Source organism: Carassius carassius, chromosome 15, assembly GCF_963082965.1.
Source record: "Carassius carassius chromosome 15, fCarCar2.1, whole genome shotgun sequence".
Classification (NCBI taxonomy): domain Eukaryota; kingdom Metazoa; phylum Chordata; class Actinopteri; order Cypriniformes; family Cyprinidae; genus Carassius; species Carassius carassius.
In genome coordinates, this window is record NC_081769.1 from 3,078,413 (window position 1) to 3,203,180 (window position 124,768).

Here is a 124,768-nt window from a genome sequence, read left to right on the forward strand (position 1 = left end):
TTTACATTTTTGGTTACCACAGTTAAACAATAGTAACCATTTTCTCTGGATTTATAGTTAAATATTAAAATGTTAATTTTCAGCTAAATTACTACTATAACATTACAACAGATAATAATGATGTCCTTTATAAAGTATTTTGAGTGATGACTGATGAGCAACATGCTGCTGCTTGATTAATTAAATAAAAAAACAAAGACAAAAAAGCATCTTTACAGATGAAACTGACCTAAAACCCTGAACAGTAGTTCTGCTTCTCTGCTCCAGCTGTGCGCTTCCACAGTCCACTCTTTCTCTCTCTCTCTCTCTCTCTCTCTCTCTCTCTCTCTCTCTCTCTCTCTCTCTCTCTCTCTCTCTCTCTCACATTGATTACTCTGAGTCTGATCCAAACCGTTTGGCGGAGGCGCGGAGAGCGCGCGAGTCATGACTAACACTTCATGACTTAGAGATTTAATTATCAAATGGCGGATTCGCAAATGATCGCTTTAGTATACAATAATGATATTAAATAGTGGGGCAAAATCGGCTGCCAGGCCACCGGGAATTGTCCGGTTCTCCCGGTGTCCAGTCCGCGCCTGATTTCCACAGACACGCAGAATGTGCAAGTCATATATTGCATTTTTGGGGCTTTATATTTACAGACACTAGTCGATGTCATGTTTTGATTCAAGTGTAGCTACTGACCTTCTTTTGATTTAGTCATCCAAAATGTGGCATATTCCGTCCGCGTTAGGCATTTTGTTTTTATGACTGGATTCTACGAACCAGACTGTGTTTCCGCATCCCGGAAATTATTAGGGCGGTATGTCTCAGAATAGTCAGTGCAATTTGGGAAAGAAATCAGTTAAATCTGAATGTGGATGTGTGTAAATATTCAAATGTAATCCCCTTTGTAATCGTTAAAAATTTCATAAGTAGGCCTAACTGTAATTTAATTACTCATTTTTTCGTAGTAACTGTAACTAATTACAGTTACAATAATTTTGTAATTAAATTATGTAACGCCGTTACATGTAACTAGTTACTCCCCAACACTGTTCACAACTGATTGCTTTCTGCCTAAATATACACACTAATCTGGCTCCATCACCAGGAGTGAACCTGAATGTGGAAAGTGAGCCAAGTCCCAGACGCTCAGAGGATGTCCAAGCGAATTCGAATGAAAATGCATCACTGCTCATCATTTGTCTTTAATCAGTATTATGATCCTCACCAGGGCTGTAGCTGGGGTTAGCAGGTGGTACCAGTGGGCCCTGTATTTATTTATTTGTGCTGTTTACACAATGTTTAAGTTTTTTCAAGTTTGTGTCAGGTACAGAACCCGAATAATCAAATGTAAAATAGCACTGCATAGTCTTTATGGTAAAAATTAAATATACAATCAAACCAAAATTTATTCAGACACCTTCAACATTTCTGACATTATCACAGTTTAGTCTCTATAGTTTAGAAAATGGTAATAAAATATGACAAGAACTCAGAGTTAAACTCAGTCAGAACAAATTCATCTTGATAATGTCAGATAACTTTGATAGAAAGATATGTAATTAATTACAATCAACCAAAAATTGATGGTGAATTGAAGATTGATGTACTGTTAGTACGACAATATTTACACAACTATTAATCATTTGTTGACCAATTACCAAGCAATGCTTAATTTTGTTCAGTCTGTGTTGTAAAAAGGTTTTGTTAGCAATTAAAAAAATAAAAAAATACTTAAGCAAAACGTGGTCGGGTCAAAGTGTCTGAATATTTTTTGTTTTTAATTTTAATAATAATAATTTTAATTTTTATTTATTTATTTATTTATTTTTTACAGGTAGTCAACTGTAATGAAGAATGTTTGGGTATAATTTGAGCAAATGTAATTTTTATTGGTGAACTCTTCCTTTAAACTTGTATTTTCACTGATGAAAACTACTTTGTCATATAATTTTGAGGCTTTAACCTTTTGTTTTAAAGTAGGTAAGCACCTGCAAATCAAATAATCAAATAAGCAGAAACTATAAGTATGGGAACATTTGTTTGTGCATTCATTCATTTATATTTGAACAATAAATCAATAATACACCAGTTATGTCAACAGTTAGTTCTCATTAATGTGATTTCATCCTGCAAGTGAACAGCTTGTGCTGTAATAGCTCCCAGTCATAATGATCTTTACTCTGTAACTTATTGTCAGCACTGTGTTTTCTAAATTCCAAAGCCTCTGAGGACCTGGTCGTTGCTATAGAGGCGTAACATTTCGTTTGTTGTAGATGTTACTTGGCAGAATGTTTTAAAAGATTGAAAGATTGTCATAAAATGTATCTTGAAATACATGGTGTAGAGAGAGAGAGAGCTCAAACACTGAAAAAAAGAAAAAAAAAAAAAGATAAGAACAGGATGATACAAAATATGTATACAGTACAGTACGTTCTAAAATGTACCAATACACACTTGTATATTTTATTTTATGATAGCATCTGGCATAAAATGAACACAGATTTTGTCAACTGTTTAAATTTGATTAAAATAAATATTTCAATTATATGTTTAAAAATGTACAATTTTCTATAATAATATAACTTTTAAGGTGGATTTTTATAGCTTAAGTCTGAAATTCAGGAACTGGGACAAGGGACAATGTACACAATCCTACATGGTTTTAAATCATATTTCTATTGAAAAATGTAAACATGAACACATTAAGTACATTACCCTTAATGCATTTTTTCCCCCTAAGTAGTTAAGACACTTTCCATAAAGTGGGACAAAGTTTTTAATTTGAGTTTCACAGAAATAAATTAATAAATAAATATGCTGGAATTTGTGTGAATAAGTGCTTACAATGCAATTTTAATAATAATAAAAAAAAATGTCAAAGAGGAATACAACCACAGTAGTGCATTTGTCAGTCAGGGACAATGATGTATCTCATGTGTCGTATTCTTTCGTTACATCTGTTGCATGAATCAGTTCTTCAGTTGCACTGTTTCTCCACATTATAATCTGTGAATCTGTGTGCCTCTGTACTCAGTTGCACAGACAAGAATATCAGAGTAAAATCACGTCTATAGGAGCATCTGTCAGATCAGATAGCAGCCTCACTGACTCTTGTGCCCACACTTCACCTTATCCCCGTGTCTCTGAGGATTCCATTCATCATGCTGATAAGCAAAAAGCAGACATTTAGTCACAGTATCTCCCTGATTCACACACAGCACACCCCACTAATCTCTCACAGCCAATGATGACCAGCAAACGCAGACAGACTCTGACACATACAAGCAGAAGCCAGTCTCTCTGTTTTTCAGGTTACTTTCCTCTCCACACTTGAGAGTAACATGTTGTTCCATACCAGGAATTGCAGCGGGTCTGTTGTTTTGCCCAGCTATCAGACATGATAAGCCACTGTTGACACAGCAGTGGAACAGTATACATTTTTTGATTTCCCCTGTTCTTTGTCCTGATTTAAAGGGCCTTTTTTGTAATAGAAATCTCCATCAGCTGTTTAGAATAGGACATAAACAAAGCAGACCAGAGCTTTGAATAGGCTAAACAAATTCTGATGTGATACATAATTCCATCCAAAAATGACAAACCCTGGAATATTGGAATGCTTAAACCAGTTTTGGAGTCTAATGGTTGAATAGAAGTAGGAGTCTTTGTAGTCTTTGCTAAAGATACAATTTCTGAATGTAACTACGTAACTATTTTACACAGTTATGATTTTGTATCAGTAAAAGAAAAAAAAAACCCTAACTGACAATTAGCCACTGAACTGCAGTGAGATTGTGTTGGAATGCTATGAGTGGCATTTGTGTGACAGTAAAGACTATATATATATATATATATATATATATATATATATATATATTAGTGGTGGGCCGTTATCGGGCTCTTATCGGGCGAAAAAAAAAATATCGCCGTTAATCTATTCTCAAAGTTGGGTTGGGAGCTGGGTCTATACTAAGCAAGCTATGATGACTTTCACCTTGATATTTTATATAACCGACTGGCTGAGGTCAGCCTAAATAGATGTTAATAAATAAACATTAAAGCATCCAAACACAAGACGCGGAAAAGCTTAACAGGTTACGCGCGCGCTGTGTTCGGTGCGCACGAGAGAGAGAGACACAGATATCACGGACAGCAACACTGAACCGAGCTCTCTTCAGCGAAGTTCTCCTCGAAGTCCCTCCTGCACCTGAACGAACAAATACAAATCGCAGTTTGAACAAACAAAAAGATGTGAAAGAGCCCAATTCAGTACTCGCGGTGTTCTGGTGTTCAGGGCTCACGCAGAGAAAGGCGTCTCAAAACGCTTGAACATCGAATTTGCTTCTTTTTGCTCTTGTGCCGACAAATACATACAAAATATGTCAAAATATCCACCTTGGAAATTATGCTTGAAAAAACTGTCAGTTATTTCTTAAGTGAAAGTAAACAGTTGAGGAAAAAAATGGGATGTGTATTACATTGGATGCGTTCATCGTCTCTTAAAGTGACTGCGCCTAATTTAGCTTCTGGCTGCTGTAATGTTAATCCAAGAAAATGAAAATAAAAATCACTCACTGCTCTTGACTGAATTACTTTGTAGTTTTAACAGTCAAACCAATAATTATTCAGACACCAGATATCATTTTTGATATATATAGCAAAAGTGTAATAATGTGAGAAATGTTGAAGGTGTCTGAATAAATGTAGGTTTGATTATATATTTCATTTTTACATTGAAGACTATCCAGTGCTATTTTACATTTAATGATTTGGTTTCCGTACCTTGATACAAACAAACGTGAAAAAAACTTAAACATTGTGTAAATAGCACAAATAAATAAAAATAAACGAACATACAAATTAAACAATTTCAAACAGGGCCCACTGGTACAACCTTCACCGGGTCCCCGCTGACCCCAGCTACGGCCCTGCTCACGCCTGTTTCACACATACTCCGTCTGCAGTGCGTATGCAGTCTGTGTGAGTTACGTATGCGGTGCAGCACGGACTCGATGTGCTTTCACACAGGACGCGTTTGCAGTCCGCTACTCGGTACTTAAACGATCGCTGCACTGCTGCAGACGCAATGCTCCTGGAACGCAACTGGAATCTGTTAACATGGGTGCGTAAATAATATGCAACGCATACGCACTGCAGACAGAGTATGTGTGAAACAGGCGTAAGGTTGTTTGCACCTTGTGCAATGTGGAATTAGTTTACAGCTTTTTCAAGCACTTTGTGATGCATTTTGGAAACAGGAGATGAGCCCCTTTTCTAATGCACCACCTAGCTTGATAAACCCCTTCTCAAAGACTTACTGTTTGTCAATTTTTTATTTAGGGTAGCATACATATTCAGAATTCGATTCAGCCATTTTAATCTAGATTAATCTATATTAATTTCAAGATCACATTGAGATTATTCTAGATTAAAATGGCTGATTCGAATTCTGCCGAAGGCATTCAGAATATGTATGTGGTGGGCATAGATTAATTTTTTTTAATCTAGATTAATCTAGATTAATTTCAAGATCACAGTGAGATTAATCTAGATTAAAAAAAATAATCTATGCCCACCACTAATATATATACACATTAAACTGATTAAAATAAGCTTCTTATCAGGGCTTTAAGGTACATGAATAGAAAATGTACTATAATGTGTAATTGATATAATATTATTGATCTAATATTTCCATCTAATATTACTGTTCTAATATTATTATGCAACAACTTTGGGGATTAAAAGATATGTTTTAAATGCTGAATAATTTTTGTTATTTAATCAAATGAAAAGTGACTCATCCAATATACCATATTTCATAAATTGGGTACATTTGAAAACCTTTGGATGTTTGTCCTAAGTTCATTTATATATAAATATATATATATATATATATATATATATACATATATATATATATATATATATATATATATATATATATATATATATATATAAAATGCATTCATTTAAAGTATTTCTTTAAAGTTTTAATAGTTAATCAAAGGATTAGCCCTGTAAAGCATTTAAAAATTCCCACACAGTAATCAATGTTGTATGTTTGCATGTATTCCCAGCTCTTAATATTATGTGAACCTGCAATGTAATTTAATCCACCATCGGATGACTGGAATGGCACTTCACCAGGAGCAAACCGCATCATTCACACACAATGAAAAATGATGAAATAGTTTGTCAAGGGGTTACATCAGGATAACATTGACATGTTGCTTCTTGACTTGCTGTCGATATTTTCCCAAGAGAACTGTTGTAAAGACACTCAGGAAACTCTTTCTTGAAGCCACTGGCATAATTCATTGGAACAGAGATCAAAGGCAAACTAAGTCAGAAATCAAGAATCAAGTTTACTTTGGTATGTTGATACTATCACTTTTGCTAAAGAAAAAAAAGTAGCTGGTAAACATACAAGTGAAGTAAAATTGAAACATCTGTAGACGTGGTGCAATTACACAATTATAAACCTTTGAACTAGATCAAAACTGTGATGTTTTATATCATAAAATTTGAAATATATCAGGAGTTACTAGACAAGCTTCTCCAGCACCAAGTGACAGTCACAGAACATCTTGCACTGAGATCAGATAAATAAATAATAATAATAATTCCTTACATTTATATAGCACTCTTCTGGGCACTCAAAGAGCTTTACATAGAAAGGTAGAATCTCCTCAACCACTACCAGTGTGCACCTGGATGATGCGACGGCAGCCATATTGCGCCAGAACGCCCACCACACACCAGCTTATTGTTGGAGAGGAGACAGAGTGATGAAGCCAAACAACAGATATGGGGATGGTAAGGAGACACTTTGCTGTGCAAGTAACACATAAGATACATTGCTGCTAACATAAATCCCATAGCAGATTTAAACAAGTGGTGCTGGGGGAGGTGGAGGGTCTCATAGGAATTGCAGGGCAGGCTTACAGCAAACCAGGCTATTTAAATGTCATGCAAGCAAGCAGAATTAGCATAGGTCTGTACGCTTGATGTGACTGCTATCAGTCTGCACCATCTAGAGTTTAAAGACCAAACTAAATATTTCACTTACCTGAAATTTGTCTTTGCTTCACTCTTCTGCCAAAATAGTCATGATCCATTTAACTTCACCAATGCATAAATGGCATACATCAGAAACCAAATTAGAACATCCCAATCATTTGATGAACATGCATTCAGGCCTGCAAGTAATGTTTACAACAAGTCACATGGAAGCATAGAAAATCTGCCTTCTGCTGGCTGAATGAAAATTCCTGAAAAATCTGGTTTCCGCTGGATAAATGAGAATATCCTGGGGTCAGGATTTTCAGGTAGATGACTCACATGACAGATTACTTTTGCTTTGCAGTAGTCCATCAAAGACACGAATGTACAGTTAACCCCACCCATCCATAAACCAGGTCTTAGTTATCAAAGAAAGCAAAGCACCTTCACATGAGTCAGATGACATTTACTCAGCCTTAATAAGCACATGTGTAAGACAAATGGATAAACCTGACCATGAATCAGATTGTCAGAGTAAGACAGATCTCTTTCTTTGGAAGTAATATCATGTTGTCTTCTGGGTCTGTGTAACATAAAGGAGAGTTAATCTTGTGTTTACAAAAGACTTAATTGTATTAAGGGTGTGTGTGTGTGTGTGTGTGTGTGTGTGTGTGTATGTGTGTGTGTGTGTGTGGATGCATGTGCAAGCAGGTCTGGCAAAGGAGTGTTTCAGGTTTCATCAATCAGGCCACAATGTAACATGTCAGGAAAATGTCTCAGGGTATTGGAAGTGTTGTCTTGTATTTCAAAATATATTTTCAAAGTATAAATTCTTTCTATTATGGTAGTAGAGTGCCTGTATTAAAGTCAACTGCATAATTAGTGCTATCATAGTGCTGGAACAAAATGACAAGAACAGTATGTGCTGAGCCCTTGTTAATGGTTAGTCAGGATCAGCACGACCTGCATCCTTTCTTCAAAGGGTTTTATTGATATTCTTGACAGACATAGGTTCACTAATGAGACAATTAATCACTGAAAAACAAAGGGTGATAAAATCCAAAATGTCTGACAAAGTAATGACTTGTCTGGATGCTAAGTAACTGTTCAATAAGGTCAGAGCACTGCTACACAATAAGAAACATCTGTAAACCAAAGTTCTGTGAAGATTAATGTGTAGCAATATAGATTGAACATCATTGGCAAAAAAAAAAAAAAAATTATATATATATATATATATATATATATATATATATATATATATAATCAAAAAGCTTAAGAACTAGGAAGGAAGTTTTTTTTTTTTTTTTTTTTTTTTTTAAGGGAAACAGGCAGCTACTGGCAGACATTTCCTTGACGAAATTCCCCATTTAAAAATTCCACAGAACTAATCTCCGAACAGAAGCTCATTCCAACCGAACATTTGTGACAGCTTAAATCCAAGCAGGAAAAACTGTGCAAACCTCAGAATATTATGAATTATAAAGTCTGGACAACACAAAATATGTACAGTCATATTGAAAGGTTAATTCACCCAAAATTTAAAGATTTAAAGGGGATATAATATTCACAGTTTTGCCCAACCTCATGTTATTCTTGAGTACCTATAGAGGAGTATAGCATCCTTCATATCTCCAAAGAGTCTTTAGTTTTATCATATTTATAAAAGAAAGGTACAGCTTTATGATTCTTTCTGAAAACAGCTGAGCTCCTGGAGGCGGAGCTAAAGAGTTACGAGCACATGAGTGCCGATTGCCAACAAAACACAGAAACTTGATTCAGTTTCACATACCGCCTCCGGTTTCCGAATCATGAGCAGGATCTTTTATAGCTGGCATGTGGACCAGCACAATATCAGGCAGGTGGTCATAATGTTTTGGCTCATTGGTGTTTACTATAATACTTAAAAGATAAAGCTCAATCATGCCCGCTTTCACATTTTGGCTTCCATTTTCTTCCATTTCTGATTAATTAAAGGGTGCGGGGGGGGGGGGGGGGGGGGGGGGGTTAAAGATTTGGATTCTCATGCTAAACATGGCCAAAATTTCATAAGACGATTTGGACGTATGACCAGTAATTCTGTGTCAAACACACTCCTTCCAGGTTCCTATCAGTTTCAGAATTATTTTTTCTGAGCATGGCCTCCAATGAGAGCATGCCCTTATCACCAAGCCACACATATCACCCTGCACCCCAAGACTGGTTGCCCACTGAAGCTAAGCAGGGTTAAGGGGTCTGTACCTGGATGGGAGACCTCCTGGTTTGTCCCTCCTCAGACCACTATTGGAAAATTCTCATCTCTGCTGACAAGGAACAACAACGAACAACAATCTGCCTGGCCAACAAAAGTCACCATCTAGATTTAAATGAGCAAATACTTACGATTTTAGGACTGAAACAGTATTCCAGCGATTAATATGTTTCTGGCATGTTCTATGTTAAGCACCAATTCTTCAATTCCAACTGATGCAATGCATAGCTTTTTTATTTGAAAGACGTACCCATGTAGTATATCTTCCAGGATGACAATCCCAGGATTCATCAGACGCCATTTGCTTTTGCTTGAGATTGGCCATCACATAATACTGACCTTAATCCCATTGAAAGTGTTTGGAAACTGCTGGAGTTGACTTGACTTCAGGAGTCTGTGGTAGATAATTCATGTGTGAAAGTGATTCCTCATGCTCACTGAACCACTGTTTCACAAATTAAGCCTGATTATTTTTTGCCATTGTGCTCCCGGAATATGGACATGGGTATATCTTTCAACATTGTTGTTTCTGAAATAAAAAGCTACACACTGCATCAGTTAGGGGTTAAAGAATTGTTTGCCAAACCTAAAACAATGCCAGAAACATATGAATCAATGCAATAATTAATCAATCCTTAAATCAAAAGTATTTGTTTGTTAAAATCCAAATTGGAACATGAGGACATCACAGCTCTGGATGAAATAATGATATTGCTTTAAGATTCTCATGGGTATTGACGTGTCAAGACATCTGTTAGATAGCTCCTCCGCTGTAAAGCGTTCCAAGTTTTAATGCTTGTCTGACATGCTTACTTGACAAAACCCTCTCAAATCTCAAAAAGAAAGCTTAAATATTTAGACTAGTAGAAGTTTAGAGGATGAATGTTTGAATCTTAAAGAAGAGCAAAAGATAAATACATAAAACTGTTGCGCTTCACATTTTTGTGTGACATCTTTGAAAATGACCTTTGACTTCAGATTAAGTACAGCTGGCATAATATGTACACATCTTTTCAAATCTTTTGCATAAGAAGCGCTGAACACACTGTTTCTCTCTCACACACACTAACGCCCCACCAGCACATCTCACTCGCCTCATGGATGAAATGTGAGAGGATCCAGGAGGAGGACTGTGCACTCATTGACACTCTATCACTGTTCTCCTCCATTTCATCTAAATTAAGACTAGCACAGTGGAAAAACGTCTTATTATAAATATAGTATGCCTTCACCTGGCAACATTTAAAGAGCACTGGTCATAAGACCATGTGTCTGTTACACTAGGCATGTCAGGAGGTTCTCAGGGCTGTTATGCCTTTATGTATCATATAATCTGATATTATACCTGACTAATTTCATGGACTGAATGAATTACATGATATGAAAAGCAGAATTTCATGACAAAATGTAGCATTTGGTACACAAAAACTAGGAGTGTGCAGTGAAGCCAATATCTGAATCTGTTTAAGTAGCAAAATCATTTTTATTTGTATTTGTATTGGGGTAAAACTGGATGTGGATGGGATATGCTGTCTTAAATTTCTTCAAATTGTAGGTGAACTGAAGAACATGCACGAAGACATGCAAACACCACACACAGACTCGAATCATCATGCTGTCCTAGTTAGCTCCAGTCATCTAATTTAATTGGATGAGCAATAGTCATTTAATTTAACAGGACTGGGACGTTTGTATCACTTCACTTCTCTGTGTTTACTGGATTCCAGGCCAGAACTGAGCGATTTGATATGAAGCAGGGAGCATGTTTTCTGAGAGTTGAAAAAAGCAAGCATACACTGAAAAAAGAAAAAAGTGTATTTTATTTAAAGTGAATTTTTATATTGGTCTGATCAAAAGCATGGTTTCCATTTAAACCTGTTTTGTTCAGGTTGTGTAAAAGCAAGTCACAAACCTCCTTATTTTGTTTGTTTGTTGATTGACCAGCAGTTTTGGTTTTAATTTGTACATAATGGAAAATATGATGCATATTTTAAAAAGACATCACAATAGACATTAAGGTCCATCAAGCTGTCTTTAAGTAAGCTGAATTAAATATCAACTAACAATTCCTAAAAAGATCCTTTATATGTCTACAAAGAAAATGTATCTTTATAATAAATAATATTTTACTTTGATTTTGGTTTTGGGAAATAATGTTTTCAACCATAAAATACATTTTGATTAATACAATTTGATTAAAAAAAATAATAATTTAACAATTTAGCAGTATCAAATTAGTTCTGCACCAGATAATTTTACCCATATTCCACCTCAACATGCATAATAAAATGACATCGTAAAAGACGTTTTGGTTATGTTGTGACTGTTCTATGTTGTATGGCTGAGTTGATTTATTTTGTTTTCATTGGCTTTCTCTCCTTGAAATCTGCCTGGCATGTCTTTGACATGTCAGTTTTCCAAAAAGTGTAATAGTGACCCAGTTTCACAATCTGATTTCTATGAAATCAGCTTGTTCTTTTAAAAATAAGGGCCATTACAATACATCTAGATACATTCAATGAAAATGAAACAAAAATGATGAAGAAAACATAAACTGAAATAAAAGCTTCTGCTGCATTTGTTTTAAGGTACCAGCTGATTTGATATTGTGCATCTAATACAAAGTGTGACATAAGTTACAGTCAAATGTGCTTTGTTCTAGGCTGACAGTAGCTATTTTTTTCTGTAAGGTTTGATGATTCACACTGTAACTTTTAGCTTTGGTGTCACAGCATTTTTATTTTATTGATTACAGCAGCATTCATCCAAGAGCACAAAGTCAATAAAACTATACTTACGCTAGCAGCACAAACCAAACTGCACAAATGTGTGAGATGTTTTAGACTCCGATCTTAAAGTTTGGCTCTTCTACAGCAAATCTTCATAATGTCTCTTCATAAAGTCTAGACATACAGACAGTGAAAAAGAGTTAGTCTGCTGTTTATTGAGTGAACATCTCTTAATAGAATTAAGAGAGCCGTAGCTCAAGAGAGAACTTATAGGGTGACAAATCTTCTTGTTGTATGCCAGTGACAGATGATTATATTTACATTGACCCAAGTAGCATGACACACACTAGGAAATATGTTTCCTAGTTGTGTTTTAGTAAAATATAGTTCTTGTAAAGGAGAAATGTCTTTCACCTTATTCTGGTGCTCCAGTTCAAGTTCTGGACATTTACAGGTGTTGAAATTCATTATGATTCATTTATTAAACTATGACCATGACCCAATAACCTGTCTGTGACCACAGGAAGTACAACTATTATGCGATGTTGAAGCAAACAGCTGGCGATCAGGGTAACCCTCGGTCACATGGCTTCTTGTCTAATCTTACAAACTGTGGAAACACCTGGAGTCAGCAAAGCTTCAGATGTACTGGCATATCACCTCTCTTGACTCAAGGCCTTGCATGTTGTGCAAACGTTTAGGTCTCGTGGGAAAAAATCATTTAGCAGAATATTTTTTTTGCTGTTGTTGTGTGTTTTTTTTAAATGTAGAATAAAGCAACAAAAGTGACTCATCCTGTGGAGGCAGTAATATTAAAATGCTGCAATAGGAAAATGAAAATGAAAAACAACAGTAAAAGACTAGCTTACAATATCGCTTTATAGTATAAAATATATCTTTAAAAGTATAAAAGAGTGAAAAAACAATTGCATATAATTAATTCTAATAATTTATCTTTTGTATCAATTAAACATAATATATAAAATAATTTTCATTTATTTTAAACATTTTAGCCCTCCTGTAGCTCAAGCAATGCCAGGGTCAAGGGATCAAATCCAAGCAAATCAGTAAATTCACACACACACACACACACACACACACACACACATATATATATATATATATATATATATATATATATATATATATATATATATATATATATATATATATATATATATATATACATATAAATATATAGATTATAAAATATTTATTATCAGAATAAACTAGTATAAAATTTATGCTGTACATTTTAGCATTTTTGTAGCTGATGTAATGCCAGGATCATGGGTTCAATTCCCAGAAAAATATATAGCTTGAATATAGTTTTACAGTGTTCATTTTGTATAACAGTCCCTGCCAAACTGTAAATATATCTTATGATCTTTTACACAAAGCTCAAAGGAGTGAAAAAATAGTGGAGGAGATAGGGAGGTGGAGGGATGCCGGAAGATTTATTGCTGGGACTGTTGCTTATATACACTCATAATGATGATTGGTATAGGACTGAATGATTAGACTGCTCCCAAATCTGCGTTTGGAACTACATACTGATTGGAATATGATGCATGTAGGAGGTGGTGTTGTTTTTCCTTTACTTTAAAGGAGGTCATTCCTTCTGCAGTCTTTCCCCGGTGCCATGTTGTTCCACCTCTGTCGAGTGAAAAATATCCCCACCATAATAGATTCATGATGTATCTCTCTCTGTTATCAATTTACTTGCTCTCCGTAAATGGTAGATCTTCTTTTGGCTGAACTCTCTGAACACAGGCATGCTCTGGCAAAGGCACAGGTGTAAATCGGTGTCATCTATGAACCTTATGGAAGCACCCACAACTCCAGCTCGTATTGATTGATGCAGCCTGCTTGTTACTACGCAATTTGGCACGGTCTGTAAGGTTATAAGATAAATTAGAATTTGTGAAGAACATTTTGTTTGTTTGTCCATTAGTTTGCCATTTTACTTCTGTAATCTGACATATTAGCAAACAAAACAACATGAACTGCTCGATTGTTATAATTCAAAATATGTTAAATGTAACACACAGACTCAGGGACAGAAGGTTATATTTCAACAGGTTTATTACAAAAGCAGGTATATATGTAACTGGTGAAAGGCAGGTGAGAGAGTCCGGAGGAACTGTTGAGGAGGGTTCGGATGACTGGATTGGATATGAGCTTACTCTGTAAGGCCACTGGGGTGACCAGAATGGAGGATCCATTGCACACACCTCGGGGGTAACACTGGAGAGGAGATCTTGATAGAGGGATCGCTGGAGGCACACAGGAGGAACACTGGAGGAACACAGGAGTCTAGGAGAATCGGGCTGACAAAGAGCTAAGTAGCAAGGTTAGTTGAGAGTCAATTCAAGTAGTTGGAAACTGGAAGAGTTCCATATAGTAACTACGAGTTTGGACAATGGAAGTGACTGAGGTGTGTGCTTCTACAACCCGAATTCCCGGAAAAGTTGGGACGTTTTTTAAATTTTAATAAAATGAAAACTAAAAGACTTTCAAATCACATGAGCCAATATTTTATTCACAATAGAACATAGATAACATAGCAAATGTTTAAACTGAGAAAGTTTACAATTTTATGCACAAAATGAGCTCATTTCAACTTTGATTTCTGCTACAGGTCTCAAAATAGTTGGGACGGGGCATGTTTACCATGGTGTAGCATCTCCTTTTCTTTTCAAAACAGTTTGAAGACGTCTGGGTATTGAGGCTATGAGTTGCTGGAGTTTTGCTGTTGGAATTTGGTCCCATTCTTGCCTTATATAGATTTCCAGCTGCTGAAGAGTTTGTGGTCAACTTTGACGTATTTTTCGTTTAATGATACGCCAAATGTTCTCTATAGGTGAAAGATCTGGACTGCAGGCAGGCCAGGTTAGCACCCGGACTCTTCTACGATGAAGCCATGCTGTTGTTATAGCTGCAGTATGTGGTTTTGCATTGTCCTGCTGAAATAAACAAGGCCTTCCCTGAAATAGACATTGTTTGGAGGGAAGCATATGTTGCTCTAAAACCTTTATATACCTTTCAGCATTCACAGAGCCTTCCAAAACATGCAAGCTGCCCATACCGTATGCACTTATGCACCCCCATACCATTAGAGATGCTGGCTTTTGAACTGAACGCTGATAACATGCTGGAAGGTCTCCCTCCTCTTTAGCCCGGAGGACACGGCGTCCGTGATTTCCAACAAGAATGTCAAATTTGGACTCGTCTGACCATAAAACACTATTCCACTTTGAAATAGTCCATTTTAAATGAGCCTCGGCCCACAGGACACGACGCCGCTTCTGGACCATGTTCACATATGGCTTCCTTTTTGCATGATAGAGCTTTAGTTGGCATCTGCTGATGGCACGGCGGATTGTGTTTACCGACAGTGGTTTCTGAAAGTATTCCTGGGCCCATTTAGTAATGTCATTGACACAATCATGCCGATGAGTGATGCAGTGTCGTCTGAGAGCCCGAAAACCACGGGCATCCAATAAAGGTCTCCGGCCTTGTCCCTTACGCACAGAGATTTCTCCAGTTTCTCTGAATCTTTTGATGATGTTATGCACTGTAGATGATGAGATTTGCAAAGCCTTTGCAATTTGACGTTGAGGAACATTGTTTTTAAAGTTTTCCACAATTTTTTTACGCAGTCTTTCACAGATTGGAGAGCCTCTGCCCATCTTTACTTCTGAGAGACTCTGCTTCTCTAAGACAAAGCTTTTATAGCTAATCATGTTACAGACCTGATATCAATTAACTTAATTAATTACTAGATGTTCTCCCAGCTGAATCTTTTCAAAACTGCTTGCTTTTTTAGCCATTTGTTGCCCCCGTGCCAACTTTTTTGAGACCTGTAGCAGGCATTAAATTTTAAATGAGCTAATTAAGTGGATAAAAGTGTAAAATTTCTCAGTTTATACATTTGCTACGTTATCTATGTTCTATTGTGAATAAAATATTGGCTCATGTGATTTGAAATTCCTTTAGTTTTCATTTTATTAAAATTTAAAAAACGTCCCAACTTTTCCGGAATTAGGGTTGTATGTGGTGGTGAGCTGATGAGGTAATCGTGATCAGGTGCTGCTGATTAGTACTCAGGTGAGGTGGTGCATTGTGATTGGCTGAGTGGTGAGCCTGACCGACTTCTGACAGTACCCCCTCCACCAGGGCCTGTTCCTGAGGGCCAAACACCCTGATGACGTGGTGGTCTCCCTCTGCCCCGAGGAGCTGGACAATTCAGATGTGCTGTGTGGAATTCCTCTAGGAGTGTGGGATCAAGAATATCATCTCTAGGAACCCAGGAGTGCTCTTCTGGGCCATATCCTTCCCAGTCAAATAGATACTCCAGTCTGCCAACACGCCACCAGGATTCCAGAATCTCCTTGACCTTGTAGATGGATCCTTCCTCCAGAAGCAATGGGAGAGGGAGTTCCTCTGTCCGATCAGGCTCTGTGGAGACAGGAGGGTGAAAAGGTTTAAGCAGTGACACATGGAACATGGCATGAATTCTGTATTGTGGAGGAAGTTGGAGTTTGTAAGTGACGGGATTGATCTGTTGCAGAATGGTGAAGGGGCCGACGAATCTGGAACTGAGTTTCCGGCAGGGCAGGCGCAGTCTGATGTCCTGAATGGACAGCCATACCTTCTATCTGCGCACTGCCCATTGGAGATGAGCCTCATTCCAGACTCTCTCGCTCTCCCGGAACCAGTAATCCACTGCAGGAACATCGGAGGGGTCTCCTGACCAGGGGAATAGAGGGGGCTGTTACCGGAGTACGCATTGGAATGGTGTAAGACCCGTGGATGGTTGATGAAGTGAGTACTGGGCGTATTCGGCCCAGCCCAGGAGCTGGTTCCAGGAGTTCTGGTGGCCATGGCAGAAGGTACTGAGGAATCGTTCTACCTCTTGTATCTTATGCTCCGTTTGGCCATTGGATTGAGGGTGGTACCCAGAAGAGAGGCTTACAGTCACACTTAGGCTGGTGACACACTGGCTGCGTGGCGGGAGCGTGGCGTTTCTGCTGCGTGTCAGGAGCATGGCGGCTGCCTCACGTTTTCTGTGTCTTTACACTCCAGAACCATGCCTGACGCAGCGCTGGCGCGCTGCTGCTGCTGTGGGTGACATAGAGGGAGGCCGCCAACAGACCAGGCTCTTGTCTTCATGACAACAATATCAACTTTTTTTTTTTACACACCTACACCTACTGATAAAGGACACCGTCAACAGTATTGATGGCAAAATTGACTATGTTTGACAGGTACAATATTTGAAAATCGATAATTATTCATTTATTTTTTAAATTACATTTATATCTGAATTTATGTCAACCTATATACTTTCAAACATCAAAATGTCATGAATTAATATGTATTTGTGTACAAAATGACATATAAACATTTTCTATTATATTTTGCCTGGAAACACTTCCAACACGCTGGCGTGTCGCGGAAAAATAGGCGTCGGTTCTATTTCTAGCATACATGCGTTTTCCGCGCGGCTCAAGCCGCGCCTGAGATGCGCTTCTCACGCAGGCAGTCTGCAAGCTCTAACCTGTTAACATGAGAGCCCGAATTAAAAACAGACACGCCACGCAGCTGAGATGCTTGTGCCACGCATGTGTCACCGGCCTTAGGAGGGAGAAAAAGGCCTTCCATACCCTGAAAATGAATTGGGGTCCACGGTCCGACACTCATGTCCTCTGGGAGGCCAAACTGGCAAAACACGGTCTTTGAGCAGTGAGAGAGTTGCGTCAGCCCCAGGGTGGCCAGTGCCTAAGGAGGTATGAGTGGTCAGAATGAATGGAGTGTGTTGGGCCATGTGACATACTGATGTCCGGGGGACAGCCCGGCGGAGCAGCAGGAGGTAGTTCCGCAGCGATTAGCAGACAGGTACACTGAATAGGGCTAGAAATTAGTTGAGTCGGGATTATGTTTTCAGGCTCATCCATACCGTCTTCAGAAGCATGGAGCTGGGACAGGGCATCGGCCTTGATGTTACGAGGACTGGGTCTATAAGAGATCATGAAGTTGAACCTAGTGAAGATGAGTGCCCATCTAGCTTGGCGGGAAATTAAGGCGGTTTTCTTCTCTAAGGTATTGTAGGTTTTTATGATCTGTAAGTACGGTGAACGGGATGAGCTGTGCCCTCTAGCCAGTGTTGCCAGTCTTCCAATGCTAATTTGATGGCCAGTAGTTCTCGGTTCCCAACGTTGTAGTTACTCTCAGCTGGGCTGAGCTTCCGTGAGAAGAAGGCGCATGGATGGAGTCAAGGAGGAGAGGCCTGCCACTGGGAGAGAACCGCTCCCACTCCGGTGGTAGAGGAATCCACTTCCAGTAAGAAGGGGAGTTCTGGGTCTGGGTGGACTAGGAGGGGAACAGTTGTGAAGGCTTGCTTCAGTACAGAGTCCAGGACAGAGACTTGGGCTTATTACGTAGGAGGTTGGTGATGGGACTAGTGATGGTACTGTAGTTCTTTATGAAATGGCGGTAGAAATTTGCAAAAAACCTAGGAAGCATTGTAGTTCTTTGATTGTGGATGGTTGTTGGCAGGAGGTGATTGCTTCCATCTTCCCCTTGTCCATGTGGATTCCTGTCTCACTGATTACATAAGGAAGTGCACTGAAGATTGGTGAAAGGTGCATTTTTCGGCATTTAGGAAGAGTTGGAATTGCCTGAGTTTGGATAGGACGGTCCTTACATGCACGCAATGTTCTTCGAGGCTCCGGGAGTAGATGAAGATGTCGTCAATATACACAATGACAAAGCGGTTGAGATACTTCCGGAGCACTGCATGCATGAAGTCATGGAAGATGGAAGGGGCGTTGACAAGGCCATACGGCATGACCCGTTTATTGATAGTGGCCAGTAGGGGTCACGAATGCCGTCTTCCATTCATCTCCCTTGCGAATGCGGATGAGATTATATGCACTGCATAAGTCTTGTTTGGAGAAAATGGTGGCTCCTCAAAGTTTTTTCAAATTTCTAGACCTTGGCGGAACGCGGTGATCAACAATGCCTCTTTCCATCCGCTGGCTGCCGCAAGAGTTCTGAACTGCAGGGTATACTCACGCATAGTCATTTTGCCTTTTTTGAGTTTATAAAGTTGCTCACCAATTGATGAATCACCCTTGGTTGTACCAATTGCCCGTGCAATGAAGTTTTCAAAAGACTGTGTTGTGGGACCAGCTTGTGACCAGATTGTTAGCCCACCGAAGTGCGGGACCTGTGAGGGAGGAAATCACAAAGGTAATTTTAGATTGCTCTGAAGAATATATTTGAGGCTGGGTGTGTATGGCGAGAGAGTACTGAAGAAGAAACCCATTGCATTCTTCTGCGGTGCCTGTGTAGGGTACTGGTCTGAAGACCGGGCTCGAATACACGATTCTAGGGTGAGAACCAGAAGTGCAATGTTGTGATGGTTGAGGCCGGGCCGGAGAGACTAGCGGGGGGATGGTAGGTTGCAGCACTCGCCGTAGCGAATTCACCGGCTCTTGGAACGGGTCCAGTTTGCTCATCGTCTGTTTAGGTCCAATCTTCTGTAACACACGGGCTCAGGGACAGAAGGTTATATTTCAACAGGTTTATTATAAAAGCATGTATATATGTAACTGTGGTGAGAGGCAGATGAAAAAGTATGGAGGAACCATTGACCAGGGTTCGGATGACTGGATTGGATATGGGCTTACTCCTTAAGGCCAGTGGGGTGACCAGAATGGAGGAATCCGTTGCACACACCTCGGGGGTAACACTCGAGAGGAGATCTTGATAGAGGGATCACTGGAGGCACACTGGAGGCACACTGGAGGCACACTGGAGGCACACTGGAGGAACACCGAAGGCACACTGGAGGCACACTGGAGGAACACTGGAGGAACACTGGAGGAACACTGGAGTCTAGGAGAATTGGGCTGACAAGGTAAGTAGCAAGGTTAGTTGAGAGTCAATGCAAGTAGCTGGAAACTGGAAGGGTTCCGTATAGTAGCTATGAGATCGGACAATGGAAGTTACTGAGGTGTGTACTTATATGTGGTGGTGAGCTGATGAGGTAATCAGGATCAGGTGCTGCTGATTAGTACTCAGGTGAGGTGGTGAGCCTGACCGACTTGTGACAATAAATATACATCCCAACTACCCGATTTAAAATTTAAATGATATTAGAACCCAGCTCTTCCAAAATCCATCTTCCAAAAATTAAAACTGTATTATCGCACAGCATTATTATCACACCATCATAGATGTCAAATTGATTATTATTATTATTATTATTATTTTCTTATGCCCAGCTCTTTATATAAAGTTGGATATGTGAGTATCAGTGATGCGCGGGTTGATCCAAATTGAGCGGGTGCCTGCGGTCACCCGTGGTTACCTGCGGTTACCTGCGGTTACGAGTCATCCAAAAATATTTTTAATGATATTCGGGTCGCAGTCGGTCCGTCGTTTGAAATAAAGATAACAATTAAACCTTTGTAATTTATATAGTACTAGACACAATTTTGAAATACATAGGCCTAGACTTTATTGCCTGAACTGGTGCGAAGATGACGAACGAGCTCAGTTTGCAGGTAGAGATGGATGCGGCAAGAGTTTTTGGTAAAACATGATTTTGATGACTTCATTAAGTGTTGTTTTATAGAAAACTCTTTTTAAAAGATTTTTGTTTTGTATAAATTGTATCTTAATTTTGATCAATGTTTTATCAATCAATTGCCCGTATTTAATAAATAAGAAGCAGACAATGTCATGAGGCGCCGGCACGATCACTTGCATTGCATGTGACCTGGAGAGCGCCGAAACTCAGTTTGTGCCTCACAGATTTGAAAAATATAGGCTATATATCACAGAAAGCTTGAAATGTCTATTTTAAAATAAAATATTCAAACCAAAATAAATAGGCTACTCTGTGATTATGTAATCCATATGAAATGTGCATTTCTCTCTGGCGTTCATGGCGAGTCCGCATCGTCAACTTCATCTTTGCAGCGACACAGAAAACACCAGTTTATCACTAAACAATTCAATGTCTCCTTGCTAATTTAGACAAATTCATAATCATTACTTTAACCGGTTCTTTGTGGCAAGCTTTATGCCTGTGGTCATAACGCTTATTATACTGTAGGCTATAGATTATTTAAGTAATTAAATTAATATAAATGGGCGATTTATCCACGAATGGCTTAAATGAACAACTACTAGTCGACTAGAAAAACAAAACATAAAAAGTAGTCGGAGGCTGCCCTTATTCCACATATTTTTGAACCAGCAGGCCATTCTGGGTTGAGGGAGCACCCCACGGAATGAGTGAGTGGAGCGGGATATTCAGAAATGCGCTCTCCGCTCACGAGCTCTGATCAGAACAAACCCGAAACTCACTGTCTGCCGAACTTGCAGAAACATCAAAATAGACATAGCCAGACTAGACTTTTTTAGTACAAATTATGAGCTTATTGACGATTTTTTTTGTCATTCTTGACAAAATCAGAATATATTACTTTTTTTTTTTTTTTAGTTTTTTTTTTTGGGTGGGGCTGTTGAAAAGCCATGATGCTGTGCCTGCTCCACAGGCTGGATTAATGGATATTATAGGCCAGGGAGGTTCCTACGTCTATGGCCCAATGACACTACGATGAGCATTTACTACTTTTAAAAAATGCGGGTCAGGAAGCGGGTTGGGTACAATATTTTCTTTTTCTTTTTTTGCGGTCCAAGTTGCGGGCGGGTTAGTTGAAAACATCGGTCGGGTGCAGGTTTATACATTGACCCACGCATCACTGGTGAGTATTGATACAGCTCTCAGGATTATGGACCTTTTTTTTGCCCCGTTTCTGTTTCAGTGTTGCCTTATTTGGTCATGTTTCCCTGCTCCTGTCTGTCCCTTGTAAGTTTAGTATAAATGTGTAGTCTGCCTCTTGTTTCCTTGTCGGGTCTTGAACATCTTACTCGTACTCTGTGTCTCCCTGTTGGATTATTAAAGACTCTCGTTTTGTGAAATCTCCTCATTCAGTGAATCGTGACAAAAGGTACTACCAAAACAGTTACCTCTATGTGTCTACCCTCTGTTGTTGTTTCTGTTTTATTTCCTCTCAGTATTTTGTTTCTGTTGTGTTTTCCATGGATCCCCTCTCCTGTCTAGAGTACCTCCTCCTTCTGCTGGAGCAGGGGGAGAGATCGCTCGAGGGCCATACTAGACTGTTCCTGGTCCTCGCTACTCTAACCAGCTTCCCGGACAGCCTCCAGCCTCTGGACTCCGGACTCCACCTTGGCCCCTTGACTCGTAAGCTCCACCATGACTCCTAGCTCCCTCCTCTCCACTGTGGCCCGGCAGTCCGTTAGGTCCGCCGGGCTCCCTCGCTTGGTCTGGCGTTGATCATCCTGCACCTCGGGACTCCACTCCTCCAGCTTCACCTCATCCCTCCAGATACATTAGGCTCCTTCATCCCCTCGGCTTCTGCTCTGTCCTCTGTTGCTCCGGCTCCACTCTGGCCTCCCGGATCCCTGCCTTCCTGTTGGTTGCCGGCGCCTTCTGCTCCACCTAGGACCTCCTGATCTTCCCCATCGCTCTGGCTCATCAGTTCATTGTCTCCACCTCGGGCTCCCGCACCATCGCTCCACCACCATTGGTCGACACCTGGAGTCGTTGGCCATTCCTCCTCCATGTCTCCTCCCTACGTCGGCTCCACCTTGGGCTTATGGCTGTGGCCTGGGTCCTTCTGTGCTCCTTCTGCTCCAGGCCCCTCCTGTCTCCTCCCTGGCTCCTCCCTCCTTCGTCACCTCCCTGGTCTCTGTCTACGGCGCGAGGACATGTCTTCTCGTTTTGTGAAATCTCCTCGTCTTCTCGTTCCCTTGCTCCAGCGAATCGTTTTAACAGCATACTATAAAGCATAATTTCTTGCTTTCTTGTATCATTATAAAATATAGCTACATTAGTTTTATATGAACTTAGATATCATCATAAAAAATATATACTGTAGCAAATCTCATCTACTTGATGACTTGTAATGTTGCAAAATGTAAACTACTATATTATCGCCCAGAACTAATCTGCTAAATGTGATTTAAGAAAAAGATTTTAAAAATTTAACATCACAATTTTGTGCAAAGATATTTTAAAACAATGTATTGTAAAAAGGACTATTTAAATTAATTTTACTAGTTGACTAATAAATGTCATAGATTTCATCCATCAGGTAATTATTTTACAAAAAAATAGGCACTGCATACTGGTTAACTATAAATGCTTTTTTTTTATTTGTGTATTTGGCAGACTCTTTTATCCAAACTTACTTACATTGCATTCAGTGCATAAATTGTATTTGTTCATGAAAATCAAACCCATGACCTTTTCTCACATTGGGCTGAGATACTAGCAACAGATTCTACTGAAAAGTGTTGAAGAGTAATTCATGCTTAATTATAAGGCCCTTCTTTTTGATTCCTGTGGTTAAATATTAATTCTCCATCTGAAATGCCTGAGGAAACTCTGAGTTTGTGCACCAGAGAATGCCTCTGTTGTCCAGTATGCGACGTGGCTCCTGTCTGTTTATTTGTAGACGTCAGAGATGCTCGTTGTGGTCAAGTGACTGCTGACTTCATGGACCGTGTGAGTTCTCCTTTGCTCTGAGAAGGTGACCTTGTCCTCATTGTCTATAAACATCTCCTGGAGGTCAGCCAGCAGTCAGACCACACTGAGGAACATTTCCCAACCGGACTGCCACCATGGCACCAGTTACTGCTGCCTGAACCCTCAAGGATCTGCTTTATCCATCTGTAAAGAGCACACAACTTTGAATATTTACAGAAGCAAATGTCAAATATCAGGAGTCCACCGTGACATTCTCCCTTAATGGGTTTAGATGTGCCAATACGTCACAAGTTAAAGAATATTTTCCATCATCTTGTGATTGTGCCAACACCAAATATAAATACAGCTTTACCTGATGTCACCACAATGGGTTGATGATTTGCTGCTTTTTATTTGCATGTCTTGTTTACTTACTGCCAGTCTACTGGCTGCTGCAAATATGTTAGGAGTGTGTGGTGGGCTTGGAAACGCTTATCATATGACTGCATAACAACAGACATTGACCCTCTTTACTTGGTGACTCTTGGAGATTCCTGTATATGATCCAGCATTCATGACATCTGAAGGCATCATGGCAGCCTATGCTACTTTTAGCATATCCAATCTCATGACTGGACTCACTTGTCCTGGAATCCATCCAAAATATCCCTACAGAGAGTTTCACAAGGCATTTTGTAAACCCAAACCATTGGAAGAGCTTTTTAAAAAAATACACATACAGAAAAGCTTGCCTTTGAAGTTCATAAATGCTTAAAAATGTTGAGATTGATGTAAAAATCTTGGGAGTAGCTAACTAGGCTAAACAAGATGGCTGGAACATCTTAGGTTGGACTTGGTGTTCTTTGGCATCCATGACTGCAGAAGGCCAGAAGAGTTCAGAAAGCATCTGAACTATTTTTCTATTAATAAACCAAGGCAGGAGACGTAAAGAAGGCCCAAGGACAAACTGCCAGTAGCAATGGAGTTACCAGTCTTTGCTGGTTAAGCTAGTCAGGAAACCTGCACCAGCATCCAAACACAGCTAGGAATCTAAATATAGTAATCCGAATGGCAATCCAAATATCCTAATAAAGTAGTGACAGATAAACACGTCAATAAGAACAAACAACTAGGTGATGTAGCTGGGAACTGCATACTCTAAAAATTGTTTCCTTCCAGAGCTATATCTTCTTGATTTAACCCGTAAAATTAGTTTTATTGGTATAATGTCATGTATTTGGGTTGATTCAATGATTTCAGTAATATTTTTGACTTTAATAAAACCAGTTAATATAGATGTTACCATTTTGCCCAATAATACATAGACCTCTTATAAAATCAAATTATATGTTTTTTTTTTTCTGCTTGTGAGCTTTGAGGTCATCTTTAAGCAAGTGTACTTCTAAGTACCGACATAATTCACTTTTAGCAGTTATACACATTTAAAATGTACTGTCTGTATCTTTCAGAAAAATTGCTTAAAATATTAATCCTGTAATGCACAGATTTTTGTCCAATCAAATACTCTCTAGAATGAGATTGCCCCTCCCACTAATATCTTCTCCTATCAGGTAGCAAATCATAGTTCACAATTGTGATGTACCTAAAGCTTGCTGGTTATTTTTATTAATGATTCCTAGAGTAGGAATAGGAAATGTACAACACTATGTCTCATGGCACTATGTTGTATGACACTATGGCACTTATGCTTTGGCTAATTAGTGGCTAATATCTATTAATCTTTACAGTCTCATTAATCTGATGATGCCCCGGTAACAACTATGTTTCGGGATGGAGCTTCACTTTTTTTCCACATCATACCTATTTACATGAAATTACTACATTGTACGATACTTTTCCCGAAATATGTAAACAGAAAAGAAAAGTATTAGCCATTAATTTCTTTGTGTTAGGGTTTTTAATCATTCAGGTTTTCATGTTATATCTGAATCACCAGGCGGTATAACCTTTAACCCTTAAATATCTGTTTTATGTTTTTGTCTTTTCATTTCATGACAACATAATTTCAACATAGCTGTCAAAAGTAGTGAAGTACCATTTGAATATCTACCTCTATTGTTTTAGAATTATTTAGAAGATACAGAAAAAATGAGGAATGATACACATGATAGTAGTTTACTTTACAAAACTGAAAAGTGCATATTTGTTCACTAGGCATTTTGGCATTATTTTTTTGTACATGGCTTTAAGAACCGCCTTAATTCTTCATGGCATACATTCAACAAGGTTCTGGAAACATTCTTCAGAGGTTATTATTATTATTATTATTACTTATTACTTATTTAATATAATTGCAATTTTATCAACAATTTTCAGCTCTATCTACCAGTTACATATGTTGTTGCTCAACTTCTGGTCTAAAATAAGTGAATAACGTTTTTTAGGTTAATTGTATGCTTAGGGCACAAAACAAAGTGTCTAGGTAGGCAAATCATTAGGTTTTGATGATTTCTGGAATAAAGCTGGGAATTACTGGGTGTGGATGTGAGTATGACATAACCTCGCACCCTTACATTGACTTCTGACGTGTATCAGGCCAGTCTTGGAGAGTGTTAACAACATTAGCTGGGCTGCTGTCAGCATCTAGTGGATGAAGGGTTCAGGTGGTGATTGTGTGGGTTCGATGGAGGTCACAGCAGGTATTGTGATGAAAGATATGAAATGTTACTGAATTTCTTACCGTTTGACAAGCAGAAGCTTGATGTTTTTACTGCTACATTATGTACATCAATCGGTGGAGGTTGGTATCTTAAAATGCCTTGACATGATGCTGGTGGATTGATTGGTTTGGGAATTCTGGGTACTTTCTGTTTGGGGAAGACATGCCTACATGAGTTTGAAAAGAGATCAATAGTAATTAGAGCAGTAGAAACCCCAAGGAATACTGATTGATCGACAATAAATGATGAAAGAGGTCTGTGTTTGCCAAAACAACATGGATTGGCCTCAGGAAGGTGCATCTATTCACATAGAATACTACTGCTCAATCAGCACAATTAGCCTCTAACCTTTTCCGTAACCCTTCTAAACCTAGTTTTAGTTTTCAGAAGCAAGTGGGCAGGATTTGTTTTGAAAACCTGGCAATCCTGATCTGAACGCACGTGCTGGAGATGTACTTCTAATCACAGAACGCCTTTACTGACCAGATGTGCATGAAAATCGCATTAGTTTGCACAGCCCTACCATCTAGTTAACAAAGCTAAACAGCGTTGCCCTTTGTGTAATAAGTTACAGAAATTGTTAAACGCACCAACTTAAATAATAAAATACACTTACCGGTTGTGGTCCATAAACAATGCCTTCTCCAGACAAAGAGGGAACTGCACCCTCTTTCAAGAATAATCTTTGTGCGAATCCGGCACTGATTGAGTTTGAGGAAGCTGTCCTCAGCTAAAGGTGCTGCACATGGTTTTACATGTGGATTTTAATTGTCGGGAACCGAGTTAAACATAAATTGTAACCATTGATCTCTAAGCGTCCCTGGGAAGGCCAAACAAAGGTGATTGGACTCAGAGATGAAAATAACAGCGTTTCGACGACATGGCGACAAACGCACTCTTCAAACACAACTCTTCCTCCTTCTCCGTGCGACGGTGCAAGCGCAAGACAACAAGACCACACCCCCTTTTTCGCGTATTCCTGTGGGTGGAGGTTAGTCAAAAAATGGTTTTAGTGACGTCATTACTGCAGGAAGTAGAGGCATGTAGTCCAAACTGGTCGTTCGATGTAGGCGAATTCTGTTAAATAAAATCACGAAGAACGGGACCTTTAATAAGCACATAACAGCATGTATTTTATTCTCATGTCTTCATGAAAGCAAAGAGTTCCCTGATACTATTGACTCAGACAAGGTTGCTTAGGGTGAAAACCAGCATAGGTGAATGTTATATTGACTGATTACCTCCATTAGTGATGTTTGCCATGGGCCACACATCACCAAGCAGATGCTGATTGTACAAACTGAAGCAAATAGAGCTTTCCCTTAAGTGCACAATGTTGTCTTTGTGGGGAATGTGAAAAAGAAGAACTAAAGAGCATAAGGCCTTGCTCAGTCTCGGTCCCAATTCACCTTAAATAATGATTCGATTTCTTGCCAGTCTCATTTCGACTCATGTGGCATTTGAACACTGTTGGTCTCAAATATATCCATCATATTTTCAGAAGGAATCATTACATTTCCATTCACATATTTTTCATGAGAGTTTTGAAGTGTATAAAAATCCAAGGTGCACATAAAAATCATAAAAAAACATACGCTCAAATGAGGCAAAACAAACACGAAGGATTGCATGCACATACTGTAAACTATAATGGAAACATGGGTGCACAACAAAAAAACTCACATGATTTTGCCTCAGCAGATCATGTGGACCAACCACCAAGCCGATTTCATTTGCACACCATCTAAAATGTAGTTTGAGTCATTCTGAAATGCTTCAGCAAAAGTCTGAAAATGATTTGGTATAATTACCTCCCACAATGTCTCACAGAAATGCTTTCCCAAACATCAGGTGTCTGAATGCAATATTACATGACAGTGTTTGTTACTGTGTTTAGTCATTTATTTAGAGTGCGATTGATATATTACGTAGACAAGACAGTTGCAGCAACTTTTTATCATTTTATTGCTGATACTTTGCACCAGTTTCCCAGGAAGTGAAGATACTGTTCTCTTGAATACATGGAATGAAAATGGTGCTTTATTTGAAATCTGTTTTGGATTGAAATAGCTACTGAATCCTCTATCATTGCACAAGAGGCTGTAGCATTAGTCGAGAAAAGACAAGCAAACACATAAAAAAATAACAGAAAAATGGTGTACCACATGTTTAGATGGTAAATCTAAATGGTGGCAGCATGTTCAAAACTCACCATCACAACGCTATGGGGTCTGAGCAACAGCAATAGCTTGTCTAGTTTTAGTACATGAAAGAATGTAAGTTCTGGTAATACATTCATGAATCAATCTTTTGGTTTTGCTTGCACAATTTGCTTATTACACTTAGTCTCTGGTTCTTTATTTAAAATGGGTGGCACTATATTTGTAACCATGCAGTTATGTCTAAATGCGTCCATGCATATTTGCGTGGGCGGCTTTTGTTGATTACAAGAAAAAGGCCAAAACATGAAATGGGCAAATTCATGCTTTTCAGAGGTTAATGAATGGTTTCGCAGCACAGAGAGAAGCGAAGCTGTCATCTTCAGTTCTCGGCAAAGTCAAACACACCAAGTTTGCTCACTTTCTCTGCATGAAAAGTTCCTGTAAAAGCAAGAGTCTGCAATTACATAAAATCGTGTGATTATGACCTTCAACACAATGTTGCATGGTGGCCAGCAGAAGACGACGATCGTATGATGCTTTTGCCTTATTATCCATGACCATCATTCCCATTTGGTAGGCTGACAAAACCTCAGTGGAGCCTATGACTTGAGCCTGAGCTAGATGGGTTTTGTAACATTCAAGTTACAGCATCTTATTCAAGTCCCAGTAGATGCTGAGTTGTACACGCCACATTATATCGGTTAACCGAACTATTTAGCAATAGTGCTGCTCCAATAGAGCACATCATTGTCTGCTCACTTTCACAGCAGCATTTCTTCTGGAATTCATTCATTTTCTCCATGAGGATTTCATACAATTCCTCAATAAGAGATGAACCAGACCAGCTGGCAACAAGCAGAATCAGAACACAAAATAGTTTTCATACATTACATTTTGCAATTCAGCATTTAACCACAGCTTAAAAGTATTCAAAAATCCTTCCTATGATATAATAATGTAGAGAGCCTATTATTATTTGACTACATCAAATGTCTTTATTTTACAATTCAAAACTACTGACTGATGCTCACTGATTTTACTGTAGCTGTAAAATACCATGCATTGGAATGCAATATACTAAATATATATGCATATATTTTGAGAATGTAGGTAAAGTAAGTCATTCATGACATCTGCAATGCTTTAAGGGAGTGGGCACAATTTCTGTTTCCATAGTAACATAAACTTAAATGACAGTGTCTACACTGGAACGACTGGTAATGAATCGCAACACTTTGCAGCAGCTGTAGTTGGTCTGTAACGGAAGTGCTAAAACACATCTAAGAGTGATCACTAACATCTACTTATCAGCTGTAAGCTTGATGCTTGATTTGGGCAACAGTAAAATGGGTGAATAGTCAAGCATGCAACTTTGTGTTTGGTAGAAAATACTTTTGTGATTAGAAAATAAAGATGGTTTAAATTAGTAGACTAGAGACATTACAAGCTAGATTTGATGTAATGGGCAAAAGTTATTTAACACTTATTCCTGACGTATGAAATTAAGTAGTATTGTCAAACGATTAATCATGATTACTCGCATCCAATATATATACTGTATATATATATATATATATATATATATATATACTGTATATATATATATATATATATATATATATATATAGATATATATATAGATATAGATATATAGATATATATATATAATTTTTTTTTACATAAAATGTGTGTGTGTGTGTGTATATTGTATATATTATATGCATGTATATATTTAAGAAAAATATGTCATATTTATATATTAATTATGCAAATACATGTATTATATTTTCAAAATGTGTGTTTTATATATACAAAATAAATATACAAAGTACACACATATATTGTGAAAAGATTTAGTGTTTATTTATGCGATTAATCGCAATGAATTGTTTGACAGCACTAAAATTAAGTAAAAAGTTATATATGTGATATAGAGAGGAAGTTGTTCTTATGTTATATTTATAAAACTCAAGTGAGCTGAAGGTGGATGAGCAACAGGTTTATCAGCAATATTTTGATCATGCTGATCTTTTAGAGGCCTTAAAAAATGTGCTTATCCAATATAATTCACTTTATAAGGCTTTATTAATATGTACCTAATAAAATTATGGTAAAATGTTGTTCATAATATTAGGCTTACATAATTTTACATAATTAAATTACATAACTTACATAATTCTATTTCAGAGGAAAATCTTTATATTTCATTTGGATGGTGGAATAAAATGTCAGGAACATCTGAAAGTGGGCAAGAAATTAACTAGAATCGGAGTGGCATGCTGTTGACGTGACGCAACATGTCACTCCTGTCCTCTGTGTAGAATGTTTTCTTCAGAATTATGGGAAACGCAATATTTCACTGGAAATGTATCAATTACACACTTTTTAACATGGAATTACAGGCCTCTGCAGGATATATGAGTGATAACAATTTTGGATTGCATTAGGTCTGTCTTGAAAAATTATATATAAATTATACATGAAGTTCTCCATGGAGAAAATATATAAGATTTTGAATTCAAGAACCTCAAAATCTGCTGTGCTTTATAAAAAGCATTACTAGTTTAATAAATAAAAAACATCAGCATTGCACATTTGCAGAATTTGCGTTGCAATAAGGCTAACATATCCTAGATCATGACAGAGCAGGTGTGCTATGTGGACACCTCATTTGAACCTTTGACCTAAGTGTTTCTCTCTGCTTTACCACACACACACACAGACACTCACAGACGCAATCGCCCCTGCACACACATTCTTAGTCACTTGCGAAGTGGCCATTAAAATCAGTTGGCAGAGACCTCACACCATGTCACAAAAGACCTCACACACCATCTCTGGAGCCGTCATGCTGAAATACACTCCGTGACCTTAACAGGTGTGCAATGGTCCAGGAACCATGTGAGGTTCAAATCTGGACCTGGCTAAACGTCTTTAAGTCAACATGACATGCTGTTCACAAGCGATTTCACAGGACATTTAACATGTTAAATATAGGATGAAACCAAAAAGGTCTACAACACCTAGGGAAAACTGACATTCTTATTAATCTCAATCAGTCAATAAACACAGTTTGAATAGAATGAGAACCAATGTCTCCCAATTTCAACATATGAAAAAAAAAGAGAGAGGAAAAACCACTAAGCAAAATCACACGAGCAAGAGTGAGGTTTTTTTTTTTTTGGCAATTGCAAATGTGATATTAATTTTAGATGATAGCCCAATAAACAAGAAGTTAATTTACATTACACACATTGTTATTTTCTTACTGAATGAATCCTGGTTTTGAAACAGTTCTCAGTTGAGTGAATGATTCAATAAAATGATTCAATAAACTTACTCCTGAATGAATCAGTCATTTTGAACAAATTGATTGAGTGAATGATTTAATGACTCAGTTTGACGAAGGACTTGCCATCACCTAATGGCAACTGTAGCTTCATTTCTAAAGTTCTTTTTTTTTCCTTTTTTTGATTCTGAATTCTGAAAGTAAAGATACAGTGATCGTGAGAATTTTGTAAACCCAGCTAATATAAAATTAAGTTGTTCAAACCTATATTTGATAACTGCAAGGCACCCCATCACCGTCCCTACATGGGATCTGTCCACAGTGTTGAGGGCTCTGAAGAGCTGCTACAGTCCATTGACCTTCATTCCCTGACAATTAAAACCGCTCTGCTACTGACATTAGCATCGGTAAAGCGTATGGGAGATCTGCAGGCACCCTCTGTGAGCCCCACCTGCCTCGAATTCAGGCCCGGCAACTCCAAGGTCGTCCTGAAGCCAAGGCTTGGGTATATTCTAAAAAAAGCTTTCAACTCCACTCAGAGCACAGGTAATAACTCTATTGGCACTTCCTCCTTTGGAGCAGGACCAAGATCTGAATTTACTCTGCACTTTCAGGGCGTTGACATCTTATATTGAGCTTTCTGCTCAATTCAGGCAGACGGAACAGCTCTTTATTCGCTTCAGTGGACACACCAAGGGGTGTCCGGTCACAAAGCAAAGACTTTCCAAATGGAAAATGTATGCTATTGTGCTAGCTTACTCTTCTTTGGGCCTACAAAGCCCCATGGGAGTAAAGAGCCCACTCAACTAGAGGCATCGTCTCTTCCTGGGCTTGTCTAGTGGTGGGTCCATTGCAGAGATTTGTGCGGCGGCCGGCTGGGCCTCGCCGACCATATCTACCAGGTTTTATAATCTGGACATCCCGGTCTTACAAGCCTGGGTCCTTTCTGCATAACAGGCTCACTCTTGTCATATGACAAACCAGTGATTTCTGGCGTTTGCCTTCTTCCTTTATGCTCTTGGCTCTCACTTAGTTCCGAGGCTTCAAAAATTATCTTGGGACGATTAGTCAAGGCCTGGGTGACTTCTAGGAGTTTGGCCCTACAGTCATCTGAGAAAAATAAGTTTCCCCATAGCGTCTTAAGCAAGACGCAGTACTCATTCCCATATCTCAGGGAACCAAGGTCATGTTAGTAACTGAGTATGTTCTTGTGCAATCAACGAAACATAGTTAAAATGCTGAATCCCTAGATAAAGTAAGAAGGGAATTTGAGTTTGTAAATGTTTCCCAGTGGTATTTTATGAAAAAAAACTAATAATAATAATAATTCAATTATTTATTTCACAATTATTTTTTTTCTTGTATTGCTGGGTCATAAGTTTGCATGTAAACTGGTAATGCAAATGTTTTTCAATAAGCTGACTTTTGGTGCACTGGACAGTCATTACTGGCACTCATCGTGTCAGCATGGGTCACATGCAACAAATATCTAAAATGACGCTGCTGTACTTCAATCAATTATTTTGATAATTTAATTTCTCTTTGATAAAATGTTATACAGTGTTATTACAGGCCAAATGAAGGGTCTGCAATCCAATTGTGAGGTCCCATTCAATACAGATCCATTTATACCATTATGAAGCTATAGCTCCCCCATGTGGTAGAGAATTTGATTTTAGGATGACCTTAGTATTGGGGGTAAATAAATAATTTTAGATAGATGACTCTGCATACACAGAGGCACATACACATGCAAACTGCACATATAAAATATCATACAACATGCACACAAAAAAGAAAAGAAAAGAAAAAAAGAAAAGAAAACCTTAAAATACAGGAAACATTTTGTGGCATTGAATGTCAAGAGTGTACTTGAATGAAAGGAGAGAAAGAGAAAGTCACTGACTTTGATGCATCATTTTAGTGCAACATCTGTGCAATGTAAATTGTTGTCATTTAAAGCAGTAAAACTCCATAGTATTATAAGTCACACGAATGCACACCAGGACTCTTTGAGATTAGAGTGTGTTATCATAAATTAAGACTAAACAAGGCATTCATCCTTGTTCTGCATGAAGAATGAAATCACTAAACTGTGAATGATTTGGCTACTGCTGTGGATGATATGATTTCCACTTCTTTCAGCCAAAATAAGAACAAATTAAAGTATACAAGCACATGCTCTTTGAAGGATAACAAGAGATAGCAACCAGTGAGGATGGTGTGCCGTAGTGGTTAAAGACCTGATGTGTGATCCATGTGAGGTAATCATCATGTCCCTCTGTCAGCTCTACTATAAATTACTTTGGAATTAAGTGTCTGTTTAATGACTGACTTACTAATGAAAGGTTCTCTTGTGATGGATAAGGTAATCACAGCACTTAATATGGGTAATGCTAAAAGGTTTCTGAACAGAGTAAAGACACAAGTTACTTAAAAATAACATTCTGCCATTATTTATTCATCCACAGGTTGTTTCAAACCTCTCTGGTTATTCTTTAGTGTATAGGACAGAAGGAGAAATTCAGAATGATCCTTAAGGAGATGTTTTACATAAAATGACAATTCATGGGGACATTTCTCAAACTCTAAGTGATTCAGAAGGTATCTTGCATTAAACATATGAAATATACAGTATGATATGTTTATGGAATTTATGTGTTTTAGAGCTTCATAATTATGGTCACTGTGAACTGTTGTTCTATGGAAAATGTAACTTTTTCAAAAATATGAAGAAGCACAACTGTTTTCAACACTGATAATAATCAGAAATGTTTCTTGAGTTTTGAAATAATTGTCTTATTCTCACCAATGCTATATTTATTTAGTAAAATATTATAGTAAAAACAGCTATATTTGTACTTAACCCAGTAAAATCAGCAATATTCTCACTAAACCCAAATTGTTTAGTGCTTCCTAGAATGAAGAGGCAAAAAAGTGATCACACAAAGTCAAGAAAATCTTGCGTCACAACCTTGAAATGTTCCTTCTTCTGTGCTTATTCTTCCAGTATAGTCCTCTAAAATTAGAGGACTATATTACTAATCAACATGTTATCAACTGTACTAATTTTTAATTACATTACTAATCTAATGTAATTACATTAGTACATTACATTAATGTAATTACATTAGTAATTACATTACTAATCAACATGTTATCAACTGTACACAGGAAAACATAGATGGAAACTTTCAAGGAAACTTCAGAGCAGGACCATCAATGGGGGACATTAAGGTCCTCTATGATGCATCCTAAGGGCCCTGTGGGAGCAGTTTGGCAGTCCTGAGAAAAGCAGGAAGCCTGAACAGAGCTACAGTCCACATGTGTCATTCCTCGATGGGTGTGACAAAGCACAAGGTTCCAGCATTAGCATATCTCTCCAGTGTGAATGTCAGTCATTGGTACATTTATTTATAACAGTGTTTATCAAGGTTGGCTATTTCTGCCTCCAGTCTCGCACATTCTTATTCTCAAGCACAGCTGATCGTGTCCCTCGGATGACGGTGTGAGGAACAGGCAGAACAGAATAGCTTGTTCCTCAGAGCACTCTGTTTTTGGTTTATACGAGTGATGACAGCACATGTGATTTAATAATGAAATGAAGTGTTGTAAACCTCCCTACAGGCCAAAGCGGCAAAAGCCATACGGGTATCTGACACATAACATGATCATGGACCTTTTTATATCAGCAATAAGGTTTTAGGTCAAAATTTATATGAACACGTAAGAGAATATTGGCTCTGTAACTGGTCAGCGAAGTTTTTCACCATGTGTTTTGCTTTTTGCATTCACTAGATCGCAACAGTCCAGCCATATGACAAATGTATTTATTTATAAAAAAAAAAAATTATTATACAATCAATGAATGTGACAATATTTACAAATACAAATGGACAAAAGCAAAATAACCAAGGGAAACGTTATGGCATTTGCCATAACTGATCTGTAATAAATTAAATATCATCGACTATTTAGTTACCACAGTAGAAAAACCATATTTACTTGTGTATTTGGCACATTTGATTAATCTCCATGAACTGGAAATGTAATAATAACAACAAGCAACCCAGACCTAAAATGAGTAGTATTCAAATTGTCATTTGGTCAAATGCTCAGGCAAACAGCCCACAAACTGTGAACAAGTCATTCTTCTGAACTGGTTCTTTTTAGTGGACTAGTTGAACCAGTTCACCAAATCAGACTGAACTGTCTGAAACAGTTTTGTGGCTCGAGCAGCACACATCTACAGTTTACTCAATCAAAACTCACTTTTGAATGCCCCACAGTCACTCTTACTCAAAATGAGCTGCAGATATGTGCAAGAGTGAGTTAATTGTGTGAACTAGTTTATTCACCTTATATACTTTAGACATGTAAAACATCCATGATTCACATCATTATTGGCGGCATTAATAATATAATTGTGTATACGTTACATTACTGCACGATTATGTAAATTAACTCTAGATTACAGGTAAAAATTTTTAAATGTCTTGCACAGACTAATTGTTTCCCTTCATAAGATCGCAATATAAAATCATCAGGAGCCATAGACGGTTATTAATTTTGTGTTGCCTGATATGCTTTTTTTACTCTCAAGTAATGGTAGCTTTTGACTTGCATTTTATGAATCAAGGAGTCAGTCGAGCAAAGTCTGTCACGGCTGTCATCATCACAACTGTCTTTGTCCATCACTCTACAGTCCTGCCTGCACATGCGCTGATCACAGCTCACTCAACATTAGACTATAGACCTTGGTCAGGGTAGTGTCATATTTAATTTTGACAGGAATGAAGCGAGGCTGTGAGGAACTAAAGTACAGTGCATGTTGTTTTACGACATACTGATTGTTCAGCTGACAAAACGTCTTTCAGTAGACAAAAACTCCTTAAAAGAGTTATGAATGTAGTGAAAATTGTTATGTGCACAATTTACAGGATTTTTTTAAGTTCAATCAACTTGTAAACAACTTGTTCAGTCAACTCCTTAAAACAATGTATAGGCCTAAAATGAAGCCTATTTGTGCATATATATATATATATATATATAATTATTATTCATTAAAACAGCTTGAAAGCAGCTGAAATCAATTTCCAAATCACAAACTAAGTGGTTAGTACTAAACTACTAAAAGCCGATGAACACATTTGTAAATAAACCCATTTAAGTTGGCAATCATTTAAATCTATAAATACTTTATGTAATGACTTTTAGGAATATGACCAGTAAAAATATATTTACATGTTCTTAGATTATATAGTGGTGCACACTGCACAGTGCAAAGGTCTGACTAACTGATAACGAAATTTGTTGTACGTTATTATCTTTCTACCAGTTAGTTGTTGAAGTAAGTTACAGTAAGTCCGATTCAAGTTTGTTTATTGACTTGTTGTTAAGAATCAACTCTTTCTTTGCTAACCGTGTGAGTCTGTGTGAGAACGAATATGCACCAACAGGACAGAAAACTAAAAGCTGTGAGTTCTGTGCAAATGTGACGATGTCAGTCCTGTAGCGTGTGCTTGATTTATACAGAGGTCATGGAGGACAAAATCAGTTAGCCAAAATATTCATAACAGACCTTCAGCTCATATCCTCTTGTTTCAAATATTAACCTTGCACAGCTGCTGTTATCTCAGGAGCCTGGCAGGAATGTGTTAGAGAGGAGGAGCTGCTGAAAGAAAAGAGATACGGTCCAGATGAGCTTCAGCCGCTGACCTCGCCAGTATTTCCCCAACTGAGAAGTGGAACAGTGGGACACATGCAGTGGATCTCATGCTGCAACCAATGACTGAACTTTAAACCACCTGTCACGTGCCGCTACATCCTGTCCAATCGCTTTATCACCTGTAAAATGAGAGACTTATCAAGATTGGGATTTCCATCTTGTCTGATAACCTTTCTGAAAAAATAAAAAATAAAATCATTCACTGGTTGTATGTTAAAAAAATTGCCAATAATTGTTACAGCTAGACAAATGTTTTACTTATAGTTTACGTAATTTAGTTTCAGTTCATTTCGTTAATGACAACTACATAAACTAAATAATGTAACCAGTGTGAACCTTATCAGAAGTGAACTCCAGGTGAAGGTTAAATACAGTTTGGCAAGCTAGACCTTCTAGACACATCCTGAATGAAAACAACTTGCTAAAAGCTGCCCTTTTCAACAAAAACACACGTTCAAGATGAACTAAACCAAATAAAATGCATTTAATGTTATAAAAAAGGGACATATTTTATGTAGTTTTATTTTAACATTAGTTACATTCAGTTTATTAGTTATACTTACAGTATATTCAGTATTATTTAGCATTAACAGTCCCGTGAAGTAAATTACACCGTAGCCTATCACTCGAACACAGGCAAATTGAGTTCTGCGTGAAGTGGAACATATATATATATATATATATATATATATATATATATATATATATATATATATATATATATATATATATATATAAAATAAAGAAAATAATTAATTCATTTATTTAATTTATTTTGTGTTCCTCTGATCACAATAGTATCATATATTTGGTCTCTTTATTTTAAATCAAGTGTATTTTTCAAACTGATCTAGCTAATGTCTGTGTGCATGTGTTATATACATATATATATGTGTTTAATCTCACTGTTATATACTGTTATAGCTTTTGTTAATATTTAAAAATGTGTTCTATTTTGTTTTCATTTCATTTTGTTTAGCTTATTTTGTTGTGCTTTTCTGTCATTTAGTTAACAGTTATTCTTTTACAAAGAGGCTTGAGTGGCTGAATTATTTTAAACAAGTGAATGCAACATTTGCTTCCAGTAAAACCAGATGATGTATTAAAACGAGCCCTGTCTGAGTAATCAGACACCTTGAGCTGTCTACAAATACAAACACTCTTCTGAATGATGCTACTGATGCCCGATGCTTTCGTACCAATCATCGTCAGCGCTGCATATCACCAGATTGAGCATCACCAACAAAGACCTCAACCTTTAAATGAACAGATTGCTCATATGTATCAGACTACAATCCACACTGATGATTTCATGTTGAATACAGACTCGTCGTAATAAACCATGGCACTGACTTCCATAAAGCCCTTATCAAGGAGCGCACTTTGTGCTGTGAGCAAACCTGTGTAAAACTCTAGGCATGTTCTGTGTTATCTTTTTTCACAGCGCCCCCAATGAAGCCTTGCATGGCATTAACTTTCACCCACCCATTACTGGCAGCTGACACACTGGCTCTCCGCCAGCCCAGAATGAAGCCATTTCAAACGTGCGGCTGCTCATGTAGATGCTTGGACTCAGCCTGAAAGAAATGACAGCACTGCAAAGAGAAAATTCATTCATTCAGGAATAAGAAACCTAAACATGATAGATTTGTATTCAAAACAGCTGGAAAAAAGTGATGCATTTTATACATTTGTTAAAAATGTAATTAAGATACATTTCAATAAAAACAATCAATTTTGGCTTTACAGATTTGTCTGTTATCATGCAAAATAATGCATTGTAATAAGTAACTGCTTACATAATTTGAGTCTGATAATTGCTTACGTGCCACCGGTCATGTTTGCTGCATAGCTGCATACCACCCTCTAAAGTCAGTCAACCTGATATCAGCACTGATTATACCAATATATAAATGCACTTTCGCTCAATGTTATGTTATGCATGAAATTTCCCCCAAAACACAACAGCAATAAGATGCAAACAGCAAAATGATTGCATGTCTTTTATGACACAATCATGCCTATGTGTTTTTCTGTTAATTTGTATGGCAAGCTTCTCCTCTGTATCTCGTGCCTCTATCCAGACATATTTGTCAATCCAAATGAATAACTGATGCTGTTGATGTCGATCTAACTTACAATGCCTCATCAAAGTCAGATGCCTCATTGAGTTTTTCTAGCGAGACCCATTGCCAAGTTCCTGTGGGCTTTGCACAATGACAACCAAGTCCTTTATTCCACCAACGTCAGTTCCCATTCACAAAGACAAAGCATATCACACGGCCAGATCACGCTGCTAAACACACTGAGCCATTGACAGCAGGGTCATCTTCCACAGGTTATCGGATTATATTGACATTTTTACATTTCCATACTCAGTGCTTTGAGATTGCGATTGTGTTGGTTTATTTGTCAGTGATTTTCATTGATATAAATGAATGTCAAATATCATAGTTAATAAGCAGTTAATTGTAAGAATTTGTCCTTAAAACAAATGTTGACTAATCTTTCTAATAAAGTTGATTTGTCTTCTGTGTGCAGTGAGAAGAGGCTGCAGATGTGTGCCATCGTTCAGCCTTTGGCCCTGAACTGGGGAGCAGCTCCTTCTTTAAGACATGCTTCAATTCTTCCCTAGTGTTAACAGGGTCAGAGATGTTGTGCTTTGGGGAAAGAGCTGTAAAAGAATCTCCAAAACCACTGTTGTAATACATTACGTATTATTAACATAAGGCATTCGTCATGTGATGTGTTTGTACTGCGGCCAACGCAAATACTTTTCTAACAAATCACTTACAATGTAACCAAGGGCCCTTTCTTCTTAACTTTGTCTTGGGTTATAAAAGCCAATAACATCAATAACACATGCCTGTCCTCTTCTTTGTTCTTCCTCGCCTCAACCAAGGGAACAGTCCACAGGAAAGATCCCGCAGTGAAGCATCTGCTGGAAAAATATATCTCTGTGGCCTAAAGAGATCAAACTCAACGATACAGTTATGAAGGGACACAAACACTGGAACCATGTGCATCAGCATCCTCGATTTGCACGCAGGCTTTTTCCAGCCCTGGCACATTTATTTCCATTCTTTTTCGTTATTTCTTTCTATCTTTTCTTTTCTTTTTTGTTTTATGAACTTTCTTAGAACCTTTACCATGCCTTCGTCATTTAATATATATTTGCTATGTAGATTTTATCATCCAGACTTTCAATCTTAAAAAAAAATAGGTTATTGTAGTTAACTAAACCTAAACCTGAAACTAAAACCATAAAAATACTTTCATGACTTGAAATAAAAAGTTTAAAACTTTGCATGCAATAAAATATATATATATACAAAAAACTGAAATGTATCTTATTTCAGCAACTTGATGTTCAAAAAACTATAATTATCTCACTTCTACAAAAAATAACACTCACACAAATCATGATGTGACACAATTTCAGCCATGACCAAATATCCACCCCCCACTCTCATTTTTCCAAATGTTAGTATACTTGATCAAATGGACAATCACAGCAAGAAACACAACAGGGTGATGACATGCTGGATTCACACAGACGAGCATTGTTGCTATGAGAACAGTGATGCTGCTGTCTGAGGATTCTGAGCACGCTCAGTGCCAGCGAGTCTCACACGTACACATGCAGAGGAGAGCTTGTTTAAAACACCACATGCATCTTCTGAGAGTTTTGTATTCAGTTTGAAATCTGCTTTTAATCTGTAATGAAACTGACATATTTGTGTATTGTGTAACTGTGTTTTATGTAGGAAGATCAAAACAGACTCATCCATGATCGATCCCAGCTGGCAGAATAACTAAGCCCTGTCAAAACCTTGCAGGAGGAGTTCTTCAGAGACCATGAGAGAGACATGAGTGGACTTAGAGAGCTGATGGACGATCACAGCAATCTGTCATTCAAGCCAGACAGCTGAAGTAAGAGACTATGACCCTCACCTGAGAGCACAGACCTCCAGAGACGGACACAACCGCTCTCGCTTTCAGTTCAGGAGTGTCAATCTGAACTGCTCACACCCCACAGCATGCTCTGGAATTTTTTTGTGCTCTTTTACACAAAAGATGACTGCATTTTGATAACACTAATAATGAATCACTTTAATAGTATATAACAATTTAAATTGATATGCCTTTTTATGAAAGATTTATAAATATGGTAATTGTGATAAATTACTACATTGTTTGTGTGTGTGTACACCGTGGGGACCAAATGTCTGTGGTCCCCATGAGGAGAGAAAAAAACAATAATTTATTAAATTAAATGATGTTTATCTGAAATTGTAATAATGCAAACAGGTTTTCTGTAAGGAAGTAGGTTTAGGGATGGGTTAGGGGACACAAAAATAACATTTTATTCAATATAAAAGTAATATAAGTTTATGGAAGGTTCCCACAATTCACAGAAACAAATGTGTCTTTGTGTATTTCAAGATTCTGAATTAATAATAATATTTTAAAAAATCTCAGTTCAAATCAATCTGTTACTTGCATTTTCTTTATCTTTAGTGAAATTTAGTTGCAATACCCAAGTGAAAATTATCAGAGTGCTCTGTGTATTTCTGTGAAGTTGTACATTTCTGCTGTATCCATGAAGAGCAATGCTCTAGATGTAGTAAAAGGTCACGCTTACATCGATCAGGATTTGGTTAGAATATGACCAGATATTTGTGCTGATCGATCTTTTTGTGGGATGGCAGAAGTCAGTCACACTGATTATCATGGTGTTTACCACCCTCTAGTGTCCACTTCATATTTTGAAGTTGTCAAACACAACTTCAAGCCATATATATCTAATTACTATAGTAATATAGTATTTGGCCAGAAAAGTCATATGTGTTAACTTGTGTCATTTATTTTCATTTATTTTATTTTATTTATTCATTTAATTTTTTGTTCCAAGCTTAAATCTCTAGTACTCAATAAAATAAAATTTCCAGAAAATGCAGACAACTTTTTGTATCCCCTGTTTCTTGTATTCTATACCTGTGTGAGAAGTGTGGTCATGTGCCAACAAACAATGATATCGTTTTATACCAACCACCATATCAAAATAACAAAAAGCAGACCAAATTAAATAAAAGTATTTTAATAAAAAGTAAAAATGTCCAAACACTGCATCTCCTTTAAAAGGTAAGAGGCAATTAGAAAATATAAAGTAGAAAGAAAGTAGCACATAATTAGGTCAGTAAGCACAGACACATGCACAGCATCTAGTGTTTGTTTTACAATAATGACCAAAATAACAGCATATTGTTCATTCTGACCATTTACCTCAGTGGAAAATTTAGATTCTGACAAATACATGTTAATATTTGACAGCTGCGACTATAGTGACTTATTGTTCATATGTATTATCTTAATTTACAGAATCCTGTTGATTAAAGTTGTTATCTTTCCCTTATTTCTACACTACTTAAAAAAAGTTTGCCTATTAAAAAAAAGAATCCTGTTTTAACCCTGAAAAGCCTGACATATGAAAAATAAACAAAAACATATATTCAGTATATATATATATATATAGAGAGCAAATATAGAGAACAAAAATGTGATATAGTGAGAATAGAACAAGAAAGAATGAAGAAAAAGAAGAAAAAAAAAACCTCAATTTTACTGATGCTGATTCTTACCAAGTTATTACTGTAGTAATAAAAAGAGCAGTTACATAGCATTTCAGTAAAGATTTGTCATGGCAAACAGGTATGCCACACATATGTGAAGCCCTGTGTTAATAATGTCCCACTTTCTAAACACCAATAAGCCAAAGATCATCCCAGCAGTAGTTCCTGTTGTTGCTCCCCATGAGGACGATTTCGCCGCTACGGCTGCAGCACCTCCCATGGACACACCAGCAGCTCCAGCCGCCCCCAGCAAAGCCCCCGCCTTACCACCGACTCCCAGCATCTGCGACGACACTTCAACTATCGACAAAACAACCGCAGCAGTTAAAGACGCCCCCAAAATCACCTTTCCTCCTGCCTCTCTTGCCACTGGACCACCAACTGTGGCCCCTAAACCAACCTGACAGACTTCTGACACGAAGAATCCTGCAGATATTGCCTGTACGGAGGATGCATAAGTCATACGGATGCTGGTATTCTCCTTGGTCATGTTTTGTCCTGCCAAGTGCATTTTGACAGACATGCCTGCCACCTCCTGCCCGGCATGAACAGTCAGCACGGCAATGGCAAATGTGGCAAACATTCCAATGCAACCCATAAGCATCCAAAAGTTCAAACGCTGAGAACTCATGAGCCAAAATGACATGCATAACACCACGACTAACAGGACAACAAAAACAAATCTGTAATTTCCAAAGCCAAAGATGCCAAAGACAGCAGTCACAAAAGCAGTCACAGTCATTGGAATGCCAGAAAATGCAAGAAACTCCATGTATGTGGCCACAGCTTTCAGCAGGCGTTGTCGAGAAGTCCTCTGCTGCATTTCCAACTCAATAGCCTTCCTTTGCTGTCTCTTTATTTCTTCTCTTTCTCTTCGCTGGGCCTCTCGAGCAACCAGACCATCCTCTTCTGGTTTCTTCATCTCGCAGGCCTTAATCCGCTTTTCCATTTCCAATGCAGCCCGCCGTCTTAGATCTATTTCCAAAGCAAGTAGTCTTGCTTGTTCTCTCTTAGTAGCATCAGCTACTGATCCACAGAATTCCCGTTCTGTGCATATATACTTGACAAAGAAGTGCATCAATAGTTTCAAAACTGTAAAAATTCCCAAAGCCCAGAGCAAGCTGACCATCCCGTAGCTCTTGCTCAGATTTTCAATGATGGCCCCTAGTGCTGCACCGCTTGAAGTCATGGTGAGAGCCGCGGCCAATCCTGCTGCTACCCATCCTTCACTCTTCCTCAATCTCAATAGACACAAGGCCACAGATGCGGCTACGGTGACCCCCGTCACCATCAATGCCATAGATGTGATGAGTGCAGTAGTTCCTAGAAGTGCACCCAGTCCAAGAGCCCCGATGCTCTTAATGCCAGACATAACAGGTTTCAGTTGGGCTCCTGAGATGATCTCTGATATTATTCGATTCAGCGGTACCTCCGTGGCTCCCAGACTACCTCCAGCCACTGCTCCAAGCACAAAGCCCTTGACAGACTCCATCACAGGGCTCATGGTCTCTGGAAAAAAGTTAAGAAACATTTGTCAAATAGTGCGATGCATCAGCTATTAACATCAGCCTAGCCAACATTTCATGGTGGGTGCCAATGTAGGCACGTTATGAGCTTGAATGGGTTTATCCATTGGTTCTGTCCATGTCAGGCCTATCTGGATTAGACCCAGTCATATTCTACGTAAATGAGATTTTTATGGGTTAATTCAGATAAGGCTGACATGGAACCCATGGACATACTTCAAACCCATATTGTCCAAACTTGAAATGTTGGCTGGGAAGTCAATGACAGACAACAATAATGTAAACTTTTTACCACAGGACAAGTAGCCTACTAAATCAAAAGTGTGTAATTTCTATTTCACTATTATCATTAAATAGTGAATAGCAGAAAAGCTGAGTGGATGTGGCAGAAGACAAAACTTGAAATTCACTATAGCATCTATAAAGACAGCCTTCATGCTTTTAATGTGAAACTAGCCACAGCTTTTCTTCCAAAATTTTGCTTCAAAAGCAGACATAGTATCTTCTTTTTGATATTCTGGTCGAATCTGTAAGACTGCATAACTTGGGGATGTGCTAATCGCCTTATTGATCTTCTCAGAAAAGAAGGAAGCAAACTTGTTGCATTTTCTGTCGGAGAGCATTGCACTGGCAATCTGACTTGGGGGGGGGGGGGGGGATGGGGGGGCTTGTCAGTCTCTCAAAAGTAGCAAAAATAGTGTGAGTGTTGTTTAAGTTACTGTTTATGAGGTTTGAGAAGAAAAACTAGAGCACCTTAAATTATCAACCTGCTATCTTGACACACTTCCCACATATTTTTTCAAAAGGGTGCTTAACTGTTTGGAAGCAGATCTCTTAGAAATGGTGAAGACCCCTTCTTGATAGCAATCTTGATAACACCATATCTGAACAAATACACTCTCAAAAAGGATGTGTTAATTAATAACACATTTTTTGTGTTATGGCTATTTTAACACATTTTGTGTAATTTTAAGTTGATCATGTGTAAAAAAAAAAAAGCGAAAGAGAGAGAGAAACAACACAGTGTGTCCAACACAATATGTGTTAACTATCATCCAATCACATTGCTGCAACGTCACTCCGCACCTCAAGAAGGACGTTCACGCCTCTTTTTCCATCGATGGTGGATGACTTGGATGCACACATCAGGTATGTTATTTTTTTATTAGAAATTGTAAAATATACATTTTTAAAGTATTTTATTATAATTTTTTTAGACGGTCAAATGTGCATTTAGTTAGCGACCTCTACTCTCTGCGGGTATTTTCCGTTGACGCGAGAGGCAGTGTTGAACAAGGCAGCAACCGCGTCTGATATTAACGTTTGTAACGTTAAGTTACTTCAAAAATGATTTTTAATTCTCCTCATACACTTCGTAAAGGTTGTCCCTCATTCTCTGGAGAGAACTTGTTTTTAACGAGTTTTGTTTTTCTTTGTTTGTTTTGTTGCAAATGACATGATGTCTGATAAAACGCTGCAGCTCCTTAACAGGTTTGACACAGTGGTAACGTTACCACTTTCATTGTTATCTGTCGCATTTCTTTCATTAAAAAATTGATGAAATTGATGTTTAGTTAAATGCCCTTAAACAATAACATGATTTATCAAGGTAACGTTAACGGTAAAAATTTGATTGACTTCGACATTCGAGTACGTCTCCATTTCAAAAAGGATGTGTTCATTTGAATATTTTAACACAGTTTGTGTAATTTCGTGTACGTAATTGACACAAATTGTGTAATTGATAATACATTGGTGTGTAGAAAATTAGCAGGAATAACACACTGTTGAGTTAAAAGTAACACAATACGTGTTGTCCTCAACACAGGTTGTGTTGTTTTCAACATCCTTTTAAGAGAAGCGCAGATCCTGGAGTGCTCAGGGTCTCGCGCTCCCCTGGGATTTTGGCACTTCTCTTAAAAGAAAAAAAAAATTCGAGAGTCCATTGTAATACGGAATTCGGATTCAGAACCGCGTACTACCACACTACTTGTAATATGTTTTACCATAATATATGGCAGAAATAGTTAAAGTAATATGAAGTACCATTTTAATTGAAAATGAACATATTTTAACTGCCTTTTTTTTCTCGAAGGTTGCACCAAAGAACACATGAAGCTGGTCCAAGTAGTCATCAGAAGGTTTGTATATATAACTGAGTGCTGAAATAAAAGCACTCTTTTCAATATTTTTATCACTCCGTTTGAATTTATTTGCACATTCCACAGAAACTAAAAGTCTGTACACTTGTTTTCAATAAATTAATTCAATAAATATCAGCAAATATATTTCAATAAAATGTAATATGTTTAGGGCGCAGAACCTTTTTTTAACACCTTTAAAAAAAAGGTGTGAGTGAATGTTTATGACTGTGTGAATCATTCATCAGTTCTATTCAAAACTGGTGATTCATTCTGGAGCAATATAAGTGACTTTGAGTAACTGAATCACTAACTCATCTAATAAGAACTACTTTGTGCTTTTTATATTTGCAGCATCAACGTAATATAATTGATGTGGACACAATGCGAGCACTAATTGAAAGCAATAGTTCGAGTATATATAAGGATTATGAAGCTTCAGGAATGCTTTCAGAGACATCAAGAAAGCTCCTTGACAAGATAGGAGTCCGTGCGTTGGTGGAACAAAGTGGATTGTAAGTTTACAGTTGAGAAATTAACTAAAACAACTGTGAATGTGATAACGTATATAGATGTTGAGTTCTTTGAAAACACACTTATTTTTAATAATTTGAACTGAATTTGGTTCCTGTATTTTATTTTAATGTATTATGCACATGTCGAATTGGGTAATTCTTCCATGTTTTGTCTATGTTTTGCTTATAGTTACCCTTGTAATGAAGAGAAATGGATGTTGGCAGAAAGTGTGGTAACACTGTTTCCTTCTCTGAAGATCAAAATGGGAGAAGAGAATGAAGGATTTGTAAGTTGCACTTATTAAAACTCATCGAGCCTACTTTAAATAAATGCAAATTGGAATAGTAAGTGTGGTATGTTAATTAGTTAACAGGTTACAAATCAATTTTAAAATTTAGTGACTAGGTTTTTATTTTTTATTTATTACCAATATTACAATTACAATAACACCAAAAGTACATCCACTCTGCTGGTTTGCTTGTCACAAATCATGGGTTCTTGTAAAAGTTACAATTGTTATCCTCCGTCTTTCATCCAGGAACATTTCTATGACCCAGTCTCCCACAGTGTACTTATTGAGATGAGACTTCGAAATCTACGGAGGAAACTTCATGATGATCAGTGTCGCTACCAGCGCAAACGTATTCGATTCAGTGATTCCTCTGGTGTGTCTATCAATTTGGAGGTACCTGCTGAAGGGGAGGAGGAGTCCTCTCGGGAGTGGACGACTGTGATCAAAAGGATGAAACCATCTCCAGAAAACCTCAATACCATCAAATTGGGCATGGAAACAACATACAGTAATCACAGGTTATGGGTCGCAAACAAGTCCCCAACAGTGAAAGAGATTTTTGGACAATATCCTCGATTTTTAGACATGCCATACTTGGTAAGGACTTTTGTTTTGCATGGCTTTTCCTTATAGCTAGGTATGAATAGACTTGTCAGCAAATAAGGGACATGGCTGGTAGATATTCTGTCCACATGAGTTCAAAATGTTTTTTTTTTGTTTTTTTTACGTTGTTAGCGCACAATACTATTCTTATGGTGAGAAATTCATCTATGCTATTTATATATACAGTCATAATCTGGAAATTCTGTTCCTTCTCTTACATTATCCTTTAAACAAATTTTAACCACACCCCTCCAACCATCAGTTTGCTGCAATCTAGAGATTAAGGTGTACTAAAATCAAGCCCCACCACTTATCTTTCTTCATTCAGTTTAATTAAAATCATAATACTGCCGTAAAGGTTTTTGTTCTTTTTTTTTTTAAACTGTTATTCATAACCTGGAATGGCCCACAATGCCTCTCTGAAGTTAAAACTGCATAAACTTGACTCGAAAAGACTCAATATTTTGTGAACATACTGAGGAAACCCAGTAGTGTTGTAATTATGTAATCCCGTGTTGTAGCTTGACACTGAGTTTGGAAAAATGTTTCCTGGGAAAGTGATTCATTTGAGAAATGCTGCTGATGTAAAACCTTCACATGATTTTCTACAAAGAAAACCTTTTTGTAAATCCGAGATATAAAATTGTTTAAAAATGTCTTTATGAAATTCAAATGACATGTGGATGTTGACTTTGTGAAAATGTAGCAGTTAAGTTTTAAATAAATTTAAAAAAGCTTTTTTGTTTTGCGTTCATTATAACTGGTCAAATAGCACATCTATGACACAAATTGTGTGATTTATGACACATTAGTGTGTTAAATATTTTAACACACTCCCTGTGTAAAGAAGAATAACACACTGGTTGAGTTAAAAGTAACACAAAATGTGTTGTCCTTAACTAGACACACAGGTGTGTTAAGATATAACACAGGTTGTGTTGTTTTTAACACATCTGTTTTAAGAGTGTACTTAAACCCAAATGGATCCCTGGACCATTTTCAATCTGGTTTCCGACCGCATCACAGCACAGAGACAGCGCTCATTAAGATAATAAATTATATTTTCTTAAATTCTGATTCTGGCAAATAATCAGTGCTGGTCCTACTAAATCTCAGTGCTGCATTTGACACTGTTGATCATAACATACCACTAGAGAGACTGGAAAACTGGGTCGGGCTTTCTGGGATGGTACTCAAATGGTTCAGGACTTAGAAGGGAGAGGCTATTATGTGAGTCTAGGAGAAGTCTAAGTAGATATCCATGACATGTGGAGTCCCACAAGGCTCAATTCTCAATTCTCTAGTTTAGCCTGTATATGCTCCCACTAAGTCAAATAATGACAAAGAACCAAATTGCCTATCACAGCTACGCTGATGGCACCGATATTTACCTAGCCTTATCTCCAAATGACTACAGCCCCATTAACCGTGTTTCCACTGTCGAGCTTAAACCGGGCATGCTAGTGCGTGCCAGGGACAGTTGCGTTTCCACTGTCACTTCCAGTGCTTGATTGTGCCTGTTTGGGGCTTCCTCGGGGCCAACGGCCAGGGTTTTTTGGCCCGACGATAACCTTGGGCCAAAGCGGGCCAGCTGGGGCTAGAGGAGGGGTTATGAATAAAGGCGGAGTTTCTCCATGTCTGGGGATCGTCAGCGCAGATCATTTCAGAAAGATAACAGCTTTAACACCAGCATTAAAGACTTTTGAAAATAAGTTGAGTTAAAAAAATCACTCTTACTCAGCAGTGAGTGTTTGAAATAACTTGATCCGATGTGGATTATAATCACTAAACAAGGCAGAAATATTTATAAGCGATGTAAAAGACTATGCACTCTAAACATTAACGTTACACAGTAAACATGGAGAAATCAGATGACAGCTTCTTATTCTCTATCACAATTGTGTATTTATTTAGTAACATATTTCATCTGTCATAATCTCCACGTAGCCTATCATAAAAATATAATAATGTTTTATGTTCGGGAGCTTTTATAAAAATAGAGATATTATCATTCATTCTAAATGTGAAGTATAGGCTACTGCTACAAATAAACAGAAACAGACTCAACTGAATAAGCAGGCTATTTTCATAAGCGTTAAAAATAAATAAAATAGAAATAAATTTTTTTGAGTCCTGATAAATTAATTTGTTATGATCAATGTATCACTTCTATAGTAAAACGTTGATGCTTTTGAATTTGAATAATTACCAAAGCATGCAAACAAACGGCCGCTTTTATCATATTCGTTTTGTGATCGCGCATGTTCCAGTGACTTATTTCTTGGTTTTCTGATAACTTCTCTTTGTTGGTGAAATGAAGGGGCTGCGTGACATTGTTCTGAGAGGCGTGTAAAGGGCGTGTTTTAGTGACGTGCAGCGGAGCTTCAGGCTCCACTGTGGAAACCCTGTGCTACTCTGGTCTCGGTGCTACTGGCCCGAGGCTATTAGCCCCGCCCGGCCCGTTTTAAGCCCTGGCTCGCACTGGCCCGACAGTGGAAATGCGGCTATCGACTCCCTCTGCCAATGCACTGATTAAATTAACAGTTGGATGTGCCAGAACTTTCTTCAGTTAAACAAGAAATAAAAACTGAAGTCATTGTATTTGGAAACAAAGTTTCAAGTTCTCAAGGTGAATGCATACCTTGATTCTAGGGTTCTAGCAACTCAAAATCAAGTCAGGAATCTTGGTGTGATTCTGGATAGACCTTAGTTTCATTAGTCATGTCAATTGGCATACTATCATCTCAAAAACATTGCAAGAATTAGATGATTTATTTCCAGTCAAGACTTGGAGAAACTTGTTCATGCCTTTATCACCAGTAGGGTGGACTATTGTAATGGTCTTCTCACCGGCCTTCCCAAGAAGACCATTAGACAACTACAGCTCATCCAGAACACTGCTGCCAGGATTCTGACAAGAACCAGAAAATCTGAGCATATCACACCAGTCCTCAGGTCTCCTCTGGACCATAACCCTCCCAATCGACGAGATACTGGTAGCCCTGACCCCGGCGGCGCATGTCCAGCAATCTCCTAACCCTGTTAATAGGAGAACTCTTAACAAGAGCAGGACAATGGGCAGGGCGGGGGCGGGAGCACAAACAACCGGCTTAATACATGAGACATGGAAAACTGGGTGGACGCGCCTCAAATTGGGAGGCAATTTGAGCTTGAAGGCCTCAGGACTAAGAGCTTTGACTATGGAGAAAGGCCCAATGAAACGTGGGGCCAGTTTTTACGCGACTCGGTCTGTAGTGGTCGGCTTTGACTTGTCTCTCGATTTCCCAAGAAATACCTGCTACTAGGATGGGCTCAGAGGAAGAGGCGTCCCCAGCGGAGCCATACTGCCGTGAAAGAGCATCAGGCTTAGTATTCTTTGACCCAGGTCTGTAAGAAAAAGTGAAATCAAAACATCAGAAAAAGAGTGCCCAACGAGTCTGTCATGCATTCGACCATTTAGCCGACCGGCTATACTCGAGGTTTCTATGATCTGTCCATACAATGAATGGATCAGAGGAACCCTCTAACCAGTGGCGCTACTTGCCTAAAGCCAAACGAATAGCAAGAAGCTTGTGGTTACCGATGTCATAATTTCATTCAGCAGATGAGAGGCGTGTGAGAAGAACGTGCAAGGATGGACCTTATTATCAGTAGGGGAGCACCGGGAAAGGACAGTGGCCATGGTGATATCATGGTGCTGAAGTGAACAGCTCCTTCAGTCTAATAAAAGCGCGCTGGGCTCTCTCGGTCCATTCAAAATGTCTCTTAGACGAAGTGAGTGTTGTTAGAGGTGTGGCAATGTGACTAAAATTAGCAATAAAATGCCGATAGAAATGAGCAAATCCCAGAAAACACTGGAGAGCAATATGAGAATCTGGGATGGGCCACTCTATCAGCATGCTTATCTTAGCCGGATCCATGCTGATGCCGTCAGCAGAGATCACCGAACCCAGGAAGGACACCGATTGGGCATGAAACACGCACTTCTCAGCCTTAACAAAAAGTTTGTTCTCCAGTAGGCATTGCAGGACATGATAAACATGCTGGACATGCACCGCCAGTGACGAAAAGATGAGGATGTCATCCAAGTATACGAAAATGAAAATGTTGAGCATGTCTCTCAGAATGTCATTGACCAAGGCTTGAAAGACAGCCGGTGCATTGACTAGGCCGAAAGGAAGAATTCGATACTCAATGTGACCGAGGGGAGTATTAAACGGCATCTTCCACTCATCTCCCGCCCTAATACGCACTAAATGGTAAGTGTTACAGAGGTCTAGCTTGGTGAAGATCCGAGCTCCCTGAAGCATCTCAAAAGCGGATGACATAAGGGGCAAAGTGTAGTGATTCTAAACTGTTATATCATTCAACCCCCTGTAATCAATACAGGGGCGCAATGAGCCATCCATCTTTTTAACAAAAAAAAAACCCTGCACCCACGGGAGAGGTGGAAGGAACGACAGTACCGGCAGCAAGACCCTCAGATAAATATTTCTCAAGAGACTCGCGCTCGGGGCCAGCAGAGAGTATAAATGGCAGTGGGGAGGAGTAGTACCAGGAAGTAATTCTATACTGCAGTCATAAGGATGGTGAAGAGGGAGAGATGCAGCCCGGGAATGACTGAAGACCTCCCGCAGATCGTGATACTTCTCTGGCACTCCGGACAAATCACCAGGCTCCTCCTGCATCACAGAGACAGAAGGGACAGGAGACACAGCAGATACGAGACATTGGATATGACAAGAAAAATTCCAAAACTGAATAGTTCCTTGTAACCAGTTAATTTGAGGATTATGTTGAACGAGCCAAGGATGACCCAAGACTATAGGGGCAATGGTAGAACGAAGAATAGAAAAGGAAATAGTCTCTTGGTGGTTGCCCGAGATGGTGAGACTCACCGGTACTGTGACAAAGTGTATACCAGGCAGCTCACTGCCGTCTAACGAAAACACAGGAGTAGGGTCTTCGAGTCTCAAAGGAATCTTCTTTTCACAAGCCCACTGCTTGTCCATAATGCTTCACATCCGCTCACGGAGCAGTCAAAGACCTTTACCATCTCCTCCCGAAACGAAGCAAAGGACTGGCAGAATACCGCCTCCGCCTCCCAGTCTCGCACTCTTTCTGTCAGCAAAGAGATGACAAATGCAACTTTCACACGGTCGGTCGCATTAGTAGTGGGTTGGAGAGAAAAGACAACTTCACATTGAGTTAGGAAGGCCTTGCATTTATTGGGCTCACCGGCATATCTTGGTGGATTGTTCACTCTCGGTTCTGGGGCTTGGCTGGGAGTAAGGCTGGGAAAATAAATCGATGCATCGCGAATCGAGAAATGGTTCAGCATCGATTCTGAGATTTTCCAGATGCATCGCGATTCTTTCTTGAATCGATTCTGAGCTTAGTTTTGAACAGCAGATGGCACTGCATGCTTTAGAAACACCCGAATTACAGAGGTGTTCACAGTGGGCTGTGTTTACATTAATCTTGCATCATAAAAGCATTCTAAGATGAAGTGAAATTAGATGACGCGAATGCACAAGCACTCTTTAGCACTCTTCTTCATGAGCATTTGAGTGTGCAGATAAAAACCAGATTAGAGCGCCATCTGCTGTTAAAGTCTAAGCTCAGAATCGATTCCAGAGGAATCGCGATGCATTCTGAAAATCTAAGAATCGATCCACGAATCGATTCTGCATCGATTTATCGTCCCAGCCCTAGTGTAAAGCGAGACGTCGAGAAGCACGTCACACTCACATTAAACAATTCCCAGACACAGACAAGAACAAAGAACAGGGAGAATTAGGCAGCGCAATCAGTGCGAAGACAAAGAACAGGTGCGTGCGCTTGTGCACGAACGCCAGCGGTAATAGGGAACAGCTGAACCCAATGAGAGATGAACAATAGGGGAGGAAAAGACACCCAAAACGAGAGTAATCAAATCTGGCTCATGACAAAACTAAAGTATACTTAAAAGTATACTTTTATATACTAGAAAGTGGGCCAATTTAGTCCCAAGGGGTATTGAAACAGTACACTTACAAGTATACTACTAGAACACTGATATTTGTATACTTTATACATAAAGTATATTAAAAATATACTTGAACTTTACTTAACCCCTTAACTGTCACTCACGTTTTTGAAGATAGACTTGAATGTGCATGATACAAACCTAAATTTTTATAATTCATGACTGAAAACATTTTGTAACATGATTTTGATGTGCCATTTACATGGTAATGCAATGTCTGATTTTAAAATGGGTTTTAAAGGATGAATTTTGAGATTTTATGTTTTCAAGTGATATATAACTTCTGATGATTTCTAAAACATGATAGAGAAAAAGGCAACGAGGAAGTCTTTTTTTTAAACAAAGGTCAAAACTCATTTTGTAATGTAGATTTCTGAGGGTGCACTCTTGTCATAAATTAATCTATTACTTTTCCTACATAATTTTTAACAAATAATATTGGAAAAATATATATTTGGGAGTCTTGAACCTTTCCAACGATATATAGTTTGTCAGGATTAGATTAGATTTGATTGTAATATAGTATAGTCAACGTAGGCGTCCCGTATACGGGACGGGGTGACAGTTAACAGGTTAAGTATACTTAGTCAAATAAACTTGAAATATACTACTTTTTGGTAAGGGTGTGTATGAAATGTGCTATATAAATAAATATGCCATGCCTTGCTTTGCCTAAATGGAACTGCTAAAATATTGTCCAACAGGGAGAACAATCCTTTCTTCTAAATAGTCTACTTTTAATATACTTTTTTATCATTTTTCATACTTAGTTGCAACCCTTAAAGTTGCAATGAAACAGAAGCAGCAGCAGTTTTTTTTCCCACGTTGTGAACTATAATCACAAGTTTTGTTATTACCAACATAGTTCCATGATTCAGTTGTCTCTCGAAACCATAGTTCAAACAAACATTCACAAAAAGCATTGCTAAATGACGTAGTTGGAACTATAACTCTCAACCTGGGGTTAGAAGTAGTCTGATATATATATATATATATTGGTGTGCCTTCTTCACTCAGATTTTGAAGAGTGTGCCTGTGAAAAAATATGTACTGTAAGAGGGAAACTGCAATTAATCTAACATTAAATAAAGCAAAATGTAGTCATCAGTTGATGTTTGTTACAGCAGCATTTTGGAGATCTCCAATCAATAAGCAGAAGTTATTACTCCACCACCTGTGTGAAGTCATCAACGAGTCCTGTTGTTAAACTAACATGGTTCAAACAATGGAGGTGCGACCAGCTGGTTAGTTTCTCATATAACATCTTATTTTGATATATTGCATGTTCAGATATTCAGACAACAAAATATTCTGGGGTCCATGAAATTTTAGTGAAAATTATCAAAAATGTTGGCAGTGGCTGGCAACTTTTTTCAAAGACGCTGGTAGAGAAAGAGTCAATGGTTACATTACCCACAGTTATAACCATATCTATACAGATGCATAGAATCTAGCCATTTAGACAGCAGACCAGACACTTTGCTAGAAATACAATAAACATTATACAGAATCCAAATACTGGGACTTACAGTTTTTATGGGTGTTAAAACATATTAGTATAAAAGGAAATTAAATAGCAGGCAAGGGACCAAAGGAAGCCACATAAATATCATACTGATTGAGCAATTACTACGCAAGACAGAATCAGGATCGTTAGGAAAGGCCGAAGGAAAGGTGACAAATACAATCCAAGAAAGAGAGGACAATGGCATTACAGAGTACAAGCAAAGAATAGGAAAATGAAAAGAACAGTCGAGATGAGATCATATCAAGACACAAGATCAAAGAGTGCACTTTACAAAATTTGACCACATTTTAGGTCTATTTGGGCAAATTAAAGTTGAGAAAAAAATTATTGACTGATGTTTCTTAAAAGTTACGCTGTAAAACACACACACACAAACACACACACACACACACACACATATATATATATAATATAAAATACAAAATGTCAAGTTACATCAGAAAAGCCTAATCTTACCGTCAGATATGGTATCACTACACGCTGGTCGTATAACAATGTGAAATTGTGTCTTTTCAACAGAGGTTTTCCTCAGCGAACAGATACAATGATTTCTTAATTTAGCCCCACCCTCCTGACTCACTTCATTATAGACCTTAGGGAACATTTTTTTTTATTGCTGTCTGAAATGAGCTGTGTTCTGACAGGTCCCTACTCACTTGTTCCAACAAGCTGATGATCAGAATCAGTCAGATGGGTTAGTACAGGGAGACATACATAACCTGTTAATCTAAGGCAGAGATCCTCAAGATCCACTTTCCTGTAGATTTTAGCTCCAACCCTGATCAATCTACCTGTGATTTTCGAATGATCCTGAAGACATTGATTAGCATTCTCGGATGAGTTTGATCAGGGTTGGATCTTAAATTAAAGTGGATCTCGTGAGCCAGATTTGAGGATCCCTGATCTTAGGGGTCTACATTCTATAGAAATGTTTTAGAGTCTTATATAAACCAACAGAAATGTGTTAGCTATTCTTGAGTAAAATAGAAATATTTCAAAATATACAGTTATTGTTTTAGGATATTATTTTAACTTTGGTAGGCCTGGATGATTTGCTCTGTTCAGCAAGCATGTATATTACATGAAAATATGCTGGCCTTTGATTCACGAAATGATACCACAGTAAGGCTAATTTCACTGCCACTTACATCGTAAGATTGTGGTGAAAATGTTTTCCATTAGTTATAATAAATGTTATTATGTATAATAAATTCATATCATAATGAAGGTTAAGTGTCTCAACATTTGTGTTATTTGTTATGTTAATTGGTGTAGTGGTTAACGATTAACAGCTATTTGCTTATTTTTCTATGAGATATGAAACCACAGATAGGCTTCTAAACAATATTGTATTTTAGCTGTTTTTTACCATGATTTTGATCTGAATGTAAACAATGTATCTGCGTACATGCATTGAATACACTGTTTACGCATGTGATACTCTCCAAAATGGCGCTATAGGTTGATGGAGAGAAGACAAATTGTTGAATAAACTCTGTTTGTTTTCTTTGCACACAAAAAAGTATTCTTGTAGCTTCTTAAAATTAAAGAAAATTAAAACCATTTGCCTTCCTCATGGTTGCTAAAAGTGATTAGAAGTCTGATTAGTTTCCTGATTTGGATAGTTTTAATGAACAAGTTTAAAAAAAAACGATTCTGAGGTTATTTTACAGTGGAACTGGCTGCTCCACAATTTTGAGCATGTTATGGAAATTTTTAGTTTTGTTAATTTGGCATTGATTGCATTAATCTCATTTAAGTATCTTTTTAAACATACAATGAATAAGGTAGTATATATAGTCCATAGGGACATTGAGTTATTTTATGTAACTTGTGCACGCAACTGCTTTAGGTTTAAAAACAACATTTGAGGGGAAACTGTGTACCAGGGATGGGCAGTTTTTGAGAGTAACCAGGCATCTACGATGAGATGTGCATGAGATGTGCATGTGTTATGATGTGATGTGCACTGAGCAACATGATTGGCTCAAAAAATTACAAAATTGGGTTTCTAATTTGGTAAACTACGGTTTGATATTCCTAGACCTTATGTTGCAAGTCCAAGCCACCCCACAGGTCGCCGGTACCTGAATGTTTTTTTCACGCTATAGCATGGCTTCGCAGATACACGTGCAACGAGTTTTCACAGGTACGCGTACGTTTTGCCTGTAGACAGTTTGTAGCCGGTACCTGAAACAGGATAGTTTCGCAGGTACGCGAGACTGATTTTTAGCGGGTACGGGAAACGGGCCTGCAGGTAAGCAGGACGGGGGTGATAAGACTTCGTGCGAGTTAGTGCGAAGCCACACGGTGGGGATGACCAAGTGTGAGGTAAAGAGGACGCATTCCAGGTAAAGTCGAGGACTGCAGGGCGGGGTCTGGAAATGTCAAATCTAAGATCGATCTTGATGATTTGGACAGTCCAATTTACAAAGACATGAAAAAGAAAAATGGGAAATAATTATGAAAGTCATACCCTGGGTAGAGAATTATGGTTTTCCAAAAAAATGTGAAAACAAATTAAGAGAATATAAAAGGCGAAAAACAAGCAAAAAGACAAGTTTCAGAAACATAGGAATTTTTATTTTACTTTTTAAAGCTGAGAAATACATTTCAATGCCATTTAGGAAAGAACTGATAAATGATTTCTGTAGAAAATGCTGATAAAATAACAGATCATACTGTTCAGAATTCTTCTCTTTATCCCCTTAGAGAACTGCGCTGTGCCAAAGTGGACTTTGATCTGGACTCCTGGCTTCACCCCATCGCCAAATGCCACAGCAGCACCAGATTCCACCACCACAGCTGCCTCCATCCTCCAGAGCATTTGCATCTGCACTGCAGTCCTTGCCGCCCGACGAAAGACAAGCACAACTTTGACAGCATCATCATCTTCCAAACCGTCTGCTCTGCCACCAGCAACATCATCGGAATGATGAAATACTCCATGGCCGGAGTCAGCACCAGATCTAAAGCTCGTGAGAGAGTGTCACTGCAGCCGGACAGCCTGAACGAGAAGAAACTGGCGGAAAAAGGAGAGCGCGTCAGAGCTTTCCCCATGATTCAAGTGGCTGGGCTGAATAGAGCTGTGATGGTCTCTCAACCATGGAACGAGAAAGAATTGAAAGAGGCAAAACGAAGCATATCATCAAGCAGTGGAAACACTGTGTCAACGGATCAAGACTCACTTTCCAGTCAGAGTGAACACCACCAAAATCACGCAGAAGATGCAGAAGACAAAGACTGTCTCAGACTCATCCAGATGTTTGCTTTTACTGGTGGAGAGGGGACATTGAAAAATTTCACTGTGCACATTTGATAAACCAAACGGAAGCTGGAAACACACTCTGTCTGAAACACACACATTTTCTCTAAAGCTCAATGCAATGAAGAAAGTCTGCTTGCTCATGTTTCTGCTCACTGCAACGAAGAAAATATGCTTGCTCATATTTCCGCTCTTAGCAATAAAGAAAACTGCTTGCTTTTATACATGATCACATTGGAAGATTAGAAAATGATAAATGTTCTCTCGACAAGAACATAGGCACATAAATTAGCTTATAAACAAATGCCACATAGATTATGGGTTGATGGAGTTGAAAGGGCTGTCACCTCAGTAATTACAAAGGATGAAATAAATCCAATTCCAAAATTAAGTGGAAATTTAGTTACTACTACTAATCTACTACTGCATATAGTTATACGGTCAGAGAAAAATTCACTGTACCTTTGAGATGTAAAGATTAGAATGGCATGAACTTTAAGCAATTTTTACTACTGTCAGAAAACTGCCTTCAAAATCAAAAGAGATTTAATGTGATACTGGGAAGTGGCCCAGTGCCAAATTCAAACTTTAGCCACAATCCAACAATCGCAGTTGTATATTTACCAGTGTAAATGTAAACGGAAAGATGATGAATTATGTGAAAAGCTTGTCAATGCTGCAAAAGACAGTTTCACCTAATTCTGAATTATGCCATTCTCTGACTCACATTGCTCAGCACATATATCATTTGGAAAAGATTAAATTCATGTATAGAAACAACAGACCTGAAAGGGTTAATCAAGACATAAAATAGATGTGCTGTTGCTGTTGATTTGAAAAATGAACAGCAAATGTTGTTTGATTCTCTTCCACATCTTTCATTGTCCAAAAAGAACAATGACCATAGGGAAAACATTGGTTTATTTGTAAAAATGTGTATTTTTCATGTGAATTGGGTGGAGAAGGCAGAGGAAAAGGTTGAATACAATCCAACACTGTCTGCACACCGAATGTGTTTGCACGGGACTGCTGTTAAAGCTGTATGTACAGTCTGTGTGATTGATGACACAATGACAACATCCTTTCTCTCAGGAGAGGAAGTAGAGACTCACCCAGTGCTCAAAGAATTCCCTAAAACACTTTGGGCGTTATCTAAATTTGACTTTGGGCTGGTTAAAATTGCGAACCAGTTCAAGTCCCCCCAAAGTCTGTGTAAGGGACATGTGAATGTGGTATTTATTCCACAAGTTTTGACGCGTATCTTCTTGCCTTGATTCACACTTGAAATCCATAGTTCGTTTATCACTGTTTATTCTTCCAAATCAACAAAGAATCACGTTCTTACATACAGCATAATCCAAGTGCAGCGATGTCTTCTCAACAACTTGTTTGTAGAGATACTATACTCATAAGGCAATTATGCTATGATAAACGTTCAAAAGTTTTGTGTTCTCCCACGACCATCTGCACTTATTGCATGAGCTTCAAACTTTTCTTACATGTGCTACAAAATGGAAGTTACCGAACATGCGCAGTAAGAACAACTATAATGTAAAGAAGTATATTCAACAGGAAATAACTAATTAACATAAATAATAACTGTATCAAATTTACATAATAAAAATATGAAAATATACATTTTGAAATATGAAATACGGCTCTTACATTTCCGGCCCCTAATTGACAGGCAGGAAGACTGACAATTACCTAAACTGAAGTAATATTTACATTGTACATCACTTTAGAAACTTTAAGTGCCCATTATCAATTTTGAACTGTCCATTTCTTTGTGTGGCATAGAAACAGTCATTGATATTGAAGAGTATTTAACAGTCCATTTCACAGATAAGGCACAACTTATCAACAGGCCTTTCCAATGTATTGGTCTTAGTTTTAACCAACACACGCCTTACCAGTCCTTCGTTATCTGGAAATACTTTCATGATTCTACCAAAGACCCATGAATTTCTTGGTGAAGAGTCATCTATTATCAGGACGACATCGCCAATTGCCAGATTTTTCTTTACTTGATTCCATTTTTGACGCTCTTGGAGTAAGGGCAAATATTCACGCACCCATCGCTTCCAGAATAGGTCAGCAAGATACTGAATTTGCTTCCACTTGCGCCGTGCATATACATCTTGTTTTTGGAAAAGTCCAGGCGGTAAGGCTGGTTTCCTTTTCATTAATAGCAGGTGATTAGGTGTCAAGGGTTCAAGATCTGTTGGATCATCGGTTGTAATGGTAAGTGGTCTGTCATTTATTATTGCTTCCACTTCACACAGGAATGTATGCAAGCTCTCATCATTAAGTGTTTGTTCTTTCAGCACAGATCTCAGGATTTTTCTAACAGACCTTATCTGTCTTTCCCATACTCCACCGAAATGAGATCCAGAAGGTGGGTTGAATATCCATTGTATTCCTTTCTGCATGAGAGTGCTTTCGATTTTTGATTGGTTCCATTGTTGAATGGCCTTACGCAGTTCAGTCTCAGCACCAATGAAATTAGTACCGTTGTCACTTCTCATGATTGACACCTGCCCTCTCCTGCACACAAAACGTCGGATAGCATTTAAACACGAGTCTGTGTCCAGCGTATGTGCAACTTCAATATGCACAGCTCTTGTTGTTAGGCAGGTAAACAATACGCCATATCTTTTAACATTACTTCTACCTTGTCTGACTTCAAACGGTCCAAAGTAGTCTACTCCAACATTGGTGAAGGGTGGTTGATCTGGCATTATTCTGTCATGTGGCAGCTCTGACATCTTCTGCTCTACAGCCTTTGCTCTAATCTTTCTACATGTCACACATATGGAGAGAAACTTCCTGACAATGGAGTTTGCAGAAGGAAGCCAGAATTTTTGTCGCAACTTTGAAAGCATATAGTTCCTTCCACAATGTCCAATTCTCTCATGAATGTCTCTTAAGATTAAAGTTGTGACATGTGAATATTTGGGTATAATGATAGGATGCTTCACATGCTCAGGCATTGCAGATTTACCAAGACGACCGCCAACTCTCAGCAATCCATCCTGAAGTACTGGATCCAGTTTAGAAAGGCAACTGTTCTTTTTAACAGATGGATTACCTTTTTGCAATGAAGAAATTTCTTCTTTGAATACTTGACTTTGACTGAATTTGATGATTTCATTTTCAGCCCTTGTTAAGTCTTGCATTGTTAGAGCTTTGCAGTTTTCTGCTGTGGGTTTTGTCTCACAACTCTGAACTTCTTTGTCTTTGGCTGTTTTGCTGCGCTGTATAATTATCTCCTTAAAACGAAGGATCCATGCCACAGCTCTCTTTAATTTGTACCAATCAGAGTAATAATTGATCAAATTGTTCACAGCATCTGTGCCATCCACTGCACACACAAGGTTCACTGAAGCTAAGTGTTTAACCTCACTGTCATCCATTTTTGTTGATAAGTCATGATTTGTTTCAGGCCACTTATTCTCTGGTTCTTTGAGAAAAGAAGGACAGTGGATCCAACTCATGTTTTTCATGAACTTTTCACAAGTAAGTCCTCTGGATGCACAATCAGCTGGGTTCATTGAGGTGTTGACGTACCTCCACTGTTGTGGTCTGGTCGACTCCCTTATAACGGCAATCCTGTTGGCCACAAACGTTTTGAAACGCAGACCTTCATTGTCAATATATCTCAAAACAGTGGTACTATCAGTCCAAAATACAGATTCAAACAATTCCAGTTCCAGTTCATCTTTCAGCATTTTGTCTGTGTTAACAGCAACAACTGCAGCAGTCAACTCCATACGTGGAATGGTGGTCTGCTTCAACGGCGCCACACGTGACTTCCCCATCATGAAGGCACAATGTGCGAGTCCATCAGTGTTTAACAGTCTGAGGTATGACACAACTCCATATCCCACTTCGCTAGCATCTGAGAAGTGATGTAGTTGTGCGGAAGTTGAAACTCCAAAGTCAACAGGTTTAATGCATCTTGGCACACTGAAGTCAGTCAATTGATTTAGCCCTCGTAACCAGGCAATCCACTTTTCTGCACACTGTTCTGGAATGTTGTCGTCCCATGCAAGCTTTTCTTTGCACAACTGCTGCATTAGAATCTTTGATGGCAATATGACAGGTGCAAGAAAGCCCAATGGGTCATAGATGGAGCTTGTGACTGACAGGATTCCTCTTCTTGTTACAGGTCTTTCTTTCACACTGATTTTGAATTTGAACACATCTGAATTGACACACCATAACACTCCTAATGCTCTCTCAGCAGGAAGTGCATCCCGGCTCAAATCCAATTCTCTTGCATCTTCAACTCTCTCACCTTCAGGAACAGAGGCTAACAATGCACGACTGTTGCTTGCCCATTTTGTAAGATGAAATCCTCCGCTCGCACAAAGTTTTGTGAGATCATTGTACAAGGCAATTGCTTCAACATGACTTGAAACAGACTTTAAGCAGTCGTCTACATAAAAGTTCTTAAGAACTGTGTGAACTGCTTCAACAGATGATTTGCTGCGATTTTCTTCTGCTGTCTTCCTAAGAGCGAAATTAGCTACACTTGGAGATGATTTTGCTCCAAAGAGATGGACAACCATCTTGTACTCTTCCAAGGTTTGATCTACATCTCCATCTGGCCACCATAAGAAGCGGAGCAGGTCACTGTCTTTTTCAGGAACTCTCACCTGGTAATACATAGCTTCGACATCTGCCGTCATGGCAACTGACTCTTGTCTGAAGTGGGTGAGCACTCCAATGAGTGAATTTGTCATGTCTGGACCCTGTAATAGCTCACTATTTAAAGACACTCCCTGAAAACTTGCAGCACAGTCAAACACCACCCTCAGCTTCTTCTTCTGAGGATGGTACACCCCATGGTGAGGTATATACCAGACTTGACCATCTTGACGACGTAAGTGTGATGAAGGCACCTTGACTGCGTAACCTTTGCTCAGCATGCCATTCATGAAGTTTTTGTACTCTTCATGAAAGGAGTGATTTTTTTTTAATTTCCTTTTGATATTTAACACTCGCTGGACAGCTGCACTTCGATTGTTAGGCATTTGGACAATCGTTTTCTTGATTGGAAGGTCAATGTAATAGTGACCATTAGAAAATTGCACTGAATTAGATACAGACTCCAAAAACTGGTGATCTATCTGTGATAATTCGGCTTTGTCATCACAATTTCTTTCGGGAAAATCATGATTGTACTGTTGTATCAGCATTTGTTCCACACTCTCCAGGGAAATTCTGTTGACTGTAACGCTTGTTTGTGCACAGCCATGCATGCTGTCTTCAGGTTCTCTAAGAGGTCCATTCAAAATCCATCCAAGGGCAGTCTTTACTGCATATGGCCCATTGTGCTTACTATTTATTACTCTCCATGGTTCCAGAAGCTTGAACTCCTTGTTCCCTATGAGGATCTCCACTCCAGCATCAATGTGAGGTAACTTCACTTCACTGAGGTACGGCCATTTGTCAACTTCCTGTTGCTGTGGAACATTCTCCATTGAAACTGGTATGCTCTTTTGTGTAAACACTTTGGAAAGTTCAACGAAGTTGTTCTCTTCCAATCCACTCACTTCCAAGTCAGTGAGCATGTAACTTTCCACTCGTTTGCTTGAGTTCATGGTGCTTAGCATCATGTCAATTTTCCTGCCTTGGACATTCAACTGTCTTGCTAGTGCCTCAGTGCAAAAGGTAGCAGAGCTGCCTGGGTCCACAAAGGCATACACTTCCACGCACTTGTCACTTTTTTTTGACTTTATCTTGACAGGTACTATAGCAAGAACACAGTCGTCTCCGGCCCCAGTGCAGGCACTTGTCTCGTGACTCATTGTGGTGGGTAAAGTGGTAACTTCAGTTTTATCAACTTTTACCATTTCCTTCTCAGGAATCTTGTCTTGTGTGGTTAAGTGTAACATACTAGGATGTCTCTTTGAGCACAGCTGACATGTGCTTCTTCTGTTACAATCTTTGCTTAAGTGTCCTTTGACTAAGCATCCAAAGCAAAATCCATTCTTTCTTAAAAAGTCAAATTTGTCTTTATATGGCTTAGCACCAAACTGATAACATTGCTCCAATGTATGGCTTTTCTCACAGAATGCACAAGGTTTAGTGAAAGCACTGATAACTGGCGCACTGTTGCTTTTCATCATTGTCAAGTCTTTTTGAGTTTCGCCAACCTGTTTGAAGTCAGTTGCAAAACTACTACTTCCTTTTCCTTCTCTTTTCAGCTTAGCTCCTTGAAAAGACTTGTTGGTGTGTTTTTTATCACCTGCCAAAGCATCCAGATCTCCAAAAAGTGGGTTTGATATTACCTTTGCTTGGCGATCAACAAACTCAACCAACTGAATGAACTTGGCTCTTCTTCTATTGTGCTCCTCATACTCGTAAGCATGGGCTCTCCATCTTTCACGCAACTTGTATGGCAATTTTGAGATAATAATCCTCATGTTAGTAGGATTATCCAACTCATCCATGTATTCAATGTCCTCCATTACATTGCGACAAGTAACCAGGAATAATGAAAATGCACTTAAAGATTTTCCATCCTCTGACTTTATTTCAGGCCATTTGAATGCCTTTTGCATTAAGGCTGTCGCAATTTTCAACTCATTTCCAAACTTCTCATGCAAAAGTCTCATTGCTTCTGCATAACCACGATCATTTGGCATGTGCTGGCAGCTTTTGACAATGTCTCTGGGCTCACCTCTAGTGTACTGCTCCAGAAAGTACAACTTGTCAGCACTACTGTCAACTCTGCAGTCAACAGCATGTTCAAACGCCTTCATAAAAGATCTGAACTCAAGTGGATCTCCATGAAACAAAGTAACCTCACGTTGAGGTAAACAAGACATTTGTTGGTTCTTCACAAGCATTGCTGTGATGTCTGTCTGGCGTTGCATCACTCTTTGAAATTCTGATGTATCAGTGTTACCGCACAATGTTTCATTGACTGGTGTTGACCATTCCTTTGCAGTGTTTGTTTTCTTAGGTCTGACACTTGCAGGTATACTTGAATGAACTGCTTCAGGACGTGATAGCATTTTACCATGCCTTGATCTTACACTGTATTCATCATATTCATAATGATCCTGTTTTGGAATGACTACATTGGCTGCTTGGATGGCCACATTTTGATCTGCATACTGTAGTTGTTCTTCACAATCTTTATACACTTTAATTTTAGCATCAGACATTGCAAGAGCCGTTTCTATTTCCAACTTTTCCATTTCAGCCTTTAACTTTGCTTCTTTCATTTCCAACTCCTGTCTTTCTTTTAGAGCGGCTGCTTTAGCCAACAAAGCTGCTCTGTTAGCTTGTTCCTTTAGACGAGCTGATGATGCTGTAGATATGGATGATTTTTTGGAAACAGATGCTGTTCCACTTCCTGACTTATTAGACGTGACCGTCCTGGATGACACCATTGACACACTGTCCATAGGTGAGACTTCATTATCACAGATTTGAGACATCTTAATGCACTGTTTAGTTTCCTCAATCCATGACTTCACTTTTTCCATGAACTTTTTGCAGCATAATAATTTAGGCTGAAACCAGAAATCCTGATCAGCATCATGCTCTTCATCTTTCAAATACAGCAGCACTGTTGCATTACTTTCAATAAATTCTTCAAACATCCGTTTGTAGAGTTTAAACTGCTTGTTTTCAACATCATTCAAGTTGGAAATGTTTTCCATAAGCAATTCAATCTCATTTGATTTTGCAGTTAATTGTCTCAACTTGCCTCGTCTGGCGTTTATCTGGTTGTGAAGCTTCTCTTCCAAACCCTTGTCCGTTAGCGCCCTCTTGCGTTCAGACCGCTCAACAACATCGTCGTCGTCGTCTTTTTTGTCCGCCATTTGTAACACTTCAAGACGTGCAATTTTACTTACAATCAAAGTTACACAACTAACACTTATTGCAAGCGGTAATATGATCGATCTTCATTCATTCATAAATCCAATGTCCTGCACAGCACTATTTGGCCACAACAAGCGAAGCGAGTCTTTCTGACGTCTTAAGCACGGTCTTCCATTAACGTGCATTCAGGTACGCACTTGTAAACACACTTAAATAACGGGTAAAACTTTTGACTTACATGTAAGGGACATGTGAATGTGGTATTTATTCCACAAGTTTTGACGCGTATCTTCTTGCCTTGATTCACACTTGAAATCCATAGTTCGTTTATCACTGTTTATTCTTCCAAATCAACAAAGAATCACGTTCTTACATACAGCATAATCCAAGTGCAGCGATGTCTTCTCAACAACTTGTTTGTAGAGATACTATACTCATAAGGCAATTATGCTATGATAAACGTTCAAAAGTTTTGTGTTCTCCCACGACCATCTGCACTTATTGCATGAGCTTCAAACTTTTCTTACATGTGCTACAAAATGGAAGTTACCGAACATGCGCAGTAAGAACAACTATAATGTAAAGAAGTATATTCAACAGGAAATAACTAATTAACATAAATAATAACTGTATCAAATTTACATAATAAAAATATGAAAATATACATTTTGAAATATGAAATACGGCTCTTACAGTCTGATTACAGACTCTGTAAACACCAGTTTTTGAATCATTAAGAGCAGCTGGGGTAATTGTGCTCTGTGAAAATTCTCCTGTGCGTACACCTATTTTCCCTGTTAAAAAGATAAAGAAATATGCCAAACTTTTGGCTGCTGAGGGTCATAAGCCAGTTTGTCAAAACTGCAGTTTGTAAAAAGGGAGGTGACATTTTTAGGTCATCATCACTAAAAATGGCAAATCTTTGTCTGAGAAACAAAAAGAGACAATTCAAAAGATTCTAAAGCTTATCATGAAAAAGCAACTAATGTCATTTTTGGGCATGTGTTCGTATTGTCAAACGTTCATTCCAAATTATGTTATCAAAGAATCGCCCCTGAGTGCTTTGGCTCATGGGAAGGGCTTTCAACCCCATGACAAACTGACCTGGATTCCAGAAGCAGAGAAAGCATTTAAGAATATATTATTGCTACAAACATCACCAACACTGGGACTCTCAGACCCAGAGAGAAATTTTGTACAAACTGTTGATGAGAGAATGGGTTTCTGACTTCTGTTCTGTTACAGGATCATGGGGGAGACCTGTGGCCTATTTTTCAAGTAAGCTCGATCCGATAGCAGCAGGCATGCCAAAATGCCTGAGAGCTGTTGCATCTTCAGAAAAAGCTATTTTAGCTTCAAGGGAAATTGTGGGGTACTCCGATGTGACTTTGCTCGTGCCACACACGGTCTCTGTGATCCTGTTGGAACAGAAAAACATCCCATTTGTCAAAAGCCAGGTTTCTCAGGTACAATGCAATTCTATTAGAAATGCCAAACATCAAAATTAAAAGATGTAAAGTGGTAAATCCAGCTACACTGCTCCCTACGAAGCAGGATGGGGAAGGACATGATTGTGTTGCCACATTTGAACAGGTCTGTCAACCAAGACCAGATTTTAAAAGAAACCCCCTTAGAAATTGCTGACTTAATTCTATTCATTGATGGTTCAGCATCTAGAGACCCAAACAATTGGCAAAAACAGAGCAAGTTAAGCTGCAACCACTGCATATGCAACAATAACATCTGGAGCGCTCCACGCGCATTGCTCTGCGCAAGCGACTGAATTGGTAGCATTGACGGAGGCTTTATGCAAACAATTTATACGAATTCTTGTTATTCTTTTTGGGGTTTGTCATGATTTTGGGGCATTGTGGAAGCACATGAAATTTATTAAGTCTGATGGTAAGCCTGATCTAATTCATGATAAAATAGCAGCATTGTTAGAAGCAATTTTGCTACCAAAGTTAGTTGCTATCTGCAAATGCGTCACACATTCCAAAAGTTATGATTTTGTGATTTTAGGTAACAAGTAAGCTGATACCACAGCGAAGGAAACAGCTATGAGAACAGAACCTTCTTTTACCTGTGTAACATTTAACAATGATTAATTCACACTCCCTTCTGATTATCTTACAGCTATGCAAGCTTTTGCCACAGCAGAGGACAAGAAACAATGGGTGAAGGCCGAGTGCAAACTGAAAACGGGCCGAGAACTGAAGACAGACCACGTCTGCCAAAACACTTTTTCCCATACTATGCAAAACTTGTACATGGCCTAGATCACGAGTATTGAAAGCATAATTCATAATGCAAATAAAACCATCAGTCAGATGTGACATAAAAGAGAAAATTAATGAAGTGTTGTGAGCAGACAGGACTGACGTGGGTAAAGGCACTCCCCATTGTGTTAATGTATATGAGAATGACACAAAGAACAGTCTAACTTGAGTCCATTTGAAATTTTGTTTGACAGGCCAACTTTCAGTGGAGTAGGACCAGAACCACAACCACTGTCCTCTACAGCCTTGTGTGAAGATGACATGCTTAAATGTAGTAGAAAGTTGTCTCTTGTTCTCTCTCAGATATCTCAGCAGGTCAAGGACGCTCTGCCCAAGCCAGCGGAAGGAGTCTTGCATGATATCAGGTCTTGCTGATAACACACATAACTGAGGTTAAAGTGAGAGAGAGAGCTACATGGGTATATGCAAGTCACTGCAGGAAGGTTCGAGCACCACCAGAGGGCTACAGCTCAGTAAAGTGATTGACAAGCTGCCCCTTGCCAAGGGGGTCGTCTGGCTGACTGAGGTGAACAAACATACAGTGGTGTATGGGAGCTGAACACGCAGCAACATCACTGTGTGGGGGTGATCTGAGGTCGGTTTGGGCCAACGGATGACAGCGTAGGAAACATACCATCTGACCACTGCAGCGAAACTACATGACCAACTCGACAAGAGGGAACACAAGATGTGGAATGGAGCTGAGAAGTTCTTCCATGCTGTAATTACGGCACTTGGGGTCAGCCTTCTTCAAACTGAAGTCCAAATCGCGAGGTATGAACTGATGAGTTTCATGAACACTAATAAGGTGATGATGGAAGGCATCAAGAAGAAACTATGAGGACTGAGGCCGACTGCACTGCAAGACTTGTCCTGGACCAGCTCTCCGCATCTCCTGGCGGGGATGTGTGTGTACTTGTGGGAACTGTATTCAAAACATGACTAATGCAGTTCCCAGGTTAACAGCTAGAGAAGTAAATGCCAATGATGATTGGGAATGGAATTGGTTTGAGGGTTTATGGCAGAAAGAAGAATACATTGGGTTAATTGCCATCTCAGCACTGGCCATGAATTGATTTTTGCTGTGTATGTGGACTTGTGTAGTGGGAATGATTAGAAGAGCTGTAAATTCAATAATGACATCTTTAGTAGTTCATCAGATGTTAATGTACAATATCTTGTGTGAAAGTAAGAATAATGTGAGTACTTCTGATAAAAATGATGAAGACAATGAGATGCTAAAAACTGACACCTGCAGCAGCTCTACAGAAGAAGTAGTAGTAAGCATGACAAGCTCTAGAATAAAGAGGGTCTAAAGCAGGTCATTGTCCGTGTTACGAGATGATGCAACCGGAAGAAAAGTTAGGAAAGTTTCTTTTGTTTGAATATTACACTACGATTTTTACATATAATCAAATTATAAGAGTTATTGTTTTCTTTATAGCTTGCTTATATGTTAGGAATGACTATGTTCCATAAAAAAAAACAATGCAGATGCTTTATTTCACCCTTATGAGAGTAATGGTGTTTAAAATCTTGAATTTACATGATTGATGTAAACTATAAGGGTAGTGTGTTCACAAATGTATCTACATTTAATCAATATAAGTGATCAATAATGATCAAAAGGGATGTGATGTGCACTGAGCAACATGATTGGCTTAGAGGTCCTAGTCTGTCCTTCAATGTATCTTTTTACATTCTATAAAAAAGTGGGCTGTAAGTCTGTGTGTTATCTCTTTGCACACAGACTCAGAAGCTGTGTGTAAACCAGATCATTCTCTGCAGAGAATTAAAGCAATACAAAGACAAAACTCTGTTTGGTTTTTCATTCTCAGTCTCTACAAATTGATATTGAATTAGAATTTCCACAACAAGCACTGCATGATGTCATCAAGGATCTTGATCTTATTACCATCTAAAAATGTTTTTTAAAACATTAAAAAAAAACATCAGCCAATGAAAAGAAAAGAAATCATCACGAGTATAGATCAGTGGCCAAGAGTGCATCTGATTGACAGATAAGCTCTATCAACTATTAATATTCTGGTTATTTTGTTTCAGTGTACAGTTTGTTAATATGGTACAAAGCATACAGTCAAAGTAAAGTTCATCATTCAGCTGAACTGTGCACAATTATTTTAGACACTTCATGTCTTGTTTAAGTCATGCGATAAATGCATGTCCCTGCTGAGCTGTGGCTATGACTAATTTCACAGGCAAAGCAGACAAAATTACAATTTACGTATCGTCAATTATTTATTTATTTTTTATTGTTTTATATTATGAGAAGGATACATTCTACAACCTATCCTGCAGTCATCATGGTGAGATTAGGTTCATTCAATCTAAAGAAACAAGAATTAAAAAATTATTGAAAACAACAATGGGAATTCCCATTGATTCCAGAACCAGGAATTGGGATCGAACTTGATTTCAAAACTTTCAGAATCAAACAGCCCTACGTCCCCGGACACGCCATCACAGTATGGTGAGGGGCGTAACATTTCCACAACATGCTTAAGGAATTCGGCCAATCACAATGCACTAGATAGCTGGCCAATCAGAGCACACCTCGCTTTTCAGAGTGATGAGCTTTGTAGAGGAGAAACAGTAATGTACAGTATGTTTGTGTTTTTGTTTTTTTTTTAACCTTAAACCACATAAACACATTGCATTACACAAAATACACAAAATTATGTTCTTTTTAGCAACATCATATGACCCCTTTAACATATTTTATCCAGAGGGAAGAGAGTGGACTGACATGATGAGCCTGTTTATCCAGGTATGCTACATGGTGATGTGTACAGTATATTGTGTCCACATGCAGGCTGGAGTAAAAGATTAATGTGACAACATAGGTTTTAACTTCAGTCAACAAAACTGATGTACTGTAACAGCATCTTCTTCCATTCTTTTCCATACTTAATTATGTGACTTCAGTTATACAGAACAACATACAATGAACATCAGTTTATTTTTTGAAGTAAATCAGAATTTGAAAACTGTGCACAGAAAACTGTTGCACCTACAGTAGTTTTTCAAATGTCTTACATTCTTTTTTTTTACTTGTAGAAGGGTATGGGACATATAGGTTGCATTTAACATGTCCAAAAGGTTTTTATTTTATTTTATTTTATTTACGCCAAGATTTATACATTTACATAATAGCCCATATATTCTCAATTAATAAGTAACAAAATTTAGTTATTTGCCATTGTTCATTTCTGAAATAGATTTAAGTAGTTAACATGGAATTAACATAGTGGAGTGTATCACTATTTTAATTTCATGTTAACTACTTAAAGCCTCTTTCACAAATGAACAATGGCAAAGACAAACAGCTACAGATAACACGTCAGCATGCCATGCATATGTCCCTTACAGTACACATTTAAACATGTATTTAAACAGTCTTTAAATACAGCTTTAACCTAACATTTTTAGTTTTATGGCTATTTTTCATCATTGTTGATCAGGTTTTGTCTTACTCTGCTGTGATGGCGCTATGGTGACCCGGGCAAACAGGTAAAGTCCTTCCACTTGAGCGTGAAGATGTCAGTCGGCTCTCTTCTTCAGTGCACCTCTGCAGCTGAGACAGCAGCTCTCTCTGTCTCTGTCTCTCTCTCTCTCTCTCTCTCTCTCTCTCTCTGTGTGTGTGTGTGTGTTTGTGTGTGTGTGTGTGTGTGTGTGTGTGTGTGTGTGTGTGTGTGTGTGTGTGTGTGTGTGTGTGTGTGTGTGTGTGTGTGTGTGTGTGTGTGTGTGTGTGTGTGTGTGTGTGTGTTTGTGTGTGTGTGTGTGTGTGTGTGTGTTTGTGTGTGTGTGTGTGTGTGTGTGTGTGTGTGTGTGTGTGTGTGTTTGTGTGTGTGTGTGTGTGTGTGACTGTGTTCACTTTTTTTTTCTGTGCACCTGCACAGATCTTTTTGCTGTTTCTCCACATTCCTCAAAGAGCCTGGCTATTTCTTATAATTACAATCGAACAATCAAACAAATTTATACATAGAATTAAATTAATTGGGTTTTTGTGTTTTTTTTTCCTTTTCTTTTTTTATGCCACATGAATGTTGTTCATAAGTAATGTTTTTTTTTTTTTTTTTTGCATGTTGAATCACTATATTGTTATTAAATTGCCTCAACACTATTGAGGATTCAGTTTTGACCTTCTCATCCATCAGGGCATTGTCATTCAGGTGATACAGGTGTGTGTATGGGGGTTGTGGTGGGTGGGTGGGGGTTGGATTTAAAGATATATGTGTAACAAAAAAAAAAAAAATAAATGTTATAATATATATATATATATATAAATATATATATATATATATATATATATATATATATTACAGCAACGAGAATTTTGCTAACATTTTGTCACCGTGCAAAATGTGCCTTTCATGAGAAAACATCAGCTACTTCTACTTTTCAGGGCTGAATGGTGAATTTATTATTATTATTATTATTATTATATAATTATTATTTTGTCCTCAACAGCTTTTACTTTTATTATTATTAATTGTATGTCGGTTTGCGATTCTTCATTTTAGACCCTAGCCAGTTTTGTATGAATATACAGTAGATCTATATGTTTAAATTTGATTAAATGTGTGATTCCCAGTGCCTTGATTCATTGTTCCTCTCAAGTCCTCATTTTATTAGGAAGTATTTCTTTGCAATTATTACACGGCTCTGTGGAATACTTGATTCTGATTGGTCAGTCGTGACATTCCGAGGTATGTTATCCCTGGATAACAGCCTGTAAAAGCTAATAACAGCGGCTCATCTGGGTAACAGCAGTCGACGCTGTACTCTTGCTTGAATTATTTTTTTTTCTTGGTGGAAGCTTTGCGTTTGTTTAGCTAATAAAATATTACAACTCAATTCAAAATGGTGTACAATTGTTTAATTATGTCATCCTGGTATCACAGACTCGCTCTCGTTTCATACAAAGGCAGCTGCTGCCATATTGCTACGGTTGTTTTGTACACTGTAATGAATTATAAGAAAACTAACAAACTGGTAAAGTTTTAAAACATTTTCATTCATTCATTTCATTAAACATTTTCTTTTAAATCGCCTTAATTATTTTGGGGTGAAATTGACTTCACAGGGTATTCCGCAGTTTACTGTAAAGTGAGATTCCATTCCGAAGGGAGCAAACATGTTTATTTCGAAGGGCTCTGCTAATGGCAGGAAATAAGTGAACATCAAGGCTGCATCCGAAAACTTAGACAGATGACTTGCTGCCTCGCTGCCATATCAGGCAATGACTTTGCAGGGAGCGTTTTTGCATGAAGGCACCTCATGAAACTGATTTTGGACAGGCTTCTGAGGCAGAGTGACGGTTTAATGATCTACAGCAAAATATAGAGAGCTTTGATGATAACTAAGTGGATATTTAAATACTGCAACATTAATTCAATCAAAAGTGGAAAACATTGATCAAAAACATACATTTACACACAAACTGAGCATCAACCACAACTTTCAGACTCCATCTTTATTTTTTGGCTTAACTGTCACAGAATGGAGCGCACAGGATTGTGGGATATCAAAGAAAGTGAAGGATACATCTATGCTGCCTTCAAAAACTGGCCAGATGAAGGTATCTCATGAGACAGCAAATGAAGCTAACACTGAATTCGGACGTGCCTTGATGCTTTCCTACCTTCAAATGCATCCTTCATTTTTTCGGATGCAGCCCAATACATCACTTCACCTAAGTGGAGCGGGAAAATCACCCAACTGCCATTGTGCACCGTTTGAAGTGTTTTTTTTTTTAAAGGCTCTTCAATGGAGGGGTTGCAATAAATGTTGTTATTTTACGGATATCCCGTGCTCAGGGAGTAGGGAGCAGTGAACACTTTGCGTAGGGACCTTTTCAATCGGAACTCACCTCGAAACTAAACAGGAGGGATCAAAGAATGTAGATAATGGCAGGACAGGGGCTGCCTTCTATGTTACAGAGTTTGAGGTGAAAAAGGCTGGAAGAATAACAAATGGTACATCAGTATATACGGGTGAGATGATAGTGATTTTAATGGCACTTGAGTGGGTCTATGAAGTTAGACCTGATAAAGTAATAATATGTACTGATTCAATGGCTGTTCTTAACAGTCTACAATCCTTCGAAACAAATAGAACTGGCATTTTAATAGAAATCATGATCAGGTTGTACAGTTTAAAACAAATGAGAATTATAATTCGATTTATGTGGGTACCAGCACACGTGGGAATTCAAGGGAATGAGGAAGCAGACAAAGTAGCAAAAGAATCATTAAAAATGGAAGAACCAAATATAAACATATCACTCAGTAGATCAGAAGGTAAACAGTTAATTTTAGAAGCGTGCAATAGAAAATGGCAGACAGATTGGGATACATGTCATAAGGGGCGGTATTTTTATAGGATTCAAAAAACGGTAAAGAAAAGCCAAATAAGTCTCAATTTAAGTAGAAGAGAACAAATTATTTTTACACATTTACGAACAGGACATTCAAATTTAAATTACACTTTACACATTATAGGGAAGCACAACACAGGTTTATGTGAGGTTTGTTTGGTAGATGAGACGGTAGAAAATGTTTTTAAGGAATGTAAAGCATATGAAGAAGAAAGGAGGATTCTTAAGGAAGATCTTCAAGCAGTAGGTTGCCGGGAATTCAATATAACTAATATATTAAATGATAGTTCAAATTCAAGGAAACAGATAAATGTAGTCATAAAATTCATCAAGAAGTGTGGGTTATATTATAGGATATAGAAATTAGTTCATTCTTTTCACACTCCATCACAGTAGGTGGCGGTATGCACCTTTGAAGTTGGTTCGCAACCCGCCATAAAACCAAAAGAAGAAGAAGAAGAACTAAACAGGAGCGGAACCTTTCCCGAACGCCTCTAGTGTCACACGGACTGTTTAGAAAGTACTCGTAAATATCAGTAAAGATGGCGACGCTCGCGAAGAAGCCACATGTCGTTGTTGAAGAGGGAAACGGTGAGGATTTTAACTGTTTTTCTGGCAAATTATGATGCAGCAGCAGCACATATACAATGTCTTTACGCCAGGATGCGTATTATTATCGTTAATCAGACGACTACTGATTTCTTAATTTAAACCCAACAAATGCCACACAGTGCAAAGGGATATGACCGTTAACCCAAATTACTCTCGATGTTACACTAGAAATGTAAAACCAAATACACATTCGTTCTCTTTTGCAATAATCAATGTTTTATTTTGACACTTATCTGGCTTGTCTTTGTCAAAAAATGTTATGCTTGGGTTATTTTTATAGATGACATTTTAACTGGCTAGAATTAACACTTTAGTGTCCTTCCAATTTTATCGTGCAAACAACATGTAAATGAAAATTCTAACTGTTTGGGCTAAATATTCACATTCTTATTGCATGCAGTACATATATTGGCCCGTTTTGCGTACACAAGCAGATTTCAAGCATTTCAAGACAAGTAGAAACAAATTAATGCATTTTTACATTTCACTGGTAGTGCCTAACATATTGTCACTTTTTTTAAATGGAGGAGAAGGTGCTTGAAAAGAACATAAATTGTGATGCCATGTGATGAAATATATTTTTTGTGTGTGTGTGATATGGATGATCGGAAGAAGCGTTTGGGGTTTCTGATGACAGTGTCAGTAATGATGGAGAGAGTGATCAGGAGGAATCTGATGTAGAAGACAGCGGTGATGAGGATAGAAAGAGCGAGGAAGAACAGAATGGAGACGCTGCTGAAAATCCCAACACCGGCTGGGCCGAAGCCATGGCCAAAATCCTGGGCAAGAAAACCCCAGACAGCAAACCCATCATCCTCCTGAAGAACAAAGAGCTGGACAAGATCAAAGAGAAGGAGAAGAAAGAGCGGCTGGAGAAAAAGAAACGGGTGCACCATCAGCTGAGCTTTTCCAGATCTCATAGAATTGAATATTTCTTTAAACAGCTTTTTTTTATTATTTTATAAAGTTTTAAAATGTTTAATATTAAGCTTCTAAGGGCTGGAATGAATTGCGAAAAAAAAAGAAATGGGGACTAATTTAGCTAAATGATTAATGTAGTCAACAAATTTAAGACAACCACGTATGCAGAGTTGTTAGTCATTATGGTACTATGAATATATATTTATCTTGGAGCATATGTACATGTTACTTGATGCCCTACATGTTTATTTGTGAATGATGGCAACCTGATGAACTTCTAAACTATAAACATTTGAAAAAGGGTGAACATTACAAACACCCTTTTTTTTTTTTTTTTTCAATGCATTTTTGTGAAGAGGCATTGAATGACCAACCTCTGTATGCATTGACATCGGTTTGTTGTTAATTGACAGCTCGATAAGAAACGAGCATGGGAGAATATGTGTCGAGAGAAGCCTGATGTGGTTCGAGACCGAGAGCACGAGAGGAACCTACAGAAAATTGCAACCAGGTGAAACATCATTCGGTCCACTTTTGCTCTGTAAAGATAGCCAAGCAATTAATGAGCTCCATTTTTCAGTTAATTATGTATAATGATGTGTTGTGTGATATCTGTAGAGGTGTGGTGCAGTTGTTCAATGCTGTGAAGAAGCATCAGAAGAACGTGGATGACAGGATAAAGGAAGTTGGGGGTTCAGAGAGAAAGAAATCCAGAATTCTGTCCTCAGTGACTAAGAAGGACTTCATCGATGTCTTGAGAGGAGCGGATGTGGCTCACAAACCGGCCGTCAAAAAAGAGAAAGTGGTCCGATTACTTTTCTTTCCCATACACTTACTGTCTTTCCTCGTCACATGGCACAGCCTTCATGCTTTAAGTACACATGAAGTCAACATAAACTCTATTTACCAGTGTTGTTATTAACTATTATAACTCATTATTTTGCTAATTGAATTAAAATGTAAATGAGAAATGTTAAATTAGAAATGCTGCCTTGACAACTAACTGAAAATATTTAAGCTGAAATATTAAAATAAAAAAAGAATGTTAAATAGAGTTCAAAATATCTAAAACTAATAAAAATCGTGAAAGCTCATAATAAAATAAGTAAAACTTAAACTGAATTAAAAATGTGAAAAATAAATCAACAGATGAATTCATATTATAATAGTTTCTAATTAATGCTGAACTCTGTTTGCGTGATTTTAAAAGGTTTGTTTGTCTTTTTTGTGGCGTGGAATATTCTTTTCGACGCATAACAGGAGTACAACTTTGTTAATTTTAAAATAACAGCATTGTTAATCAAATGATTTATTACAGAAATCATGTCCTTAATCACTGTTGTTCTTGGCATTTGCTATTAGAGATATTGTACCTGCTATTAAACGTTACTATTTAATATTAAGATTCAGCTGATGTAAGATGTAGGCTTTATGTTCAAGAAATGTATTGTTCTTTTACGTTTCTTAATTTCACTCACTGTGTCCACTTGGTGGCAGTGTGTACATACAGCTCTTAGTGAATTCATTAATGTAAAAATATAGGCCTATGATCACAGCGTGTGGTTTATGAGACTGATTCTTGTAACTTCTCTTGACTGATTTTAGCAGCCTGTAGAAGTGAAAGGGGAGAATCCATCCTGGAGCGTGTTGAGGGATGATTTCATGATGGGCACATCCATGAAGGACTGGGATAAGGAGAGCGATGAAGAGCGTGAGGAAGGAGAAGACAGCCTTGAGCCTGCTGAAGAGTACAGCAGTGAATCAGACTGATCCATCACATGAAGTGCACACATGACCAGAGAGAGAAGACTCGGCGTTCCCTGGAGATCTCAGAGCGTGGATCATGAGACACTGTCATCTGTGATGTTGCTCATGTGTTAGTGCACTGATGAGTGCCAAACCTGTGCTCTTTTTCTGTATATAGACATTTGTCACAGTGTTTTTTTGCTAAATAAATCAGTTTAAGTTTTGATTGACATGAAAACTTCAATTTTTTTTTCACATTTTCTTTCACATGTACTATGGACATGTTTCTCCAAATACATATAGCAGAGGTCTTTAACTCCAATCAAGGTCTTCAGGATTGCTTGACCACCGGGTGGCGCCGCTGTCAAAGTAGTGCAGTGATCTACAGTTGGGTTGACTTCCTGACCTCTAGGAGAACACAGATGTGTAAATGTAAAACTGAAATGCATATGTTGCATCATGACATGGGGCACGTGGTGTATTTCATTCTTTTGAGCTCATTAGGAGTGTATGTTCTAATATAACAGGTCCTTTCATCGGAGGTGCCCTGTAGGCCTCTCTGATTGGAGGGCTGCCGGGAGATGACCTTTGACCTTTAAGGGTGCAGCCCTGCCGGAATGGCAGTTGTGCTGATTCTAGACTTTCTCTTTATCACTCTCAGTCGAGCTATGTGTACACACCCAGTTGAGATATATTTACCCAGTGTCTGAGAGGGTACAGCACTTCATTTTGGCTGATGTAAAACTCCCATTTATCACTGCCACTCAGGAATGCCCGCCCTCGCCAGGGCATGTTGACACAGCGCCCTAGAGAGGGTCAAGCTCCTCTGTCGTTCCCTCGCTGCTCATCTTTTCATTGTCTGCATCACAAAACCTCTTCCTCGTTTCATCAGGAAGTGATTGTGAGAACAGTCAGGTGGACCGTGTAATAAAAGTGTTGTGCAGTTTTACCACACTTAATAACGTTTGGTTTATTCCCTTAAATCCCTGTCCTTATTCCCCCTCGCTCGCATGCAGCCTCACATCTGTCTTTGTTGGTGGTGATTTAGTGATAACATCTGGCGTACAGCGGTGGGTAGAGCCATCGGGGCGTTCTGAGGGCCTGTCCCTCCTGATAGATTACTGGAGTGTGGGCCGGGTACAAAAGGCTTTGGCAAATGATGATTTTTTTAAAGCAGAAGCTCAAGGGATTGAGAAGTAAATCAAGCAGGTGCGGTGAGGGAGAATGTGGAAAATGCCTGCCGTCACATGTTGCACACAGAGAGTCTGATCGACCGACTTTTAGCAACCTCCCGGAAAGGGTTATCAGCGAGATGTGTATGCGCTGATGCAACAGCTGGACTTGCTTCTCAAATCCTTATCAGCTGTCTGTGTCTAACAGTAGTAAAACCATAAGATACTAATAGGTTTTTTTTTTTTTTCTCAGTGTACTAAATGAAGCAAGATAAGAGGGCAGATTAAATGGGTGGTTTTATGCTGCCTTCTCTCTCTCATTTCATTTCTAAAGGTTATAAATATTAACTATACCACACTGCAGAGTAATACAAAACGTCTTCATGTCTGAAAGCTTAATACTACTGGCATGATGTTGGATACCCTACATGAAGACACTGAGAGGTTTATATATATATATATATTATATTATTATATACTGAAAATAACTGATAAGTAAATGTTCGTAAAGATATTAACATTTAAACCCTGAAACATTGTCAATGCTTGTAAAATGAAAACTCATAAACACTGTCAGCTTTCACATTGGCTTTCTGAAGGCATTTACATAAAACATGTAGCCATAGTGTGATGTATTAAACATGTTGTTAGATGGATATAATTACATTTTCAAATGACCCAATTGGTTCTAAGTTTCTAATGGTGTTTGTGTATTTCCACTTCATCCCCAACGCCAGCTATCTTGACTTTTTAAACAAAATACTAAAGATTTTTATGACATGTTGTCTGAACGTGTTTGGTCGATCTGTCTCCTGGGACTATAAATGCGCAGGTGAACTGGCTCCTCGAGATACGTTTCTTGCTAGGTCTGAGGTTTACTCTGACTTTTTTTGGCGGGAGGTCGCAGAGTGGAAGGACCCAGTGGGCGTTAGGACCTGGCCGCAGTGCTGGAGAGAAGCGAATCCCTCGGACTCACCGTGATGACCACAACCACGTGGTGAAGTCAGTCCTATATAAACCTCTCTCTCCAACCGGCCGCCTTCAGATGTGCATGTGTGTGCTGGCACAGGGACCGTTGTTTTCCAGCAGAAGGAACAGAGGAGTGCGCAAACTGAAGAGGAAATCACTTTTGCCTGCTCATAAGGTAGTTCATCCTATCACTCCATACTCTCCTTCGGTGTCAGGCAAGTTTAGGACGCGTGAGACAGGTACAGCTTTATTTTCTTCAGCATCTGCTGGTGCCAGACGCGAGGAGGAGGAGAGGCGATGCGCCTTGCGGACTGAGCTGAGGCTTTTCCTGGACCTCCACATCTTCTCACACAGCGAGGGCGAGTCATTGTGCGGCGCTTTGGAGAGAGTTTGCGGCGCTCTGATGCGGTGGAGGTGCGCGCAAAAAGCCCGCAGACGACGCGTCTGTCAGAAAGAGAGCTTTGAGAAGCAGACACTTTTGATGGCCAAATCAATGGCTCTTATAGTGCCTCGTGATTCCGTGCACTTGCTATGAAGTGATTTGGAATGAAGATCTTAGTTTGGATCTGACAGACCATTTCGTGTTGGCACCTCGGATGGATTTGCAGGAACAATAAACAAAGACGTTTGCCATTGATAATAGCGTGCGCAAAAAAAGTTACATTTGGCTTCGCCATCGAAATGACTGGGCTTCTGCGTAACTTAATTAATTAATAAGCATTTTCAAACTCGCTTTAGCTTCCAAAACAAAAGCACAAAATGAACTTGTACGTCTTGAGTCTCCTTCTGACCTTGGATTTAGCCACAGTGGCCGTCAGTCTATCCACATGCAGCACTCTGGACATGGAGCAGTTCAAAAAGAAGCGGATCGAGGCCATCCGCGGTCAGATCCTCAGTAAACTCAAGCTGAGCTGTCCTCCCGAGATCTACCCCGAGCCCGAGGAGGTGTCCCGGGACATCATCGCCATCTATAACAGCACGCGAGACTTGCTGCAGGAGAAAGCCAACGAGCGCGCGGCCACCTGCGAGCGACAGCGCAGCGAGGAGGAGTACTACGCCAAAGAAGTGCACAAGATAGACATGCAGCCCTTCTACCCTGCCGAGAGTGAGTGTTTCAGCCCTGTTTCGGGGGTGGGAGTGGGTAATGGTTGTAGGTTCGAACCTCGACATCACTGAGCTCAGTTTATCTCAGTGTTTTAATGGGCTCAGTGCGTAAACACCCCCAGCCTGACAATAGGCATATATAAAAACAATGTTATGCGTCACAAACGTGTTGAACGTATAAGGCACACTACTAACACTGCAGTGGGTGATTTGATGTATATGTGACCCTGGAGAACAAAACCAGTCTTAAGTCTCTGGGGTATATTTGTAACAATAGCCAACAATAATACATGGTGTGTGTCAAAATGATCGGGTTTTATTTTATGCCTAATCAGGATATTAAGGAAAGATCGTGATCCATGAAAATGTTTAAAACAATTCCTGTCATAAATATATCAAAACTTAATTTTTGATTCGCAATGTGCATTGCTAAGAACTTAATTTGGACAACATTAAAGGCGATTTTCTTAATATTTATATATATTCTTTGCACTGCAAATATTGTCCTATCCCAACAGACCAATGGAAAGCTAATTCCATCAGCTTTAAGATGATGTATATAACTCATATTTCAAAAACTTGAGCCTTATTACTGGTTTTGTGCTCCAGGGTCACATTTAGAATTTTTACAGATTTTTAGCATCACTTTGATATTTTTTGCAGCGTCTGTTAATGCATAAATGTCATATTTGTGTGTAATGCTTTCCAAACAGAACCCTGGCAGTTAGCAGTCATTGAACAGTGTGACTTGCATGTCCAAACACATCGTGGCATGGTTCCGACTGTCACGGTGCACCCAGATCTCCGCCGCGAAGCTGATGCGCTGTTGAAGCCAAGTTCACTAAAACAACCAGCTAAATGATCATTCAATCCTCTGCGCTAAGAATACAAAGCGAGCAGATCAGTCCATGGATACCTCCTGCTTTGTGTGTTGTGCAATTAATTTTGTCATTTGTAATGTTTTATTTTTATTTTTTTGGATTGATGGTTGTAGCCTGGAGGACTCGTTATCCAATTGTTGTCTAATGTGAAGTGGCATGGTTTTACTTTGCTATTCAAGAACTAAGATGTTGTTGCCAGATTATTCTTGACTCCACTCTAAACGACTACTTTGTCATTAATAAATATATTAGAGGTTTGGTCCCTCTGGAGTAACCTGAGGTTAGGCTCCCTTTTCAAGGGTGCATTGGCAATGCGTCCCTCCTCTAACGGGCTTGAATCCACAATCCTTCAGTTACAGAACAGATTTAACCACTCAGCCACAGCTGCCACATCATAGGCTATAGTGTGGGCTCCCCTGATCAATATTTGTGCAGCTGTTTGCAGCATCTTTACATCATTTACACAAATCATATATATATATATATATATATATATATATATATATATATATATATATATATATATATCATGTTTCAGTACTTTTCGTTCTAGAACATTATTCTGATTCCTTTCCTCAATTAAACACACATACACACACCACTTTTGAATGATGCTTCTCACTGTATCTTGAAAGTTAGGCCTATATAAGCAAATAAATGCTTTTAAAAATCCTTAATTATCTAATCGTTTTCAGCTCCCAGATCAAATGTGAGTATACAGCTTGAATGAAAAATACATTAGGAGATCTTTTATGCCCTGAGGTATATTTTGCATTAAATGTTATTCTTGGCTCTGCCTGCTGTATAAATGCTTCAGATATGAATAGAGTTGGCACAGCTCCAGCCCCAGTCAGCAAGCAGTTACGGGATATAAATAATCCTGTGTCAACGTTCGGAGAAATGCCACTGATTATTTTCAAATTGAACCTTCAGATTGTGGGTTAGATCACAATGGCTCTGTTCCACAACCTAATGAGCTGCCTACATAGTTAGCATTTTAAGGCATTGTAGGCACACTCCCTGGAATCAAGTATATGCTACATATTGGCAGTCATATAATATGCATAATCTAATTCAACTCTTTGTGCTGTTTTTTATACACTAGATGCATTGAAGCCACTTTGTTCATTGTTGAAGTGAACTTTTGCCTGTGTGGTGATTAGATTCACTGTCTTGGACGACTGCCTTTAACTTGAGCGTGCGAGTACAGAAAGACCCGTTCAGTTTGTGATACCTGTGAACTGTCTGCGATGTGGTGTGCGACAGGTTTAAAGCAGTATCACATGTTTCCCTAATGGATGTTGAAATCCCAGAATGCATTGCGACGAGCTCAAGCGAAGCGGAACAGAAATGCTGATTGGGTACAGCAGGGTGGAAGGCACACATTAAGGAGAATGTGCTTTTCACTACTACTACTAACAATGACTGCGGTTTCTATTGAACGTTGATAGAGCAACACATTTGGTGGGATAATAAATCATAAAAGTGCCACTTTTAAAGTGGTTTGTTTTGTTTTCAAATCCTGTGATATGTTTGTGATAAAAGTCGCGTCAGTAATATTATTTTACCATTTATACTTGTTAAAACAATCACTTTGGCAAAGTTTGCAGAAATTTTTGTTTATTTTGATAAAAAAAACAAAAACAAACTAATACATAAAATAACAAAACGACAACAAAAAAAGATCTGCACACTGTTGTTCTTTAACAGTTCTGTTATTTTTCTTCAGTAAATGTCATTAATTAAAACTGCCATTAAAATATTTATTTAAAAAAATACTTAAAAATATATATTTTAAAGAGTGAAGGTAATAGTTTAATATGGCTTTACTGTAGTAAGAATACATATTTGATTACATATGATTAATATCCTATTTTTTATTATAATATAAATAAAATAACATAATTTATTATAATTTGAATTATATCTTTATAAATATGCTGATTATCTCTTGGGTGGCCAGTGAGTTTAATAAATTATATTAACAATCTAAAGCAACGATCAACTGTCTTTTAATTATCCCATCAATGGTTGTGCCTTTAGCGGGTCAGCAGAGCTGATTTTATACTCAGGTACCATACTTTTACATATCTTCCGTTATAAAAAAAAAAACTTTATTTAATTACCTGGAATAAAACTGAACATCAGATGTTTGTCTAAGAGATATATTCTGCAATTGTATAGATTCTCATTTGCTGCATAAATCCATAACATTAATGTATCAAATTAGGTTTTGTGCCATCTAGTGGTTAAGAAAAAAAACTGATACCCGCGATGCAGCCCTAACAAATACTCATTAAACATAGTCAAATTTAATAAAAAATGGACAGTATTACCAAATGAATTTTATTTTGCATTCATGGCATTAGCTTTGCGCACATGCTAACACCAACTTGTAGCGAAATCAATTGTGAGTCAAGTATCCCGTGCACTTCCTGCAAGGAGTGCTATTTAGAGCCAATGTAGAGCGTTCCAAATCGGTCAGTTATGAGATTCCATTTCAGATAGAATCCTTAGAAGGCAGCTGCCTGTGTAGACAGTGCAGATTTGGAACGGAGCCAATGTGTGGCAAAGAAACAATGAGCAAACAGAAAAGAAAGCAGACTAGATAATAATCATATAGGACGAAATTAACTTTTTCCTGGAAGTGAACTTTGAATCAGGTGTTCTGTTGCAGATTCACGTGTTGCCTAATACGCTCACAGGCTATCGGCCTTATTTGGTTGGGCGCCAGGAAGCACTCGCAGGCGGCACTGGAAGCCACACAAACATGCACGAGAGAGAGCACGAGAGAGAGAGTGGGGCTCATGCGGAGACAGAGCGCTGGCAGAGCCCACACAGCACTATTTAAACTAGAGAGGAGTGTGCGTTTACTCTGCAGCGTGCCACATGCTCCATGGAAAATTCCACGCGGAGACCCACTGTTGCTGGGGTGTGGAGCTGGAGTCACTGGAGAGGTTCTCCCCAAACCCCCACCTCCAGCCCATCTCACGTGCTCTTAAAAATAAAGCTTCTTCAGCGGAGAACTCTCTTCTGATCGATGAGCCGAAAAAGTTGTTGCATTGCTGATGCATTATGGTTTCTTCCGGTTTGGGTGTCTTTAAAGCACCAGAATGGAATGCTACACTCTTAAAAATTAAGATTCTTTATAGGAATCTATTGTTCCTTGAGGAACTTTGAACATCCATGGAACAGATTGATTGAGGTGATTGTTGCTTGCACACTCTTAAAAAAAATTAAATAAAGGTTCTTCTTTATTGTAATCTAGAATCTTTAATCTCCCTGGAAACGTTCAGTTGCACGAACGGTATTTTAATGATTGAAAATTGTTCTTCTTTGGCATAGATTTGGAAACCTAATTTTGGAACCTTAATTTCAAAGAGCGTAGATGAAAAAGATACTTTAGATTATTCAGTTGTTCCTCACAATAAGACAAAAATGATTTGTTTAAGAACTGTTCACTGAGAGGTTCTTTTGGAAACCTGAAATGGTTCTTCAGAGTGAAAACCACCTTTTGGAGCCTTTGTTTTTAACAGATTTAATTTGCTAATCTGCACATTGACACTTCTGCACATTCTGAAATCTTTTGGACTGCAGGCGTAATGATCTTTGAAAGAAGGCACTTGGGAGGTTTGCTGAATTAGAATCAGAGTTTAGTAATGAAAAGAAAAACAATCAGAAAAGAGCACATTAGTTGGAAAGTCATCAGAAATATAGTTTCGAATGGGAAAATATGAAGCTGTCAAAGCCATTAAAGTCAAAACCAAAAGTCAGAACTTGTTCTATTTCAAATGCGTAACTCTGGAACTATTCAGTCAGTGTTTTATTTTCTATGTCGTATGAAATTTTAAAGGACAGTGGAAATCTTTTGGTTCAGTTGGCTGTTTGAAAAAATACTTTAAGTTGCTTAAGCATTCAAAATTTGGCGCAAGTAAGATTTTTAAAAGAAGTCTCTTCTACTCACCAAGGATGCATTTATCTGATTAAAAATACACTAAAAGCAGTAATGCTTAGAAATGTTTCTTCATCAAATTATTCTGATTTCTGAAGATCATGTGACACTGAAGACTGGAGGAATGATGCTGAAAATACAGAGCTGCATCACAGCCATCAATTACATTTTAAAACACAAAAAACAGCTATATTAAACTGTAATAATTAGAAAATTACTGATTGTTATCAATGTTGAAAACAGCAAGTAAATAAACAAATAAAATCTTACTAATGTCAACCGAATGAAAAGTAGTGGAAAGTGTAAAAAGCTTCTCTGTTGAAACCAGGCTCTAAAATGTTTTCAGGTTCTGACTTGAATCTTTATTTTTATGAGCTGCACCAAATTGCATTCAGTTTCAACTTTACGGCTTTATTATTAACTATAATGTTGCTCATACATCATTCACACAGTGACATTTCCAGCAGTAAACACACACACAGCACCCGTTATTTACAGCCGCTCTCTTGATATATAGATTATTCTGCCCCGTTATTTAAGAAACAAACCAGCTCGTTCAAATACCGTCCATCCTGGAGGAACCTCCATTAAACCTAATGTCCTATACATCTCAACAGGTCCTTATGTTTTCGCTGTGGTATTAAATGTCCATGCATGCATAAATGCTAACATACCGTGGCCCCACCGGTCTGTTTGTGAATGCAGGTCTCTTGGAGCCCAGCACAGAGCTCCCTTGTGACTGAACGCACAGGAACACAAGGCTGTCTCTGTGCACTGGGTCCAGGCTCTAGGAAATGGTTTATGTTGCAGTCGTTTTATGACTTTGTGTGGTTTATGCTGTTCAAGAGCATATGACTTAGTATATATGCGCTTTGAGTGCTTGCTGAAGTATGCTCTCTGTTTGGACTGGATATCAGCACTGTATTTTTTGCCACTAACACACCTAACCTGTTAAAAAAAAAAAAAAGACAATGAGTCATTGAGCAAAAACAGCTGGACACGACTTTTAAAGTTCATGGCGTTGTCTCCTCCATTCGACTCATGATTGCACTGTAAGAGATTTAAGATGCACAGAAACAACATCTTGGCTTGAACATCCTTCATGCTGTCTGTTATTTAGTATACAGTTGCTTTAATTAGTCATAAAATGAATTCACTATATTGAGCTTTGCAGGCTTTGCAGGCTTGATCACTACTCTGGTTTGTAGTATTTAGCTTTTTCTGATCTCTAACAGCTTGTTTCAGTGCAGTATAGTTTCCATATAGGCTGCTTTATATGATTTATTATCGAACATTAATCATTACATAAGTTCCTATAGTGTTTGTGTATTATTATGTGTTTATTTAATCTCTTTATGGGTGAATTCAGTGAATGTATAGCAGGATCCATAGTTCACTGAGTTGTCTCCTGTACATTACTAACATAAACTTAAATGTTACTCAAAATGAGGAAGAACTGCAGTCAGTGCCAGACGTTGTAGGTAAAATCTCTGTGTAATTTTCACTAATATATCATTAACAAGAATTATGCTTAACATATCAGTCATTTTTGTACAATTAAGTGAAGGAATGTTTGTGTAAATGCATGAATCAGGTTATCATTACTTCATCAGAATCTTAATTAAGGAATGATTTGTTAAGAACCATATAATGCTGTAATGTACGTGGATGAAGTTATTATGAAGTGTTACCAGAAACTCTGTGACAGTGAGGTTTTGTTTCTAAGAAAACACACAGTCATCAAAAGGTTTGCAAACACCCTAAATTTAAAGGCACTTCAACAGTATTGCTTTTGTTGCTATTTCTGCTCGTCTGAGGTCAGCCGTTTTGTTAGTTTAAGAGCAAAATAATTTGTGCCTTTTAACACAGTTGTCGACAGAAGTTGCTCTTTTATCTCTGAGAAAATTACAGGGTGCATGAACTAATTTGTTACGTATGACAAATGGAGCTGTGCTAATTTTACCTAAACAACAAAATATTCCATAGAATATCTGTCTTGCTGTATAAATATACACTCACAAGTCGATACCGAATGAATCATAGATAGATGAGAAAAAGAGTAGCTCAACAATCAAAAGATCTAGTGTTACTAACAGTATTTTAGAAAAGAAAGCTTTCTTCAAAACAAAAACACTTTCTGAACCAGTTGTTATTCTGTGTGTCCTACAGCAATGCTTGTTTAGAAAGTTGAAGTTGTTCTCGAGTGTGTTTGGAGTGCATGGGTGTAAGAAGTGTGTCGGCGTTTGTGTATGATCCAGAAGAGGTGTGTGCGTGTGCATGACGGATTATGTTTAGTGATCTCCCAGCGCCTCTCCCTCTGTAAATAAACACAGGCCTGCAGGCCATCCCTAAAACAACCAGAGCATTTGGGCCCAGGGCGGGCGCTCGAACCTCCGACCTTTATCCAGTGGTAAAGATGGAGACAAATGGAGCTTGATCTTGAACAGCCTGTGGGGAGAAAACTACAGTCAGAAGAAAAAAAACAAAAAGGTACAAAATCTGCCACTGGGTTGGTACCCTTTCAAAAGCTACTACAATGTACAATTTAGATACTAATATGTATCTTTAAGGTACAAATATGTACCCTTTTGGGGTAAATACGATACAAAGATGTACCTTTTAGCTTTTATACTTGAATGCACATTCTCGTTCTGGCAAGCTCTAATCTAATTGGCTGAGTTTATGCAACTTCAAAGAGTAAAAGTTTGTTTTAGTTCTTTGTAAACAAGGCAACAGGTTGAGTTAATGTTTTTTTTTTTTTTTTTTTCTGAGGTGCTTCCTTAAGTAGATGTATATTCAATGTCAGTAAATTAATCGCTTCATATTCTTTTGGATCGCTCTGTTTTCTTATCTTTCTAATCAGAGTTTCCTGACCCATAATTTCAAACATATATGGAATAGGGATGGGCGAATCGATCCTGAAGTATCGATATATGGATAATGATGCGAGTATCAAAAGTATCGATACTCAAATAAAAATATCGATACTAATATTACTAACTAATTCAGTGATTTTGTTTATTAAACAAAAAATAATGCCTACAATATGCCTTAAATTGGACGAATAACCTATGTTAGCAAATAATTGTGTGGAAGGGATTTTCCTGCTCATCTGAACAGATGCAAATATTGCAAGGCAGAATCAATCAATTACAGAGAGTGTTCACTCACTTCTGAGAGTGCAATTAAAAAAAGCTGCGTTTCCCAAGAGTAGCCTATAATAAGAAAGCATTTATGTTTTTGGTATTGCTCATGTTCTATTCTGTATTGCTAATATAAATCATACACTCTCCGAATAAAAAGGTTGCATTTTATGCACGCAATACCCTATTACTGGCAGTCTCTTATGACAGTGAACCATGGTAAAGTGAACATAGTTTAACTATAGTATTTGTAGATTTCCTTGGTTACCACCACAGTAAACATATTTTAACCATGTGTAAACAAAAATATAACCTAATTAGTTGCAATTAAGGCATATTGAATTTTAAAATGCATTTCAAATATATATGGAAGCACATGGGTAGCGATATTCAATTTGAAATGTAATATGCAAAATGACAATGCAATATGTAAAATGACAATGTATTTACATTTTCATTTTCCAATACATTTGTGCAATTTATGGTGCAAAATGAAAATTAAATTACATAATTTTCATTTGCTATTTCATACACCAGTTTTAATATGTAAAATGAAAACTAATTTTAACGCTTTATAAGTTGCAAAATTAAAATGAAAATGTATTACAGAAATGATTAGATATGTATAACATGTTCAAGCAAAAACTGTGGCAAAATGATCATTTAAATGCTATTTTTCTTAAATGCATTAACACTCACAGTCAAGACACTTACGATTGCATTTTCATTCAGTGTCCCGCAATGAATGTAGCAAAATTCAATGCGCACATTGAAAATGCATTCCGAGCCGATCACGTCTCCGCCCCCTCGCGCCATGTCAATCACTGCGTGAACAAGGCGGGGCTTGCAGAAGGTCAGAGACTCAAATCTCAAGAAGAGGATTCAAGTGAGAGAACATGGACAAGACCGTTGGTCCGTGTACGTTTTGATCATTTCGGCTTCAATATTTCATTCGCACTTGTGGGCGGGGCTGAAACGCTGCTTTCATCTGATTGGTCGAATCGCTCAACCTTCAACTCGGTCTTTTCATTCTTTCAGGCAGAATAAGACGCACCGCTCACTGTTAATTAGCATAATATTTGCATCAGATGTAGCTGGGCACATAATTCGTGCTGCTGCGACTTGCAAGAGACCCCGTTAAATTATTTCTAGGTTATAGTATTGTATAAATATTGTCCCACTGATAAAAAATAGTTCTGTCTCTTTGGAAAAAAGTGAAGAGGAAATAAAAATCAATAATAGACTGAACAGTTCCATGTCTGTAACATTTACCACTCTCATCTTTTAAGTCATAAGGCACCAGGTATGGGTGTGTGACATTAATAAGTAATTGTAAAAATTAATATTGTTACATTTCTTAAAGGAGTCATGACCCATAATTTTCACTTTTCCACGAGAATCAATGTATGTTATGATTGCCTAACGATTATACACTGGCCGGGAAGCCGATATTTAAAAGTGAAGCGTTTGTTTACCTCAGGGTTTGTAAAATAGCCCACGTGCACGCGCACTCAAATACGAGATTTTGATTTCTTCCTCGTCTTGACGTCAATGATTTAATGATATAATGATTTCTTAATTCAGAATATGATCAAGATTGCGTGGGTTGATGTGTTCGGGGAATTTGCCAGTTAATAGTAACATTTAAAGCCCCTTAAATGAACGAAATGACTCGGAAAAATGATCGAACAAGGGAGTCAGACACACTATCGTTCAATGAATGCGTCCAGGCACAACTCTGGCGGGAGTATTAGCTTCGAGGTATGGGGAATGGCTGCTAAAGTACTTTGCACAAAACAAATGACTGAGATCATCATGAATTCGGTTATTGTTTATTTATTGCCTAACGCTTATGAGGCGCCGTCTAGTTTGTGTGTGTGCTCACGTCTTATATTTGTGTGTGTGTGCTGTGCTCACGACTCATATGAATAACTTTATGTGCGTGGATAGTTCATATACATGTATGTGTGACTAGTACTTAGTATATATGCAAGCGTGTTTCATATATGTGCGTGAATGAAGTTTGATTTAAGCCCTAAACGGCGCCTCATACTTATACACTGGCCGGGAAGCCGGTCGCGTTCATTCACAACTTGCGCCATGATGTCAGTTTGTAATGATATGCTAAAGCGTTACCTGCGTTGTCAACCCCCCCCCTTCCTGCAACCAATCAACGCGCCCCTCATTTGCATTATTATAATGACCGTCCACGACAGCCAAAATATCGCATCAGATCTCGCGAGACAATAATGCCTTCAGAAATAAGGGTCTGAGGAGCTCTGTGCTTATTTTTTTTCCACTTTTCTTTTTTAGAAGGGCCTGAAAGACTATAATACAGCAGTAGGTATCCAAGGTAATACGACGTTATGACTCCTTTAAATAAAAATAGTAAAATTAGCTCTATGCTGCTCAGTGCTCCTGTAGCCTACCCCAGAGCACCCTCTCGCGGCTGTAGACGGTAATGTTTTCTCTTGGTTCTGAATAAATGCGACTTATATATGTTTTTTTCCTCGTCATGACGTATTTTTGGACTGATGCAACTTATACCGAAAAATACGGGTAACATTATTATTATTATTTATTATGAGAGTAATTGACACAGACTAGAACTTTAATGTTTCACCAAATTCAGCTCAGATCTTCAGACTCGTCTGACTCGTGTTGCTGTATAACTGGCCAGACTTACCTTCCCAAAAAATCCTATTTAATTTTATTTCATAAATTTAACTATATTTATTTCCACTTCACTGTTATCCAAGGAGACAGAACTATTTGCACTGTATTTATCAGTGGGACAATATTTATACAATACTATAACCTAGAAATAATTTAACGGGGTCTCTTGCAAGTCGCAGCAGCACGAATTATGTGGCCAACATCATCTGATTCAAATATTATTCTAATTAACAGTGAGTGTAGTTTCAGACATTACAGTGCTTCACTCGCACTGACTCTTATTCTGCCTGAAAGAATGAAAAGACCGAGCTGAAGGTTGAGCGATTCGACCAATCAGATGAAAGGAGACCTTCAGCGCCGCCCACAAGTGCGAATGAAATATTGAAGCCATAAACCGAAATGATCAAAACGTACACGGACCACCGGTCTTGTCCATGTTCTCTCACTTGAATCCTCTTCTTGAGATTTGAGTCTCAGACCTTCTGCAAGCCCCGCCTTGTTCACGCAGTGATTGACATGGCGCGAGGGGGCGGACACGTGATCGGCTCAGAATGCATTTTCTATGTGCACATTGAATTTTGCTACATTCATTGCGGGACACTGAATGAAAATGCAATCGTAAGTGTCTTGACTGTGAGTGTTTAAATTATCATTTTGCCACAGTTTTTGCTTGAACATGTTATACATATCTAATCATTACTGTAATACATTTTCATTTTCATTTTGCAACTTATAAAGCGTTAAAATTAGTATTAATTTTACATATTAAAACTGGTGTATGAAATGCCAAATGAAAATTATGTAATTTAATTTTCATTTTCATTTTGCACCAAACATTGCACAAATGTATTGGAAAATGTAAATGTAAATACAGAAATGCATTGCCATTTTACATATTGCATTGTCATTGTGCATATTACATTGCAAATTGAATATCGCTACCAATGTGCTTCCATAAATATAGAGTTAAGAAGGTTATATTACCTATTGTACTTATAATAATTAAATACATTTCATAATCTAAAAGTTCAGTTTAGAAGTATCATATTGATATAGATGATAATGGCCATTAAAAGTATTGGTATCGTATCGAAAACAAAATATGTGGTATCGCGCATCCCTAATATGGAATGATTTTGAAAGAAGTCTCTTTTACTCACAAAGGCTGCATTTAATTGATTAAAAATGCAGTGCAATTGTGAAATATTATTACAATGTAAAATATATATGATGTAAAATAGAATTTTCAGCATCATTACTCCAGTCTTCAGTGTCACATGATCTTCTCATTCTAATATGATGATTTACTGCTCAAGCAGTTGTGCTGCTTCATTTTTTTTTTATGTGATGTGATTTTTCAGGATTTTTCAAGATCTTTTACAACATTGTCACTTTTGATCAATTGAATGCACCTTTGCTGAAAAAAGTATTATTATTTGAAATCTGACTCCAGACTTTTCTTTTTCTTATTTTTGTTATTTTTTACACAGCAATTGTTTTTATTTATTATAGTATTATAGTATAGTATAGTATTGCGACTTGGATCAGACATTTGCCGTTTAGTCAGAACTTTACCTGTACAAGATTATCCACCAACTATTCATTTATAAACATCTGCTCTTTTTGCACATTTCTATGAGTTCCCTCAGATGCGAGTGCGAGTTGTTGATATTATGAAAGCTTGGGGAAAAACGTAGCGAGTCGGATCCGAACATTAGGAGTAGACCGAGTGCAGATTTACCGCCTTTGTGTTTATACAGAAACATCCTGATGGCAAAACCCTGGGTTTCCTCATAGCTGCCTTGAGAGAGTTCTCTCGGTGAGATTCTCGAGTGGGGTTATGGTTGAAAAGCGGGGACTTGGTACTTACGCAAGACCTGGACCCTCTTTCTGCTTCTCATTGGGAGTTAGCGACAGCCAAACTGCATTGCGTAACAGGAAAAGAGTGAAAGGGAGTGAGACAGAAAAAGTTTGAGTAAAGGATGAGAGAGAGTGGGATTGTGAAAGAATAACAACTGCTCTTCCAGCGCTTTTATACTGTTTACAGGCAGAGAGCAGGTCTCATGTAATACAATACTCTAACACGAGCACAGCGCAGTGTGGGAATGAAATCTGGAGCCCATCTACGTGTCCAGGGCCTCCAAAGATGCAAGAAGGGAAGATCGAGATTGCTCTGAGAGTTTAGAAACTAGAGCATTTCCATGCATACTAACTTTCACTGAATGTGAAGTACTGCCTGGTGCCACATAATCATATCTGACATTTTACCATGCACAAATGTGGAGCAGGATTTTTGACCAGTGAAATTTCATGGTGGTCCTGGCTGGTTACAAAACAATTTCATTGACATGGAAGGCTGAAAGAGACAACCTCAGCTTATTACTGGTGTTTGCTAAGGCCAGCATTGCTGTTACTATTACTCATTTTTGAGTTAACCCTTTAAAACCTACTGTATCATATCTGATACACAATTATAAGACCTCTTAATGATCAACATGATCAAACTTTGTTGTTAAATCTGTTGCACACAATCTACTGCTTGCCCTCTGTTATCTGATTAATAGTTCATCATTTATTAGCAAAGTAAACGTTATTTCAGTCCAATTGCACAAATGTCAACTTTCAGCTCATGATTCACATCTTTTTGCTGTCAAACCTTTACTGATTTTTAAAAAGTAAATATAAGAGTAACTTTGTTGGTAATATTTCAAAATGGACTGGATTCACCAGATGTAATTTATTTGTATTTTTTTTAATCAGTGACTCTTAGATATGAGAGGAACGTTTGTTTGTTCATCTCTCAGTCATCATTGTATTGCATTATATGTTTTGATCATCAAACTAAGCATTTAAATATCATCTTACTAAGATATTGTGATAATATTTATATCATTTTATGTAGGTATTTGCCATTCTGTTTCAAAGAGCTTACTGATTTACATTACAAGCATCAAAATTTTAATCTTAATTTTTGAGCAAATATAAGCATCTGCACCAAATTACTTATTTTGCTCAGTTTGGGACTCTAAGCCTGATGCATCAAATATGATACTCATAAAAAAACATGTTCGATTAACTGTGTTTTTTAAAATGCATTTAAAACAATAGATTTTTCTGACAATTTTTTATTTATTTATTTTTTAATATCAGGCTTTACGGGGTTAAGGATTTAACCCTAGTATTAAATATCATCCATCACCATTTGTGCTATAGATACTGCATAATCGCTAAAACCATGTGGCTTGATGAGGAGAGGTGTGCTATTAATTTAAATTTTGCTTAAGAAACCATGTGGAAAACATCCATTACATCCAGATGTAAATTAAGAGACGCCTGTAAGTCATACACATAAAAACTAAAGTGGATTTATTTTGGCCATTAAGAAACAGCATCAGCACCCTAGTGTTGTAGCAACAATGTCTGCATGGCAAGCACCTCTCACATTTTCTTTAGAAATTCATTGCAAATTCATATTTAAATGGAAATCCTTCCAGGTCTCTGTCTGTCATTATTCTTGTGTGTGTGTGTGGTGTTGGCCGCTGGCTCAGAACGAGTCCTGCAGAGACTAAGCGACCTTCATGGAAGGGCCTTCAGAAGTGTGGGGTATTTTTAGTTCCCAGGGATTATGAACAGAGTTGTTTTCAATTTGTTATTGGCAGGTGAGCGTCAGAGCGGAGGGAAGAACTCTTCCATCTCTCTGTTTTCCCTCTCAGTCTTCTCTCTGTCCCCGTCCTCTCACTTTTCTCCCTCCCAGTCTTTCATTTCTTTCCCAGCATTCCCTTCCCGTCTCACTCCCACTCCTCTGCCCTCGCTGCTTAATCTGCTTCCGTTCGGCCTCTCAAGGTCTCGACTCTCTGCGGCGGTTTTTTTGGAAGCTACTTTGGCTGCTTCCACACACTCAGTGTTTGAGATCGGAAAAACAGTGTTTACTAACAGGTGCGACTTTCCAAATGTCCTTTACGTACAACAGCAGACAGGAACAGAACAATGTATTTAACAATGCATGAATAGGTAACTGAAGTCTTTTTTTTATTATTTGAGGAATGCAGGTAACCATTCAAAATGTCTTGGCTTTTTTTCGTTTTTATTTCTAAAAGGCAGCTCCCACTTCTTTCGTCCTCTGCAGCCAAAGATTCTCTAGTTCATCCAGTTTTTTTTTCTTCACTTTCTCTTCTACCCAAACACTTAACAGGAGTTTTGTCTCAATTTAATATCACTACATTGTGCCTCTAAGCTTAGAGAGGTTAACAGCCCTAAAACAGGTGATTGACGGAAAAGAATAAAAACACAGAAAATTGCTTATTGCTATATGTATGTCAAAGACATTTTAACAATTTTAAAGCATCCTTGCTCAATAAAAGTGTTAATATTTTACAAAAAAAAAAAAAAAAAACCTACTGACCCCAAATTATGAATACTAGTACATATTTTCTTTTTTTTTTCAATTTCATTGTAACGAATCATCTGAATGAGCCGATTCACTACAATAGATCATTATTAATTTAAGACCGAGAGAAGGCATTTTCAGAGTGTGTTTGATTGTTTACCGCAGTAAGTGCTGTAAGTAAGTAATATAACAAAAACAATGATGTAGCATTCTGACAAGCTGTGCTCAACTGAGTGGAAAAAGTAGCTCATTATTGGAAAGGCAACAATGTCTTGAAAACAACTTAACTACTGTCATGCTACTGAATATGTAGTTAAGTTGGTTCTTATGTAAATACTTCTGAGCAGGAGCCTACAGTGGTGTGTTCTCCTCGCTCCTCTCTCTGACCCTCCCAGGACAGGACGAGCGCAGGAGAGTCCCGCCGAGGGACTGGGGGACTCCGAGAGCATGTCTTACAGAAGTGAGAAATGCTCTAAAGTAGGTCAAATACTTTCCCTCCGCTCGCCTTCCCGGAGTTTCAGCACAGTGCTACCAGTATTTGGTCTCAGTTTCCATTTTCGAATGGTAAAAGTGACTCGGAGGTTGCATCCGGCAATTTCTCGGACTCATAAATCAGGATCAAGTCTTGTGAATGTGAACAAACGTTTGAATATTTTCCTCATAATTCACTGCTTGTAAAAACTGAGAAAACTAATATATCCCCATAAATAAGCCCCTTAATGTCATAGTTTTATTGAAGCCACATGCCATGCCATAGGTCTCCACGGTAACTAAAATGTATTCCTTTGAAAATAATATAAACAGTTATTCTGTGTTAAACATAAGTTGTGTCTCTGTGTATTGTAATATTTAAGGCTAAAAAAGATTGTGTTGAAAAGCACTTTTTTTGTTTAAAGAAACAGTTCTCTCAAAAAAGAATAATATTGTCTTGCTCTAATGCTGTTTTTGCCTGTGGAAAATACCATATATGTATAAATATATATAAAAGATACTATTCAAATGTATGCCCTATGCACTTTCACACCAAGATGTGATGTAATGATGACTACATTAGCGTCTACACCAATGCACAATAACACTTTGTTTGTTATAAGTGTGCACTGCAGTTTTGTGTCTGCTGCTTTAAATGGTCAAGCAGGATGGATTCTGATTGGCTGGCAATTATTTATCATTCATCTGCTAGAAAAAAAAAAAAATACATTTATTTATTTTTACTTGCCTTTAATATTGTGGCAGTTTTTGTTCATGTCCTCAAAATGGATATCAGCATTTTTCAGTGAATTGTATCAAAGTTAGAAATGGCAATATGGTGACTACACTATAAAATGTAAAGAGTTCAAAATTAAAATTTGCTTAAAATGTACTCACCCTCAGGCTATCCAAGACTTAGGTGAGTTTGTTTCTTCATGTGAACAGATTTGGAGAAATGTATCATTCCATCACTTGCTCATCAATGGATGCTCAGCAGTGAATGGGTGCCGTCAGAATGAGAGTCCAAACAGCTGATAAAAACATCACAATAATCACAGCACTCCAGTCCATCAGTTCACATCTTGTGAAGCCAAAAGCTGTGTGTTTATAAGAAATAAATCCATCATTAAGACATTTTAACTTCAAAATGTTGCTCAATCCATAATAATACTTTCTCTTTTGATGTGACTTTTCACTGAAGGAAGCGTTATTATTCTTTGGCTTTACAAGATGATGCACTGGAGTGGTGTGGTTTATTGCGATGTTTTTATCAGTTGTTTGGACTCTCATTCTGACGGCACCCATTCACTGCAGAGCATCCATTGATGAGCAAGTTATGTATTTCTCCAAATCTGTTCCAGAATACATCTTGGACAGCCTAAAGGGTGAGTACATTTTCAGAAAATGTTTGGGTGAACTGTTCCTTTAACGTACATACATATTTTGATTTGACTCTTCACGGGTCACTGATGAAGATTTCTAGCCACTGATGAGGCCCATGACACAGGACCTGGAACATCTGTAGTGGATGATGAGTTGGGCGTTTCACTGTAATGTAGATAGTGAAAAGGTGAAAGTGTACGCTCATGTGTTTGTGTAATTGGATTCAAATGCTAACTCCGACATCTGACAGCATTTTCCAGCCAGGGAGAGAGAGAGGGACGGTCCGGTCAGCAACAGGAGTTATTTCGGGACTGAAGGACGGACAGCCGTGTCATCGAGCAGACAAGCTCGCTAATATATCTGTTCATTAAATCCTGGAGGAAATCCAGCACACAGGAAGTAGGACTGGGGTCAGTGGTGGAGCAGAGGACACTGGGAGGCATTTCCTGGCGCAGGTGTTTGATCAGTGAGCGTTCAGGGGCACAGATCAGTAACCGGGATCCGTGTCTATTTAACTGCCTAATGCCTTCAAGATGCCTTATATTCTGTGTAGGGTAAACTGCTTATACACCGGCAGAGCTCTCGGTTTCACTGCTTTAAACAAACATGATGTCATGTCTTCACAGATGTGCATATAGAGGTTCAGTTGAGGTTTATATGAAGGAAATATGTGCGAAAGTATCAGATAAGTGTTTTTCGCTAACTAAACAACTGGTGGAGTCCACAGTGCAGCTCCGTAGTGTCTTTCCTCTCAGGAAGGAAGCTCTTGTGAGATCAAGCCGCTGTGCATATTTTTTGGCGCACATCACAAGTCCTCACTCACGAAGACTTCCTGAGTTTAAGATAAGTGTTTGCAATGGCAAACCTGACGAGTGATTTATGGGAGCATAAAAAAGGCTCTTTGTTATTATTAGTGTGTATGAAATGTGTGTGTGTGTGTGTGCGAGATGTGAATCATTCATCAGGGCTAGTGCTCTTTGTGAGCGCTTCGTATCGGGTTCAACCAGTTCAGTTTCAGCAGCACATCTGACTATTTTATCTCTTTTTATTGAAAAACGGTTACATTATTTTATATTACATCATTTTGTGTGCACTTGGTAATAAGGTGCTCTCAGAGAGCTTATGTAAGCTTGTAAAATTCCTTAGATGGGAATAATAAGTCCTTGTGAGATATTTTCATTGTGTGATCAAAAAGAAAACACACCCAGTTGAGAGCCTATTAAAGTGCCTGTAAAGTCAGGTCATACGTGCTAATTTTACACAAATAATCACACAAGCTCTGCTCAAAAAAACAAACAAAAACGCCGGCCTAAATTTAAGATTAATGTATTTGAATTGCATAAAAATGTATTGAGTTTTAACATAAACAGGCTAATAAACTTAACCTGGTGCATATTTGTCAATCATACATACATAAAACAGGTCAGATTTCTGTAATATACTAATAACCTGAATGTGTTTAAATACACAATAAATCCAGTGAGCTTTAATCTCAGTATTGCTTTCATTATTGTGACTGAATCTTGATTGTTTCAGCTAGCCGTATTTGAACGGTGTTCAAACTGAAGAATTTTGTTTTCACAATGATCAAAAATAAATTAGTTTGGGAAGCCTGCATTAATAATGCATTATAATTCATGCATAATTATAAAGTTGTTCTGATTGTTGGTCAGATGCTAGAACATACTATAAAGTTGTTTGGAAATCATTATGCATGCATTGGAATGCATTAAGGATACCCATATAATGCATTAGGCTTCACAGAAAGTCATACAATTTGGTTAAATGCATTTTGAAAATATGATTATTTAAATAAAATCAAACAGTAGAATAAAATTTGCTTTTATGTTAAATTTTGCTTTTATGTTAAAACTGTGTAATCCAAACGGATGGTCATTTTACATGCAATTCAAATACATAAATCTTACATTTAGGCCAAAGGGTGTGAACCCAAAATTGTAAAAGCACTTCCTGTAATCTGATTAGTTGGCTGACTTTTGAGAAAGAACTAATCACAGAGTTTGCGAACGATCACAAGGTCATTAACCTCTCATTTTTTAATTTGACGTTGGAGCCCCTTTGGAAAAATTAAACCATGTATTCATGAGCAGATCTATTTATTCTGCTCTGTTTATGTGAAATAATCAGTACGTATCACTTTTGGAAGTCTTTACAGATTCTATTATTATTATTTTTTTCTGTGTAATTACGAAACAGTCTCTCTGTGTACGTCAATGTGGTTCTGATGAGTTTGTTCAGACCACAGCTGCTCCACATGCGACTAATCATTTTTATGTCACGTTGGTATAAATCAGTGGTTACAGACTCTCTGCTACTGAATCTGTGTAAATCAGCGGTTTGCTTCCTGACTCAGCCCATATTCCCCAGCGGACTGAGGGTGACAGCAAGCTTGTGTTGTAGACAGATTAGAAGTAGCATTATACGTGTGTGAACTCGGTGGAGTGTGGTTTCAGTGAACCCTGCTCAAAGCGTCCAGTGTAGTAGCAGCACAGCAGAGCCTTTCATGCAGTCGAGATGTAAACACCAAGCCTTACGCTGCCTTATTGTAAGTGTGCCTTTTTTCTGCTGCTGGAGGGAGGAAGCTTCAGAGAAGAGCGCTGGACTTGTCTCTTCTGTTCAGATGGTCAACAGAAGAAACCCCTTACAAAGATTGATAGACTTCTGGTGCTTGAGATCTTGAGCACATAGCTATACAAAGAGCTGATTTCAAAAACAGTATAAAACTGTTTCTTGTTATGCTTTTAAATCAGTTTTTCTCCTTTGATCTCAAAGTAAGTCTTAGTTTGTGGTGGCTGTGCTTTAAAATTAAATTATAATAATCATAATTCAAGTGATGAAGGGTTTTGTAAGTGACAGTAATCAGTGTTGTGTACAGTAAGGTTAACCCGGCCTGCTTTACATGTTTGAAAATGATTAGCAGTTAAAACATTAGAAATGTAGAAAAGTAATCAAATGTAATGAGTTACGTAACTTTAATAAAGTAACTGAAATAGTTTGACTACTTATTACATTGTAGATAGTGTAACTTGTGACCTGTAACAAGCTATTACATTTCCAAAATAACCTTCCCAACACCCATACAACCAGCACCTCAAACTATTGAGCGGTGCCCAGAAAAACCAACTCTAACATAGCTGCTTTGTGGCAAGCTGAGCAAGATCATTCACATACTTTTACATTCACTTGGTAAACTATTACTTATGCATTAGATATCGATTCTAAAAAAACACTGCAGAGTGATATGACAGACTTTGCTTGGCGTAATGATCAATTATACAATTACAGAAATATCTGATGACAAAATACTGCGAATGACCATTCAGAATAAAATACTCCAGAAAGCCCTGTAATAAAGTTACTTCTCTTGAAGTGAAAATACACAGTTTTCCTTCAAAGCCCTGATTGTTCTTACAGTCACGGCAGCTGCCCAATATTTTCTTCTGTCCGTCTCATGTGGACGGACGTCCTGCTTGCGTAGGCTTATTAAACAAACCGTTGAGCCTGTGTAATCCCTGAGTTCTGTGCAATGCTCGGGCCCCGCTTATAGCTTCAGGCCTCATACACTGTCTCTTTCTCACACACACACACACACACACACACACACACACACACACACACACACACACACACACACACACACACACAGACACACACACATACACACACACACACACACACACACACACACACAGATATATATATATATATATATATATATATATATATATATATATATGGGTCAAAGACATTAAGATGTCTGCATCAAAAGACATTTACAAAAGTGATTTTTTATGTCCATAGAAAGCACATTAAATATAACTGAAATGTTTACTTTTAAGGTTTGGGCAAAACCTAGATTTTTAATTTTAAAATTTAAAATTTACAACTAATTAGTATTTTGGGTGAAAGTAATTAGTCTTTTAATATGTCATAAATATATTTTTGTTGTAAATATGCCTGAAATGATTGTTACACTGAATGACATTTTAATGAGCCTCTTCTGTAAATCGGGGAATAATATATGATATTTATTTTTTGCTCAGAATAACAAAAACACTTCACATCACTTATATATACATATATATATAAAATATACAATGTTTTTGATGAAATATATTTTGTACCAAAATATTTTGGCCATTGTTTTTAATTTTAAAATTATAAATCTATTTAAATAATTTTTTTTTTTAATCTAGGCCATTCCATTTTAATTTGCATTGCATTTTCTTGCCTCAAAACACATTTTGAAATATATATAGGTATATGAAGAAAGAAATTGAATATATTTAATAACTGGTCTACAACTTAATCTTAGCATACATTTAAAAAATATTTTGGCCAAAAAAAAAAAAAACATATATGGGGTACATGCGAAAGCTCATGCTAAAAACACGAGTCACAAACAGTTTGATTTTGAGCAAACTGAGTGTATCGCTGTATGTCACCTGGCATCACGGCGGCCCGTCAGGAGCTCACTTACACAGTTGTGCATGTGGCTTTGTTTGTCTTTGTTAATTTGTTGAGCTACTGTGCAGAGTGTCGCTCTCATCTCGCGGTAGCACACATGGTTCTCGGCACACTCGCGGTGTGTGTGTTTACGGGGCCTGTCAAAGCACATGACGTTCACACATGGTTTGGAGAACTGTGTGAGTGCTGGGCTACTGGGTTCACACAGGAACCATATGGAGCGGCTCTGTACCACAGCTGACCCTCGCGTGACTGCCCGGACCAGCCCCTGGGGTGTGTCCCGCTATTGTTTCATCACACTCTCAGTGTACACACTACGCATCGACGAGCACATAAAAATGACATCACTGCCTCTAGAAGACTCTGATTTACACAGTGAAAGTCTGAAATAGTTTAAACACCTTGAGTGCCATCAGCTGTGTGAGAAATATGCAGACCCTTGAGACAAAGAAGTGTACTTTTAGCATACTTTTAAAAAGAGAACTTACTGTATTATGGAAATAATGTCCTTTAAAGAAAATATCTAATGTAATGGTTATGGACACTCAGTTAATGCGCATGATATTAACAGTTAAATCTATTTTAGTTTAAATTCATATTAAACACAGTTAACTGAACTTTAGCTTGATCTTCTGATCCACTTAAGTAGGTCTATACATGTAATTTTATACTCTGAAAAAAGAATTACTCAGAAATGTACTCACAAATAATTACAAAGAACAGGGAACAGTTAAACATTGAATTAAACATGATGACTGAAAAGTATATTGTTGTCAGGTCAGTAACACTGCGCACTGTTTGTTCCAGATTTCATCTCTTCAACGCATTTCAACCCGTACTTCAGGAGGCTCAGGTTTGACGTGAGCTCCATGGAGAAGAACGCCTCGAACCTGGTGAAGGCAGAGCTCAGGATCTTCAGGCTGCAGAACCCAAAGGCCCGTGTGTCTGAGCAGCGCATCGAGCTTTACCAGGTGAGTCCTGTCCTCTCCATCAGCCCTTCAGCATCAAAGCATTTCATCTGACTTCATCCACTAATTCAATTCCATGAACCACTTGCATGTAAACTTGATCTGTTGTCACACTTGGTTCAGTTCCTCTGTAGATCTTTTGTGACCGTTTTCCATTTGAATCCAAAATACTTTATATTTAGAATAAAAAAGTAATTCAATTTAATAAGTTACATTATTTTACTAAAGTTAATACGCATTAGATTTGTGACCCTGGACCACAAAAGCAGTCATAAGTCGCATGTAGCAATTTCCAACAATACACTGGATGGGTCAAAATAATCGATTTTTCTTTTATGCCAAAAATCATTAGGATATTAAGATATATAAATTATCGATATCCTACAGTGAATATATTAGAGTTGTTCCGATTCCGATACTAGTATCGGAAATATCACCGATACCACAACAAATTCTGGCATCAGCATTGGTGAGTACATGAACCCATATACCAATCCGATACCATTTTCTTAAACAAGACCTAGTTATGACCATAGAGTCAGTAAAAGAATATGACTGCTAGCTTTGCCTAACCGCTGCACGGTTCTTCTTTGCTGCTCAGAATGCAGCAATTGCAAACACAGGAAGTTGTGCTGTGTTGCCACAAGCAACCCCTGCTTAGAGCAGCGAAGAAGAAATGAAAACGCATTGGCAGAATGTCTGCTGTTTAGCAGTATTTCAGACTGGACCAACCAGACAGTAAAACGGCGACTGGGGATGCCACAAGTACTGGCACTTCACTACCAAGTCGGTGCTGAAAATTAAAAAATGTGATGATACCAGCGTCTCTGTAGTACCGGTAGTAAGTTACCGACTCCCTTGTATATTCGGTACCAGCAGCTGCGTTCAGTCGCTTCCGTGTTAGTCTAAGCGCAGGGCTCCAGACTGTAGCCGAATATATACTAGTGTCTGTGAATATTAAATTACAAAATACTATTTAAATATTACTCCTGCAAATTCTACATCTCTGTGGGTGACGGGTGCAGATGCGCGGGAGCTCGCTGTTTTGTAGTCTCTGCCGTTTGTCACTATATGAGGACACGAATGCATAAACTGCCACTTTATGAGAATTTAACGTTTCATTTGAGAAAACTGTCATATCATAAACACAGACACTCAAAGATCTTCATGGCAACCCATCAAAATAAATGTTCGGTTTAACGTGAGTAAATTGACAATATATTAAGCTACTGTTGTGTCTCTATGTAGTAGAGCCCGACCGATATGGATTTTTGGGGGCCGATGCCGATATTAACTCGAAAAGAGCCGATTTATAAGCCGATATTTTGATTTTAAAAATAATCTGGATATTAGACCCATTTCCTATAAACTGCACTTACACAACATTCAATAGCAAAATATCTGCCTGTTCTATGTATGTGGGCTGTATAAACCATTTTCCAGAATGGACTATGTTAAAAAAAAGCCTTAGATTACAGTCTCAATGACTAAACAATTGCACATCAAAAGTATATATTTTTTAATGATCAAAAAACAGTCTGGTTTTAAACATTTAACACTTTTACTTTCTTCCAGTTGAAGCTGGTTTTAACAGTCTGTGTGTGTACTGTAAATAAATTATAATACTAAAGTTAAAGTATTTGCAGAAGTAGTCCCACACTTTGCTGCTACAGCATTCACCTTTTTCAGCCATCTGTAGGCAGAAAGAGAGAGACATAGAAAGAATAAGCATGTGTGTTAATAATATCACCATGTATCATTACTCATGTCATCATTAGAATTATAATAATAATAAACTGGGATCTCCTACATAGGCAAAAATGAGAAATATATATATATTTTTTATTTGTCAAGCAATAGGTATTACCTACTTATATTTAACAATATTATTTCAACATTTTCCTGTTATGTCCGTAAAGCTGCTTTGAAACATTATGTAAAAAAAAAAAAAAAGCGCTTGTTCAGCTCACATTTATTTACATGTCCCCTCTGGTTTAATCATTTCTGACGCACCTACTGTAGTTACTGTAACTACACTATATTTGCTCTCACAGAACATCGTCTTGCCTACTATTACCGGAAGATTACGGAATCAATTCGAAGTTGAATGGTTAACGTTAGTGTCATGAACACACCGCTGTCAATTTTGAGAAGAACCACCTTCAAACAAGTTAATATCAAGCATTTAAGGGGCCTGCTAAAAAGGAAGCTATTAGCGTTAGAGTAACGTAACCAGCCTGAATTCACCAAATTGTTCTCTGGACCTGAGGGTAGCCTCTTCTTCCTTGCTTCTCTCTTAATTCTCATCAGCAGGACTAGCGCTATCGCTCGCTTCTTACAACGGGACAGATACATGTTTGCTGCTGACCGAAAGGAGGAGGAACAGACTACGAAAGAGCTCCCGCTAAACGTTTTTAAAACCCCGCCTACGCCATAGCGCAGCGCAAATCGCGTTGTATCTGAAGGGCAACGCTGAACCCAGCGGCAAGCGCCGTGCATACCGCGTCCTGTGTGAAAGGCCCAATTACGCGGTCATTATGTGGGAAACACACCGCAATAGAATAAGAATAAGTTAAACGCTAACGTTATAGTTTGACCTCCTATTAACGTTTGCGCTCTTCCACTGATAAACATGGTATTAGCTTTGTGGCTAATCTAATATGGCAATGCATTAGCGGCTGTAAGTGATGTTACAGAATATTTAGAAGTGATAATGATAGGACCGTTAGCTAGAACTACCACACAGTTTTTATATACAGGGTATGAACTAAATCTACAATAATTTCACATGACGAACGACAGATTCACCTTCAAAACAGTAAGTTACATCTCCGTGGCTTGGCTGATCGCTTTCTTCTGTAGTGGACTTCTGGCGCTGTTGTTAACTCTGGAGCTGCAGAGCTCCCTCTGGTGGGCACACTATGCAACACTCATAACATGAGTGAAGCATGAGACTCTGTTTCTCATGTTTCATCGGCCGTTAAAAAAGCGGATGCCGATTTAAATGCAATTAGCTTATATCGGCCGATAATATCGGCCGGCCGATATATCGGTCGGGCTCTACTATGAGGTAATAATAATACGTCTCTGTTAAAAATAATAATTATGCCTTGATGGTTGCTTGTTTTGTTGTAAAGAGATTATCTGACTAATATATAATTTTTTATATTCCTAAACTTATTTGTTGCAGTTTTTTATACAGTTATATTGTAAAACTAAAACACCTTCACCTGTTAGATTTTTGGCTGCATTTTAAGTTCTTTTTTTTTTGCTTAAAATAAATAATATTACTGTCAAATTCATGTCAGATAATAAAAATACTGTCATAAATACAGTAGTTCACCATGTATTTGTTCATGTTTTATTAAGGGATAAGTCTGAAGCACACCATAAAATAATTCTAGCAATTTACACAGGGTTATATACAGCTGTATATACAGATACACACCCAGGTATCGGATCAGTACTCGGTATCGGCCGATACCCTGAGCCCAGTTATAGGAATCGTTATCGGGAAGAGAAAAAGTGTATCGGAACATCTCTAGAATATATCAAAACCATATTTTTTTGATTAGTAATATTTTATTCAATTGTGCAATTTTCTTCTTCTTTTTTTTTTTAGTTTATTTTATTTTTTATTTATTTTTTTTGCACGCTCAGATTCCAGATTTTCACAACATTGTATCTCAGCCAAATATTTTCCTATCCTAACAAACCATAGTGTACATCAATAGTCAAAAGATTGACTGGTTTTGTGGTCCAGGGTCACATTTTAGATAGAGTAACTTCTGTAACCTGTTACATTTCCAAAGCAACCTTCCCAACAATGAACATTTCCTAGTATTTTCAGGAAAAACTCAATCCTCTGGAACACAATACAGGGGTTTAGTGTTCTGAGCTATAAATGCAATACCAGATTGAACTGGTAAAGTAACCCAGAACCAAAAAAGTAACTAAGGCCACTTGTACTCACTTGTGGTTCACTAATATGCACTCAAGTTCAAAAACTGTTTTCACAGCAAGCAAACAAAGCAAACAGTGACGTCAAACATGCTTGTGTACGCGGTGTGAAAGCACCCACACATGCACTTTTTAACCTCTCTCCTCCTCCTCTGTCCTCGTATGTTCGTTTATTTATCTTAAGGGTGCTGTAGGGCTCCGGCCCATCGATCAGCAGGGTTTTATGTGTGTGTGGAATGCTGTTTGGTGATTTAGAGTTCGGAGGGTCTCGAGGGCCTCCCACCCGCCTCTCCGTTTAACCTCGTTCCCCTCCTCTGTGTTCATGTGTCAGGTCCGTCATGACAGGTGCAGTAAACACTGGCCCACTAACACAGAGATGCTGAATGTCTTAGGGAGGGTCTAAAAGGAGCTTGCAGGGAAGGGAGAGGTTGATCCGCTTCCATTTGTATTACTCATGTTAATGATCCTGGTCAGGATCATACAGTTGTTATAATTAAAGTGAACTTCAGTAATGAAAATATAGTGAAATATAACACATTTAATGTAGGTGTTACATTGGCTGATTAAAGAAGGGATTCTAAAGTAGTGAGTCTAATCACCATGCTGGGAAAAGATCACTTCAGGAATTAACTAAGCTGTGTCTGTTCGATGTTTGGTGTATAAAAACAGCTCAAACTAAAAGATTAGGAAGAACAATACGAAATGCATTTTTACTGTATAGCATATACTTTATTCAAGCTGTCAAACCACAAGACCAAAATAAAAGGGCAAACCTTTTTTCCCAAATATCATGAATGACCACATGACTTTTATTTGGTGGACAAAAGTTGTTCAAATGTTTTTTGATATTTTAAAAAAAACTGCTTCTAATGAGATTGACGTTTTTTATTTACATCCTCAAAAGATGAAAATCAATATTGATTCAGAAATTAAAAACGTTCATCACAAAAGAGGTTTTTTTATGGTTATTTATTATTATTAATTCTAAGACATAATATAAATAGTAAATGAATTATATCATAATTATATCAAGGATATCAGTATTAATTCAGAAATGAAAAACAAAGTGCATTACAGAATGTTTGATTGTTTTCAATTATCAGGAATAATTCATTCCTAAATTAAATACAAGAATATGATTAACTAATAAATGAGGGTTTTTTTTATATAGGAACAATTTTATCTTTTAATGAGGTTGACATTTTTCTGACTTATATCCTCAATTGTTTTTAAATAATAAAAGTGTTTCTAATTCATTGTAAAAATAGCTTTTTTAATGAACACAACCGTTCAAAAGTTTGGGGCCAGAAAGTCTTTTAAAAGTATTTTCTGCTTACAAATGCAGCATTTATTATACAGTTAACACTATAAATAATAATAATACATTACAAATATTTAAATAATATTACAATTCAAAATAACAGTTTTTTATGTGAATATATTATAAAATGTAATTTATTCCAGTGATCAAAGCTGTATTTTCAGCATCAATACTCCAGTCTTCAGTGTCACATGATCCTTCAGAAGTCGTGCTATTTCTCATATTTTTTGTGGAAACCATGATTTGATGAATAGAAAGTTCAAAAGAACTCCATTTATTTAGAAATCTTTTGTAACGTTATAAAGTTCTTATAAAAACATCCTTGATAAATTAAAGTAATAATTTCTTTCTTAGAGAAGTGTATTTTAATCAGTCATAAATGAATAGATCCCTCATATCCCTCCTGTTAAACCAATCAGGTGTGGAGATTTCTCTCTGTATCAGCAGTTGTGTAACTAGACTCCAAACTGGCCCAAAAGCGACAGCAGACCCCTGTAGCTCCAACCTAACAACCCTACAATTAACAATCTCCATGTCGGCCTCCGTCTGAGCCTCTCCATCCCACGGTCACCTCCGCGGCCTGATGGGGGGAAGGTGAGCCGCTGCAGCCGCTGCAGCGCCGAAGCAGTGTTTTACGCATTAAGAGCTGTGCTGTCCAACGTAAACAGAGGAATAACAGTGCACCCTGTCCAGCTTCTGTGTCCGCCACCGCAGCCCCTCCAAGCATTTCCCAGACCTGGCTAATCAATCAGGGAGCTTCCAGTGGGAGGAAGGGAGCCACTTTGAGGCGCTGGACAGGGTGCCTGTGCTTGACCCGTGCTGATGCCTGTCCTGTTTCTGTAGATCTTAGGTCACAAGGACCTCACGTCCCCCACGCAGCGCTACATTGGCAGCAAGGTGGTGCGCACCCGCACGGAGGGAGAGTGGCTATCGTTCGACGTGACGGAGGCCGTCAGCGAGTGGCTGCTGCACAGAGGTAAAGTCCTGCTGGGAAATCCAAACCGCAAGACTAATGACTTTTAGTCCTAGTCTGTCTCTTAGGATTCCAGTGGACCAGAATGGACCAAAAATATTGCTCAAGAGTCATCTTGTACTCATGGAGAAGTGTGCTTAACTGAATTGAATGTGCAAAATCTTTAAACTACATTTTTAAGGTAATATAGTATTAATGAAACAAAATATTGTTTGATATTACATTTAATTTTATTTTTAAAATGTACTAGATTGCATCTGTGTTAAATATGTGGGTACAGATTATTCATATGCAATTCTCAATAGAAATTAAATTAAAACACAGTTAACGTAAACTAAAATTATTACAAATTGTTGCATGAAATAAAGTACTTTTTAAATTAGTTAAACATTTATCGTTTTCATTTCATGTAACTTTTTATAACATTATTAGTGCTGTCAAACGATTAATCACAAAGTTTTTGTTTCAGTAATATATATGTGTGTACTGTGTATATTTATTATATATATATATATATATATATATATATATATATATATATATATATATATATATATATAAACACACACATGCATGTACAGTATATATTTTAGAAGAACATTTTATATATATTTTTTTTTTTTTCAAAATATATACTGTGTGTGTGTGTGTGTGTGTGTTTATACATACATAATAAATGTACACAAAACAAACACACACATACAGTTATGCAAACAAAGACCTTTATTTTGAATGCGATTGATCGAATGAAAGCACTAAAAATGATACAAACTTAGACATAGATAAGTTTGAAAACAACAAAACTAATAAAAAATTGCAATTCACAAAACAAATTTTAAAACATACATTTAAAAGATAAACCTAAATGTTACATGAAAGCAGAAAATCGAAATAATCAAATCTAGTTCAAAATATAAAAGACTATAATAGTATCATGCATTCAAATCTATTTTAGTTTAGCAAACATGTTTGTGATTTCAATAGAAAACAGAACACTCTATATGTAGTTGGTTTACCAATAAGTAACCGATAAGTTAACTTAATACAAAGAGACTGACAATGCTTTTATCACTTAGCTGCAAGTCCAAAAATATTACATTTAGTTCACATTTAATTATATTCCATTAGGAAACTTAAAGTATATTAATTCAAATTGCATTTTGAAACTTGAACCCTACAATCAACACACTAAACCAAAATGTGTAAATAACCATCTTAAAACAAGAGTTGTCGTGAAGCCTCTACGCAGTACTGTAAATGTAATTCTGTATTCTTAGCTCAAATCAGTTCAGTGGTGAGTGTGTTTTCACCAAGGCTTTTCAAAGTGCACAAGAACAGCAGTAGTAAGAGGCCAGAGCAAAAGCAATGATGAAGGTGTGTGCTCATCGTCAGCCTGCATGAGCTCATAACAGCACGAGCCCAGCGGCTCTCCATCACGTTACGCAGCAAATCTTCTGCATGACTGGAGTGGTTGTGATGAATGCTGGAGCTGAGAGATGGCAGTGACGCTGTGTGTGACTCCTGCGGGATGATGGGAGTGGGCTAGATCTACATCAGGGGCCAGATCCAGAGATGAGCTCATTATCTGCTGTAGGTTATCTGACCTTGCTGTACGTGTGTGTGTTTCTCACTGTTTTCCTCTCCCACCAGACAGAAACAATGGATTCAAGATCAGCCTGCACTGTCCCTGCTGCACATTTGTGCCGTCAAATAATTACATCATCCCCAACAAGAGCGAGGAGCTGGAGGCGCGCTTTGCAGGTGGCTTTGGGTGGGGGTGCGAGTCTGTTCGTTTGTGAGCGAGGGCTGTTTCTGTGTGTGTGTGTGTGTGTGTGTCTGTGTCTGTGTCTGTGTGTCTGTCTGTGTGTCTGTGTGTGTGTGTGTGTGTGTGTGTGTGTGTGTGTGTCTGTCTGTGTGTGTGTCTGTCTGTGTGTCTGTGTCTGTGTGTGTCTGTGTCTGTGTGTGTGTGTGTGTGTGTGTGTGTGTGTGTGTGTGTGTGCGTGTGTGGGTGCGTGTGTGTGTGTGTGTGTGTGTGTGTGTGTGTGTGTGTGTGTGCGTGTGTGGGTGCGTGTGTGTGTGTGTGTGTGTGTGTGTGTGTGTGTGTGTGTGTGTGTGTGTGTGCGTGTGTGGGTGCGTGTGTGTGTGTGTGTGTGTGTGTGTCTGTGTCTGTGTCTGTGTGTCTGTCTGTGTGTGTGTGTGTGTGTGTGTGTGTGTGTGTGTGTCTGTCTGTGTGTCTGTGTGTGTGTGTGTCTGTGTGTGTCTGTCTCTGTGTGTGTGTGTGTGTGTGTGTGTGTGTGTGTGTGTGTGTGTGTGTGCGTGCGTGGGTGCGTGTGTGTGTGTGTGTGTGTGTGTGTGTGTGTGTGTGTCTGTGTCTGTGTCTGTGTGTCTGTCTGTGTGTCTGTGTGTGTGTGTGTGTGTGTGTGTGTGTGTGTGTGTGTGTGTGTCTGTCTGTGTGTCTGTGTGTGTGTGTGTCTGTGTGTGTCTGTCTCTGTGTGTGTGTGTGTGTGTGTGTGTGTGTGTGTGTGTGTGTGTGTGTGTGTGTGTGTGCGTGCGTGGGTGCGTGTGTGTGTGTGTGTGTGTGTGTGTGTGTGTGTGTGTGTGTGTGTGGGTGTGTGTGTGTGTGTGTGTGTGTATGTGTGTGTTGAAAGGAAAAGAGAAAAATGGAAATCAATAGTTTTGTTTCTTTCTCGAGTCCATCAGATTTGATATATATACTTTTTTAAAGAAAGGATTGGCTCTGATTAAGGCATGAATTGCAGCAAATTAATTCAAAACAAAGTGCACTTAAATGTTTAAGTGGCATTTTTGGTGTTTTCCACCCATGTCTGGGCACACCTACTCATTCTAGATGAGGCATATTTGTCACATTTTACAATAATAATAGTCATCAAAACTATGAAACAACACAAATTGAGGCATGGAAATTATGTAGGAACCAAAGAGAATGTTAAAGAAATAAAAACTAGCTTATATTTGCACGTCTCCCCCCTTTGTCTAGATCCAGCTTCTAGTCACATATACTGCTTTTAACTGAAGAAGTTTGATGGACACATGTTGAGCTGATCCTATAACAATAATACTAATAAAATGTTATTAGAAGTAGTTCTAGTATGAAAATAATAACAATAGAAGGATTTAAAATAATAATAATCATAATAATATTTTTTCAAACAATAGTTAATTAATCCTAAAAGTTACAGGTTCACAGTTCAATGAAAATTGCTTTAATGGTTTTAATGAACCTCTTTATGATTATTAATATCATCTAATGTTCCTGAAATACTCCATACGTTGTGTGCATGACAGCATGTTTAGGGGTAATTCATATAGATTTTCATCCCAGTTTTAGTTAAGCTACTGTAATTGTAGTAGTAAAATCACTGTAACACACAGCCTCTCATGGTTAATTGCATTATGACACATTTAGATTTGCATTTGGTAGGCAAGTTCATCCAAGCAACTTACACTGCATTTACTGCATTATAGATAAAATTGTAAATTTAGTCTACACTAAATTAAATAAATTAAATTAAATTGTTTTAGAAACCCTTTTTAGTCAGAAATTGCTATTCAATTTCACAAATAATTAGTAAAAAAAAAAGTACACATTGAATTAAACATGAAATTTTGAAGATGAAAGACTGAAATAGTAGTTTCTTGTAAAACAAACTCCAAAGCTTGCTGTACTGCTCTACTGTTTGAGATACAGGAATGTCTTAGCTTTCTGATGCAAACTGTCTGGTTTCTGTGCGGTTCACAGGTATAGATGACAGCTTTGTGCAAGGAGGGGATCTGAAGATGTTTAAAAAGCGGCGTCAGAGCGGTCAGTCTCCGCACCTGCTGCTGATGCTGCTCCCTTCATACCGGCTGGAGTCACAGCACAAGAGCCACAGACAGAAACGCGCTCTGGACGCGGCCTTCTGCTCCAGGTACCACCTCCTCACAAACTGAGTTTTTCCCACAGCAGAATGTGCTTCTGGGGTCTATAGATACTCATCTGTCATTAGTTAAAAACAGCCAGACTTCAGGCCAGATTTATGCAATCGGCAGGCCGTGTCTCAAAGCGGACAGGACCAGCTATCAATCCAGATTCAACTTAATCAATGAACTGGAAAACTTTTCTCTGTTGGATTACAGCTACAATATAAATAAAAGTGGCTCGATTGTCTTTTAATAAAAGTCATCTGTATTCTCGCTTTTCCAGCTAATTGCTGTCACGATCACATTTTCACTCACATTATACCAATGTGCTGTTAATTTTATATTTCCTGACATATCAGCTTCCATCATACCATCCAATAATAACAAGCTGAAAAACTAGCAGACATTTGTCTCCAAATCGAAAAAGAAGAAGAAGAAGAAGAAGAATAAAATCGGCATTGAGAATGAGTTCATTGAAGAGTGGACTGATCTGATTAGAAGTGTTGGCCAGAATTCAGGATTTTAAGAAATCACTTGAAAGAACCATTTTCTTTCCCGTGTTGACAAATTTCCTGTTGGAATAGAAGGTTTGGGCGGGACGTCTCCAAGGACTCATCCCTTTTGTTTTGTTTTTGTTAATAGACATTAGACAGCTGTGAGCCATGCTACATTCTATTCAGATGCAAGATAGATTTTATTAGAGTGAGGGATAGTTTCATTCTAGAGACCATTTGACTGTGTAGTGCAAAATATTAAATGCATATGAATGCTTAAATTTATTTTAGCCACAAATTATTTTAGCCATGGATTAGCCACATAGAAATATCATGAATCCAATATACATTTTGCAAGTTAATTTAGACTAATTAATCCTAACTAATTTTTATATATATATATATATATATATATATATATATATATATAATTCAGTTTTCTTAACAGTTTAACTAATTTCAATACTGTAAACAAATTAACAGCCATCAGAATATATTTTATTTTTTACCGTAAATATTATGTTCAGATTACTTTACAAGAAAATATTGGTCAAAAATGTCATATTTTGATCATATAATATAATATTAGCACAAAAGCATGTAATGATAAACATGAGTATCGGAAAACTTGCATGTGATTATTAGTCCATTAATTGATTAAAAAAGTAACTTACTAAACATAATAAATAATCTTACTAAACATAACATTAATTCAATATGTACAGTATATATATTAGTGGTGGGCAAAGATAATTTTTTTTTAGTAATGTCATTGACACAATCATGCCGATGAGTGATGCAGTGTCGTCTGAGAGCCCGAAGACCACGGGCATCCAATAAAGGTCTCCGGCCTTGTCCCTTACGCACAGAGATTTCTCCAGTTTCTCTGAATCTTTTGATGATGTTATGCACTGTAGATGATGAGATTTGCAAAGCCTTTGCAATTTGACGTTGAGGAACATTGTTTTTAAAGTTTTCCACAATTTTTTTACGCAGTCTTTCACAGATTGGAGAGCCTCTGCCCATCTTTACTTCTGAGAGACTCTGCTTCTCTAAGACAAAGCTTTTATAGCTAATCATGTTACAGACCTGATATCAATTAACTTAATTAATCACTAGATGTTCTCCCAGCTGAATCTTTTCAAAACTGCTTGCTTTTTTAGCCATTTGTTGCCCCCGTGCCAACTTTTTTGAGACCTGTAGCAGGCATTAAATTTTAAATGAGCTAATTAAGTGGATAAAAGTGTAAAATTTCTCAGTTTAAACATTTGCTACGTTATCTATGTTCTATTTTGAATAAAATGTTGGCTCATGTGATTTGAAATTCCTTTAGTTTTCATTTTATTAAAATTTAAAAAACGTCCCAACTTTTCCGGAATTCGGGTTGTATATATATATATATACATATTGAATTAATATATTAATATATATATTTTTTTTTTGCTTAAGCTAAATTTACTGAGGGTTTAATGGTATAAAAATGTATGTACATGTAAAACTGCAAGTGGTAACTTACCTTAAACAGCTAGTTTTACCTGATTTAACCCCCACAAAAAGAGTTTTGTTGGTACATTATAACTTAATGTATATTTTGTAGACTGGTTCAGTGATGTTAAATAGTATTTTAATAGTTAATTTAAATGCTACTATTTTATCTGTGCTACTGCAGTTACTTCTTAGGTCGAAACAGTCTTTTTCTCATTTTAATTGTCAAAATACATATTAATTGTACGAGTATAGATTTTTATGTGCATATATCATAGTTTGAAAGTGTACCAAAAATGTGCCAACAAAGAGAGTTGCGTGTCATACATCCGCTGTGTTTGTCTCCCATCATCACACAGGAATGTGCAGGACAACTGCTGTTTACGCTCTCTCTACATTGACTTCAAGAAGGATCTGGGCTGGAGGTGGATCCATGAGCCCAAAGGTTATAACGCCAACTTCTGTGCAGGAGCCTGTCCGTATCTGTGGAGCGCAGACACCCAGCACAGCAACGTAAGACAAACCCTGCAATATAATTCTAGATATAATGCTTCTAGGTACTTATTTTTTCTACATTTGCCAAGCAACGAATTACATATGGTTTTAATAAGTGCATTTCATGTCCCATTTCAGATCCTTGGCCTCTATAACACCATCAATCCAGAAGCATCTGCATCTCCTTGCTGTGTGTCTCAGGATCTGGAACCCCTCACGATCCTTTACTACATCGGAAAAACCCCCAAAATCGAGCAGCTCTCCAACATGATTGTCAAGTCCTGCAAGTGCAGCTAGGAACCGATCAGCTCCGTTTCCAAGAACACGCATTCACTCAAACAAACACACAGTAATTTAAAACCCAATCACACACGTGCTGCGCAGGGTGTTGAGGTACAGCAGAGTAATTCCTACAAACTCTCACAAACCACAGCACACATCTGAATGTGTGAACTTGTGCTGGAAACGGCCCTGTCGGCATGTGTCACATCACCCGCTCATCACTCTATGGATGTGAGTTTGGCAAACACTGGAAGTACGTGATCTATATGTGTCTATATGTGAAGCAAGCGGAAGGGAAAATCCCTTGTTCCATTTATTTCAAACCAACACTTCTGTTTTTGTTCCCCTCAGTAATACGAATATTGTTTGTTTGGTAATATATAAAACCCATGATATTGTTCACCAATACTGGTGAAGAGCTGGAAACTTCTGGCAAACAGTACAGATGTCACAAATGAACTTTGAGTTTTGGCGCAAATTAAGCGTTTTTGGATTGGGGTTGGTGACAGAAAGATGAAATATTGCGGAAAGTTAATGCAAGCCTCAGAAAGACATAGTTTAAGCCACCTTACATGGAGTAAAAAAAGGCCAAGAACAATAAGTCATGTTGTTTCTAGCAGCCAAAGACATTTTGTTCCATTGCAAACACAAACATTCTTTACACAAATACGCAACTGCACACGCAAATGCTGCAAAGCAAAACCATTGCATTTTTGTATCACTGGCAGAAAAAAACAGTTTCCATCAAATATGTGCACCATAAATCCAAATGTTTTATTATGCAGATAGCTGGATATAAACATGCTCAGAAAGATTCTCTTCAAACTTTTGCTCTGCCATGACAACAATTAACCTGGCAGAGAAAGGTATGTTAGTCCACTGTAGCGCCCCTGAGAATGCAACATGTACGTGTGATATTTAGTTGTGTTTCAGAACTTAACAGCATGTGAAACTAAGTTTGCAAAGCAAGACGTGTTTATGATTGTGTACGTATATGTGGAAGAACTTTAAGCGCCTTATTCTGAAGTTTAAAATATTTGTACACAAATTTATGTCAAGCTAGCTCTTAACACAACAACAATGTAGAGAAATACAGAAAAGTATTTCCCTTGCATCTTTTACAAGTTTCAGTTATACACGACAACATTTTCAAAATGATTCACGGTTACACATATCAGCACAAACGGGCAAAAACGCTGTATTATGTATGCCAGGCCAGTAGTTGGCGTTGTCACCTTGTTAGTAAACAGTATTGGTAGGGAAGTGACGATTATATGATGTTTATGATGCGTCTCCGCTGCTGGTTGTAATATTGATGAAGTAAATTCACACTTTGCTGAAGAAGCGTTTGCAAACTCTTGAGCAGCAACAACAGTACCATGCACTCTGCCACTGTAGTGTATGTAAAATCAACACATACTGCGCATGTCTACATACGTAGCATTTACTACGCATGCGCATGACGTCACCGTTTTCAAAGATTCCTGTATTGGGTGTTCACACGGAAACGACTTGCACTTCGAAACCCGTTTTCAAAAATATGCGTTTTCAGTCCCCAAAATGCCGTCTTCGTGTAAACAAACTGACAAAACACATAAAAAGTTTCCAGTTTTTGGCCGAAAACGTTGTGTAAATGGCCCCTTAATCTTCAAAAAGTTAGCTCCTTTAGGATGGCCAGAGGACCGTCTATACTGTATTTTAAGGTGATGCTGTTACAGTGTAATATGTACTAAGTAATATTAATTAACAAAATGTACTTACATGTAAATACGCCACCTTAAAATAGTGTTTGCATGGTTTGAAAACAATTCACAAATTAAAACAGCTGCAAACAGCCACAGATTTGCAGGCATTTCTGAAAAGAATGACCGTGACTTTTAGACACTCAGCGTGCAAAGCTATACCAGAGCATGTTAAAGTGCCTGGTTAAACTGGAATACTAGGGGTTGGTAAATTGGCAACTTCTTGAATTCACACCATGGTCTCTTGTAAGAGCAGGTGAAGCTGTGATGTCACCAACTCGGCAGTGTTGAAAGGAAGTGATATCATCAGACTGGTACAGAGACTGAATTTGCAATAGGTATGTTTACATGCACTACTCGGAATCAATCCAGATTCAGAAATCAGATTCTCAAAGCTCTGTTTACGCTTACTTATTTGTTTACATGTGCATTACATTAATTCCGAACAAAAATATAGTGCATACACAGTTACAAGTCACCGCATTGAGAACTGGACATATCTAAAAATAATTTTTGTTTTTTTGTTTTTTTAAGCAAATATTAGAAAATATTCAGTCTCCTCCACTGACCAGTTTGTTATACAGAACACATAAACATATTTGTATGACATAGAACTATCACTGATGCAAACGAGTTTTGTTTTTGCGTATTTTCAAATCCGTCCAAGAAAATAGTCTTGCTAAAAAAAAAATCCTGTTGATTGGAATTTTTTTTAAGTTTTTAAGCCTGAAATAATCAAATCAAAAGGAAAAAATGTAGCACGTAAAGCACCCCTTTAAATTTTATGAATCAAACTCTGTCAAATCGTTTACATGAAGACTTTTGAGTCCGATTGAGCCATCGATCCAACTCTAAACGGATCGTTGGGGTGCATGTAAATGTTGCTATTGATGTGAGAAGAGTGAGTTGCTTTAGTAAAGTCAGAGATTTTGATGAAAGGATTTGAAGAATGTGAACAGACGTGTAAGTGAGAGATGGTAACCCACATGTTGTGCAGAGGCCAGCTTGACGAATGCACTGCAGCCGCCCTGGACACTGACGGCCATAACGCTTATCATGGAGAAATTGTTTCTACACATCTCAAAAGTCTTCCTGAATTTGTGATTTTTAATTTTTTTTTTCTCTCAGAGAAAGTGATCCTTTGTTACGAAGAATTGCACTGACTATTTTATTTCTACATTTTTTGTTTGTTGGTTTTTATTCGTAGTTATAGCTTCACTCACATAACATGAGCTGATGATGTGAGTGGCTTCTAGGTGGTTCCCCTTTTAACTAGTCCTTATCTTAACCAGTGTTAGAGAGAAACTGGTAGCAGATCAGATTAAAAGAGCAACGTCCATTCATGCCCAAGATTTTTAGGTGACACTTATTTTATTTGTATTAGGGCAAGAATGACTTACTGAAGACACAGGAAGTGGAAGGAGACACCAGCATTGTCACACTAGAGCTGTTTATTGTTATTGTTGTCTATGATGATGATGATGATGATGTTGATATTGTTGACCCACTATGGTGTATTGTAAAACATTACTGTTGTGATGCTCTAGTGGTAAATAAATTATTTAAGTGACAAGTGATTGTGCGCTTGTGTTTTCCTTTGATAAATTGAATTCTGTTTTGATTCAGATGAGTTGAATATATGTTCACGGCAGCATTTATTTGTTCAAAAGTACAGTAATATTCTTAAATAGTTTTAAATAACTATTCATATGGTTTTCAGTGTCACATGATCCTTCAGAAATCATTCTAATATGCTGCTCAGCTTTTATCAGTTATTACTGGCGATGAGTTATTAATAATGATTCTTATTGTCATCATAGCTGAAATTAGTTTTGCTGCTTAAGTGTGATTTTAAAGATTATTTGATGAATAGAGTTCAAATGAACAGCTTTTATTTTATGTATTTATATTTATATTCACTGTACTACGGTTTCCACAAAAACATGAAGCAGCACAACAGTTTTCAACATTCACTCTTAATAATAAAGGTGCTTCAAGATGCCACAGAAGAACCTTTTTTCTAAATGGTTCCATAAAGAACCTTTGACATCTAAAGGACCTTTCTGTTACACAAAAGGTTCTTTGTGGCGAAAGAAGGTTCTTCAGATTATAAAAGTGTAAGAAAGAGATGGTTCTTTAAAGAATCTTTGACTGAATGGTTCTTTGTGGGACCAAAAATGGTTCTTCTATGGCATCGCTGTTAAGAACCATTTAAAGCACCTTTATTTTTAAGAGTGCTGCTAACTATCAGAAATGTTTCTTGACCAACAAATCTGCATATTAATGATGATTTCAGAGACTTACTACAAAAAAATACAAATCTTCATGAAAGTTTATAAATGTAATTTTTTTGAACTGGTTCGCTGAAATAAACCGTCTGAATGAATTTCATTATTTAATGTGGTTGAATAAATTAAGTATTTAAGTGCATTTTCCCAAACATTTTTCCCAAAATCTGGAAAGGAAACGACTCCTTAACATAAACAGACTATATTAAACTGCCTTATGATGAAACCCTAAACATTTAATCTCCATTTACTCCATTTGTTTATAACTCACATACGCAGTGAGCATGAGCAAGCTGACATAAACTACAGCACAAACTCTTGAATTTATTCTAATGATCCTCTGATAGTGTATATCTTCCCATTAGCCCTGGAGCTCTTGAGTCGCGCCGGGCTCGTTAGCCCAGAGTCTGTGGTTCCTTATTTAGGAGTGAGACTCGAGCAGCAGAAAGCTCTGGAGACTGTCACTCTGGAATTAGGTTAGGTTAACATTCTAGAGATAAATGCTCTGCAAACGCATGATGTCACACATATAGGCTATGTGAAAATTGCTGCTTTTGACTGGTGGGTCTATGTCTTTTTCAGTCGGATCCTATCTTGAGTCTTTTGTAATTAAAATGGCTCTGATATAGGACACAAGTGTAAAAATTATTTTGCAAACTGTTTTTCCAAGCACAGTGTAAGAGTCCGTTGTTCCTGGGTAAATCATTCTGGGGATAATAAGTCAGATTATTTTGTAAAGAGACACCTCATGACCCCAAGTAGTGTAAACAGCACATTAACTTTACTTGACTTAATCTAGAATGCTTTTTGCCTGACAACATACATATTTCAAGAAAAATTAATTTCTAGTTAAGTTTACTTAGTATATTTAAGTTGTCATAAATTGGCTTCTGAGGAAACTTGAAGATATTGAGGAACCTTTAATTCGATTTTTTGCGAGGTAATACGTTTACAAGATGTTTATATTTACAGTGTGTCCTCTGAACTGTAAAATGATTAAATATGACATTTTATATATATATATATATATAGTGCTGTCATATTTTGGTAGTATATTCACGTTAAATGAACAACAGTGATTCATCGTTTTCATGAACAGGCTTTTGGTGTTATGGTTGGGGCAAATATAGTTTTAATTCATGCATTTAATTTAGGTCTTTTAATAATAGCCTCTAAGTAAAGCTGCATCGCATTTTGACAAATTCTGAAAACAATCAGTCATTCAAGTCTGATTACAGTCCAGGTTCAAGGTTTGTTTCTAAACGTGTTCCACTGTCTACTGTCATCTCCTGCCAAATTAAGAGAAAAATGCCCAAAGTTTGGGAAAAGCTGTTTAAATTTAAAAATAAATAAATAAATACATTTTAGATTAAAGAAGATATTTTTCATTCTGCTAGCATGTTTGACACTACAATAACCTTGCTTCAAAAAATAAAGGACACTTGGATTCCTCATGGTATGAATCTTCTATGCTGATAAACTGGCTTTCACTCGTCCCAGCAGGGTATCAGTACACAGATGTGACGTTCAACTAGCTGTGGCTTTGTGTTAATTTTAGACTCTCACATGTATCTTAAGTCCAAGGTCCCTTTCTTCATGTGGCTTAGTTACATGTGGCTCAGTTAGTTAGCTGGATTTTTTCATGTTTCATGATAACCTGGCATAAAGAAGCATAACCAAAGATTTTCCATTGTTCTGAAGCAAACTTAATTTGACCAAGCTACATACGCTTAAGGCCAAAACAAGATTCTCTACACACTACCATGCCAGCCATTGGGAAAAAGAAGTGCACTTAAAGTAATGTTTCACCCAAAAATGCAAATTTGCTCTTAATTTACTCATCTCAGGTCATCTACTTTTATCTCATTATTTCAGTAGAACAGTAAAAAAGCTTTTTTTAGGCTGAAACTATGGTCCTCGGTGGTAAAAAAAAAAATGCTAGACAGCAGCTGTTGGTTTTTGAGAATTAACCAAATTAATACATACCCATGGCTCCTGACGATATATTGAGGTCTTCTGAAGTGAAACTATCAGTCTGTGGAAGAGACTTAACTTTATATATATATATATACATCAGAATGGGAAAGGAAGGGGATTTAAAGGTCCCGTTCTTTGTGGTCCCATGTTTTAAACTTTAGTTAGTGTGTAATGTTGTTGTTATAGTGTAAATAATATCTGTAAAATTCTAAAGCTCAAAGTTCAATGCCAAGCGAGATATTTAATTGAACAGAATTCGCCTACAAAAAACGACCCGTTTGGACTACATCCCTCTACTTCCTGCAGTAATGACGTCACTAAAACCGTTTTTGACTAACCTCCGCACACAGGAATATACAAAAAAGGGGGCGTGGTCTTGTTGCGCTCCGATGGACAAGAAGAAGAGTTGCGTATGTGTTTGTCGCCATGTGGTCGAAATGCTGATATTTTCATCTCGGAGTCCAATCACCTTTGTTTGGGCTTCCCAGGGATGCTGTACTTAGAGATCAATGGTTATAATTTATGTTTAACTCGGTTCCCAAAAAAATTATAATCCACATGTAAAACTGTGTGCAGCACATTTTGCTGAGGACAGCTTCCTCAATCTCAATCGGTTTAATGCCGGATTCGCAAAAAGATTATTCTTGAAAGATGGAGCAGTTCCCTCTTTGTCTGGAGAAGGCGTTGTTTATGGACCACAACCTGTAAGTGTATTTTATTATTTAAGTTGGTGCGTTTAACAGTTTCTGTAACTTATTACACAAAGGGCAACGCTGTTTAGCTTTGTTAACTAGATGGTAGGGCTGTGCAAAAAAATTGAATGCGATTTTAATGCGCATCTCGTCAGTAAAGGTGTTCTGTGATTAGAAGTACATCTCCAGCACGTGCGTTTAGATCAGGATTACCAGGTTTTCAAAACAAATCCTGCCCGCTTGCTTCTCAAAACTACTCCAAAACTAGCCCAATCGCGTTTCCAGGAGGGCAGCGTGGGCTAAGCTGCTGTCGAATCACAACACAGGAACCGCTGGCCCAATCAGAACTCATTACGTATTTCTGAAGGAGGGACTTCATAGAACAAGGAAGTCATCAGCCCGTTTTTATGACAATGAAAATAGCAGTATACCTATAAGTGAATTGTGTGAAAAATACTGTTTTTTTTACACGCTAAACATGAACACATGTTATATTGCACACTGTAAACACAATCAAATCTTCAAAAAAACATGAAAAACGTGACCTTTAAGTGACTTTGAATGGGGAATGGTCGTTGGTGCCAGACAGGCTGGTCTAAGTATTTAAAAAAACTGCTGATCTACTGGGATTTTCATGCACCACCATCTCTAGGGTTTATAGAGAATTGTTCGAAAAAGAGAAAATATCCAATGAGTGGCAGTTGTGTGGACGAAAATACCTTGTTGATGTCAGAGGTCAGAGGAGAATGGGCAGACTGGTTAGAGATGATAGAAAGACAACAGTAACTCAAAAAACCACTCATTACA

At 37.9% G+C, this 124,768-nt stretch overlaps 4 protein-coding genes and 1 long non-coding RNA gene across 6 annotated transcripts; 3 read left to right on the plus strand and 2 right to left on the minus strand.

Moving 5' to 3' along the window:
* Positions 1-42,946: 42,946 nt before the first annotated feature.
* On the minus strand, positions 42,947-56,209 carry LOC132158019 (uncharacterized). The gene is made up of 2 exons (XM_059567265.1): positions 56,126-56,209; positions 42,947-44,544 (listed from the first exon to the last, which is right to left on the minus strand). Exon 2 carries the CDS (start codon positions 44,537-44,539, stop codon positions 43,088-43,090), a length of 1,452 nt encoding a protein of 483 aa, XP_059423248.1. The 5' UTR covers positions 44,540-44,544; positions 56,126-56,209; the 3' UTR covers positions 42,947-43,087.
* Positions 56,210-61,451: 5,242 nt separating this feature from the next.
* LOC132158999 (uncharacterized) lies at positions 61,452-62,755 on the minus strand. The gene is made up of 3 exons (XM_059568643.1): positions 62,112-62,755; positions 61,619-61,733; positions 61,452-61,481 (listed from the first exon to the last, which is right to left on the minus strand). The coding sequence occupies exons 1-3, from the start codon at positions 62,753-62,755 to the stop codon at positions 61,452-61,454; spliced, it is 789 nt and encodes a 262-aa protein (XP_059424626.1).
* A 13,170-nt stretch (positions 62,756-75,925) lies between these two features.
* Positions 75,926-78,782, plus strand: rrp15 (ribosomal RNA processing 15 homolog). 2 transcript variants are annotated; one of them, XM_059566971.1, is made up of 5 exons: positions 75,926-76,049; positions 76,683-76,957; positions 77,405-77,502; positions 77,610-77,796; positions 78,597-78,782. In XM_059566971.1, the coding sequence occupies exons 1-5, from the start codon at positions 76,001-76,003 to the stop codon at positions 78,759-78,761; spliced, it is 774 nt and encodes a 257-aa protein (XP_059422954.1). In that variant the 5' UTR covers positions 75,926-76,000; the 3' UTR covers positions 78,762-78,782. The 2 variants fall into 2 exon arrangements, with proteins under 2 accessions (XP_059422954.1, XP_059422955.1); XM_059566972.1 differs by having other exon boundaries at positions 78,600-78,782.
* A 1,961-nt stretch (positions 78,783-80,743) lies between these two features.
* Positions 80,744-118,337, plus strand: LOC132158021 (transforming growth factor beta-2 proprotein-like). Its single transcript, XM_059567267.1, has 7 exons — positions 80,744-81,983; positions 104,171-104,334; positions 110,456-110,588; positions 112,236-112,346; positions 114,346-114,514; positions 116,845-116,998; positions 117,119-118,337. Exons 1-7 carry the CDS (start codon positions 81,638-81,640, stop codon positions 117,275-117,277), a joined length of 1,236 nt encoding a protein of 411 aa, XP_059423250.1. The 5' UTR covers positions 80,744-81,637; the 3' UTR covers positions 117,278-118,337.
* Positions 118,338-119,527: 1,190 nt separating this feature from the next.
* LOC132157640 (uncharacterized) lies at positions 119,528-120,577 on the plus strand. The gene is made up of 2 exons (XR_009437564.1): positions 119,528-119,579; positions 119,764-120,577. It is a non-coding gene; the product is annotated as an uncharacterized LOC132157640 (long non-coding RNA).
* Positions 120,578-124,768: the final 4,191 nt, after the last annotated feature.

Excerpts from the sequence above, each read along its gene's own strand:
- LOC132158999 (XM_059568643.1), bottom strand. The coding sequence starts at position 62,755 with ATGGGGAAGTCACGTGTGGCGCCGTTGAAGCAGACCACCATTCCACGT. Across the intron at positions 61,734-62,111 it reads AACTGCAAAGCTCTAACAAT|AAAGATTAGAGCAAAGGCTG; the intron begins GCAAGACTTAAC and ends TGTGACATGTAG. Across the intron at positions 61,482-61,618 it reads ACTACTTTGGACCGTTTGAA|GAGAGGGCAGGTGTCAATCA; the intron begins GTCAGACAAGGT and ends TTTTGTGTGCAG.
- rrp15 (XM_059566971.1), top strand. The coding sequence starts at position 76,001 with ATGGCGACGCTCGCGAAGAAGCCACATGTCGTTGTTGAAGAGGGAAAC. Across the intron at positions 76,050-76,682 it reads CGTTGTTGAAGAGGGAAACG|AAGCGTTTGGGGTTTCTGAT; the intron begins GTGAGGATTTTA and ends GATGATCGGAAG. Across the intron at positions 76,958-77,404 it reads GGCTGGAGAAAAAGAAACGG|CTCGATAAGAAACGAGCATG; the intron begins GTGCACCATCAG and ends GTTAATTGACAG.
- LOC132158021 (XM_059567267.1), top strand. The coding sequence starts at position 81,638 with ATGAACTTGTACGTCTTGAGTCTCCTTCTGACCTTGGATTTAGCCACA. Across the intron at positions 110,589-112,235 it reads CGAGTGGCTGCTGCACAGAG|ACAGAAACAATGGATTCAAG; the intron begins GTAAAGTCCTGC and ends CTCTCCCACCAG. Across the intron at positions 112,347-114,345 it reads GCTGGAGGCGCGCTTTGCAG|GTATAGATGACAGCTTTGTG; the intron begins GTGGCTTTGGGT and ends TGCGGTTCACAG.
- LOC132158019 (XM_059567265.1), bottom strand. The coding sequence starts at position 44,539 with ATGAGCCCTGTGATGGAGTCTGTCAAGGGCTTTGTGCTTGGAGCAGTG.